This window comes from Embiotoca jacksoni, unplaced genomic scaffold (genome assembly GCF_022577435.1).
Source record: "Embiotoca jacksoni isolate LCO1_2020_lvr unplaced genomic scaffold, fEmbJac1.0.p SCAF_1, whole genome shotgun sequence".
Taxonomy (NCBI): Eukaryota; Metazoa; Chordata; class Actinopteri; family Embiotocidae; genus Embiotoca; species Embiotoca jacksoni.
This window is the reverse complement of record NW_027185229.1, coordinates 26,424,966-26,546,861: the sequence shown is the minus strand read 5'-3', so window position 1 is coordinate 26,546,861 and position 121,896 is coordinate 26,424,966. Positions and strand designations below refer to the sequence as shown.

At 41.8% G+C, this 121,896-nt stretch overlaps 12 protein-coding genes across 21 annotated transcripts; 9 read left to right on the top strand and 3 right to left on the bottom strand.

Annotated features, from left to right (window-relative positions):
- Positions 1 to 1,476: 1,476 nt before the first annotated feature.
- On the bottom strand, positions 1,477 to 21,006 carry podxl2 (podocalyxin-like 2). Of its 3 annotated transcripts, none has more exons than XM_069150824.1 (13): positions 20,674 to 21,006; positions 13,699 to 14,024; positions 13,281 to 13,596; positions 12,446 to 12,555; positions 11,242 to 11,476; positions 10,282 to 10,464; positions 9,932 to 10,107; positions 9,748 to 9,822; positions 8,648 to 8,804; positions 7,551 to 7,612; positions 6,451 to 6,630; positions 5,927 to 6,106; positions 1,477 to 5,776 (listed from the first exon to the last, which is right to left on the bottom strand). In XM_069150824.1, exons 1-13 carry the CDS (start codon positions 20,705 to 20,707, stop codon positions 5,708 to 5,710), a joined length of 2,103 nt encoding a protein of 700 aa, XP_069006925.1. In that variant the 5' UTR covers positions 20,708 to 21,006; the 3' UTR covers positions 1,477 to 5,707. The 3 variants fall into 3 exon arrangements, with proteins under 3 accessions (XP_069006925.1, XP_069006934.1, XP_069006943.1); XM_069150833.1 differs by having other exon boundaries at positions 10,294 to 10,464; XM_069150842.1 differs by having other exon boundaries at positions 11,242 to 11,461.
- Positions 21,007 to 21,871: 865 nt separating this feature from the next.
- mcm2 (minichromosome maintenance complex component 2) lies at positions 21,872 to 32,195 on the bottom strand. Its single transcript, XM_069152466.1, has 20 exons — positions 32,149 to 32,195; positions 31,117 to 31,310; positions 30,856 to 31,028; positions 29,824 to 29,954; positions 29,585 to 29,723; positions 29,394 to 29,491; positions 29,162 to 29,283; positions 28,462 to 28,669; positions 27,931 to 28,065; positions 27,266 to 27,457; positions 26,567 to 26,660; positions 26,375 to 26,453; positions 26,053 to 26,224; positions 25,846 to 25,972; positions 25,180 to 25,292; positions 24,164 to 24,328; positions 23,718 to 23,792; positions 23,348 to 23,530; positions 22,695 to 22,850; positions 21,872 to 22,558 (listed from the first exon to the last, which is right to left on the bottom strand). Exons 1-20 carry the CDS (start codon positions 32,152 to 32,154, stop codon positions 22,448 to 22,450), a joined length of 2,673 nt encoding a protein of 890 aa, XP_069008567.1. The 5' UTR covers positions 32,155 to 32,195; the 3' UTR covers positions 21,872 to 22,447.
- Positions 32,196 to 34,398: 2,203 nt separating this feature from the next.
- On the top strand, positions 34,399 to 47,216 carry lmcd1 (LIM and cysteine-rich domains 1). The gene is made up of 7 exons (XM_069150744.1): positions 34,399 to 34,525; positions 41,162 to 41,256; positions 41,811 to 42,066; positions 43,098 to 43,247; positions 43,371 to 43,565; positions 44,526 to 44,744; positions 45,694 to 47,216. Exons 1-7 carry the CDS (start codon positions 34,499 to 34,501, stop codon positions 45,802 to 45,804), a joined length of 1,053 nt encoding a protein of 350 aa, XP_069006845.1. The 5' UTR covers positions 34,399 to 34,498; the 3' UTR covers positions 45,805 to 47,216.
- Positions 47,217 to 48,717: 1,501 nt separating this feature from the next.
- LOC138200049 (natterin-4-like) lies at positions 48,718 to 51,610 on the top strand. The gene is made up of 3 exons (XM_069152453.1): positions 48,718 to 48,882; positions 49,334 to 49,484; positions 49,676 to 51,610. Exons 2-3 carry the CDS (start codon positions 49,334 to 49,336, stop codon positions 50,830 to 50,832), a joined length of 1,308 nt encoding a protein of 435 aa, XP_069008554.1. The 5' UTR covers positions 48,718 to 48,882; the 3' UTR covers positions 50,833 to 51,610.
- Positions 51,611 to 52,816: 1,206 nt separating this feature from the next.
- Positions 52,817 to 55,405, top strand: LOC138200044 (natterin-3-like). Its single transcript, XM_069152439.1, has 3 exons — positions 52,817 to 52,871; positions 53,323 to 53,473; positions 53,665 to 55,405. The coding sequence occupies exons 2-3, from the start codon at positions 53,323 to 53,325 to the stop codon at positions 54,819 to 54,821; spliced, it is 1,308 nt and encodes a 435-aa protein (XP_069008540.1). The 5' UTR covers positions 52,817 to 52,871; the 3' UTR covers positions 54,822 to 55,405.
- Positions 55,406 to 56,647: 1,242 nt separating this feature from the next.
- Positions 56,648 to 63,924, top strand: LOC138198933 (monoacylglycerol lipase abhd6-A-like). Of its 3 annotated transcripts, none has more exons than XM_069150710.1 (9): positions 56,648 to 56,736; positions 58,435 to 58,566; positions 59,968 to 60,127; positions 60,247 to 60,360; positions 61,194 to 61,326; positions 61,439 to 61,596; positions 61,733 to 61,787; positions 62,324 to 62,424; positions 62,915 to 63,924. In XM_069150710.1, exons 2-9 carry the CDS (start codon positions 58,448 to 58,450, stop codon positions 63,104 to 63,106), a joined length of 1,032 nt encoding a protein of 343 aa, XP_069006811.1. In that variant the 5' UTR covers positions 56,648 to 56,736; positions 58,435 to 58,447; the 3' UTR covers positions 63,107 to 63,924. The 3 variants fall into 3 exon arrangements, with proteins under 3 accessions (XP_069006811.1, XP_069006831.1, XP_069006821.1); XM_069150730.1 differs by having other exon boundaries at positions 62,927 to 63,922; XM_069150720.1 differs by having other exon boundaries at positions 56,660 to 56,758.
- A 552-nt stretch (positions 63,925 to 64,476) lies between these two features.
- Positions 64,477 to 68,287, top strand: rpp14 (ribonuclease P/MRP 14 subunit). The gene is made up of 6 exons (XM_069150698.1): positions 64,477 to 64,573; positions 65,899 to 66,053; positions 66,284 to 66,368; positions 66,817 to 66,887; positions 67,000 to 67,078; positions 68,200 to 68,287. The coding sequence occupies exons 2-6, from the start codon at positions 65,962 to 65,964 to the stop codon at positions 68,254 to 68,256; spliced, it is 384 nt and encodes a 127-aa protein (XP_069006799.1). The 5' UTR covers positions 64,477 to 64,573; positions 65,899 to 65,961; the 3' UTR covers positions 68,257 to 68,287.
- Positions 68,288 to 69,107, top strand: LOC138198917 (hydroxyacyl-thioester dehydratase type 2, mitochondrial-like). Its single transcript, XM_069150686.1, has one exon. The coding sequence runs from the start codon at positions 68,288 to 68,290 to the stop codon at positions 68,771 to 68,773; it is 486 nt and encodes a 161-aa protein (XP_069006787.1). The 3' UTR covers positions 68,774 to 69,107.
- A 795-nt stretch (positions 69,108 to 69,902) lies between these two features.
- pxk (PX domain containing serine/threonine kinase) lies at positions 69,903 to 90,288 on the top strand. 2 transcript variants are annotated; one of them, XM_069150672.1, is made up of 19 exons: positions 69,903 to 70,213; positions 73,039 to 73,089; positions 73,723 to 73,770; positions 75,549 to 75,735; positions 76,615 to 76,692; positions 76,958 to 77,031; positions 78,222 to 78,296; positions 78,583 to 78,687; positions 79,467 to 79,568; positions 79,884 to 80,048; positions 80,392 to 80,509; positions 80,688 to 80,766; positions 80,907 to 80,955; positions 81,050 to 81,127; positions 81,916 to 82,002; positions 82,164 to 82,227; positions 82,890 to 82,949; positions 83,385 to 83,414; positions 86,776 to 86,866. In XM_069150672.1, the coding sequence occupies exons 1-18, from the start codon at positions 70,109 to 70,111 to the stop codon at positions 83,399 to 83,401; spliced, it is 1,542 nt and encodes a 513-aa protein (XP_069006773.1). In that variant the 5' UTR covers positions 69,903 to 70,108; the 3' UTR covers positions 83,402 to 83,414; positions 86,776 to 86,866. The 2 variants fall into 2 exon arrangements, with proteins under 2 accessions (XP_069006773.1, XP_069006763.1); XM_069150662.1 differs by lacking the exon at positions 83,385 to 83,414 and having other exon boundaries at positions 86,776 to 90,288.
- Positions 90,289 to 91,090: 802 nt separating this feature from the next.
- On the top strand, positions 91,091 to 97,058 carry pdhb (pyruvate dehydrogenase E1 subunit beta). Its single transcript, XM_069150648.1, has 11 exons — positions 91,091 to 91,171; positions 91,270 to 91,329; positions 92,289 to 92,396; positions 93,365 to 93,427; positions 93,569 to 93,604; positions 93,960 to 94,150; positions 94,301 to 94,395; positions 94,904 to 95,014; positions 95,240 to 95,331; positions 95,427 to 95,568; positions 95,992 to 97,058. Exons 1-11 carry the CDS (start codon positions 91,133 to 91,135, stop codon positions 96,135 to 96,137), a joined length of 1,083 nt encoding a protein of 360 aa, XP_069006749.1. The 5' UTR covers positions 91,091 to 91,132; the 3' UTR covers positions 96,138 to 97,058.
- A 227-nt stretch (positions 97,059 to 97,285) lies between these two features.
- On the bottom strand, positions 97,286 to 102,042 carry LOC138198895 (uncharacterized). The gene is made up of 5 exons (XM_069150635.1): positions 101,113 to 102,042; positions 100,228 to 100,395; positions 99,931 to 100,109; positions 99,581 to 99,821; positions 97,286 to 99,445 (listed from the first exon to the last, which is right to left on the bottom strand). Exons 1-5 carry the CDS (start codon positions 101,776 to 101,778, stop codon positions 98,981 to 98,983), a joined length of 1,719 nt encoding a protein of 572 aa, XP_069006736.1. The 5' UTR covers positions 101,779 to 102,042; the 3' UTR covers positions 97,286 to 98,980.
- A 1,373-nt stretch (positions 102,043 to 103,415) lies between these two features.
- kctd6a (potassium channel tetramerization domain containing 6a) lies at positions 103,416 to 114,726 on the top strand. 5 transcript variants are annotated; one of them, XM_069150623.1, is made up of 7 exons: positions 103,416 to 103,520; positions 106,935 to 107,065; positions 107,811 to 107,849; positions 108,062 to 108,231; positions 110,032 to 110,284; positions 113,308 to 113,466; positions 113,560 to 114,726. In XM_069150623.1, exons 3-7 carry the CDS (start codon positions 107,844 to 107,846, stop codon positions 113,668 to 113,670), a joined length of 699 nt encoding a protein of 232 aa, XP_069006724.1. In that variant the 5' UTR covers positions 103,416 to 103,520; positions 106,935 to 107,065; positions 107,811 to 107,843; the 3' UTR covers positions 113,671 to 114,726. The 5 variants fall into 5 exon arrangements, with proteins under 5 accessions (XP_069006724.1, XP_069006708.1, XP_069006715.1 ...); XM_069150607.1 differs by having other exon boundaries at positions 107,811 to 107,867; XM_069150614.1 differs by having other exon boundaries at positions 107,808 to 107,849.
- The last annotated feature ends 7,170 nt before the right edge of the window (positions 114,727 to 121,896 follow it).

Genomic DNA, 121,896 nt, shown 5'->3' with positions numbered 1-121,896 from the left:
GTTTAAAAAAAAAAAAAAAAAAAGGTCTTGTGTACTGTCTGTGTATTCAGCCTGAACTAAATAAACAGAAATGGCCAATAGTGTTGGTATCAGTGTTGAAACAATGCTCCATACTTCCTGAAAATTGTTTGCATTAAAAGTTCATTAGAGCGAAGCGATAGTTAAAATACAGTCGCAGCTGTCCTCAATCATATTATAAATCTTTAAAGCCTATTTAAATAGGAAAAAAAATTACATATTGTGGACAAAAGGAGAGTTGTCTTGAGAATGGTGAAAGAGAACCAAGATATCTATATATATATAAATATATATATATATATATATATATAGATAGATACAAGCCTTTTAGATCAAGGTACAACAGTGCCTGATGGATCCACGTGTCATTTCCTGGATAAAAAGGGGCTTCCCAAGAACACCCAACTTTTGAGACGTAAAAAACAAAGTTTGATTAAAAACAAAACAAAATAAAACATTGCGACCAGCCACAATGCTTCGGAGGGATTTTTCTTTGGGACAGAAGAAACTAAATTAGAGCCGTTTGGTGAGTCACATCAGCTCAGTGTTCACAGGAGAGAAAGACAGAAAAGACTTTCCCGTTTGTTACACCTCAGCCTACAAGGAATATAATAACATATATATATATATATATAAGAACATCTGTATATATAACATATAACTCTCAGAAACCATCGAGTCTGTCAAATTTATTTTTATTTCTCAGAAATGTAATTTCCCTCAACCCAAAAATAATAGAACTAATTCTTCAAATTCAATGAAAGGATTTTAAAAGAAAAATAGCTTCTGCCACCTTTACAGGAACCTAAAAGACGCTTTGGGACAAAGCTGCTATTTCTACACACATATAACAACACACTGTGAGAAGAGCCTGCTGGAGCTCAGGAAAAAAAACTGACTTTCAAACGTTCGGCTGGACGCTCGTTCACAGTCACGAGGCAATTAAGACGACTCACCTGCAGCTCGTTTCGAAGCCGTGGCGTCGTTATCCAGAGAGGGAGAGAGATGCACACATGAACACAAATCTCTACAACGAGTGTTATAACGAGCGTCAGGTGTTGCTGAGTCAGCAGGAAGGATACGGGACACGTTGGAGAACAGCGGGTGGAAATAAATCAGAACCTTTCATCATGGACAAGATGGCCTTTTGTCTGAAAGCAAGAGTTAGTCTCATTGGCTTTTTTTTTTAGTCACAATAAATATGCAATAAGAAATTTAAAAAAAAGCACCACAATGAACAATGAATTAAGCTTGAACTTATTTCCCAGTGCCACAGACCTCAATTAGTGTTCAAAAATAATGTATTTTTTTTTTAATTTTGATTAGATATTATAGCAATTTTTCTGAACCGGCAACAGCTGTTACAAATTAGCGTCAAAAACACACAAAAATCCATCTGTTCATTTTGTATTTTCGACACCAGTTACGGCTCTCGGGGAGAAGAAACGACAAAGGAAATTAATTTTCTTCAAACTTTATTTCCTCACACTTGACTTATTAACACTGACAACCCAAAACAAAATTTAAAAAGTCATGCAAAATGTGATCAAATTGCATGTGAACTGATATAGAAAAAAAGATCTGTAAAATAACTTAACAAAAAAATTAAACGAATGAAAAAAATCAAATGAAACAAAAATGTGTTAAAAATCTTGTCGGGAAACAAACTGTGTTTTTTTTTGTACAAACAGACTAATTTGAGGTTGTTGTTTTTTTTTTTGTTGCTACAGCTTAACGCCCATTGACTTGCACTATAGCGCTGCTGACAAATACAAACATCCATGAGCTTGTCGTCAGATCCTGAAAAAAACAAAAAAACATCAGGGAAATAAAATTGAAACGATCAGAATCTGCAAGCAACACAAAAAGCAGCAAAACTGGTTTCCGTCGAAGTCCGTCGATCTTCAAAAAAAAATCGGCTGCGTGGTTTTTGTTTATATCGGCGCTGAAAGCTACATGCTCGTCTTTCCTGTCTCCTGCCCGGACGTTGTGCTCTCAGAAAATCCTGAAATAGTTTTTCTGTAAATCCCGCTCAACGGACGAAAAAAAAAAAAAATCGATCAGCGTAGCTTAAAAGTGAAGCCGTGTGCAGCATCGTTACATCGAGAAAAGTCGAGAGTAAAAAGAGCCGAGACGACAGGCGACATCTGGATGAAATAAGAGATGGGACGGAGACGGACAACTGCAGCTTTAAAATCTACGTGAAAAAAAAAAAATCTCTTTCAAAAGAAAAATAAACACACAAAAAAAAACAATGTTGAGAACAGCTGCAGGTAAATCGTCTGTTTCCGCTCCAGCGGCAAATCACAGAAAGATTTCTCTGATTAATTTTGATGTGTGATATTACTGGATGTGACGTGACGGTCCGGATTTTAATTAAAAGGAGACAAAGACTCGTAAAAGAACTCTACAAGTCCCACTTTGGACGACTTGTGACTTCATTTGGACTTGAATGTTTGTCGGTTGTTTGTGGCCCTTTTTGAAGTCGGACATTGACAACAGTGACGTGGACACGATGACTCGCATGTGATCATAGTAACTTGTATGTGATCATAGTAACTCATATGTGATCATAGTAACTTGTATGTGATCATAGTAACTCATATGTGATCATAGTAACTCATACGTGATCGTAGTAACTCGTATGTGATCGTAGTAACTTGTATGTGATCATAGTAACTCATATGTGATCATAGTAACTCGCATGTGATCATAGTAACTTGTATGTGATCATAGTAACTCATATGTGATCATAGTAACTTGTATGTGATCATAGTAACTCATATGTGATCATAGTAACTCATACGTGATCGTAGTAACTCGTATGTGATCGTAGTAACTTGTATGTGATCATAGTAACTCATATGTGATCATAGTAACTCGTATGTGATCATAGTAACTCGTATGTGATCATAGTAACTCGGATGTGATCATAGGAACTCGGCTGTGATCGTAGTAACTTGTATGTGATCGTAGTAACTTGTATGTGATCATAGTAACTCGGATGTGATCATAGTAACTTGTATGTGATCATAGGAACTCGGCTGTGATCGTAGTAACTCGGATGTGATCATAGTAACTCGTATGTGATCATAGTAACTCGGATGTGATCATAGTAACTCGGATGTGATCGTAGTAACTTGTATGTGATCGTAGTAACTCATATGTGATCGTAGTAACTCAGATGTGATCATAGTAACTCGGCTGTGATCGTAGTAACTCGGATGTGATCATAGTAACTCGGACTCGAGCTCAGCTTTGGAAATGACCAAAAATGACTCGCAAAAGTTTCCTTTGTGACTTGCGTTGACTCGAATGTGACCAGAATGACTCGAACGTGACCGTCGCTCCTCCAACGTCGTCGCAGTGACTCGGACTTGGTTATCGTGACTTTGACGTGACTTTAAAGAACGGGACTTCGGACTCCAAACTGTGTTGACTCAGACACGATGAAGGGGACTCGAACATGACTGTCGTGACTCGGACTTGATCGTTGTGACTTCAACGTGGCTGTAATGACTCGAGTGTCGCTGCAGTGATTCGGACGCGACCGGAGTGACTCGAACACAGTCCTGGTGATGTAATTGTAGGGACTCGATTCAGTCGTGAGCGTAGCGACTTGGACATCGCGATAGCGACTCGAACGTGACCGTCGCTCCTCCAACATCATCGTGGTGACTCGGACTCGGTCAGAACGACTTGGACGTGATTTCAACAAACGGGTCTTCGGGATTCGATCGTCGTGACTCGGGCCATTTCATTTGTGACTCAGAACTTTGCTGACTCAGACATAAACACGGTGACTCGAACACGATCCCGGTTGACTCGGATTCAATCACAGCGACTCCAACAGAATCGCCACGACTGTACAGACCGCCGTCACCGTGGTAACTTGACCACGACTGCAGCGACTTGCACATCACCGCAGAGACTCCGACTCGGTCGTAATGACTCGGACGCGATTGTAATGAATGAGTCGCGACTACAGCTTTTTCCACACTTAACACTAAAAAGACGGAGGACTCGGGGCTCGACTTGGGACTCGGTGGTTTCGGTGACTCGATGTCGACGGCGTCACTGAGTTTATATTTTCATGCTTTTTTTCCCACCTCTAAATATCGCCCACGTGTCATCGCCTCAACATTTAGCCAGCAGGCGTACAGCAGCCATTGCAGCACTATTTTGGAAAAAAATAAATAAAAAATAACAAAAATAAAAAAGAGTATACTCGGCTAACGGCACACAAAGTACAGCGATCACATGACGTGTTTGTAGAGTGAACAGTAAACATCCTCAGCGGGGGGGTTACAACCATTCCTATAAGCAAAATAGAGATATTTCAGTCACTATATGAGAGACATTTAACATGATGCAGCATTTTTTTTTTCCCAACGATGATAGTCACTACTGTATTTTTCCAAAGAGGAATCGATTAAAGTGCCAAAAAACTCTTACTTTGAAAAGTTGCTACGGGCGATACTTCCTGTTTCAGTGAAGTCGGAGGAGGAGGAGGAGGAGGAGGAGGAGCCGAGAGGAGTCGCCGGAGTCAGACGTCGGCGTGGAAACCCGCCGACCTCGTCTAAGGCTGTAATACTTATGAGGATATACTTTAATGGACTTTATTGCAGCTTATCGGCGATACTTTAAAAAGTAATCCATCCGAAGTCCTTACATTCAGAGTATTACTTAAGGGATTGTAGTATTAGTAGAAAAATGTACTGCACTTAAAAAAAAGGTGTTTTAATAATTTATATTATTATTTTTAAGGATGCTTTGATGTGAAAGTAGCATTATAGATTTGTATATGAAGCAAATGTTGACTACCTAATATATTCATCTACAATAAAGTTTAATGATCATCATGTTGTCTGTGTAAAATACAGATTTTTACATTAAATAGTGACAATAACTGTCAGATAAATGCAGCAAAGTCCAATATTTCCCTCTGAAGCAGGTGTATTAATGAAGCAGAAAATGATCAAATGTACTTCAGCCACATTCATCTGCTGATAATCAACTGTTGCTCTTATTTGAGGTTTCTGCTATGAAGTCAGGGCGATTTTATTAAAGGATTTGTGACACAGAATGGCGATTAAAGTACATTCAACGGTTTTAAGGTGATAAATGCTGCTTTAAGCTCCGCACTCGTTTTATGTTTGGATTCATCTCACGTAGCAACGGCATGAGGAGCTGAAAGCGTAAGGCACACTAAACAGAGGGGTTTTGATGTAATGGTGAAATTATCTAACATCAAGAAGGGTGTTTTAAATTTTTACAGGAAATTCTAAACTCAGGTCCGATTTTGCTGAACTTTGTTAAATCTTTGAGGGCGACTGGCGAGTTTATCGTCTGTGTATGAGTTTGGATTTGACACGTGAATACAGTTTCTTGTGGGAACCCTTGTGTCTGATCTCCGAGACGTCAGTGACTGCTCCTCCTCCTCCTCCTCCTCGTCTCCGTCCTATCTTAATGACCGAACAACACCTCAACCTCTCAGGCTTCAAACCTTTAACTCCCATCAAATTTCTCTCTTCCTCCTTTCTTTGTTCTCTTCACTCCACTAAAGAAATTTCATATTCTTTCTCTTCTTTTTCCTCTTCTGCCATCACAGTCATAATCATCTTCGTTCCTCTGTGCTCCCTCCTATCATCGATCTATTAAAAAGCCTCCTTCACTTCCTCTTCATCAATCAGAGATGTGTGTCCTGCTCCTCTTCCTCCTCCTCCTCCTCCTCGGTCGCTGCTTGATTGACGAATACCTGAAAAAAAACACAAAAAAGAGTCTTCATGCTGTCGCCAGGCAGAATACACAAGACAGCACATTGTTTGCCACTAAATCTTCCCATCACTACGTCGATCAATTTATTTTCTTCGCCCCTTGACATCCACTGAATCGGTCATCCAATCACCTGCCAGCGACTGCCGCCGTCGCCATCACCTCCTCCTCCTCCTCCTCCTCCTCCTTCCGCCGACAGCCCGTTGGTACTCGGCTTCTTCTCGCGCATCTCCGGGTGGCCGTCGTTGGTCACGTCCAGCGTCGGGTTGTCGTGGCAACCGTTCTCCACAAAGTGAAGCTCATCGCCGCGAAACTGCGAGGTTTAAAAAAAAAAAAAAAAGGTCGCCAGAGATTTACAAGAGCGGCTGCGTTCATTTAATTCATTGTATTAAAAAAAAAAAAAAAAAAACAACAACAAGACTCCTCAGGGTGCGTTCAGGTGCTCAGCGGTCAGTCAGCGGAAAAATAAACGAGAAATAAAAAGCTGCAAATAAACGTCATAAAACGTTGCTATTATGTAAAAAAAGAAGAAGTTTGAGAACCACTGATTTAAGCATTCAGGTACATCGTAACATGGACATGAATGTGTGTGTGTGTGTGTGTGTGTGTGCGTGTGTGTGTGTGTGTGTGTGCGTGTGTGTGTGTGTGTTGAGCTACCGTCGTCTTGGTTGCGGGCAGTCGTCTCTGCCAGCAGATGTAAATGAATCCAGATGTGATGATGACCATGCAGATGGAGCCGATGATCACCAGAACCACGAACAGTTTGCCGTAGTCGCTGCGGGTCTGACTGGGACGAGACGGACAGCTGCTGGCGGCGCTGTAGTTCTGGATGCCCACCTGATGAGACACACACACACACAAATTTATACTTTAACAGTCCAGACGGTTATTGTTGTTATTGTTATCATATTTCTATTGTTTTTTTTTACTGGGAAATTTTCTGTCATTGGCAGCTGTATTAACATTTTCTAACTGCTTTGGTGTCCTCTGCTACGATGTTTTCACGTCCTGCTTTCTGACAGCTCAGCAACTTCAAAAAAATAATTTCTTTTTATTTTTCGGTAACTTCTCGGTGAAGTAAACTTTCCCACAAAACCAGGCAGCCTCATTTAACCAAACCTCAGACCACAGGAATAGTTTTTCGCGGGTGCAGCTGCATCCAGGACCCCCACTGAGTCTGTTTTCTCTCCCACTCATAGACTGTTCACATTAATGCCAGCTATAATCTATAATCTTATATTACACAGCAGGAACTCATCACATTTGACGCTGAGAATTACGTTTTACACACATTACATATCCTGTTGATGCTTCGTACATTTGCACGAACACATATTTTTGTAATCTATTGTGACATTTTATTTGTACACTACCCATCTGTTGTGTTAGCTGTATTTTTTTTTTTTCGCTCGCAAAGTCCAATATTTTGTTCGTACTTCTTTAAAATCTTAAATGGTTCCTTGTATGTGAACACTTCATTGGAAATTGATCTGATTCTGACCAACAGGCGGGTTTAATCAAATGAAAAACAAGAGACTCATGAGTTATTTGTTACTTGATTAATCAGACTTTTATCAATTTTAAGTGCAAATCTCAGAAAAGAAAAAAAATAAGAGAGGTACAGAAAAAAAAAAAGCGTTCATCCGGAGGCTTCACTGTGTCGTTTGGGGAGAACAACAGTAAAAATCGGACGTCATATGAATAGAAAAACATTTTTAAATTGCTTTAAAGAAATGAATGTGGTTAGGAGGAGGTACCTTATTGAGACAGTTCGTGATCTCTCTCAGCATGTCCAGCACATCCGTGGTAGATATCACTCCTGAAAGACACAACGCATGTTTTACACACTCCGACGCGTGCTCTCAAAAACACCATGTACGGCTGTTGTCCCTTATTTTCCATTGTTTGTGATTGTTGAAGGTTGTCTGACGTCGCACCTCGCAGAGGGCTGCATGAAAGCACCGCTGCTGACGTCGCACCATTTATTTTGTCCTTTAATCCGGAGAATGAAGGACATTTTAACACTACGCTGCTTTTATGACAACAGTTTCAATGTTTCAGGGTGCGGCTGTGAGTCAAGGTTAAAGGGAGGGAGTTTAGTTTAGTTTGTTTAAGTCCTATTTGGGGCCCCTGACCTTTTATTGTTTCAGGATTATTTTTTTGAGTTTCTGAACATCGTTGCCTTAACGGCCCAGCCGCTGCAGGCCGGACACGAAGTGGATGAAAAATGAAGACATGCTTGTCCGAGTCTCCTTCAGTCAACTCCTCCATTAGCAATAATGGGGAATAATGAGTGGTGCAACGCGGGCCCTGGGTTTCACCTCGCAGGCTTATTATTATTACCTTATAGTTGAAAGCTGTTGGGGTCGAAATAAAGAAAATAAACATGTTATCACTTCCTTTGGTAATAACCATGCTGCACCTCATAGAAATAGTTTAATCTTTTTTTAATTTTGATTATTCAAATTGATTTATTGAAAAATAACATGGGGTTAAAAGTTATTAAAAAAAAAAAAGATCATAAAAGTGACGTAGCTTTACGGAACAGACCGTGTGTGACTATTATCTGTGAGAGGGGCCAGTTTTACTTTTAAAACATCGGAGGGAGGACATTTTGGCCAAATCTCACTGTCTCACTCCTACAAAGGGTTTTTTGAGGGCTAAGACTTGGTTTTAGGGTTAAAGTTAGAATTAAGTCAAGGTTTAGATTAAGGTAAGGGTTGTGATTGGGAACATAGTTGTGGTGGTTAAGATCAGTGAATGTCCTCATAAAGATAGCTCAACAAACGTGTGTGTGTGTGTGTGTGTGTGTGTGTGTGTGTGTGTGTGTGTGTGTGTGTGTGTGTGTGTGTACCGTTCTCAGATTCCACGTTCATCAGCAGCTGGTGTTGCTGGTGTGTCGGCTTGCTGAGGGTTATTACCCATGATCCCTCGGGGCTATTCATTCTTCGAGCAAACACTCGCTCTATGATCCTCAACAAGCGTACGCCCTGGTCGACACGAAACTCCTCCTGTCGCGCGCGCACACACACACACACACACACACACACACACACACACACATTTATCTCGGCGTTACCACTTGATCTACCGTCCAAAGTCCAAAGGCAAAGATGCAGAAGAACAGGTGTTGAAAAAGTTTCCTCGTATTCAACGAATGTAAACGAGAGAGGAGAGGACGCAGCATCCGACTCCATCCACGTTGCCATAACAACCTGCGGCGGCAGCGAGGGGGTTTCGCATTGCTGCCATGGCGACAGACGCCACGGCGAGGGTCCTTCCGCCCTCGCCACTTCTCGCACAAAAAGCAGACGGCCTCCAACGACACCGTCTGCGAAGCTCAATAGGAGCCCTTCACCTTCATGTTCGCTGCGACAGCGTGGGAGGAAACTCGGGCTCTTCCTCGAGAGAACGGCGGGTCGCAACCACGTTGAACGAAGGATGCTGGTTCTGAGGATCGGCCTCTTCAGTTTTTCTGTCTGGATCGGTTCAAACACGGCTCATGCGACAGCTGTGAACCAAATTCTGGTGCAGACTAAACAGATCTGTAGCTTCCCGGGTCTGAAAAATTAGGCCGATGCCGACGTGCCTTCAGCCGCAATACCACCGAGTGCCACTAGAGGTCGGCTCCAAAAAAAGCCTCCGGCTCCATAGACTCCCATCCAACTTCTCTCATAAAGTTCTAAGTAAATACATTTTTTTCCACGGGGTATCTCGGTGTTGTTAGCTAAAGTCACTCCTTCTTATTAGTTTTCTGGAGGTCCATCTGAAAATAATCCCTCATTCATTAGAAAAGAAGCCCGAGAAAGATGTGGTTTTTTTGGTTGGGTGGCTATCGGCGGGCGGGACGTAGTATCGCCGGGTTTCCAATCAGATCGAGTCAAACCACCGCTTGTCTCTGACCACAAACTAATCCTTTTAAAAATGCTAAATGCGGCGATCTCTTGTACTCACGCAGTTCAAGTTTTCCGTCATGTTCAGGACGACGTAGCCTCGTCCATCCAGCTTGCTCCAGTCTTTACAAACTACCTGAAAGATTCACAGTTGGAAAATAACACAACGTGAATGCTTAATTTTTTTTAATTTAATTTTTTTTTTTTTAAATTCCTCTTGCGTGTATGTTTGTAAAAAAAAATACCTGCTCCGACTGAAGCGGCGTGTTTTTGTCCAGCCAATCGGACGGATCGATGAGGTCGACGGTGGGCGAAGGGTCGGTGGTGAGCGGGACGACGTGTCCGACCCGCGTTCCCTCTCTCTCCGTCTTTCTTACGTTTTCTTCCTCTGCCTCGTCGCTTCTGTCTTTCGGACTAAATCCTTGAGCGAATACCCCCCCAAAAAAATTTTTATGTTTGAGGTGCTTAGTCAGCGTTGCTACAACTGTGAGGGTTTCTGTCCCGGCACTGCAAATGTTTCAGCTTTACGATCATAAGAATAAAAGACGGCAAATTCCTGTGTAACGTTTATACTGTTCGCTACCGACCGCTTCACCTTTTAACTCACGTTCGTCCTCCTCCAGCTGCTCCTCTTCCTCCACGCTGGGCTGCAGAGGCTCTCTGCTGGGAGCCGAGCCAACCTCTGGTGCAGTGGGATTCTGGGTAAACATGTCGATGTGCGCCAGGCCCGTTTCCTCCTCGTCCTCCTCCCTCTCCGTCTCCTCGTCCTCGGTCTCATCTGCGTCGACGAACCAGAGGTAAAACACGAGCAGCTGATGCTCTTCCTCTTTGCACGAATGCATTATTATAACACGGTAATAAATACAAAATATTTTTTATTTTAATTTATTTCACGGCTGTTTTCCTGTGTCTAATAAATTCTCCCACACGAGTTGCACAGGCTTTTTATGATCTTTTAATCACTTGTGAAAAAAAACAAAAACTTCTTCAATTCAGGCAGAAAAATCATTCAAGTGCTGAAAAAAAAAAAAAAAAAAAAAAAAATCCAAACTTAAATAACACTAAAATAGGTATTAATGCTGAATCTTAGCATTAAAAGACATTCTGGCCGTCTACAGGTAACAAAATCTGCCTTTCAGCACCTCTAAAACTCAATAATGAACACATATTTTCATATGTCATTACGTTAAGACAAAGATTAGTAACCGTGTTTGTGAGTCTGACATAAATATAGTCATAAATAGGACATAAACGCCCGCAAAAACTGAAACTCAAATGAGATATAAAGTGTAACGTGGTGCGCTTTAGAGATGCTGGTACTGTAGGTAGACTCAGTCTTTATGCTTAGCTAAGATAACCAACTACTGGCTGTCGCTTCATATTTATCACGCAGACAACAAAAGTGCTACCGAGATTCTCAAAATCAAATAGGCCGATTTCTTTATTATTTTTAAACGTCAAAAAAAAAAAAAAGGGGATAGTAAATAAAAGCATCTCACACAGGAACAGGAAACCAGATCAAACACGCTGTAAGTAACTAGAAGTTTTTTGGTACCTTTCGTGTAAGTTCCCAGCAGCCCGAAGTCGGTGCCGGTGTCGGTCTCCGGGGTGGCAGTTCCTCCGACGTCGCCGCCGGCGACAGCAGCAGCGGTAGTGGAGGGAGCGACAGCAGCAGCTGTAGTCGTACTGATGGAGGAGTGAAGGACTCCGTAGCCGCTGGACTGGATGTCTTCCTCCCCCTCCGCCTCCCACAGCTCTCTTCCTAAAGGACTCACCTGTGTGGCAGATACCTTTTTTTTTTTTAGATCACTTTATTCGTCGCCATAACGTCCGTCTACGTCAAACCTCACAACGTTTCGTTTTTGATGACATTTAAATGTAGTTATGTGTGCGTTATTATGGAGGTCGTAGTTAAAGGTGGCGTACGACGACACTATATCCAGATGGCTGTAGCCATCCAGGGCATTAGAAGTAGTAGCGATCGTCAATGCAAGAAGGCAGGAAGCAAACACTGGCTGGTTGTCCATGTTATGAGAGAAATGATTCATGTGTATACCGCCATTAATTCATGGATAGAAAGTTTAAGAAAAACTAATGAGCCAAACTTGCATTTATATATATATATATATATATATATATACTTTTTGCTGAGTCAGTCATCTCCATTTGCCAACAATATGGGCCAACAAGACGCCACTAATCGCATAAAGCAGTTGAAGACTAATTAAATTATGCAGCGCAGGGTTAGCAGGTGAGCCCTGGATTACATCTGATTCACTGCGATCCAATTAAAAAGTCCCAACGGCAGCTGAATGATTTCTCCTTCTTAATGATGGCGCCTTAAAAACTTAAAGCGCAGCAGGGAGCCACCTGGGAGCCACTTCACGAAAGCCAGACATAACACCAACGAGGGGTTTGTGGTTGCTCCAAATGGCCATTGTTCCCACGATAGAGTTTTGTTGCTGTAACTTGAATATGTCAGTGATTTAACGTGGCTTTAAGAAGTAAAAGGTAGAAATTCTGTTGACAAACTTGGGATTGGTTCGTTGTGATTTCAGCGATTGTTCGATAAAAGCCCGTTGGTGATATCTGCAAAATCGTGTGTTGTTTTTTATTTATTTTTTTGGGGGGGTGGGCTATTTTCACTCATTTTTGTGAGAGTTAATCTACACAATGACACGTGTACACATAATGATAGATCTAGGAATATATTAGTCGCAATATTCAGGATGTATGGCTTTAGGTTTCTCCGTCCTCACCTCCAGGACGGGGGACGCGCGGTGCTCCTGTAGCCCAGGACGGTGCACCTCAGCTGGGGAGGTGATGCTTGGCTGCTTGGAGGTGGAGGGGTGGAAAGATGAGGTGTAGCCTGTGTGACACAAAGGAGACATGTCAGAAACACACGTTTGCGTGTGTGTGTGTGCGTGTGTGTGTGCGTGTGCGTGTGCGTGTGCGTGTGCGTGTGTGTGTGTGTGTGTGTGTGTGTGCGTGTGTGTGTGAGTGTGTCTCTGCTGCCAGCGTTGCCATGAGGTTTTGACAGCTTTCATTCATCGGAGACTCTCAGGAGATAAACAGCAGTTGTTCAATGATGATGAACAAGATAAACGTAGCAGGTTGTTTAAAGTTAAAGCCGGTTGGTGTTTTTATCGCATTATAGGAAGGAAACGCCCATTTAGCTTGAGATATTTGAACAGGAACTTCTCGGAAACAAAAGAGACGCAGCCGCACAAGAAGACTGACAGACGCCATCTTAAGTGATAAACCTGGAAGTCGTATGTGGTACATTGTAAAGCTGCTATAATGTTAATTGTGTTCAGCAGCTAGTTTGACTTGATGATTATGATGATCCATCAGTCTAAGATTGAAGCATTGGACCGAGCGGCATCAACATCTCTTATAAATCTGCATTTATTTTTTTTACTGCTCTCCAGGATCTTCAAATATACTCTGATGATGTCACAGATATCTGTACGACCAGACTGAACGTTGGCCTTTTGGCAAAAATCAACGTTTAAAAACCAACATTTCCGGACGGTGTGGGCTCCTTCAGCAAATCTGCTAACGCGGCAGATGTTTGTTTGGACTCCCACTAACCAATCAGAGCGTCCAGATCCGGCGTCGTGTGGTTGGCCTCCGAGGCATCTCGGACATCTCCATCGTCTGTCCCTCCTCCGTTGCCGTCTTCGTCTTCCCTGGCCTCCCACTCGTCCTCTCCCCCTCTCCTCTCCCGGTCCTCTCCCATGTCCTCTACCCTGTCTCTGTCCTCCGCGTCCGTCCCGTAAAAGCCGGACGCCTCCCGGGAGGCGTCGCCGGGTCCCGGCCCAAAGACGTGCTCCGTCTCTGGGTCAGTGGAGTCCGAGTTTCCCCTGTAGTCGTCTGCATCCTGGGGGACGGCCAGATGAACCATACGCTGAGAGAGGGGGGAGGAACGGGAGGGGGGGGGCGGGGGTGCTTGGTCAGATGTACAGCAGTATAAATTCTGATGTTACAAAAAAACTGATTAGGTCCTCACCTCCATCTCGTCTTCCACATCCAGGCTTTCGTGGGTCCCGGCTGCATCCCGGCCGGCGGGCCGCGGCGCGTTCAGCTGGGAGGAGTTCGCCGACTCCATCTTGGCCTGCGAGCGGGATGTTTCGTGTATCTCCGGCCAACCCATGTCGTGAACCAAGTGGGGCTGAGCTCGCACCAACTCGTGGACCGCGGAGCGTTTGGTTCGGACCAACTCCTGGATGAGGCGCGTCTGTTCCGGGTCGAAGGCCCGGAACAGACGCGCCTCATCCAGGGGTACGACCCGCTGGGACGAACCCAGGCGGAAGGCCTCGCGGCCGGCCAGGAAAGCTACGGGAAAAAAAATAGAGAGAGGACGGACACTTTAAAGATCTCAGCGCATCGATCCGCCTCCGGTGGAATCAAACGGTCAAGTCAGAAGAAGTTTTAAGATTTATGCAGAAAATAAAGAAAAAGAGCAAGAAATTCAAGTAGAATCTAAAACATGACATGTATGGAAGGATTGACATGATGTGTCAAAAACAATAACATCACATAATTATTAACATCATGCTGCAAACACTTTTTTTTGGAGAATGAGAAATACAGGAACAGATTCAACCTTTTCAAACATAACTTCTTGCCTTAACATCTTTTAATGGAAAATATTTTAAAAAGCTGTACATCTGAAAACAAGCTAATATTCTTAGGTACAAGCTTAATCTTATTCATTTAGACAATTGTGTGGTGTATTAATTTTGACAAAACATATTGTTTCACCAATCAATTTGCCTGTTGTGATAATGACAATAAAATCTCAGCAGCAGCATGAACACAAAAGCAAAGGGTCACAATTCCCCTTTTATTTATCAACATTTAACAAATAGTTTAGGACTTTACATAATGTTTTTAAATGTAAACAGATTATGAATGATGTTATAATAATGCACATTTGTAACATTATAAATTATGTCTTTACAGGAGAAGTGATAACTGACAAATGTTGGGTCTTATTACATTTGAGTGTGTTATAAAGCTTATTTGAAATGTTTACATGGTGATTATTAATGTTATACAAGGTGGATTAAAGCTACGTATCGCTTTTAAAACGGCTTCCGCATAAACGGATCGATTGGAAGGAGAGAATCTGGATGCCGTCACAAAATAAACCTAAAGTGTCTGGTAATACACAAGTCCAATGAAAACAAAACAAAAACAACCAAAACAACAGCGAGTGGTTTCGACAGAATTGAGTGAATCGACAGATCGAATCAGTTAAAACGAATTCCCCAAACGGATTTACAGCAGCTTTTTGTTTTGTTAGCCGGCCGGCACGCTTTAAAGCAGCCCGGGGAAGGACGGGAGAAGAAAAGTATTCCGGTGTCTGTTTTATACATTAAAGTGATTCAATTTACAGACATCAGAGAGCTCTCGTCTCCGCGGCGAGCTCTTTCAGTTTCATTAAAAACTTCCATCATCGTATCATCAGTCTCCCGTTCAGTCTCAATGATAATTCATTCATTTCTTGTTTTATTTATCACTCATGTGTTCATTGATGGCTTTCATGCACACATGTCGATGATAACATCGGATTTGATTGTATTTATAAGTGAATACAAAATTTGATTTCAGCTGTTTGAATGATTGTTAGAATGACGATTCTTGCATTAGTTTGAATAAAATGCATCGTTATGTAACATCATCTGTGTGTTTCTGTTGCAGTTTTGTTTCTAGTCAGTATAATGTTGATATAAATCTGTTTATTACAGTTTATGAACCGTTTATGGTGCCTCACCGGTAGCGCTACGATCACCTGCTCCTCCTTGTAGTTCATCAAACCCCACATTTATCCTTTTTTTTTTTTTGTCAACTCATTCACTTGCTAATTTATCAATTCATACATTCATCCACCCATCGCTCATACATAATCCTTCACGGAGAGCTTCGAGCCCTCGCCACAGACCCCACCCACCCCCACCCCCCACCCCCACCCCACCCATGTATCCCATGGTGCTCTCTGTCTGGGACCACAGATGGCTGTATGACCTAAGAGGCTGAGTGAGCAGATTACAACATGATGTCCAACATGTCTCAAACACGTCTGTAGCATGTTAAGCTCTTCGGCCCCTGACAACCCAACACACAACACACAACCCCGACAACCCCACCCCCTCCCCCAACCCCTCCCCCACCCCTACCTCCGGCCTGAGGTGACGCAGATGTACCGGTTAAATCCTGCTGACTCGGTGCATTTTCAAACGCGTAGTTCACGGTCTCAGTCCGCTTGTTTGAGGGTTCGATCATTGCAGATATTTCACAAATTTGAACCTGAAGGTGGCGCCGGTGGAAAGGTCAAAGGTTAAACGAGGTCTTCAGGGTTCAACCTCCTGCGACTGAATGTTTGTAACAAATCTATGAAGTAAGATGTTAAGATATTTCACAGAGTAAACTAGACTGCGCCGGGAGAAGCCAGGGGATCGTTTGAATTAGGAGGATTCATCCCCTGGGAACCATGAATGTTATCAAAGAACTCAATCAAGTCTGCTTCAGACCAGTGAAAGCACTCACGACGCAGCCGGATGACACAGCAGTGTTAGACGCTCTCATCTGAACCGGATGGATTTTTCATTTAGAGAGCAAACAGACCCGAAGCACACAGAGTGAGAGTTGTTGACAGTAAAAAAAAAAAAAAAATAGAATATATCATTTAAGATGAAGCCAAAAACATCAAGTCCCTTAATGAGCTTTTTGATGAAGTCTGAGCACTGTGAAAAAAAAATCAGGGCTCAGACTTCTCGTTCACCTTTGAATAAAGTTTCTCGTTGAAAAAAAAACAGCCGTCTGAAATGTCCTACTCGCTGTGAATTACCGATCCAAAGAGAAGCTCCGAGGACGACGACGAGGGAGGATGGAGGTGGAGGATGGAGGTGGAGGATGGAAGCGCCAACAGGAGGAGACGACAGATAAGGGATCCTTCACCCAGCAGAGAAAAGCTTTAATTTGTGTTGTTTTAATTCCTTCCCAAATCCCCAAGTCAACACTGCGCTGCAGACAAAAAAAAAAACCATCCTCACAGCCCTCGTTTTATCCCTGGAGATGATGAATGTTTGAATTTATTTTTTGGGAAAGTAAAGAGTCGAGCTCAGGCTTGAAAAAAAAAAAAAAAAAACCTGCCAATCACGAAGATGAAACTGCTACTCGTCGAATTCTCGTCGATTTCTTGAATATTTGGGCTAAAAAGCAGGTAAAAAAAACCAAAACAAACACGTGTTGGGACTTGCAGCGTCCTTTAAAAGCCTAAAAGAGGGTTTGAAATTTGCTACGTCGGTGCTGAGGTAGCTTTCCGCTTCACTCCTGACGCGGCGTTATTGCTCCGTACACCCGAGAGGAAAAGCATCGTACGTTGCAGCTAACGCGGTCGAAATGCTCAGCCCGCTGAATAAAACACTGGTTTGAGCCCAAAAAAATTAAACGCAGCCTGCATTCGTCGGTGCTTTTTCTCAATGACATTTAATCGATTTATTCAACACAAATAAAGCTTTCACGTGGAGATAAAGAGAAGTGTGTATCTCGGTTTTAGTCCTACATAAAGGACGTCAGGCTGGCATCAAGGTAAGTGGCTTTTCACACCGGATGGGATATAAGTCCACCAAGTGGAAGAAGGACAACTTTTAATCATAATTATAATCACCTTTATTGATGTAGCACTTTAATTGAACTTCGTTGAGCACATTAAACCTATGAAATCAAACGGGCCTTAAAATCTAGGAACACTGTGATCGTATAAAACGAATAAAAAAAAAAACGTAAAAACAACAAAAAAAGAAATAAAAGTGGATCACAGAAATCAAGTAAAGTCGAGAAAACGTTGGGGGCTCTGACAGCAAATGCTTTGTTAAATGCTTAAATGCCGAAATGCTTTGCTAAATAGGACGAAGAGAGGCCACGAAGAGTTTTAAAAGTCAACATCACGTCCCGCCCACCAATAGCCGTAACCTGCCTCCACCACAGGCCTGTCAATCAAACAGACACGCCCCCAAATAACACGGCTTTTTGAGGCCGATTTTCAAAATTGATGAGGGGATTATTTTCAGATTGCCGACTGAAAACTAACAAGAAGGAGCGACTTTAGCTAACAACAACAAAATGTATTGACTTTGTGTTTCATGACAGGAGTTGAATGGGAGTCTATGGAGGCTTTTTGGAGCCGACCTCTAGTGGCACCCGGTGGTATTGCAGTTTATGGCACTTCCACATTGGCCTCTTTTTGTTCAGGACGCGGAAGCTACGAACACTTTTATATTCAGTCTGTGGTTGTAATCTTTATATATTCTGAGGTATCTGGCGGGTCTTCCTCAATTCAGCACAAACCCACCTGTAGCTAAATAAGTCGTCAGCTCTTCCTGCCTCAGTCGTCTTATTTTAGTCAAACCTCCACGGGGAGCATTTAAAAACATCCTGCTTGCAGGTTAAGTCACAGTCAGCTGAGTAAGACGCATCGATATATCAATTTTAAGTGAAATGCCATTATGAGTGTCTCAGACACGAGCTGTCCAAAAAAACCCCCCATCTCTCTCCAACCACACACCCTCCAGTTTCACAACCACACAGCGACCTTGAAGTCGTCGTCTATAAAAGCAACTTTGCTGCGTAATTACTTGAGAAAAAAAAATCGACCCGCGTCTCTCCAAAGGTGAAGGAACTGAACAGCTGAGTTAGCGTTAGGAGCTTATCACGGAGAAGCTCTGAGATGCTTCACACCGATAGTTCCTCTGGGACAAGACAGGACCAACAGTTTTGACGGAGCTCCTCTGGACACAGCGAGCATTTATTATTTTTAGAAAACAGACTTGATCTCAATCTTAAGCGTCAATAAATCACTTAATTTGTATTGATAAATGTCGCGTAAAACATTTTTCTGCACTTATATTTAAAAAAAAATCTAATATTCTTTAATATTCCTTGCACTTGAACTACCGCGCCTTTAAAATGCATATTGCTTATTTTAGACTTTAAGTGTATTTGTGTTTAATTTTATGCATTTTATCCGTTTCTTATGCATCTCATTTCTTTTCTATATTTTGAAATGTTCCTTTACATCTGTTTTTACGTGAAAACACTGCTCGTAAAATTAAATTCTCACTCAAAATTAGATCTGTGGCAGTCTGGGAAGTTGAAACAAAGTTTTAGACAGAAAATACAATTCAATAATTAAATGAATAAATGCAATTCCAAAAACAAATACATCAATTATTTTGGTGCGTCTTCACAGTCAGGAGAATTTGATGGTACTTTGGCTGTTTCTAAAGATATTTATTGCTTTTGTTGTCCTTCTTTTCCTTGTTCCTACAGCAGCATTTTGTTTTCTGGTGTGTCGTGTTCACATAGACGAATAAATCCGATACCTCGTGGTGTCCATTATGTTCCAGGGAGGGGTCGACCGAAAGCCCCCCCAACCTCAGCTTTAACACCCCTCAGATCGGCTTATGATATGGGTGGACCCTCCCCCACCCCCAAATCCCCTTCAGAGAGAGGTGGCTCACCCAATTATCTCCTCCTTACATCCACCTCCGTATTCTCCAGCATGTTTTATCACGATGGGGGAAATAAAAAATAAAATATGTTTATATTTCTAAGAGCCGTAATGTTGAGTTTATACTTTAAAAATAAAAAGCAGCATTGAACTTATACTTTTATGTCCGTGTAGTTTCACAAACACAAAGATGAGCCTCCATATTTTAACCAGTAAAATTGCTGGAATGGGTATTTAGAGAAAAATGAATCCATCAAAAACAAATTTGAATTTCATATGAGGGGAAGATTTTGTGCTGATTCAATAAACAATCATCAAAATATGCATTCAAATAAAATTACCACGTAAATTAAGCAAAAGTTCTGACGTATCATCAACTATTAGTATTATTTAGGTTGAAGTAATGAAGCTAAAAGTCACCGTTTTTAGTCACTTTACAAGCAATCAATTCCTAATCTGACAATGAGCTGAATATGTTTGGCTTCCTGCATTTTTCTTTTCACATCATGAATCAGCAGCAGATCAATAAAAAGATTAAAAATACTATAAGCTGCAGCCCTAATTCTGATAATCAACTAAATGTTTTCTTCCTCTAATACGAGGATCTGCTGCTTCTTCTGTTTTATATCATTGTGTGCTGAATATTTTTTGGGAGTTTGGAACAAAACGAGCAATTTGAACACGTTATTTTCACAAAATTGAAAGAGTCTAAACTAATCGATCATTGACAAATTGATGTAATAATCAATCAAAGAATCTTTTCTTTTTTTGTATATATATATATATATATATATATATATATATTCTACAGAGATGCTATCCAACACGATGTAACATCTGCTGGTGTGATTATTCCAATTAAAACATATCTTGTTGATGATGCTGCTGCTGCTGATGCTTCCTGTCAGGTCTCGTGCCCAGCAGCTGGTCTTGCCTGCTGTGTGTGTGTGTGTGTGTGTGTGTGTGTGTGTGTGTGTGTGTGTGTGTGTGTGTGTGTGTTAGTCAGACACTGCAGTGTGTGTGTCTGCTGATTTAAGTGCACTGTGCGCCTCCTACACGTCGCCAGCCTGCGTCCACTTCGAAGAATTTCCCCTGAGCGGTTTCAATGAAGACTCCGCACCCTGATTTATAACATTATTATCAACCATCATTAATATTAATAATGCCATTAATGATGCTGCAGCACTGATAAAAAAATTTAAAAAAAAACCCACCATGTTAAGATGTTATCGGGGACTTAACTCTCCCTGTGTGGTGTCTCTCAAAAGTCTCCAAAGATTTATTTTTTTCTGCACCATATTTCCCAGAAGGGCTTGCGTTTTTGTTTTTTTTGGTGGTGAAATGTTATTTCCTATTTAAAAAAAAATATATATATATATAGTCCCAGTACAGATGTTTGAGGAAAAAAACAACATATGTGGGACTATATATATATAATTAAAAAAAAAAAAAAAAACAGAGCCTCACCGGTCAGTGTGATGAGGAGCAGCAGGCCCGGCATGACTGCTGCAGTGCTCTCCCTCCTCGCTTTGCTCTGGACGCGCCGGATCGCACAAGATTTCAAGCTGCAGATGCTCTCTGGGATGTGAACGGAGGCCTGACGGGGGGAAACGCAGCTCTCATGTCCGCCTCATGTCCCCCGCGTCTTGGAGCAGTCTGCGGTGTCCTGCGTGCGTGTGCGTGCGTGTGTGTGTGTGTGCGGGGGTAAGAGCTGCGGTCCAGTCCAGGATCTGATTCCGCTGCACCACCGATGACTGGAAATATAAACTGGGCTGGCAGCTCCTTGCTCGCTTGCTTTGGCTGTTCCCGCCTCTGGCCGCTAGATGTCGCAGCAGCCGAGTCAAAAGCGGGGCTCACCGGTGCTGCGTTCAGGTGCAGCTCTGGAAAATAGTGCCGCTGTGGATGCCCAGGTTTTAATAATTTAAAAAAAATGTAATAGAAATGCAACGGGGAGTGATGATACACATTTTTTGGGGGGTTAAATATTACAAATATTGAATAATACAATACATTTAATTAAGAGAAAATGTTCCAGAGAATAAAACCATTTAAATTCACCATTTTAAATTCAACTTTATAGTTAGCTCTACCACGTACAAAATATATATACAACTAAAAGAAAGATTGGGACCAAGAGTAACCCGAGTCTCTACACATCAATGTTATTTATTTTATAATATATTAGTTGTTCGTGTTGGTTTTTTTATGTAAAATTTGAATTTGATAGAAACAAAAAAACACAACTTTCCTCAGAAAATCAGACCAGGCAGTACATTAAAACTACTTTTTAAATATATTTAAATTTGATTTGAGAGGCTTATAATAGAAAGAATGAAGCTCAATATTTAATTGATTGGTCTCATATTTACCTGTTTGTTTGGTTTGTTTTTGGGACTTTTGTCTGTCGTTTTAAATTGTTATATCAAATAATTTAACAAATTAATGAAAACTCCAACCTCATGCTGTTCAAAGCTTTACCTGAAAAACAGCCTCTTCTGCTGTGAACCTGGACAAACTCCTGCGAGGAGACATTTTGCTGACTCATCTAATTTAAGCCACCTTGCATCGTCAGCAGGTTTTCACCTCGGAGCTGCGACGCAGCAGAGTTCAATAAGATCCGTGGTCGATTATAAATGAATCACACGGAGGACAGACATTTAACAAATACACTTTTTTTTTTTTTAATATCAAAACAGAACAACAATCCAACACTAAGAGAACAGCGACGACATCCAACATTGATTAAAGTACTTTTTATAGTTATTTAAACATCAAGCTACGTCGAAAGAAATGCTTGAAATTCTAAATAAATCTGTAAAACTTGACTGAAGAATCAAAAGAGGAAGTTAAGCGGTCTCTTCAACAACATGTACATTTATTTACAATCAGCTCCACCTGATGGCGGAAACGTGAAGCGACGGCAGAGTTTTATCGTCTACATCCTTTTTTAATTTATTCAACTTTTTTTCTTTTTTTTTTAAAATCCTCCGATCAGTGTTGTCCCTCTTTTTAATCCGCTGCAACTTCAAGTTCGAAATTTCGAGCTCTGACAAAATTCGTGTGTGGAGCAGCTGTTGAGGACAAAAAAAAAAAAAAAGTCCATCCAACAACACGATGAAAAACCCGCTCGGACTCCTGAAGTCCAGAGTCCAATCTCTCAGGGAGGAGGAAGAAGAAGAAGAGGAGGAGGAGGAGGAGGAGGAGGAGGAGTGGGGTTGCCAGGTTGGCGGGGAGGATCTTCCTAAAACTGCTGCAGGATCAGCTTCTTCTTGCCGTCGTGGCTGAACCTGTTGGAGCGGAAGTGGTCGCTGTCGTAGAAGGCCGTCAGGTTGGTGATGTTGATCTGTCTCGCCTGGAGGAGGAAGAGGAGGAAGAGGAGGAGGATACTTGACTTGTAACACTTTTAAGGAAACCTAAACTAGCAGATTTTTTTTATTTATTTTTGTTTTTTATCCCTGTTAAATGCAGCCCCGCGCGTTGGTCCGTACCTTGTCGTGCAGGTCCTTCTCGGGGATCTCGATGGTGTCGTTCTGGACTCCGTAGCGGTTCCTCTGGTAGGCGACCTGCTCGGCCACCAGCTGTTTGAGGATGAAGAGCAGCAGCTCGTTGTTGTCCCGGCGGAAAGCCAGGTAGCGGGCGAACGTCTGAGCGGATAAACACAACGAGGATTTCATTAAACATCGAATCGGGGAGAATCCGGTGTTTCCTCGTTTAGAAAAAGGTGTTCGAGGCACTTTTTAGTTGCAAAAACAAGATTCTTTACACCGTTAATGTCTGTCAACAGGTTTTTAAACACAGTCTGCAGATGTTTTTTAGCCTAAATTTATTTGCAATTTGGAAGATTGGCATCAGTAAAGTCTGCAGAATTAGCCGTCAGCAGTTCCTGTTTCCAGTGTGTTCACAGATGTTAACGCAACTATCACCGGATTCACGCAACACCGAAGAAAACCTTAAAATGGGACGATTCTCAGGCAACTTCTGGATTTTTAAAAGAGACGTCTTTTTCCTGTCGTTTCTAAGCAGATTTCATCGGCGTTTATTAACGACCACGAGAGGAAATAATAATAACGAGTCACGCCGAATATAAAAACTGACTCCGAGAAGGCGTCGGGATGTTTTTTTTTAGTTTTTTTTTTATTACCTTCCTCATGCTCCTCATGACGCTGAACTTCTGCGTGTCGATGAAGCTCTCCAGCATCACCCTGATGGCCATGTTGACGTCATCCTCAAGCACGTAGTCCCTCAAGTGTATCTTGGCGTGGGCTTCGGCCATGCGGATCATCGACTCGATGTGACGCACCGTGATGGGGATGCTGCCGGTGGCCTGTCGAGAGAGACCGGAGGGATTTTCAAAGGTCACATTCGTTCTAATAAACAAAATCAGGGCCATTTTACCGATTACTTTCTTAAGGTGTTTTTGTAGATTATTTTTTTAGCACAATGGTTCTTTACAAATATTTATAATCCTGTTTAAGTGGCTCTAAAATGTGCCGAAGTTCGGGAGGACTGACCATTGACTCTTTGCGCAGGTCGCTGTAGATGCGAGCCACCTTGTCCTGGTCCATCTGGTTCAGTTTGGGGTGAATCTGCAGGTTACACAAACCAAATATTTAGCCACATTTCTGCTTTTAAAAAGGTGAACCGAAGAAGACAAACTTCACATGTCTTTGCTGTAAAGTGAATTGTTGCCTCAAAAATGAAGTATTCAGCCTTAAAAAACACAAAAGGAGCAAAAATGACATTTATACAACAAATGAAACACATTTAAGCACCTTTTAAAAGTTATGCTGTTATTTAAAAAAAAATGATGTCAAATTTTGGTTGTTAACACATACAATCTCATATTTAATATCTATTTATAGTCTCAAACAGCAGGTCTGAAATGTATGATTTTATACCGATTGCATAATTATGTATTATAAATAGAAATGTTGGCCTCTGCCGGTGTGTTTCGTACCCGCTCCTTGGCGTAGATGATGTACTTCCTCAGCAGGTCCTGAGGAATCGGCGGCACGTCGGACGAGTTGGGCAGCACCACATCCTCCAAGGCCACGCCCCGTTCCTTGTTGCTAGGGTGATGCTTGATGTGGGAACCGACGACGAAGCGTGCCAGCATCTCATCCTGATTGGATCACAAATGGTCATAAGCAGCTGATTAATTGAATTGAATAGAATAATTTAAGTGCAAACACATTGGGGGATTTTCAAAATAAAACAAGTCAAATTGTAAATTATGCTGTTATACACCAAAATAAAGTGCAGAAAACTTTATTCTACACTGACTGTGGTGAAATACCAGAAGTTTAAATTAAGATGCACTGAAATTGCTTCAGGTACCAACACGGCCTTCAAAATAAAACGCATGCTCACAGCACTGACAGTGAACCTCATTAATATGCAGATTTAGGCAGCAAGATAACCTCTTCTATTTGGGATAATTGTGGCGTTTGTATTAAATGTCAAATACTTTTTGCTCTTGAGTAATTCATGTTTAAAAAAAAAAGGAAAAAAAAGAAGCTATTTCCACCTAAAAATGATAATTAGGTCATTAACTAGCGAGATTTTGTCATCGATGCTTAACTTGTTGGCTTAAAAGTGTCAGAGGTGAAAATGCAACTTCTGTTTTCTTCATTAATATGAAAACCACTGAAAATCAGATCCATCCGCTCCATATGGAGCACGCGTGATGTTATTGTTGAAGTTTATGTGCACGTTCCTCTTTCACCACCATTACATCTCATTAACTTCATGCTTTTGTTTTCTCTCCCATAGTTTATTTCTTATTGTCCGTTGCCTTCGGTTCCTCTTCGTCTTTCCTGTTCAAGGTGAGTTTTTTTCTTCAACTGTTGAAGATTTTTCTCCCTTAAAAGGAAGGTGTTTGTTTTTTTTGTCCTCCTAACCTACGTGGGAATTGTTGGGTTCCTCTATAATGATGCTGTAAAGACTTTGAATTGAATTGAGATTGAATCGTACCTGCACGGGGTCGACGGCGTCACGGACGACACACAGCACGTCGAAACGCGACACGATGGGCTCCGTCAGGTCCACGTTCTCGGAGAAGGTCAGGGAGGGGTCGTACCTGCCACCTGCCGGGAAACCAGGGACATGATGATGATGATGATGATGCAAACACGCACTCTTTATTTTATATTTTTATATATATATATAAACACAGGGGAAAAAATGCTTTTCAGGGATTCCCACTCCAAGTCAAATGTTAAATTCTGACTTAAAAAAAAAAGTGAAATTTTATGACCTATAAAATAACAAATCATAAAAATCACTTACAAAATACGTGAAACAACATGAAAAAAAAAAGGCTATTTTGATAAATGGCAACTAAAACCAGGAGACTTTTTTTTTTTTTTTTTGGAGATGTATGAGATGTCCACCGAATTTCGTGCAACACTAGTTGCCACGGCTGCGGTCTAGGGGGCGCTAGCGGGCCATTTGGCCACGCCCACTCGCGAATCCACTGCAACACGTCAAGTTTCACCGCATTTCACGAGTTCTTGAGTATGTTTAAAAAAAAAAAACACTGCGGGCCAAATCTTTTCTAATTACTTTCTCTGAGTTATTAGAAGGCGGGTCAGAATTATGAATCCATTTTTTTTTTTTTTTAACACTGCGTTTCCGTACCGATGGGGTTGGAGGCGGCCATGACGGTGCACCGGGCCTGCAGCGAGGTGACGATGCCGGCCTTGGAGATGGAGATGCTCTGCTGCTCCATGGCCTCGTGGATGCTCGTCCTGTCGGCGTCGTTCATCTGCGAGGGCACACGGTGGCGTCTTAAGTTTGAGCCGATAAATCGCTTTAACTTTCCCGGTCGTGGATCGAAGATCTTACCTTGTCGAACTCGTCGATCAGGCAGACGCCGCGGTCGGCCAGCACCAGCGCTCCGGCCTCCAGCGTCCACTCGCGGCTCACCGGGTGCCTCTGGACGTAGGCGGTGAGGCCGACGGCCGAGGCGCCCTGACCGGTGGTGAACACGGCGCGGCTCGCCACCTTCTCCACGTACCTGCAGAGAAAACAAAAACAACATCAGGATTTGTATTCTTACTCCAATTTCTAAAAAGGAGCAAATTGACATTTTGAGGCTTTCATTTTGTCTAAATTTATCAAATTAAATCCGCTGCTATTTTTATTTTTTGAAGGTGTCGACTCGTACTTGAGGAACTGGGACTTGGCGGTTCCCGGATCTCCACACAGCAGCACGTTGATGTCCCCGCGCACCTTATGTTTCCCACCTAAAGGAGAGCGAGTGGACGAGTTTAGCGGAGGAACAAACTGAAACGACGCGTTACTTCTTTCAGGATCCCGGGTGAGACTTGTTGTTTTGTGTTTTTTTTGTTGTTTTTACCTGGATTCTTGGGCTCTCCTCCGAACAGCGCCAGAGCCAGAGCTCTCTTGATGTCCTCGTGACCGTAGATGGACGGCGCCATGCTGGCGAAGATCTGCAGAGAAACAAAAACAACAAAAAAATGGAGTCAAGAAGTGATCCCAGCTCCGGTGATGAGGACCGTCGCAGGAAATAAAACATAAATAACCATCATTTCATCGTGATTTTATTTCAATAATCCAGTTAGCTGCTAAAACTGTTTAAACTAGTCCTCGTACTTTTAAAGAAAAAGTCATTCAGGATGGGTTTTTTTTAAACATGTTTTCTCAAACAGCTGATTGAAAAGCTTGGAAACATTTTATGAAAGCAAATAATCTGAATTTTACAAGCGAGTAGCTAAATTGAAAAAAAAAAATCAAATCAAAGAGGGAGAATTTTCATCGGTAGATTGGAATTTTTTTTTTTCTTCTTTGTTTTATCTGATATTAATTTCTAAGCTGATTTGGCGTAACTAAAACACAAATGGGTTTTTTTTCAAATATTGGACCCTTCAATTTTCTTAATATCAAGATGGGAACTCAGACCACTAACACCAAGATAGTTTTCAAAATAAAAGCTTTTATGAAGCTTTTTTTTTTAGCTCTCAAATGTGAACCAGAGTTGTGTACAAAAGTGTGTGTGTGTGTGTGTTTGTGTGTGTGTGTGCGTGCGACCCCTCACCCTCTCTCCGATGCGCTCGTCCTTCGACAGGGCGACGATGGCCTTGACGTCTTCGTCGGTCAGCTCGGCCACGGCGACGCCCATGTCCCTGCGGGTGATGTGATTGGCCAGGATCACCGTGGCGAACACGGGGAAGCCGTTGGCCATGTTCAGGGAGCCGTCGTAGTTGTTGTGGTAGATGCCCGTCAGCTCCTGAGAGAAAGACAAATTCAGGTTGAAATCAAACTTTTGTGTTCCAGTAATGTGGTGAAATATTTCATTTAGACACAATAAACACGTTCAGCTTCGAAAACATCTCAAGTATACATATCTTCATTTATTTCCTTATTTTGTTGTAGTTTGTTGTTGTTTTATTTTCTTGTATTTCTTATAAAAAATGTAAAAAAAATTCTCAATATTATTTTTTTTATAATTTTCTTCATCTTCCAAAGAGGAAGTCTTTGTATAAGTTTGACTTTCATGTTTATCTCAGTATGTCAGAAAACGTGTTTTTATTTACACTTCTTGGTGAACAAATTTTTTTTTTTTTTTTGAATAATGTGACCACATTTTAAGAAGGAATTCTTTGATGATTTTCATTTTGAGAAGACGTATCCGCTCAGATTATTTTATTAATGCTTGACGACGGAAGGTGTTAACGTTAACTATCTTTATATCTGACTCACGATCTCGTCTCCGGGCTTGCAGCTGTCAACCAGGTCGGCCAGCAGGATGGCGTCTTTGGAGCGCGGCAGGCGGCCGGCGGCCACTTTACCGGGACTCTCCTGGATGGTGATCCTCTGGTAGTTCTGGTACACCGTCTGCAGGAAGGACAACGACCGGTTAAATTAACTCAGAGATGCAACTGAAGTAACCAAGTTAAAAAAAAAAAAAAAAAAAAGCAAGTAAGTAATCAGCAAACACATGATTTTAAATGGATTAATTTGCTTAATCAGCAATTATTAATCCAAGTGAAAACATGTTGGGGGCAGATTTTAACTGCAGCGACGCTAAAAGACACTAAAAAGAAGGAGTGAAGCTCCCGGCGCACATTCAGCATATTCACTCTACACAATACTTTTGTGTTTTGGTTTTTTTGGAGGGAGTTGCTTTTAATTACGAGGATGCATCGATCCCGTTATCTTGAAACACGATTTCCCACTGTTTGTGTTTGCTATCGAGGAGGAACTACTTGTTCGTTTTCGGCCTCCGCTCACCTCCTCCATGTTGATCTCGAAGGGCCCCTGCGACTGACACTCGGGACAGGAGCCCGGCTTCACCTCCTGGTTCTGGGACTGGAAGAAGGGTCCCAGCACGAAGTTGCACTTGTTGCAGTTGTACTTGACCATGCCGAGCTGCGGCAGGACGCCGGTGCAGCTGCTCACCACGCCGCTGGTGCGGATCAGCTGGTTCAGGTGGAGCTGCCTGGAAGAGGACCGAAGAAGAAGACGAAGAAGAAGAAGAGTTTGTAAAAAAAAAAAAAAAGAACAAAAAAAGGTTTCCAAACAGAATAAGTTTTAACCATAAATTGTATATAAAAGTGTTCGTAGCTTCCTGGTCTGAAAAATGAGGCTGATGCAGAAGTGCCTTAAAGCTGTAATACCACCGAGTGTCACTAGAGGTCGTCTCCAAAAAAAAGCCTCTATAGACTCACATTCAACTTCTTATGAATTAAGAAGGCAACAAATTTTTTTCCACCGGTTATCTCGGTGTTCTTAGTTAAAGTCGCTCCTTCTTTTTAGTTTTCTGGCGGTCCATCTGAAAATAATCCCTCATTAATTAGAAAAAATAAGCTTCAAAAAGCCATATTTTTTTAGGCGTGTCTGTTTGATTGACAACAACAACAACAACTCCGAACTCGAGGCTTCGACGGGTGACCACGTCGCTGCTGGGGTTTTTTTTTGTTTTTTTTTTTACCTGAGCGATCGGATCTCCTCGACCAGCGGCAGGTTGCAGATGCGGAGGTGGATCTCGTGGGCGATGCGGTCGTATTTGGGATACATGGCGAGCACCACCTCTTTGGCTGCTTCGTCAAAAACCTGACGAAGAACGAGCACGTTGGTCAAAACACACAGAGGTAAAAAAAAAAAAAAAAAATTAAAAAAATAACACAAAAACAAAAACAACACAAACTAAAAAGCAGACTCACCTTCAACATCTCGGTGGGAGCCTCCGGCAGGAAGTAGGCCAGGACGTGTTCTCTGGCCGCCAGGTCCTCGTAGTTCACCACCAGACTCTCCTTGTTCTCTGGAGGCACAGATCAGGGAAGCGGGAAAGTCAGTGCGGTGTGCACGACGGGGTTAAAGGTCACGCGTGCATCCTCACGGTATCCATGGCTACCTTTGCACATGTCGCTGATCTTCTCCTTGAACACGTTGTGGCCGTTCTCGTCCACGTGGGTCCGCAGGAAGTTCTTGAAGCGGTTGTAGATCTCGAGCCGGGGCGCCGCCATGGAAACCCACTCCCTCACGGTGTGGCCCTGTGGAGGAAGGAAGGGGTGGGGGGGGGGGGTCGTTACGACGACGGTTTCTAGTACAGGCGGAAACCTCCGAGCGATTCCTTGCGAGTTCACTACCAACCTTCATGTCCTCCAGGTTCTCGATGCTCTCGATCATCTCCTCCTCCTCTCCGTCCGCGATGCCCTCCGCCGCCCGTTCGGCCAGCCGGCGTCGCCGAGCCGCCGGCCGCTCGTCGTCCTCGTCTTCGCTGTCTGGATGACAGAAAGTCTCCTTTAACGTTCACGCCTCGCCGAGTCAGCTCGTCTGAGCCGAGATTTATCAACACTTTCGGTTTTCATAGCATTATAACTTGATACTGAAAAATAAATTCTGTATGAATGTTCTACATGGTCTATTTCTATTCACTCAGCAGTGGCCAAATAAGGTTTGCGGTGCGTTTTCCTGTTCTGCTCCTCCCTCCATGTGTTTCGGGTGCGGCCCGTTGCCAGGTAACAGCGAGAGGACCGGCTTCCTCCCCGCTCTCTGATTGGCTGCCAATGATTTTTCTTCAGTAATGATTCTCTGACTATTTCAAGCAAAACTACCATTCGAAATTCGCTCTGAACTATTCCGATTTTTCTTCAAATACCCTGAAAGCAGCGTGTTTTTACTTCTTCCCGAGTTATTTAACGGAGGCTGGCAGGCAGCTTTTAGGCGCATTACCGCCACCTTCTGACGGGAGTAAAGCATTACAAGCAGGCGCCTGTAAAAACAGGAGGAAAGAAAGAACGTACTATTTTTGGAGATTAAAACAACTATTTGAATATTCAAAATTCGGGAGCCATCCCCAACCTGAAGGTGGCGCCGCTCAACGTTACCCAACTACAGTTTAATGGAAGAAACGCCCAGAAGAACAACAACCACCATCTTTACTCGCAGTCTGGTCTCGTTGTAAAAAACGTCAAAAAACAAAAACGCATCTTTTCTTTCAGATGTCTGAAAGATGGATTTTAGGACTTTTTTTTTTTTTTGTCAATTTTAAAAAGAACAATTGAGGCTTTAAGACTTTCACTTTCTGTTTAAAAAAAAAATTTGTAAAATGATTCAAATCCTGCTAAATAAAACATAATTAATCACCCCTCCTTCAAATATTTTTGTATTTCCAGGCCTCACCGTAGAGCAGTCCTCTCCTCAGCCGCCCGCCGGCTCCCTGCTCCCTGTCCCTCCTCCTCATCGCCTCCTCGGCGGCGGCTCGCGCTCCGGGCGACAGCTCCGACAGATCCTCGTCATCCAGGTCCAAACCTTCGGCCTCGTACTGATCCAGCGCCGGGATGGCACGGTAATCCCTGAACGCGAGGAGAGACGGAGAGTAGTTGTTGTTGTTGTTGTTTTTCGAGCCACTTAAAAGTCCGGTGTTTGAAATGCATCCCTCACCTCTCCATCCCGTCTCCGATCAGCTCCTCCCCATCTCCGTCTTCCTCTTCCTCTCCGGGAAGGTGTCCGTCCCCCAGCAGCCCCTCCGACTCGTCCTCGAAGGGAGGCAGGTCTCGCCCGGGGCTGGAGGTCATGTCTCCTCTCCTGGAGGCTCGGCTGGGGCTGGTGGCCATGTGGAACGACTCGGAGGAATCCTGACCGACAAAAAAAAACCACGAGTTCAAAACAGAAAAAAATACATATTACGAATCAAACCGGGACATGACATCATCTCCACGTCTTCTAAGACAAATATTCAGTTTTTAAAATCCCTTACTAAGGTTACAGCACGGTTCTCTTTTTCTTTAATCAACCTTTTGTTTATAATTATTTTTTTTGCTTTTGTTTGTTGTATTAGTTTGTGACTCAGCAGCTGCCACAACAACAACAACAACAAAAATCCCCCCAGATATTAAATTCAAATTTACATTAGTACTTCATTTGAGATCTTTACAAATCATGATCATCTGTGGTAATTATTACCCGATATTCTCCATCATGTCATGAATAAAAGGATGAAATAAAACAACACAGGATGATGGTGTCGTCCCTATCATCTCTAGAGATTGCCTCTGTAAACTCAGAGACATCTTTACTTCCATCGGTCATTAACTTCACAGACAAAAAAAAAAAAAGAAGAAGAAGAAGCTCAACAGCCACATGGCAGCTCTGCCTTTTACAGCCGGAGCACAAACAAAACCCACACAACACATTAGTCCCTCGAGAAACGGTGTAAAAGTGTCTCATTACGACTTTAAAAGCACTTTAACTCAGCTGTCTGATTAAAATATAACTCTGAATTAACTTTCTAAGTTAACCGTCTGTCATTGTTGTGATGCCCGACAAGTAGAAACATCTTTACTTGGTCTACGTCGTTATTTTAAAACTACAAAACGTTCAAAACTGCTTTATTAAACCTCTTCCTCCTTCAGTAGATGCTTTAAACCCGACAATGAGGTTTGTTTCCGTCCGTTTTTAATCGTTTTTACTCACCGCCATTGCTGCGCTTCTGTCTCTTTCTGCCTCTTCTACGGACACTAATCTTCTTCCTGCCGGGAGTCGCTTTTCGCGCGAAACGAACACGTGACACACAAAGCCCGCGAAAAATCATGAATATTCAGAACAGCCAGCCTTCTCATTGGTGGAGTTGCTTTTAAGAGGCGTGGTCTTAAATTACGGTACGCTCGGTTGAATACACCACGGAGTGAGAAGGGGCTTGTTATGACGTGGATGAGCGTTAGCGGTGCGAGCCGGAGTATAAAACAAACTCACCCTTTTGTATGCGCGTTGAGAAGGGGCGGGGTTTATGACGTATTCTTACGTTTCTTTCCCGGGAATATTTGAGCTGCGTTCAAGTCTACTTCACAGCCTCCCTCATATCCTCGCTACTGAAAACAGGGCAACACGTTCAGAAATATTGAATTTGTCCTGGTTTTCTTTGTTTTAATGTAGTGAAATAAAAAAAATTATATCTAGCCAAACAATAATATATCAATAAAGTTACAAAGAAAAAGCAATAGAAACAAGGAAGCCTGTTTTTTTTAGCGTAAAAGTTGTATCTGCAGGACTTTAATAATAACACGATACATATGCATTTCCATTCACAAAAAATGGAGACCTGCAAGAAAAGATATTTTAATTCCTGTTTTGGTACAATTTCCAAGATAAACGACATGTTACCTCAAAACCGTGTGCAAAGCTGAGTATAGTTTTCTATCTATAGGCGACTGTAGGTGCGTTAAATATCCACGCAATTAGATTTCCGATAAACCGTCATCAGTAATAAATGTGGACGTAATAATAGAAAAGCTCGATTGGAGATACTTCTGTTTGCAGACATCTATGATAGGAGTTCATCGTGGGGTGGGTGGGGGGAGGGGGGGGGTTATTAAATAGGATCCAGAAGAGGGCGCCAGAAACCAGCGTTTCTAACAGGGAAAGTCTCACTTGATGAGAATGACCCTGAAGGCATCTTTTGGGCCTAAAGTGGCCTCCTGACACTTATTAAATCCCCTCCATGTACCAAATGCAAGACAGAAACAGCACAGTGTATTTTGTTTTTATTTATTTTTTTGGTTTCATTCAAAATGTAGGACTTGGAGATCAAATGTAGTCTCGAGGAGGGACGATTTAGACGAGCTTTCTCCGAAAGGAAGTGGAACTTTGGAAGTCTTTCATCAGGTCAACGTATTCCTCGCTGTAATCCAACATTTGACATTTGAGTTTGATCCATCCGAATAAACCCACGATCTCCTTCCTCGGACTTAAAAACATTTTTTTTTTTTTTTTTAACTTCGTGAAATGACTTTCTTTGACCCCGGCACAGTCGCGTGTACTTTTCTTGCCGAGCGTGACGCTGACACGCTGTCCCCCTAGTGGACTGACGGGTGTATTACACGCTTTGGGCGTAGTATAAAGTGATCTTGAAGTGTTATAAAAGCTGTGAGAGCCTGAAAGTCCCGGTCTGTGTTGGGCACCATTAGGCCTCGTCTCGCCTCACAAGGCTTCTTTTTTTTTTGGTTTACATTCTTCTGAGAAACTCACTGAAACGCTGCAGAATGAGGAGGAGGAGGAGGAAGAGGAGGAGGAAGAGTTCTCCGATGCTCCTATTGGCCCGAGGAGTTTTGTCAGTCTCACTCTGATTGGCTGGCGAAGTGCGAGCAGGGAATCCCTCAGTGCTCTCGAAAGTCTTTGTCTCAGATTATTTAAAAACAACAACAACAACAACACACAAACAGTTCAGATTGAGCTGTCAGTGAGGAGCAGCACAGCTGCTGGTACGCGCGTGCGTAAATCACCCCCAGATTATACTGCCGGTCTGCTGACACGTGGTTTTCAGCTGTAACCATTTACCTGCAGTAGGAGGTGAACTCAGTGTGAAGAGTGTCGAGGGGGGAGGGAGGGGGAGGAGGAGAAACGGATCTGCTTGCTTTTCGGGGGCAAAATCGGGAGGTGAAGAAAAACCTGCTCCGCTTATGTTGCAGAAGGAGAGCTGGCAACCAGACGGAGGAAAGAGGGGGAAGCGTTGGGGAGGGGAGGAGGAAGGGAGGAGGAAGGGAAGGGAAGGGAGGAAGGAAGGGGGGAGTCATCAGCTGAAGGAGAGAGAGGTGAGTTTGGAAGTCGCTGCGAGTAAGTAAGTGAGAGAGAAAGACTGGAGGGAAAGTCTAGACTGGTAAATTGCGGTGGAGAGTGGGTGGAGAGAGAGACGGGGGGGAGAGAGGGGGAGAGGGGGAGGAAGTGTGGTCGACAGGAGAGGAATTTAAAGTCTCATTGTTCTGGAAGAGCAGAGGCGGAGAGGCGAGCAGCAGCAGCAGCAGCATCGGAGGAGTTGGAGCCGCCCGACATGGACGTGAGTTCAGCCATGGAGAAGGTAACAAACATCTGCCTCACAAGATTCCTGTTCAGAGACTCTTCCAGATGTGGAGGTCAAGGGTCAGAGGGTCACTTCTTGTTTTTTCTTTTTTTTTTTTTTAGTCTGATGTAAAGGACACTTTACTGAGGTGATTTTATTTGCCGTTTTATTCATGTGCATCAATATTTCGATTCTTTAAATGTCGTCTTTACTTAATTTTGCCATATTTAGTCAAGTGACCTCCGACTAGAAGCAGTTAAATTAGTGTGTTGTTTTAAGAGTCGTTAAAGGTGGGTTAAAAAAAAAAAACATCACAATTTCTGATGCAGTTTCTAAACATGGTTGTATTACAAGAAGTGAATTCAATAATGTCTTCCAGCTTTCAGATTTACTTTACTTTTTCACTTTTCAACATTTTCCCGCTTGGCCCAATTGGGACGACATCATTGGGATGACATCATTCACAAAGTGTTAATACATATTAAAACCTCATGATTAAAATCAAAAGCAAAGTAAAATTATATTTCACCTTATTTGTGTTGAGGTTTCCTATCACGGGTTTTTATTATTTTATTTTTATTGCGTTGCAGTACCGCAAGTGGCCACCGGGAAGCAATTAGCAGCAAGGACTTCTCCATTAGTAACACCCGCCCACTAACACCTGATTGGTTGGTTGTTTTCCCAACCGAGGCAATAATAAGTTCAACGCCAGACTTATCTTAATTGCTAAAAATTCCGAGGTTTATAACCAGGTTAATTTCCAGAAATTAACTTTTAATTCAGTTTGAAACTTGTTCCCTAAAGAGGGCAATTTGACGCAGTTCGCTTCTCTGATTAATGGTTTGGAAGTCTGCATGGGATTTTAATTGCGCACCCATGCACAAGGGATTTACAGGAAATGAGGCGTGCATGTACTGGCTGCGATGCAAGAGACAACGCCGGATTATGAGTTCTGCGTCGGATGTCATTTGATATTTCTGTCTTATCAGTTTTTCTCGAATTTAGAAGAACTTTGTACATAATGGTAAAAAAATAAATAAAATTGACCTCTTACAAAAGTCACTATAACCCGAAGCTGATTTATGACATTCACAAAACGTCCCTCGCGTTTTAGCTGCCATATTTATTCCCACGTCACGGCTGAAGAGTTGATGACACTTTTTAGATATGGTCAAATAAATGTATGAACTTTGTCGGAGAAGTCGAATTCATTACCTGGAACTGATGAGACTTTACTCATTAGAGTTCATTTGTCGAAGGAAAATTGTCCAAGAAGAAAAAAATGATGTATTGCTGCAGTTAAAGTGAAAAAAAAAAACCAGTTGAATTTTTATTAAACACGTTGGTTCTCTCGAAAATAGACACCCCCCCCCCCCCCCCCAGTGAATAAAACAGGAAGTGATGAGTTACATTTTTTATCATCTTTCAGTTGCAAACTGTTGGTTCAGATTGTTTTTAATCTGCAAACGTTCTGCAGTTAAAGATATGTTAAAATCCGTTTGGACAAATCACTCTGGCTCGTTTGCATGCAGTCAATTTCTAATTTGGTCAGTGAAGGTAATCCACGACCTCGAGGGTCTGATCCTCCCTGCCGGGTCTGTCCTGCCAGCACTTTGTCCCCCCCCACCCCTACCCCCACCCCACCCCACCTGCATTTCAGTCTTTGGTTGTCTGTCCAGAGGTCACATCAGTCTGATGGCTGATAACCTGAAAGAATCATTTGTCACCTGTCGGGGGGGGGAGGGAGGTTGATCCCTGTCTTTAGGGCCCTGGCGATGGAAAAAATGGCATCACCAGGATGGAAATAACTCCCAACATGGACACACACACACACACACACACACACACACACACACACACACACACACACACACACACAATGGGTGAGGCACCACTGAAAAATCCCCCCCCCCCCCAAAAAAAAAAATCTAAAACCCAGACTACGCATCTACTTGAGTTGAGCAGCTATAAGCTTGAAATAAGAGGAACGCAAAATCAGGCAGAAATGGGCCCGAAACAACAGCAGCCGCAGGTTAATTGCTTTGACGCCAAAATGTCAGAAAATGAAAAAGGGACGGGAGGTCACGGTGACTTTGAACTTTGACCTTCGACCACCAAACTCGAATCGGTTCATCCTTGAGGCCGAGTGAACGATCGTGCCGCAATTTGAAGAGATTCCATGCAGGCGTTCCTGATTTATCATGTTCATGTGACTGTGTCAAATTGGGGGTCGCAGTGACCTTGACCTTTGACCTTTCCCTCCCCCCAAACTCTATTTAGTTCATACTTGGTATTATTTTCCCCAATTGACCCATTAACTCATCATTCCAGCTTTTAAGTTGAAAATACAGTTTTAAAAAACCTCACCAACGTTGAGAGTTTTAATCATAAGGACACTTTTTTTTTTTTTTTTTTTTTTTTTTTAATATAGATTCTGTAGCAAACGACTAAAATTCACTACAATCTCCAGTCTCTTATCCGGCTTTCTCTTCCTGGCAATCCCGTTTGTTTTACACTTTTAAATGGTGAATAGTGACACTACCGGAAATGGCGGCTCATTTGTGGCGTTTTGTATGATTTCTTTCTTCTTTTTTTTTTTTTTTTTGTGTGTGTAAATAACAGGAAATATGCAGGATGCCATGTGTCAAAAAGTTCTTGGCTCACGGCGGGTCAAGTCGCCCCTCTGTGACCTCCCGCCTCTTATCTCACCATATTTCCTGCAGTTATCTTTTCACATAGCCGGCGTGTTTAGAATTACTCAGCAGAGTCTGATCCACATACAACATACTCGCCTTATCTGATTTTCTAAATATAGAGCCGACACAGTTTTTCCTATGAAAAAGAGAGTTTTCTTCCCTGCATCATTTGCGAAAAAGCTCTTATTTTGAAACTGTTCAGTATTTGTGGCTGTTTCCTTACTGCAAAAAAAAACAAAACAAAAAACAGTAGAGGACAAAAATTGGCTGCAGATTAGGGGACCTGACATAGAGCATCAAAATATCAGGATTACTCTGGGTTTTTAATTTGAAAAAATAGTCAAATACATGTAATCATATGTAGCAATGCAACTGTTCAATATTTTTTATATTCAGTTTTACAGCAGTGTTAATACTTCCTGAGAAACCAACCAGTACTCGAAAGAAGAAATAGTTAGTTGATTAATTTCTTTGTGACGTAACATTGGCAAATATCTGGTAATTTATTGGTCTTTTTTTTTTTTTTTTAAAGTATAAATGCTCCAAATTTATAGGTAGCAGCTTCAAAATGTGATATTTTAATTGTTTTTTTTATGATACTTCTTTGGTTTTTCAGACATTGTACACACCAAACAATCAGTTGTCCGTCGTGCATTTATTTACATCAGTTGCTTTTAGCACAACAAAACTGAGCGAGACACGGAAACACAAAATTCCTCATGAAACACATAATTGTTTACAGATGAAGTTTTATCTTGTAAATTATTCCAGGCAAATAAATAGATAAAAATGCAATTTTATCAAATTATGGGCATTTTTTCGAGTGACATTGAAGGTCTTCCATCTAATTTGGTCTGAAAGCTGTTAGAAACCAGAAGAAAAGCATTTTTACAACAAAAAAAAAATTACTGTAAAAGCTTTTTAAGATCTGCCTTGATGTTAAAGGCAGAAAAAGGCCCCCAGAAAAACTTTTGCAACCATAAAAACTGATTTTTACTTGTTCATGAATACCCAAAACAAAAAGAACATTTGAGTAACGTCTGCTCTCACTGTGACTCACAACACCACTAAACAAACTGCTAACGGATTGGATTTCACTGGAAGTGGACTCTGTCATATCTACAGTCAGAGTTCAAGTGAAATGCTCCTTTACAGCTGGTTCGGGTTTAAACTGAACCTCGGGAAGGTGTTTTTTTTTTTTTCTCTCCTGTCGGTGTCCGCTCGGCTCTGTAATAAACACGCACTCCTGTCAGTCAGCGTATTCCTGAGGGACGTAATGAAGTTCTTCTTCAGCTGTTTCTACTGCGGCTGTCATCGTCGTTTTGACCTTTTCAACGCAGCCGTCTCTCGTCACACCTCCGAACACACTCATCTGTCTTCTGTCATTGTAATGAGGCTCGCCTCTCCTCCGATAATGTCCGATGTGGCAGGCCGAGAATTTAACCCCCCTTGGTGACATCATCACATCGCAACACGAGCTGGAGTGTGTTTGTTTACAGAAGAATTAGTGGAGTTCGGTTGTACTTCTGGGTTTTGTTTTTCCTTATTTGGACTTAAAGGAACAGTTGGACATTTTGGAAAATGTACATACATTTCTTTCTTGTTTAGGTTTATGTGAGAAGTTTGATACTTACTCTCATGTCTAAGAGCGGTATTGATCTTCTCATGTATTTTATTTAGCTGGAAAAAAATGAATGTGTGTGTGTTTCCTAAAAATGTCAGACTTTTTTTTCTTCTAACGTTGCAGCATCCAATGATATTTTAGACTCGAGTGTTATTTCAGCTTCAAATCAGCTATTTTTTATTCTTTTTCCTACTTCAAGATTGGCTTCCTCTGGACTGGTCGATAAAGAAATGGGTTTTCCTAATTTAATGCAGAATAACTTGAGCTCGGACCTCAACACTTTAACGTTGAGACCTCATCATCAACATCGGTGTTGTACTCCACTGAACGGGAGCAAATCTCTGCAGCCAGGCTCAACATGTGGTGGAAAACCTGATATAAGAAAACAGGAGGCTGTTTAGTTTTGTGCGGTTTTATAAGAACACGTGCCTCTCTACGTCCGGTGCGTTACGTCCTTGAACGCGTCCCAGAGGAGGCTTGTTAATACCTGTTGACAGACGGACAGGTGGAGTCAGGTTTCCCCGCCAGAGGCTTTTAAAAAGAGCCTGTCGTTTCTCACATGTTGGTATTTCTATAGTTGTCAGGACACTTGTTGACATAAAGCATTAGCCAACCAAAAGTCACAGCTTAACAGCACAGATGCAGTCGCCAAAATGGGTTGGCTCCATAATGGAACAAATCTGTGCAGTCCAGGAGAGATACATTATAAAAAAACGAAACTGAACCAGGTCTTTGTCCCGCTCAAAATTCAGTTCACCACAGGTGTTGCATCGTCGGTCCAAATGCGGTAAAAATGTGCTTATTCTAGGCCCAAACTGGCCCAAAACCTGGCGACCATAACTGGGACACACATCCGAGTGTGCCGACACCTCATCCTCAACTGACTCCATTTTGCTTGGCTACCTGAAAAAAAAACAACATTACCCTGAAACCTGATTCAGTCACCTGAACCCTAAAAACCAAGTCTGAGCCCACAAACGGACCTTTCGAGGTGTTGTTAGAGAGTCACGGTTAGACAAAATGTCCTCACGTTCCCAGAATGTCCTCATTATTAAGGTCCAAAGCTCAAATTGGTTCTTACAAACATAGGTTTACAAGTACACACACAAACACACACTGTCTTATATGCAAAGAAATCGCCAAATTAAACATAACTTTTAACAAAGTCATTTTCACAATAATATTTAGACCCGCCTCCCCCTCCCGGAGCTTTCTACCAAATCTCATTGTATTCATCTGTGATTTGAGTTTGTCCAGCTGTGATCACATTACAGCTGCAGAAAAAAAGCTAATAAGTGGACTTTGAGTTAAGACTTTTTCAACAAAAAAATATCTAATAACTTAAGTCCCAAAGATAAATAAATGTAATGCAGAGTAAACAGAACGAAGTACAGAGGAGGATCAGTTTTTTTGTTTGGACAATGATGATGATGTCACTGGGCGGGCCGATGAGATCATCCATCCTGTGTGTGTGTGTGTGTGTGTGTGTGTGTGTGTGTGTGTGTGTGTGTGTGTGTGTGTGTGTGTGTGTGTGTGTGTGTGTGTGCGCGCGCGCGCGCGTGTGTTCATTCCCTTCTGTTCCTCCCACACCCACAAAGAAATGTTCACAATAACAACTTTTCTTTTAGATCCAACTCTTCCTCACGTCTTCGTCGTCACTTCGGGCTTTTTCTGCCTCACATGTTCTCCCTTCACTCATATGATGATACGAGTATCTCAAGTTCTTTGTTTTTCTTCCATAAAAGTACCGTTTCTATTTTCAGCAAACGGCTGTTCAGTTGTGACTCCTCTCTTTGAGGTTCAGGTGAAATTGTTTTGGTGAACTCGAAGTTCGACAATTAGCTTTTTTTTTTCTGGTACTTCCAGCCACATGTCACAGTCCTCATTAGGGGAGGAAGTTGGATGGAAGTTATGGACATTTTCAGGCTTTCACTTTATCCTTTATTCTTCTTTTTTACTGCTCTAAAAGATCATATTTTAAGCCTCATGGTGTGTTTAAACTGCCTCTATAGTCTGGTCAAGCCTGAAAGTGGCTTCATTAATATGTGTGTATCTTTAGAAGACATTTCATAGTTCATGGTGGCACAGGAAACTTGTAGGGCTAGTTAGTGAACTGGTTAGCCGCTAACTTACCACCCAGCTATGGCTATACGGGCAAATCAAACATAAATGCTTCTCTAAACTTCTAGTTTTCGCCCTTCTGTCCTCATTTCAGTCAATAAAATGGTTAATGAAGCGGTGAAAAGGCAAGTCAGTTAATATATTATTCAACAGAAGTGCGTCCATCATTATGTGTTATGATGCTGTATTATGGTATCTCGTGTCTCCTCTCAGATGTCCGTGAAGCCGAGTGCAGAAGGAGGAGGAGGCGCAGCGATGAGCCTCGCATGTAAGGAGAGCTGCTCTGGATTTCAGCCACATTCTTGGAGGTACATTTCATTTTTTTTTTTTTTTTTCTCCCTTCTGTCTCAAAAAACAAACAATAAGAAGTCCAATAAAAGGAGTAATAATCTGTGAGCAAGGCCCACCTGCAGACGGGAAGCCAGCGAGGGATCAAGTCCATGTTAATAAATTGAGCAACTTCACCTGGTGGGAATTAAAAGTTTATTTGATTTATATGGATATACGTACAATTCGAGCATTTCCTTGCGGGGAGTGCGTTTTGCAAAGTCAACTTTGTTCAACAGTGTCGACCTCTGAAAAGGAGATTCATGGACCACGAGCTGCAGTGTCAGCTAAGACAAATTCCATATTTTGCTTTTCTTCTAAAAATAAATAAGATAGAGGTATAAAAGCCTCATGGTGTGTTTGCAAAGGAAGGATGAGGTGTTTCAGGCTTAGAGGGATCAATTTCTGATAGAAAATGTGAGGTGATTGACACCCGGAGGTTTTCAAGGTCAGTTTTTTACACACTCGATTTAGATGAGAAGAAAAAAAAAGCAGTTACTCTTCCCTCGTCCCTCTCGGCCTCTCCTGTTTCCAGTAAATCCTGCTCAGCGTGCGGCCGCGGCGCGGTCGATCACGCCGCCGCCAGCGACCTGGAAGACGACCAGCGGATGGGACGCCTGCTCGCCGACTCGCCCTGCGCCCACCTGACGGCGAAGGTCAAAGGAGGTGGGGGCCTCCGCACGTACAAGAGAAACCGCATGATCGTGACAAATCCGGTGGTGTCGCGCAAAGACCCGACCTTCAACACCACGACGTACGACTGGGCGCCGGCCGGCCTCAACCAGAAGCTGGTGAGGATCACCGACGAGGACTCGCCCGCTTTTATTCAGTTGAGCTTTCAGTTCGTGCAGCCCTCTCTCTGCGTCGAGCAGTCGAAACTGTGCGGTTTCCATTAAAAAAAAACAAAAAAACAGGCTCAAGTATGTTTCAGGCTTCACAACCTGCAATTACAATGATGACAGACATTACTGTGGCTGAACACGCAGAAACAGATCCAGATGGGCTGTTTTCACAGATGTTCCTCCAAAAGAAAAAAAAACAACCTTCGACGTCTTGTTCGCTGAGGTTTTTCTAGCGCCGCTCCGGACTGTTAGTCTCCGTCTCACTGTGCTGCCGTAACCTGATAACACACACACACACACACACACACACACACGCACACACACGCGCACACGTGTCACCTGACAACACCTGCGCAGCGCGAGGACGATTTAAAAATATGCGTCTGACCAGCTCGGGTTTCGGCGGTTGGAAACTGGAGTCAAAAATGTATCGTGGATTTTCAGACAAATGATAAACACAGACACAGAGAGAAAGAAGACACCCGTCATCAATCAGAGTTTTACCCTGGAGACGCTCCAATTATAAATGTCAACTGGCTGCTCGCACATCACTGACAACTAAAGAAATAAATACCTCAACACTGAAGTCAGTTGTAACTGGTGAATCTCAGAGGTATGTTTGTGGATATGAACTCATTTGATAGGATTTCTTATAACAGCTTTCAGAGTTGCAATGGATTACAGTATTGAATAGACTTGTAAAGTGATAGGATGAAGACTGTCATAATGCTAATAATGAAGATTTCTTTCTGGTTTTCCATTTTCTTTTTGTGTACGTTGCATTTAATTGAGTGTCAGCTGGAACGTGCATCTTGTGTTTAATGTCAATAATACAAAATCATAAATCACAGGAATTGCAAATATCCTATTCGGTTCAAAACAAAACAGCTTTTAGCAGGAAACTGTACGAGTCAATTTGAAGAGTGCAGTGTTGGTGATATTTCTCTGTGATACATACCTCCTCCTCCTGACCCCCTCAGGCCATGCAGTACATGGAGCTCCTCCCGGAGAGCCACCGTCCGGTCTCGGGAACCCACGGCGCGTTGGAGCGACGCCGGCAGCTCCTCAGCCAGCTCCCCGCCTACGATCAGGACCCCATGAAGTGTCAGAGCCTGGCCGGTGACGAGGAGGTAAAAAAAAACACGAGAGCGTGCCAACATTGGGTTATTGCACGTTTGCTGACCGGTATCATTTTAAACCACCTGAATCTGAAGAGTTCTCCTGTTTTTTTTGTTTTGTTTTGTTTCGTGCAGATTTCCTCCATGCTGCTGTTTGTGAAGCGGTACAAGCAGGAGGTGCTGGGCGTCGGCGAGGTGGCCTTACCCGGCGAGGGTGGAGCTCTGAGGGAAGCGGCCATTCAGAGGACAGCGAAGGAGGCCAAGGATCAGAGCGCCGCCTCCGCTACCGGTTCAACGAACGGAACCGACGACAGCGGAAGGACCGAATACGTAAGTAAGATAAAGGGAACGACCCTGTAAAGTTGAAATCGCGGTTATCTTGGCAAAAATGTGACTGCACTTATTGTGGCACTCTCTTGCTTCCTTATCTTATGGCGTGTCCCTGAAATTACAAAACACAAATAACAGTGTTGCATAATCACAAATCAAACAGATGGGAAACATCCAGTCCTGTTATTCTGCTCCGGTTCTGCAGGTTATTATTATATATCAAGTTAGAAATCCACTGGCTCCAACAGTGAAAAGTTTTTCTTCAATGCAGGATTTTACCCCCAAAAAAGGCCTTAAACTCCAAGTAAAAAATTAAAGAGCATTTTTTTTTTTGTTGTTTTTTTTTTGTTGTTTTTTTGTGACAGCTTCATATCTGCTCTGGAAATCACATGTCCTGTGTTCTCTTTGCAGAAAAAAAAAATTGTGATTTTGGTTTTTATGATGCAAACACTAGTTTTGTGTTCATTTCTTACAATCAAAATAGTTCTATGCCTACGTAGAAAACTTTTTTTTTTTTAACATGCAGAACAAATGTTGTCACAGTGAACATTATCTTTCCTGCTAACGTCTCCTTATGAAGGACTGCTGACTTTACTCATCAACACCTCCAACAAAATACTTATCAGCCCATGACATGTTGCAACAGAGCAAGTTTTTTTGTTTTGTTTACCGTCGACTTCCCTCTGGCATACGGGTCACTATGGCAGCCTGCCAAATGCTGTCAATGAAACATGGAAAAGAACATTTCGAAATTTTTCCCGAAAGACCTTTGTTTCCTTCTTCCTGGTAACAACAAAAAGCATTTACACGTGTCGTTTCTTTTTGTTTTTTTTAACTATAAAATTGATGCCTTAAATGTGATTTTATGTGAAATGTGTCACTATAGTTTCTTCTGGATCTGGAAACACCAAATCTGTTTCAGTAATTTTTGCACATGACCCATCGCTTTCTGTCTCTTAGCGCTGTACTGGTTGCCAAGGTGAGGTCGTCAAGGAGAGTCCGGCCGTCTACGCCGAGCGCGCAGGTTACCGTGACGCCCTGTGGCATCCCACGTGCTTCGTGTGTTCAGAGTGTGGCCGTGGTTTGGTGGACCTGGTCTACTTCTGGTCCGATCGGAAGCTGTTCTGCGGACGGCACTACTGTCAGACGGCGCGGCCGCGCTGCTCCGGCTGTGACGAGGTGAGGCGTCACGACACAATACTAAATAATAACGTCAAACCATCAAATACCATTAATAACAATACCATATTATATATAATAAAAAAAAACGGCACTAACTTAAAGCGTGTCGTTTCACACAACGGCCAATTGGCAACAAAATATATTTTGGCATCACATTAATTGTTGTAACTCATCACGTCAAATTTTAATTGGCACAAACTTTGGTTTATGACAAATAGTCGTTAACGCCAATGACACCCTTACAAGCTCAACTAACAAGGTAAGCGTCAGTGTGCTAGCGGTCAGTTGTTACCATGGTGATGTTGTAAAACACTCGACACTGGCAGCTACAATTGAAACAAGTTGTGCATTATTCAAAACTAAGATATATATATCTCATAAATATGAGTCTAAAAAGTATTTCCAACTTATAGGCTACAACTATGTAAAATTCGAAGTTTAAAAGTGTTTTTGTCATTTTGTGATTTAATTCCCGTTCACCACGTGTTCATCAAACGTCATTTAAAGGCATTTAAAACTTTTCTTTCACTCCTCTTTGTTCTTTTACTTTTCCATTTATTCAATGCATACGTAAATAATACGATGTTTTTAATTTACTTTTCCCAAAAAAAATTCCATTCAGTGTTCCATATTCTCATGCATACAAATAAATTCTTATTTTTGCTTTTATTAATTTAATATTATTAAGCCATTGACCGTGGACCAGGGGTGTTTACATGAGAAATGAATACACATTAAAATAACATTTCTAAAATAAGATGAAAATAGGCACAAAGACAGCAACCGCATAAAGGTAGAGATGGTTCCACCTACTTTAATGCTAATCCATAAATTGCTTCAACATCTGAGCCCTTCAAATATTATCTTTTGAAAAACATGTTTCATTTATTGATTAATACTTCTCTGACCTCCCCCCCCACCCCCGGTCCTGTTCCTCCTTTCTTAGCTGATCTTCTGCCAGTCCTTTCTAACGGCGAAAGACGGACGGACATGGCATCACAGTCACTATTTCTGCTGGAAGTGTGGACAAAGCCTGGATGTGCCCTGTCAGCACTGACACACATAAGAAACATGCAGTATTGGACATAATGTGGTGGTTAAGGTCAAGACGTTTTAGCGCTGACTTAAAAAAACAAAAAACAGTAGAGAGTGAAGCAGCCCTGAATAAAAATGTCAGACTAGACGATAACGTGCAGTAAATCATATTAATATTGACTGTGGTTGTTTGGATTATTTTTTATAAAACAAGAGTCACAGCTAAATAATACAGATCGAGTTCAGCTGAATGTCTTTAAAATCTACGTTTGGTTGACGTGTTAGTATTTAAAGTATTGAGTCCGACAAAGACAAAATGTCCAGCTAGATTTATTAGTGTTTTAAATACTTTGGATGTTAAAGTACTCAAAGACTCATTCAGTTGAGCCTACTGTTGCTTCAAGATCTTTAAGAACTGTTTAGTTGACATAAAAGTGTTTAAAGTACTTAAAGCAACATTTTGTTGATTTATCAGCACTTAAAAGTGTTGACAGTGACGAGAGCCTGATGTTCTGGTTTCAGCCAGCAGCTTCGTACGGAAGCCCAGACCTGACATTTTAGGAAACAGACAATCGTTTGATTTTATTCAAATAAAATTGAGTGAATAATTCAGTAACTGATTAAAAAAAGACTATTATGACTTTAAAATTAAGTCAACTGAAAACAAAATAGGAAACCTTATGTTTATCCTAATATGTCAGGTTTGGATCTTTGCATATTGGTGTTAACATTTATTCAGGCAAAATAATTTTATTGGTTGAGTTAAACCTCAGAGAACTGGACAGGCAGAATGCCGATAAAGGCGTATCAGTAATTATTTAATAGCTGGATTTTCATTGTTTTTATGAAGTTTGATTTTACTAACAGCTGATATTGTATGTACTTTTCAACTTGTTATTTTCTTTCCTGTTCTGTTCAATGTGTTTCTTTTCAGTGAAATTAAATACAGTAAGCGTTTAACCTTTATGGACATGAATCTCTGCTGCCGCTTAATTCTCATTTTATTTCTGATAAAGTTTTGTGTTTTGTCTTCTCGAAGATAAAAACGTGTATTTTGTGATATTATTTGACAAAGTACACAACGCTGAAGTTAGTGAGTAAATGCTAAAGTCAATAAAAGTTAGCCAGATATCAAATGTGCGCTAGACAGAAGATAATTAACTGTACTATTGTCCACAAAATTAAATTCACAAGTACAATCAGCTGTCTTAACGTCCACTAACACTTTCTTGCGTTTTTTAATCCTTCAACTTCTTTATGAGTTGAATGGGGAAAAAAAAAAACAAAGAAACAAAACGTGAATCTTTCTCTGGGTAAGAATATCAACAAAGATTTCAAAAGTATCTACAATGTAAAGACAACAATCTTGGATATAATATGCAGCAATAAACGGTGGGAGCTTCATGCTGTGTTTAAAAGTGTCACAATGAGGAATTTCACGATAAATAAAATAAATACATAAATCTGTGTTCTCTGGTCAGTAAAGAACAAACAGTTCAAGCCGTTCTTCGTTACTTTCTGTTTCAATGAACGGATAAATTATCTGTGTTTTTACGGGAATGTCCCTCGAGTTACTTCTGTCACTACGTGCACCAAGAACAACACGATCAAGACGACCTGTAGTTTTCACGGACCGTTTTCACGCCATAACAAATCATCCCCGTGACAAATCTCCTCCACTCCAATACATTTACCTCCGTCAGTCCATTTACTCACAGCGTGATGAGTGTGCGTGTTGCCAGCAGCACTGGATGGACCTGAGGTGGCTTGAATTAAAGCTCACCAACAGTGTTTAGGCTCTTTTGTTTTATTTATTTTTTTATTCACCATTCTTAGCGAGTACTCTCAAGCTGTGTCTCAAATCGTGTACTTCTTTTCATCCACTGACACAAAGTACACACACCTTAGTACATTTAATTGTGTAGTACGTCAATTTTGACGCGGTAGCGTTGTCTCAAATCGCTCAAATGCCGTTCCGAACTTATCGGACAAATTAATTACTTTAGATTTATTCACCCGCCAACATATCTTCCAGCTTCGATTATTTTACCCAGAAATTAACGTGTTTTCGCATCCTCTGTTTCGCGCACACAATAAACATAGTAATGGCTTCAGTCCAACAGATGTATAGTGGCTTTCTCGTCCACCGCAGTCGTAAAATACTTCAGGTTGGTGGCCGTTGTCTTTCCGTGACGAAGTCATGAGGGCGACAGTTGAAGGTAAAAAGTGTCAAACATTTATTACTCAATTTGTGGACCGTTTTGAGCACACCGATGTTAGTACCTAAATACACCATTTGCAATATAATATTTGGCCTCGCATCAGCGTTACCGGATCAAAGAAGAAGGTCAAGTGACAAAGGTCAGGTGATGAAGGTCATGTGACCAGGTCATTTGACAAAAAGTGCTAGAGGGAGGCAAGCTGGGGATTCTCAGACGGATAAAGCCCAAGACTTCCTCCCAGGAGACCAGGGTTTTAGACCAGGTAAAAGCGTTGCAAACTTTTTTGTTTTTCCAAATTTACCCAGGTGTTTTTGTTTTCCAACGTCTAACCACGTTTTCATTTTCCCAAATTGAACTACATGTTTTTTTGTTTTCTTTATCCTAACCACGTGGTTTTTTATGCCTTGGCGAGACCGAAAGCTCCTGACTGGAAATATCGCTTTTTTTTGTCCTGGTTTCTTTTTCAAACTGACAAATTCCATTACATAATGTACAACAATATGCCCCCACTCAGAGGCTTTTCTGAGTTTTTCCATGAAGTTGAAAAGATAGATGTGGGAGAATGTTTCTGTTGGTTTCGCAATAGGCTTAGCAGTTCATGCAAACTGAACATTTAGTTTAATAAATAACAGCTATGCCAGTGGTCCTGCCAAAGATTGCCATTCTTGATTTTTGAGGGACTTTAATAATATCTTTCCTGTTAACAATCTCAACTGACATGTTTTGAACCTGTTTGTCAGATTATAAAGATAATAGCTCGTGGGTAAATGTGGGTAACACATCAGCTATAAAAGTAGCACACACACATCAGGACGTGTCAGACGTGAACCCCCGTTGCTGAGCGAGATCAATCATTTCTCTCTGCCTGAACCGATAAGGTAAGTTCTTGCTATGTTTCATTTTGTGGTGATTTTATTACACTTCTGCTGTAAAAGAAGAATTGCAGATGAATACGGTTTATGAGGTTTCTTTCATTCACAAACGCGGGGCTGTCCGTGGACTTTTAATCTGTTTAGTGGAAAACGAGTGGTGTCGATCAAAGGATGACTGGAGCAGCTTTATGCTCATACGAAACAAAATCTGTAAAATTCATACGTTTTGCAAATCTTATCCCATCAAATCTCTCATAAATCAAATGTTTTAAACATTTTGTTTGGAATATTGCTGAATAAATAGATTTAACTAACTTTAATAAGACAAGAATGTCCACGTATGTCATCATACTTGAAACCTTACTTTCTGCTGGCTGCAGCGAGACCGTCATGTGTTAACACTGAGCCGAAGGTAGGTTTCCCAAGGCTTCAACATTTCAATGTGTTCCTTTCTCAGATGAGGCTCTACCTGCCTGTTGTTATCACTGCTCTGGTGCTGGCTGCAGACCACACCTTTGCAGATGAATCACCTGCCGGCAAAGCGGACAAGCCTCCGCCAGCGTATCTTCTCCGGGTTTCCAAGGAAACAACCACAGGACATCAACTCAGTAGGCATTTTACCCCTCCTCCACCCTTCTACCAGCTTGTCGTCCTGTTAACTCGTGAAAAATATCATTAGTTTAGTGTGTTTCGAATGTCTCTCACTCATTCGTCTTCCTCCGAGTCTCTCTGAACCGTGTTAAGTGCGTCAGCACACACAGCAGATGGCTAACCTTGTGATTTTCTGATCTCTACCTAGTTGACCAACCTGAAGAGCCTGGCCCTTCAGCTCGGTGTGAGAAAACCCCGGCATTCATTATCAGAAATGATACTGAAATTCATTCTGATGGCAAGCCATACACCTTCAATGATAACCCCAACCTTTCCTGGAAACGGTATCACGGGAATCTCCACAGTAACGCAGTGGGCATCTGGAACGACTACACGCAGCGGTTTGATTACGTGTGCACTTTTAATGGCTGTGAATTAGGTTTCTACACCAGCTTATATGGTGAAAAGTGTATCTTCCCACGCTACCCTGATTTGTGCTGTGTTGAGTACAACTTTCGCATCCTCGTGAACAAAGATGACTTTGTATTTCTTGAGTGGAAATCAGGATCCTATGGGTCTGTACCACCAAACTCCATCAGGGCATGTACTGGGAATAATAGAAATTATGTTGGGAAAAACGAATATGGTTTAGGATCACTTCATCCTGGAGATTCATTCTATTTGCCTTGGGTACAAAGTTTTGAGAAAGGCACAGTCTATGGGTACAGTACTTGGTACAGAAAATCCTACCAGACTTTGACAATAAATACAGACGGCTATAACCAAAAGCTCAAAGATATGGAGTATTTCATCGATAGGGCAAAGATCGTAGCCACTCCCCCGTTCGAAGTCGATCAAACCACAGTCATAAACAAAGATAGCAGTAACACAACCATGACAGCATCATTATCTTCGACCAAAACAAAGACAGACAGTTGGGGTTTCTCCATGTCCACCACGCTTTCGATCAGCACCACCCTTACCGTCGGCATCCCTGAAATAATTGATTATAGCATTACAATTGGCGTGGAGCAGACATTTCAGGTGTCAAAGGAAACATCCATCTCTACTTCCATCACCACAAACCTCCAGATTGAAGTCCCCGTGCCCCCGAACACAAAGTGCACGATTACGATGCAAGGCAGGAGGTTCACAACCGACATACCCTTTAAGGCTCGCCTTGGCCGTACCTACAGCAACAGTGAGACGAAGTGGACCACCATCTACGGTACTTACAAAGGAGTTCAGGTGACCGATTATCAGGCTGTCATAGAGCCCTGTGAACCCCTACCTAACTCCTCGGCTGGCGAGTATGAGGCCCATGTTTCTGGCGAGTCGTCCACATCTGAACGAACCCTTGCCTGATGAATGCAATGCTGTCTTCCTGTACTCCAACAGGAGAACAAAATAAAGCACAGAGCCCTGAGAAGGATGTCAAAGTAAAGTTTCTTAAGGTGGTGATGTTTTTATCAGGACATGCAGGGGATGCTTTCTTGTTCTGCTGTTGTATGACTGAAGGTCATTAATTCTGTAAAATCACATTTACATTGATTCATTAAGCAGACACTTTTACCCACAGGGACTTACAGTACAGATATAATTGTTTTATTGGTTTATGAGCTCCCAAAGAATTGAATATGCAGTCTTGGCTGGTTAGCAGCTTGCTGCACCAGTCTTTGTACCAAAATGGTGTCAGAAAGAGCTCTCAATCCCTTATTAGTTAATAATTCCAAATGATGTTCATGCGTTGCATTTGAGTGGATCGGACTGATGACATGTGTTATGTTTGGCTCCATTGTTTTTGTTGAGATGACAAAATTTGTTCTGGTCTGTAATCTGTGAATGGCGGCACAACGTGGCTAATTCAATTTCTCGATGTTAGTTCAATATTGGCGCGGACAATGCTGCTTTAGTAGAATTTACATGATGCTGGTGAATCTTGTGTAAATTGAAAAGATGTTGGACGGCTTGGCCAAACCCCAAGCACCACATTAGATAACTATATGAAACAAAAAAAAAAAAAAGCTTTTGTTGTAGTTGCTTCTTATATTGTTGCTTCTTGCTCATTAACCAGTGTTTTCTTGTCATCAAAGTCTGTTTTTCTTTCTCTTCTTTATGTCGATAAAATGACAACTGTATTACAGTTCTTTGTACTCAGTCATTCCTTAAAAAATAAAAACTTACTTGAATGTAGCAGCCAACACAAACCCATTCTGTAGAATTGACATATGATTCTTCTAGATTGTAACTTTCTCCATTCAGTCCACAAGAGGGTACCATGTCAGTGTCACGTTTGGCCTCGCCTCAGCATGAACAGGATCGAAGAAGAAGGTGACAAAGGTCAGGTGATGAAGGTCATGTGACAGAGGTCATTTGACAAAAGGTACTTAATAAAGTGTATAAAATCCAAAAAAAAAAAGCTGGGGATTCTCAGATGGATCAAGCCCAAGACTTCCTCCCAGGAGACCAGGGTTTTAGACCAAGTAAAAGCGATGCTAATTTTTTGTTTTTTTCCAAATTTACCCAGGTGTTTTTGTTTTCCTACGTCTAACCATGTTTTCATTTTCCCAAATTTAACTGTGTTTTTGATTTCTTAATCCTAACCACGTGGTTTTTCATGCCTTGGCGAGGCAAAACGTGACACTGACACAGTATGCTGGACAGACAGCTGTATTACTGATTTGTCGTGATACCGGGTTCGACTGTGACACACAGGTGAGGATGGCGGTGGAAAAAGGTTAGATTAGAGCAAAATCCAGTTCATTTGAGGCCCCTATTTCCAGAGGATATGGGAATTAGCTCCTTGGCGTGAAGATGACTTGGAGCGTGGCTATTCAACTGTTTAATTGTCCCGTTGATATCACGGCATCGTGAATGCCGGGGTTGAGATGTTCAGTTAGCCCTGGCGTGTTAAGCCATCATCTCACATGCATCGTCGTTCGTCGGCCGAAAGCTCCTGACTGGGAATATCGCTTTTTTTTCCAGGGTTTCTTTTTCAAACTGACGAATTCCATTTCATAACTTACACCAATACGACCCCACTCAGAGATTGTTCAAACATAAATTTCAAAAGATGGACGTGGGAGAAGCTTCTGTTGGTTTTGCAATAGGCTTGGCACTTCACACAAATTTAAAATGTTGTGTTTAGAAATACGGGTTATGCCAATTGGTTTGCCAAACATTGCCATTCATTGATTTCTGAGGAAGTTTCATAATAGTTTACCTGTTGTGAATCTCAACTGACACGTATTGAACCTGTTTGTCAGGTTATAAAGATAATAGCTTGTGGATAAATGTGGGTAACACATCAGCTATAAAAGTAACATGCACACATCAGGACGTGTCAGACGTGAACCCCCGTTGCTGAGCGAGATCAATCATTTCTCTCTGCCTGAACCGATAAGGTAAGTTCTTGCTATGTTTCATTTTGTGGTGATTTTATTACACTTCTGCTGTAAAAGAAGAATTGCAGATGAATACGGTTTATGAGGTTTCTTTCATTCACAAACACGGGGCTGTCCGTGGACTTTTAATCTGTTTAGTGGAAAACGAGTGGTGTCGATCAAAGGATGACTGGAGCAGCTTTATGCTCATACGAAACAAAATCTGTAAAATTCATACGTTTTGCAAATCTTATCCCATCAAATCTCTCATAAATCAAATGTTTTAAACATTTTGTTTGGAATATTGCTGAATAAATAGATTTAACTAACTTTAATAAGACAAGAATGTCCACGTATGTCATCATACTTGAAACCTTACTTTCTGCTGGCTGCAGCGAGACCGTCATGTGTTAACACTGAGCCGAAGGTAGGTTTCCCAAGGCTTCAACATTTCAATGTGTTCCTTTCTCAGATGAGGCTCTACCTGCCTGTTGTTATCACTGCTCTGGTGCTGGCTGCAGACCACACCTTTGCAGATGAATCACCTGCCGACAAAGCAGACAAGCCTCCGCCAGCGTATCTTCTCCGGGTTTCCAAGGAAACAACCACAGAACATCAACTCAGTAAGCATTTTACCCCTCCTCCACCCTTCTACCAGCTTGTCGTCCTGTTAACTCGTGAAAAATATCATTAGTTTAGTGTGTTTCGAATGTCTCTCACTCATTCGTCTTCCTCCGAGTCTCTCTGAACCGTGTTAAGTGCGTCAGTACACACAGCAGATGGCTAACCTTGTGATTTTCTGATCTCTACCCAGTTGACCGACCTGAAGAGCCTGGCCCTTCAGCTCAGCGTGAGAAAACCCCGGCATTCATTATCAGAAATGATACTGAAATTCGTTCTGATGGCAAGCCATACACCTTCAATGATAACCCCAACCTTTCCTGGGAATGGCATCACGGGAATCTCCACAGTAACGCAGTGGGCATCTGGAACGACTACACGCAGCGGTTTGATTACGTGTGCACTTTTAATGGCTGTGAATTAGGTTTCTACACCAGCTTATATGGTGAAAATTGTTTCTTCCCACGCTACCCTGATTTGTGCTATGTTCAGTACAACTTTCGCATCCTCGTGAACAAAGATGACTTTGTATTTCTTGAGTGGAAATCAGGATCCTATGGGTCTGTACCACCAAACTCCATCAGGGCATGTACTGGGAATAATAGAAATTATGTTGGGAAAAACCAATATGGTTTAGGATCGCTTCATCCTGGAGATTCATTCTATTTGCCTTGGGTACATAGTTTTGAGGAAGGCACAGTCCGTGGGTACAGCGAACAGTACAAAAAATCCTACCAGACATTGACAATAAATACAGACGGCTATAACCAAAAGCTCAAAGATATGGAGTATTTCATCGATAGGGCAAACAAAGTAGTCACTCCCCCGTTCGAAGTCGATCAACACACAGTCATAAACAAACATAGCAGTGACGTAATCATGACAGCATCATTATCTTCGACCAAAACCAAAACAGACAGTTGGGGTTTCTCCATGTCCACCACGCTTTCGATCAGCACCACCATTACCGTCGGCATCCCTGAAATAGTAGGGGGTAGCATTACAATTGGCGCGGAGCAGACTTTTCAGGCGTCAAAGGAAACATCCATCTCTACTTCCACCACCACAAGCCTCCAGATTGAAGTCCCCGTGCCCCCGAATACAAAATGCACTATTAAGATGCAAGGCAGGAGGTTCACAACCGACATACCCTTTAAGGCTCACCTTGGCCGTACCTACAGCAACGGTGACACGAAGTGGACCCCCATCTACGGTACTTACAAAGGAGTTCAGGTGACCAATTATCAGGCTGTCATAGAGAACTGTGAACCCCTGCCTAAATCCTTGGCTTGCGAGTATGAGGCCCATGTTTCGGACGAGTCGTCCACATGTGGACGACCCCTTGTCTGATCAATTCAATGCTGTCCTCCTGTACTCCAACAGGAGAACAAAATAAAGCACAGAGCCTTGAGAGGGATCTCAAAGTCAAGTTTCTTAACGGTGACGGTTTTATTCGTACATGCAGGGGCTGCTTTCTTGTTTTGCTGTCGTGTGACTGAAGGTCAGTAATTGACTTACAGTACAGAGATAAATGTTTCATCGGTTTATGAGCTCCCGAAGAATCCAATATGCAGTCTTGGCGTTGTTAGCACTTTCCTCTGCCATTCTCTGAACCAGTTGGACAAAATCACCATGATCATCATCTCTGGTGTCAAAAGGAAATCTCAATCACTCATAAATTAATCATTCCAAATTATGTTTATGAGTTTATAGGACTGATGGAAGAATGGCATCACATCATGTCAAAATCAATGTGTCAGCACTAATTTAATGTTGTAACAACTTTAATAGATCAATCTGATGCCTGTGAATGTTGTATGAGAAGCAAAGATGTTGTACAGCTTGGCTCAACACATCCAAGCACCAAAAACTTTCACTGTGAAGCTTTGTAGTGTTTTCCTGTCACAGAGAATAAAAATTACATTTATAACAGAGTTGTTGGTCTTTCGTCACTGGAAAAATAAACTATTTACCATGTCACATGAATGAAACGTATACCAAATATGCAGAATAGACACATCACTCTATCAGTCTAGCTATCTTTATATCCATCCATCCATCCATTTATCCATTCATCATCCATCCATCCATCCATCCATCCATCCATCCGTCCATCCATCCATCCATTCATCCATCCATCCATCCATTCATCCATCATCCACCCATCCATCCACCCTTCCTTCCCTCCATCCATCATCCACCCACGCATTATCACACAGAGTTGTGGTGGCGTCGTTGTCATGGAGACGATCATCTGTATAGCTACCAGCCAGCTCTATATCACAATAACTGAATGAGATCAAATGAGACATATTAACTCGGCTCTGTGGCTTAATGATTGGCGTGGAGATGACCTCATGGGTGACTGTTAGACTGGTACCTTACTTTGTTGTTGGCTGTTGTGGGAAAACATTCACTTCCATCGTCCCAGAGCTTATGACTGGGAATATTACACTCAACTGTGTGTGTGTGTGTGGGGGGGGGGCTCTTACCTCCTCCCTGCAGGAATGTGAGGTATTCCTGTGGTTTCTGGGTCCACGTTCCTGGGCGGCTGCGTCACTCAGCTAACCGTCTGACAGACGCTTCCTGAACCAATAAAAGAAAAAAAAAGAGATCAGGATATTTTTAGTCCCAAACTGAGATGACTTTATTTGATCTGCGGGAGTTTTATGGCCTTCATTAGCCTCGAGTGCGATCACAGGGAGGGTTTGTGGAGGATCTGTAAGACTAACTCATGAGTTCCTCTGGTTCCGTACACAGATTGTCCAACATGATTAAACAAAAACTTTGATATCAGTTCGGTGATGATAACTCAGTGCTATGTTTTAAATTCAAGCTTGTTTTTTTTCAATTCAGGTATTCAAATATTGCTTTTATCAAATAAAGTTCTAAGTCCTGATTGGTGAATGGAAATATGTGACATCATGCATTTCCACCTGAGCAAAAAAAAAATAAAAAAATCAAAACGTGAAATTACCAAACCTGTCCCACTGTTTGAACTCTGGCAGAAAGGTGTGTCGAGTGCTGGAGCGTCAGTGTCCAGGTGAGCCGGTGGCGCCCTCGTGCGGTACATCCACACACTTGATTTCACAGACTATAAGACACGGCACTGGCGATATTTCCGACGGTACGTGAACGCAGCACGGTCGTGTGTCCCTTTAAGTGCAGATAAAAGGCTGTTGTGTAATTTGGGTGAAAGAGGAGGAGGAGGAGGGGACCGAATGGAGGACAGCGGCTGGTGACAGATCGCGGAGGACGCGGACAGGTACGGTGCTGTTGCCTTACAGGTGATTATGAACGTGTTATACCGATAGGATACGTTAGGATTCACGCGTCGTTTTGTGTGACCTTCAGTGTCCGTGTCGTGATCACATCTGGGTTAGGGTTAGGTTAGGTAGTTACTTTATTAATCCCCGAGGGGAATTTTTTTTAATCTAATCGTTGAAAGATCACTTGAGAGAGTAAAAACCGCCGTGCATGTGAGTCTGATATGTAAAATGTTGAACCTGCTGCCCTGCTGGGAAACCTTCAGTAGAGGTGGTATGATAAAAAAAAAAAGAAAAAAAAACAAAACAGGAAATCTCAGTTAAAGAGAAGTTCCCTTTTCTCCTCTCGATGTAAATTTGTTTCATAAGCTTTCCGGTTGTTACTACACTTTTTTATTATCCTGAGTCATGTTATGCAACTTCACTGAACTTCAGGTTGTTTTCCTTTATGTTTTGTTTTGTTTTTCTTTTCTTTTTCCTTGAGGGGATGTGGGTGGGTGTATTGTTATCATTATTTAGCCTACTTAAAAAGGCAATTTTTTAAAAAAATTTTTTGGTAAAGATGAGTCAGTATCAGAGCAGCAATCCTGACTTTAAAGCTAGATTTTCCCAGCATGCCCTCTTCCTCCCTCCCCGGACTAGGAACTATCAGAGGAAGTAGCCCACCTGCGGTCTATATGAATCTCCTGGGAGACTGTTTTTAAAAAGTTCAGGAACTCTTTGGGTGGGACGAACAGCGCTGAACATCGTTGATCGGTCAAAGAAGCGAAACCATTTTCTAAGCGTTTTACAATTTGCATAATTTTTAATGGGGGATGGAAACCCAAATAACAGGGCTTGAAGGAGCCTTAGAAAAAGTTCCCGAACATGGGTGCCTTAAGTTACCCGCATGTGTCGGGCTCCAGAAACTCCCACACTTCCCATAATGCAACTCGATATCAGCTTCTCTAGTTTGTAAAGCAAAAAAAAAAAAAAAAGCAACATCTTAAGTACACATTAATCCTGCGTCCCGAATCTCATAATATTTGTACTTTTAGCACGGACTGCAGCTACCCTTAAAAAATATCTACTGCTGGTATTATGTGTACAATTGGGATGTACGACTTCATCATAAAAATGCGAGTTGACCTTTGACCCTATTGGTCACGTCCATCAAGATCCGCAGTTTGAAGTTAAAAGAAAAAGGATGCGATTTGGAAAGAGTACGCTTTCCTTTAATGCCCCTTCTTCTTCTTCTTCTTCTTCTTCTTCTTCTTCTTCTTCTTCTTCTTTTTGTGGGCGGAGCTCTAGCTCCACCAACTGTCTCGGCGGCCCAGTCGATTTTCTTTTTTGGGCTTTTTTTTTTGTTATTTCATACGGACACAGAAAAGCACCATAGTTAAAAGACATGTAAATAAATACGGAGATATTTTTGATTATTTAGACTGAATAACCTGCCAGTGGTCACGAAAATAAGCCGACAGAAGAAAGCAGTTTTCTCCTGCCTCCAATCTTTGTGTTGAGCTTATCTAAGTTCATCACGCTAAAATCAGCAGATAACTGCGAACAAGCAAAGTACACCAAATATATATTAATTTACAACGACCCAAGACTCCCAAACTCACTTTGTGTTTTTAACTGTATTTGGTCCACTATCAGCAGTTCAGAAACTGAGCCGAGCTTCAATTACACTGTTTGTTTGTGTTTTATCTTTAAAGGGAGATTGCAGAGATGGAGCTGGGTTTGGGCAAAACGTTAATGCTAGCAGGAGGTGTTCTGGTTGTGCCCGTGCTCGCCTTCATCACCTCCTTCCTGTTCAGGCCCGGGGCGCTCCTCAAGGCCTACAACTGGTAAATACGTAACACACCCGCATATAAAAAAAATCACAGACTGGTTCGACTGGTCATTCGTTTGGGTTTACCGGGTGGTGACCCATGAGATGAGTAGATTTTTTTTCTATCCAATTTTTACATCTTTGATAGTCTAAAAGGAAATTAAGCTGATAAAGCGTTATCCAACCAATTTTTATCACATCTAGAGCAACAGTGAGTCAGGAGATATGCTTGACTTCTGCTGAACGCATTAATTTTCTCCAGAAGATGAATACTCTGACTGTGTTTCTTCAGGACAAGATAACGCAGACCAAATCAATTACAGCAGAGTTACCCCAAATAATCTGTCTGGACTTCAAAAATGTATATTATAATTTATTATCCAAAAACGAAGTGGTTTTCGTGTTAAGATGAGTGTTTATAGCCGGCTGGGGTGCTTGTAATGTTACCGTCTCCAGAATGCTCTTATTGTGAAAGGGCAGGACTTCCCTCCTGGACTTTGTGTAAACTGTAAAAACAAAAGACGTCCATGTTGGCTGCTTGCTGGATTATTATGGCTATTTCACTCTCTCGCACACAAACGAACACACTCACACTCACACATTGCTGAATCACTCTCTTCTAACAGTGGTTTCATCGGCAGCTGTGTGACGAGCGGAACAGATTAAAGTTTGAAAACAGTGAAGCGTCAGAAAAAGTAGGATTCAAATCGAAATGCATGGAAAATGAACCGTAGAACAGCGACTGTGTTGATGTGCAACCGAACCTTGTTGGGTAATGTGCAGAGATCGGAGATTTGACTGCTGTGTCACTGTGGAACCAACATCCGTCCTCAAAGACTCACGTTTTTTGCAATGCAATTTTATTCCTGAGTCAGCAGATTTCAAGGCGGTTTCCTGACCACATTTCTGTTCCTTATAATGTTCATTGCCCTTTAGACCTTTATTCAAGCAACCCCTTCAGGCCAGTCCTCACATTTTGGCTCCCATTTAGCAGATTACAAGGTTATTGCCACAATGAAAAACAGTGTCTCCTCTTATTTTGTCATGGCACAATTTCATACTCAGGTTTTCTTTCATAATGACTTTTTTTCATCTTTTCAATTCATAATATAACTTTTTTTTTTATATCCAGTTATTGAATTTTCACATAACATTTCATAATAATGACTCAACTTTGAGAAACTTATTTCATCGGTATATTTTCATAGGTTATATAATCGTATGATTATTTATGTCATAATGTGTTTTTTTTATTTTTTTTATTTGATGTTGAACATTTTCAGGTTTCATAACCGCGATAAATCGAGCTTCATGCGCTGTGGAGTTTGATAAAAAAAAGAAACATATTTCATTGAAACAAACTCTGGCGATAGATACACATGATAAAAACTAACGACTCAGCTTTAATCCTCTTCAGGTTCTGGCGTCGCCGGCTGGGACTCGTGGTCCACTACTCGCACCACGGGAGTTACCGCTACTGTTATTCCAGCCGCGGGACACCAGGGGGCGCCACGCCGTCGCTGCTGCTGCTGCATGGCTTCTCCGCCACCAAGGACATGTGGCTGCCGGTCGTCAAGGTAACACACACACACACACACACACACACACACACACACACACACACACACATATATTTTTATAAGATCGATAATGGATGGAGGGGGAACAAAATGGGGTGTGTTTGTTTCCTTTCCAGTACCTCCCTAGCGACCAGCATGTGGTGTGTGTGGACATGCCGGGACACGAGGGGACGAGTCGCACCGGCGTCGAGGATTACAGCATCCAGGGTCAGGTCACTCGAATCAGCCAGGTCTGTGTGTGTGTGTGTGTGTGTGTGTGTGTGTGTGTGTGTGTGTGTGTGTGTGTGTTACATCTGGGCGGGGGACTTTAACCTGAATACACACCTAATACGGCGGCACAATCCGGTTTTTCAAGGGTGAAGTCTCGGTTTTAGGGTTTGGTTGGAAGGCGCTTATTCATTGAATCATTAGGTCAGGTTAGGTAGTTACTTTATTTATCCCCGAGGGGAATTTTGTTTTCGCTACAGCAGCATACAGGAAGCAATAGATAATAATAGAATAATAGAAAGCAATGAAATAGCAGTAAAATTTCCTGGAATCTGTCCCTGCTGTACTTTTGCTCGTGATGCCGGTCATGAAAAACCCCGATAACTAGTTTGTGTTCAGTGTTACCGACAAAGTCACGTTGGCCAGACATCCACTTTGCCCGGCTGTTTACGGACATGGATCATAACAAAAATATCAGCTCCCACATATAGTTAGTAGTCAGGGTAAAAGAAATGTTTTTAAATAAGTGTTTCATAGAGAAAATGACAAAACAATACAGCTGCAATACCACCGAGTACCACTAGAGGTCGGCTCCAAAAAGCCTTCCGGCTCCATAGACTCCCATTCAACTTCTCATGAAATTCAAAGTCAGTAAATTTTGTCCACTAATTATCTCAGTGTTGTTTAGCTAAAGTCGCTCCTTCTTATTAGTTTTCTGGAGGTCCATCTGAAAATAATCCCTCATTAATTACAAAATAAGCTTCAAAAAGACTCGGGGTTTTTTTGGGTGGGGGGGGGGACGTGTCTGTTTGATTGACAGGTGAAAAACACTCCCTCCGTGTGTCTCCCTGTGCAGTTCGTGCAGAGCATCGGTCTGGATGAAAGACCCTTCCACCTGATCGGCACCTCCATGGGTGGCAACGTGGCCGGTGTGTACGCCGCCCGTTACCCCGCTCACCTGTCCGGCGTCACCCTGATCTGCCCGGCAGGTAAAGTCAGCGGACGTTCGAAAAACCTGAGACGTTTTGATGGTTGTTTTTTTGTGTTTTTTTTTACAGTTCCTCCTCTCTCCTCTCTCCTCTCTCCTCTCCGTCTTTAAAGGTTTGGTTTATCCCACCGACTCAGAGTTCATCAGCCGTCTGAGGGAGCTGGAGAAGAACCCGCAGGAGGAGTCCATCCCTCTCATCCCCACCACTCCTCAGGAGCTGACGGACATGTTGAGACTCTGCTGTCACACCCCCATCAACTTCCCCCGACAGGTGCAGCGCCGCCTGGTCTACGGCCCAGATTAAGACACGTTTAGTTGTTGTTTTTTAAGGCTTCATTGAGAGTTTGTTTTCTTGCTGCCGCACTATTTTCAAGAATACTTACCGACGTGTGTGGGTTTGTCGTCAGGTCCTCCGAGGTCTCCTTGACAACCGGATCCCAAACAACGGTTTCTACAGAGAAGGTCAGTCTTCGATAGCTCCGGATTATCGGGAGATAATCTGACGGCGGTGCTAAAATCTTGTAATTAACATACAATAAGGATATTACTTAATTCATCTTCCTGTTTTTTAGTTTCCAAGTTCACCTGTCGTCTCGATAGATTCACAATAAATCCCACAGAGTCAGATCACACACTATTTATATGAATCAGTCAATTCCATTTTTTTCTTCCTCTGTTGTTTTTGTCGATTGTTGTTACACTTCCTGTACAAATTTTTCACATTAAAAGCTCGTAGTAATCTCCCTTTTATGATCATTTAAACAACAATTAAAAAAAAGTAAACTATTGCATTTAATTAGGTCGCAAAGGAACATTAGAAGAGAAAGTGACTTTGTTGTTATCATTTCAAACATCGTAGTGCAATCCCAGACTATTCAGTTGTTACAGTAAATGGTAAAATATGTATAAATATTTGCTTGAGTAAGTTTTTGCTGCACATGCTCAGTCGGTTTATTGTGTGTGTGTGTGTGTGTGTGTGTGTGTGTGTGTGTGTGTAGTGTTCATGGAGATCATTGGGGAGAAGTCTCGTCACTCGCTGCAGGAAAACATGCATCTGATCACAGCGCCCCTGCAGGTCATCTGGGGGAAGGAAGATCAGGTAAATAAACAACATGACAACATAAACATGCAGCGACGAGCGTCTTAAAAAAAAAAAGAACAAAACACGCTGGAGGAGGAAGGCGAGGCGCAGCGTCTTCATCATGTGACCTTCAACGGGTTCGCCTAATGGAGCCCAGGTGGGAGTTCAAGGTTGAATCCCACCAACAATTAAATAAACATGAATACGAATTTACAATATTTACAGTTCTACATACATTATCCTGTTTGGATTGTTTTTGTTTCTTTTATTTAAATGTATTTATTTCTGTCAATTGTTTTTCAAATGTAATTTTACGGTATGTTGCTCTTGTTTTAATGCTATTTTATTTTTTTTAATCTAAAGCAGTTTAAATTGATTTTTGTTAAAATATCCTATAAAAAATAAATAAATTTGCCTTGCCTTAGTTTTACAGGTATTTGTCCAAAGTATTGGACCAATTACTTTAATTCTAGCAAGGCAGAACCAAAGTCATCTGCTATTGATGAAGCCCATTCTGCAGGTGCTGGACGTTTCGGGGGCTGCGGTGCTGCAGGCGGCGCTGCCACACTGCCAGGTGGAGCTGCTGGACGGCTGCGGTCACTCCGTGGCGCTGGAGCAGCCGAGAAAAGTCACCAAACTCATCGTGGACTTCCTGCCTGCGCGGGAAGTCAGCGATGACAACGCAAAGAAACGTTCCTGAAGCAAAACCTGTGAACTGTGCGCCGACCCCTTTGACCTCATGATGGATGATGAAGATAAAGACACTGGTAAACTACGGCGTATCAAGTATGAACTCGATTGCGGTGATGATTTCGGTTCGTGAGTTGTTGGTTTTTTTTTGCGAAAGTGTTTACATCAACTAAATTAAACAAATGCACAAAAGTATGTCTGACTGTCAAGATATTCCTGAAGTTTCTGTTTGTTTGTTTGAGTCTCACTCAGGACCAAGCAGGAGGCTGATCTCAGTTTTAGGTGTTAAGGGGACAATTCACCACTTCAATTGTGAATCTCCAATCAACCGACAATACTTTAGAGGAAATCCACATATAAAGTGGTGAATTTTCCCTTTTAATGTATGAAAATCATTCCATGTTAGGATTTTACAACTTTCTCTCTCAGAAAACAGTATTTTTGTTTTTGTTTTTGGGTGGTGAGTTGTCTGTTTGTGAGTAAAGTCTCCTGCTGTGACCCGACTGCATATTTAACCTCATAAAAACACACTCAAGACTGACATTCAGAATGAAACATGCACTGGTGGTAAATGGATATTCTGATTTATGTTTGATTTGTATCCTGTTAGTTTGGTTAGTAAAGTTAAAAACAAATTTTAATTCAATAATATTAGCTCTTACACAATGTGTCCTTATGTACTTCAGTATTAAAACTGATAAAATATGAATTGTTGGTTTGATTGGATTTGTTCTGTTTTGTTTTTTTGCGTGTGATAATACACTAGAAGACCACTGGGGGGCGAAAATCGTACAGCGTTGTTTAGAATATCAAAGAATAGGAGATTTAGTTCAGATGTACCACTCCATTGCAAGTTAATCTTGTATACATTTAAGAAATGCAATCAAATATTATGTCGAAACGTGTAAGTTTATTTTTATGGACTTGATGCAGAAAGTTTCTGGCAATAACCTTTTTTGTATTTAATGTTTACATTTAATTTTACAAAAAGGAAAAAAGTATGACACAAAAAAGTATACAACATTTTGACTTATTTCATAATTATGACTGTGTATCATGTACTGTTTTGATCATTCCTAACATTTCTTATGTACATTTTTTTTTTAATATTATTTTCTTGCTTTTTGGCTTACACTTATGAAACTCAGTTTGAAATGTCTTCCACCAAAAAAAAAAAAAAAAAAAAAAAGCTGTCAAATGATCTGCCACATTTAAATTTGGCTGTATTTCACTATTTATTTATTTTTGGTAAAAACTCATAAAATTTTGCGTTCGTTTAAAAATTCAAACATTACACATATTCAATGTTTGCGACAGAGTGATCCGTCGTGCTCATTCGCAGCCTCTTTGACGGAGTTTTGACGATTGCGCACGCGCAGGACGGAGTGCAGCGCATGCGCAAAGGCGGTTCCGAAGTTTTCATGGACGCGGAGCGGTCCTCGCCACGCTGTCTCCGCTCTCCACGTTAACGTAGCCGGTGAGTGAAAAGACGTTTACTTTTGTTTACCGTCAACAACAACAATAACAAACGGCATTTTTTTGTGCCGCCAACTGTTTATCTGACCGCGTAGCAGCTACGAGCTAATTGTAGCTGGAGCCGGTAGCTCCCGTTTGACCTCCTTTCAGCTGGTTTCAGGTTGTTTACCGAGAATCTAATGAGATATTTTAAGAAGTCAGCAGATTAAAGCCTTGTTGCCCGTCGTGTCGACGTCTGTGTGCAAAAACAATGGAAGTAAATGTAAAAATTCGTCTTGACAGCAGAGCGTTTCGTTTGTTTTGCTGCTGCGACCTTCATATTTCAACATTCAAGATTCAGGCTCATTATTTATATTATTTACCTGCAACCATATATTAGTTATTGCCTATCGTCCAGCAACCTGTAAATAAATAGCTTTCTTATTATTTTTAGTCAATTAATTGATTCTTTGTTTTGTTTCTGAAATGCCATAAATAGTAAAAGTTTCTATTTTTTTTTTTTTGGACCAACAATCCTAAAAATCTTTAAAAATATTGAATTTTACTATCACATGACACAAAAAGGTGCAGATTTAATGTCATTTTAAACATCTTTTTGTTGATTTTTTTTCAAATAAAGACGTGAAACCTTCTCTTGTATAATGTGAGCATTTTCTGTTCATTATTATTAAAATAGCAGTAAATGTGAATATTTATAGTTTTTGGACTGTTTGTGTGCGACAAAATAAAACTCCCGAATACCTCACTTTGGACTCTGACACGTTAACACATTGCAGTTTTTGTTTTTCTATTCTTTACAAATAAAAAAAAATTAAAATGGCAAACACCTTGTTAACAGAAAATTGTGGAATATGTTTTTGTCAGCATCCATTTCTCTGTGAATAAGCAATCACTTGTTTTTAGTCTATAACATATCATGAAATTCTTCCAAAAATTTTGTAACGACGATAACAACAAAAAAAAAAAGGTATTTGAACCCAATCTTCTGAATTAAAGGTGCGTATAAACACCCTTAATAAGATTATTATTTGGTCTAACATACAAAACAATGATTAAAGAACAAGAAAAGGCAGCAAATTGTCACACCGCAAAAAAAACAACAACAAGCAAATAGCACTGAAATTACATCATAAAAACAATATAAACACATAAACTACATACGTGTGCTCCTGGATAAAGAAGCTCGGTGTAAAACAAACGGAAATATAAAACTATATTTGAAGATCAGCAATCAGACAAGTCTTTTTTTTTTTTTTTTAATTTTATTAGAAAAAGATGCACATATAAGGTTGTGTTATTTAATGTCTCTTTTATTTATTTTTTTAGTCTGCGGTCATCTGATCGACGTGCTGCTCGTCACCCGAAGGTCGACTCGCTGCTGCTGATAGAATGAGACGCGTCAAAAGGAAGGAAGATTCTTCTGCTTACCGCCGAGTCGTGTTGAAGAACGCCGCGCCGTACCACTACCTGAAGGTCTGCCTGTAAGTGGCTGCGCGCACGTGTGTGTGTGTGTGTGTGTGTGTGTTCAGCTAAATTATTATTTTTTTTATTATTGCCTTCATTAAGATTTCATGAAGAGGCAATACAAACAATTCAGTCACTACAATCTGATCTCAGTGACTGCAGCTCCAAGTCATGTTCTTCTATGTGTGTGTGTGTGTGTGTGTGTGTGTGTGTGTGTGTGTGTGTGTTTGTGGGTGTGTTTGTTTAGTGAGCTGGAGGATGACTCAACCCGACCGAGTGCAGTCGAACTGAAGCAGTTCATCATCACCGGCCTGAAGACTCTGTACGGGGAGGTGAGTTTATTAATACGACCGTCGTTCCACGGAGGAGCTTCTTCGCGGGTCTGCTGGGATGTCGCATAACTGCAACTCCCGTGTTATATGAAGCCGGGAGCTGAAATGATTGATTGATTGAAGGACAGAGAAATAACTATTTTAATAATCGAGTAACCGATGATGTTGCGTTTCAAAACAAAAACCACTGAGCTGTTTTTTTTTTGCTTTTATTTTATTTTAATATGGTAATGAAGTGACAAACTTTTGAGTTTTGAACTGCAGGTCAGATGTTCAAATAATTTACACTTTTCTAACATTTTATAAACAAACGTATCGATACATTTAAAAAAATTGATCTGTTCGGATGACCAAACCCCTGAAGTATATATATATATATATATATATATATATATATATATATATATTTTTTTTTTAATGCATTTGTTTATCCTGTATGCCCTTTGAGGTGGGAGCAGCGTTGACCTTTGACCTGTTGAAGTACGATGACCTGACGGCTCTGTTGCGTGTTTACAGCCGGTGAGCTTCAGTCGCAGCAGCAAGACGGCAAGAAAAGAGTCACTCGTGCATCACTTTGAAACTCTGAACTGTGTGTGTGTGTGTGTGTGTGTGTGTGTGTGTGTGTTTGCAGGGGTTTGGTGAAGCTGTGGAGCTCCCTGACTCTGCTGGGCTCCTACCAGAACCAGACCTGCGCCTTCAGAGTGCTGCAGGTCAGCAGACGTCATTCACAAAAAACACTCACTTTAAGAGAATTTGTCACATTCATCCCACTTTTCTCAGTTTGAATTTTTCTGTGTGATCTGGAGCACAAAAAAAAACAAAAACATTTGTTTGACTTGAAAAAAAAAAATCGAGACTGGAGTTTAAATAAACTCATTGAAACTAAACCTAATACAAACAATGATGCAAAACCTGATGTCCGAGCTTTCTGCCTATCAGCTGTGAAAACCTGACCGCCCCTCCCGACCACGTACCGTCCGAGCAGCGTATCTCTGCTGCAGATAAGCTGTGAATTTGTTTTGTTTTTTTAACACATTCAGTTTCACTTTGACAGCAGAGTCAGCTCACTGCAGAGGTGGAATTAAACGAGTTAACTCTGTGACGACTAAATTTCCCCACTGTGGGATTAATAAAGTCTTAACTAATCTATCTATCTATCTATCTATCTATCTATCTATCTATCTATCTATCTATCTATCTATCTATTATCTATCTACTATCTATCTATCTATCTATCTATCTATCTATCTATCTATCTATTATCTATCTATATCTATTATCTATCTACTATCTATCTATCTATCTATCTATCTATCTATCTATCTATCTATCTATCTATTATCTATCTACTATCTATCTATCTATCTATCTATCTATCTATCTATCTATCTATTATCTATCTATATCTATTATCTATCTACTATCTATCTATCTATCTATCTATCTATCTATTATCTATCTATCTATCTATATCTATCTATCTATCTATCTATCTATTATCTATCTACTATCTATCTATCTATCTATCTATCTATCTATCTATCTATCTATCTATCTATCTATCTATCTATCTATATCTATCTATTATCTATCTATATCTATTATCTATCTATTGTCTATCTATCTATCTATCTATCTATCTATCTATCTATCTATCTATCTATTATCTATCTACTATCTATCTATCTATCTATCTATCTATCTATCTATCTATATCTATCTATTATCTATCTATATCTATTATCTATCTACTATCTATCTATCTATCTATCTATCTATCTATCTATCTATCTATCTATCTATTATTTATCTATCTATATCTATATCTCAGGTGTCTCCGTTCCTGTTGGCGCTGACGGGAAACAGTCGCGACCTGCAGCTCGACTAAAGCGGAGGCGGCGTGTCGTTTTTCTTTCACAATGACTTTCATGTGGAGGCGTGTCCTTAATAAACCTTGGCTCCGCCTCCCCTCCATCGCTGCAGCTCTGCCCCTCGGCCGTCTGCTCCACATCGGCCAGCGCGCCTCGCTCACCAAAGCGTTCTCCGCCCGCGACGTGCAGCTGTTCGCCGAGCTGACGGGCGACAACAACCCGCTCCACCTGGACCCGGCCTACGCCAGCACCACCTCCTTCGAGGCGCCCATCGTGCACGGCGTGCTCATCAACGGCCTGATCTCGGCCGTGCTCGGCACCAAGATGCCCGGCCGCGGCTGCGTCTTCCTGCACCAGGAGATCCGCTTCCCGGGGCCGCTCTACATCGGCGAGGAGGTGGTGGCCGAAGCCGAGGTCCGCAGGGTCAAGATGGCGTTCGCCTACATCGCCGTGACGTGCACCGTCAAGGACAAAGTGGTGATGGAGGGGGAGGTGATGGTGATGATGCCCGAGCAGCTGCAGAAGAGGGAGTGAGAGCAGGAGGCGGAGAAGGGAAAAGGTCAAAGGTCACAGCACCCCTGGGAGCGGACAGATCGGAAGATGTGGCAGTGATTGAAAAAAATATCCTCTGCGTCGCGCACACACACACACACGCACACACACACACACACACGCACAAACGCACACGCACCGTGAATTTGTTTTTTGTTTGCGACATCTTTCTCTACATAAATAACAGACACAACAAAGATGTCAGTCAGCTGATGACTTATTGTTTCGTGTGTTTAATTTATCGGCTCTGAACTTTTGTTTGTTTAACTTGTAAAATCGTTTGTGTGGAATAAAAAAATGGAAAGTTTTTCTTTTACTTTATCGAATCCATTTATGTTTTGTTGTCGTTTTATGTTCAGGAGTGGGTTTTTTTTCAGTCCAGTTCATTTTCATCACGTCGACTTCTGTCATTTATTTTATTTCCTTCCTCAGATTCTTTTAAAATAATTTTTTTTTATTGTTAGTAACATGCGTCCTTCAATGCCTCCGATCATCTCGACAGCTGATTTCACCGATGGGTTCCTCTCCTCTCCACTTGAAATGGTGTTAATCAGTAAGTGGAGGTGTAAATCATTTGATTACCCAACAGTTGGTCTCATAACCCCTCATATATGTAACATACGTCATTACACTGAACTACCTGAGGGAATATAGAGCAAAGCATTGGAATAAATGGGTCCTTGTTTTTTTTAATTTTAATATAAGATTTTTTTGCATAATATTTTTGAGAGTTTTACTTTTTTAAACATTTTTTTTTTATTTTTATTGAACCTAATGTTTGTTCTTGTATTTTGAGGAAGGCCATGGGATGTGGGGGGGAAAGCTTCTATTACAAGAAGTAAGCTAGGCCTTACATTAAGACTTTTTTTATGTTTTTAATAATTTTGTTTACGTCACAGTTTGATTTCGATTTTTATTTCACCAATTTGTTGTTGAGTTTTCATTGACTACATCTATTTTTCTGATTGATTGATTCTCCTTTTATGGTTTTTTTATTTTTATTTTAGCGCTTCTCCTCCAGACCGGCAGGTGGCGCTGAGCCCCTTTCCTCACGTGGTTTCGCCCAACATCCAATTATAATAACAAAACAGCCCGATGACGTCAGACCGACGCTGCGCTTCCTGGTTACCGTAAATCGAAGCCAACGGCTAAAGTTCGCTTCTCCCGGTATTTGTCGGGCGCTCGTCCTTTTCCCGTCCAGCGGGGCTCCGCCTCTCGTCTTTTCCCCGGGTGGCGTCAGGCAGCGACAGACGGGGGACTCTCGCCGCGTCGGACTTTCTTTTTTTTTCTTTTTTTTCCGCCGTTAATCCTCCGGGGATGTCTTTCCTGGAGAAGCCGACCCCCGGCGGGCTGCCGCTGCCGGACGACACCGTGCCCCTGACGGCGGTGATCGAAGCCAGCCAGAACCTGCAGTCCCACACGGTGAGTGTTTACCGGGGGGGACAGTCTGTCGGTTTGACTCTAAAAATAAACAACAACAACCCCGCGGTGTGTCCCCCCCCCACCCCCCAGCGCGTCTTTTAATGCGTCTAAAATAAAAGTCGTTTTAAGGGGGGGGGCGTTATAAACCGATCGCTGCGTCACTGGTTCCATTATCGGACACAGCTGTACCCGCTTCTCCACGGCTCCTTCCCCCCGTGAATTGTCACATCACCCACCGTGTTTCTTCTTCTTCTTCTTCTACTTTTTTTTTTTTTTTTTTTTTTTAACGTGATGCTGCCCATTTATATCATTATATTTGCTGGGTAGTTGTATTGTCGGACGGCTGAGCCATGCTCCGCTGGTGCTGTCACTGATTAAGCAATTTCCTGGAAGCGTTTCCTCACCGAGCAAATATATATATAAAGAGATTTGCACTGGACTATTGACACCGACTGGCCCAAACTATACCTGTAAATCCCCCCCCCCCTGAGCTTTTTGTTATTATTCTGTGAAAGCCGTTTTTAACAGCTGCGGCGAACTCCGCTTAAAAGTTGATTAATTTTAATACTGGAACAAATTCACAGGTTTAAAAACGCAACGTGTTGTTGTTTTGAATTGTTATTGATCTGTTTTAACATTCGGCATACAAAAAAAACAAAACATTTGATGTTAGGAAATGTTTAGATTTCATTCAAATAAGTGTGTAAACCATCCGGATTAAAAGTGATTTTGGGTTAAATTATAATTTTGAGGGACAGATTCTCTTGTTATTCGTATAAACACCTGCTGAAATGCACAGAAACAATAATTAGACGGATTTTGAATGGACTTTGGTGCAGCATTACAACTCAACTTTATACTAAAATATGTTCTTTGAATTCGTGTGCACGGTAAGAAACGACGTTAAAACAACGTGACCGAAAAACGAACAGGTCACGTTGTAGACTAAAAACACAAACGGTATAAATTTGCTCCCCGTCCGATAATGGGCTCACTGCGGTCGTGTTTGTTGTTGACGACAGCTGCGCTGTGATCAGCTGAGCTAGCGCGTTAGCTTAGCATGCTAAAGTCAGGCATCCATCGTTGGTGTTGTTGCTCTTGTAAAAACAAAATCATCTTCCTCCATAACATCACGAGAGAGACTAAAGACACGTGGATATAACGATTTGATTTATATATCCACATATTCATCGCGTTTCTATTTGATTACATGAGGTTTTTTTTTTTTCTTATATTTTCAGCCTATCATCAAAACAGCAGATTTAAAAAAAAAAAAAATATATATATATATATATATATATATTTTTTTAATGGCATTTTGGGAAACAGTTATTGCAGAATAAATTATGCTAACTCTGTCTTTCCAGAATTTTCTCAGCACGTAAGCAGCTCCTAAATGAAGGCAGTGCTGCCGGGACGGGCCTGCTAGTCATTTCATCTCTGGTCACCAATTTACCAGCCTCAGACTACAAACAGAGAAAGTCTAACCAACTACACTCTCTTAAAAAAAAACTTAATTCAAAAAGTCAGACTGATGTTTACACTTTGTAAGAACACGAATGACGCTTGCTCCATTTTGATCTCGATGTTAAAAACAATTTAATGCCATTTTGTTTATTTTAAAGGTATCCAGCTTCTTTTTTTTTTTTTTTACTCCTGATTTCTGAGTTAAGATGATCGGATTCCCAAACAAACAAAAAAAAACTACATTTAATGTGGATCAGTCACATCTGGCTGATACCGATCTGCTTATAAAAAGATCAGCGCTGGCGTCGAGGTTAAAGGTCACTTGAGCGCCTCAGAACAAGGAGCAGGTGGATAAAAAAAAGAAACTTGCGTTGGTTTAAATTGATTCATCATATTGAGTTATTTCAGGACTCGATCTGTTTAGTGTTTCTCGAAGCCGCTCAGCTCACATGAACGACCGCATTATTACAGCAGAAAACCTGAGCGTCTGAAAGCAGGTATTATAAACCGTAAAAAGGATTAGATTAAAGGAACATGTCGTGTTTTTAACACCCCGGTTCTCCCCCTCGTAACAGTGTCAACGTGTTTTTTTTTGGTTTTTTTTAAACTCGGCAGCACCTGTGAGCAGGGTGAGACTGATCTGAGTCATTTGAATCTCTTCTCTGGAAAGGAAACAGAAAGCGAACAAGCCTGAAATATGAGAAGCCTTTTTTAAATTTTTTTTATTCAGGTGCAGCCGCCTGTCCTAAAAATAGAGAAAGGTTGTATATTCTAGTCCACTAACTTTGTTTCCTGGTGTGTAATGAACATTAGTTCACTTTAATATTTGATTTAACTCTTTGAGTTCCCATCTGAAACTTAACTCTGATGCTGAGATCGTTTAAAGGTTGTTTTTTTTTTAATAATAATTAGATGACAATAAAAGGTGGGATTTTTGAGTAAAGTCATAATGTTATAAGACAAAATCGTTATTTTTACAAGAAAAATTGTCATTTTTATTTATAAAATCCTTTTGTTTTTCCTCCTTCCTTCCTTACCTCCTTCCTCCTAATCGACACGTAACAAATACGATAACTTAATTCAAATAAAAGGACAACTTTATTCTCAGCTCTGCCTTTATTTTCATAATGTTAGTTTCTTTTTTAATATTACAATTATATTAGAAAGCTGTGACTCTATTTTTGAGACTCTATGACTTTATTTCTCAAAAAGGAATCAAACTGTACAACTAAAAATCTCACATGGTTTTATCTCATTATAGTGTAATTAAATTTTTATTACATTTACAATTATTTTTTTTATTTTTTTTTAAATGGGAGATTGTGTGTTTTAATGGTGGCGTTGTTTCTGTCTCTCAGGAGTACATCATCCGGGTCCAGAGGGGCGTGGCTACAGACAACAGCTGGCAGGTAAATGCACCAATCACAATCTCCGACATCAGGTAGCGCAAGCAGGTAAGGGAGAAAATCACCGCAAAAGTCTGCTCGGACTAATAATCTGGCAACAATATTTACAGATGAAAATGTTCAGTAAACAAGCCGCAAATCATTTTCGTCGTACCTCAAACCAGTCAAACCAAAACAGCTTTAAATGTTCAACTGAGGTTCGTGTGTCACTCGGAGGAACTTAGAGGAAGAAAGAGCGATAAAGATCTGCAGAAACTGCTGTTGTAAGACATGTCGGAAGATAAACAACTCTGTACAATATTTCTGTAATTAACATCATTTCTTTCAGTTTAAGAACCCACGAGGCTTCTTTTTTTTTTTTTAAAACACTGGACATAATGAATATTTTACATTTCTTCTTGATGTAAATATTCATCATATATATTTTTTTTATTTCCAATTGGTGTGTGTGTGTGTCTGTTATTTTATCTATTTATTTATCTATTTTAAAATTAGAAATTCAAATGTATATAAATAGTGTTATTTTTAAATTATTGATTTATTTATCAAATACATTTCAAATATGACACTGACAGGTGTGTGTGTGTGTGTGTGTGTGTGTGTGTGTGTGTGTGTGTGTGTGTGTGTGTGTTGCAGGTGATTCGGCGCTACAGTGACTTTGACGTCCTGAACAGCAGCCTGATGGTGAGTTTCAGTGACTGTCGCTTGGAGACTTTTAAGCTGACTCGGCAAAAAAAGTGTTTGTCAGCCGCGGCTTCGAGACGTTTCTGCTGACATTCGCAGCCGTCGTTATCTTACAGGTGACAAAAGTAACTGAAGTCTTTGTGCGGTGATATTTTTTTTCGTCGTGAATACTCCAAGTGATCAACTGTAGAGAATTTTAGACACAACAAACTAAATCTTTTTAGGCTTATTAGTCCACATTTACACACACACACACACACACACAAACAAACACCAGCTCTGTCTTGCCCAATCTCCTTCCTCTTTTGAGAAAACTCAGTGACCGTTGGTTACGACAGACTCGAGGCTTCGCTGGTCCTGTGAGAAGGCAGCGGATGAATCGGCGCTTCTCAGCTCTTATGTTTTAGAAGGAGTTGTACCAATCTTAATCTTCTACTGGTCTCCTGATCTATTTATCTATCTTATTTTATTCTACACGTATTTGTAATTTTTTTCTTTTTGTGTGCACTTTTTTCATTTTTCTAACTGTGTTTCTATGCTGCTGTGACGACTAAATGTCCCCACTGTGGGATTAATAAAGTCTAAGTTAAAAAAAAAAAAAATACACATGGAGCCCAGGAAGAGTCGTTGTTGCCACGGTAACGGTAAATAATAAAGCACTTAAGTAGGATATGTTTTTTTTTTTCTGGGAACCAACAATGACCGTTTTGTTCCAGTCAATCATCGAGCATCTCTGTAGATGTTTGACAAGTAGAAGTCAGGAGGATTCATCCTCTGGGGACCACGAGGGACCCCGAATGCTACTGACGCTAAAACGGCAACAAAAAAGACTTTGTGAAGTTCTATTTTTCTTCTTTTTAAATGAAGCTCCTGTAAAAAATAGAATCAGAATTTTCTTTATTGTGAAACTCCAAAGTCAGAGATGTTTTTTTATTTATTTTTTTTTTTTTTATTGAAAGCGACTCCCGAGGTCGACCAGGCAGGAGTTCATTATGGAAAACTGTGAACTTTAAGCTTGTCAGTGACTTTGAACGCTGCAGTAAAAATGTGAGAGCGCAGCCTCAGCCATCTGAAGGCGTTAACCATTGATCAGTCAGGCGTCCTAACTCAGCTGGTATTGAGCAGCGGCCTCTGAACCCGCTCGGCTGGTGGAAGTAATCAGTTTAGAGAAGATAAAAAAGAAAAAAAAGTTAGTTTTTGAAACCTGCCGCTCTCTTCGTAGTATAATTTCAGGCTACTTCAAAGCTCCACGCCGGTCCTCACTTAGCAAGATGAATCCATCAACATACTGTTTTAAATCTGCTGTATTCCAGGTTATAAGATAAAGTCGCCATTTAACAATGTCACAGCTGACCGAAGGTGTCAAATTGTCTGTTGCCGCGTGAAAGTGGAAGAAATCTTTTCTAAAAACCTGAGGAACATAAAGAAATGGTGCTAAAATGTTCAAATCAGCAGTTTGACACATTCAGCGTGGTTGTTTGGAGCTGCAGAGGATCTTTAGGATGTACGTCGGATGTCCCGGTCGGTGACTCGTCTTACGGTCGGGTCTCATCATTCCTGGATAACAGGAAGTCAGCGGGGGTGTTTTCTTTTTCTGCTGAGGATTTGCTTGCTCATTTCCTGTTTGAGGGTCTCATTTCTCCCATCAGCAGAACTGTAGGAAACCTGCTGCGACGGTAGATTAAAGGAGAAAACATCAAATGTTGATTTAAAAAAAGAAAAAAAAAAAAGAAACTGCACATAAAAGTCTGAACCCTTTTCTCGGTTTTTCTCCTCAGGTGTGCAGCATCAGTCTCCCCCTCCCTCCCAAGAAGCTGATCGGAAACATGGACCGGGAGTTCATAGCGGAGAGGCAGAGAGGACTGCAAGCCTTCCTGGACTCCATTACCCAGCATCCTCTCCTCTGCAGTTCCCTGCCTGTCAAGAAGTTCCTGGACCCCAACAACTACTCCGCCAACTACACAGGTTCGCTCGTTTATGTTTTATTTACTGCAAGCTTACCCTAAAATTTTACTTTCCATACGTCTTCATAGGACTTCGCTGCAGCAGGTAACTTTGCAGATGCAGATATTAAATAGAAAAGATAGGTTCAGTTTATAAAATGTGATGCACTGTGGCAGATTAAAGCACCAGCAGCATTTAAAGGTACTAGCAGGGATATATTGAATTGGTTTTAGTTTGTTTTATAGACCCGTGAATACTTTTTTTTTTTTTTTTTTTTTTTAAAGCTAAACATCCCCTCCAGACTCTATTTTCACAAATGATTTGTGTCTGATATGGTTTTTCCATAAAATTAAACAACAATCAATTATCTTGTAAAAATCCTTAAAATGTATCGCCGCCTTCTGACTCATTAAAAATGTAGGAATCTAAAGTTATGCAAATATATTTCATTTCTGAAGTTGAACTTCGATGTCTCATGCTTCGTTCTGTGAAGTGCATTCTTCTGCGTTTAAACTGGTTTCAAAGTTTCCACGTCACATTCGTGTGAATTGAATATTGTGCCCGTCTTTATTTATGATGTCACAAATCCTGCTCGTAGCCCCGCCCCCTTAAAAATCTGATTTTCGATGAGCAAACGGCAACTTTCCACCCTGCAGCGGGTGAAAGTTGAAAACGGCCTTCTAGTTTTGAACGCATCGCATTTCTCATTCTGAACGGGAAAGCTCAAAATTTCAACCGGAACAAAAAAAAAAAAAGGACGACATATTTTCGAGCAGATGGCGACTCGTAAACAACAACAACAACAAAAACAACAACAGGAAACATCAGCTTCAAACCTGCGTGATCTGTGCGGGCGAGGTTATTTAAATTGCCTTCTGTCTCTCGGTCTGTGTGTCTCAGAGATCGCCCTGCAGCAGGTCTCCATGTTCTTCAGGTCGGACCCGAAGTGGGAGGTCCTGGAGCCCCTCAGAGACATCGGTGAGACTCACCCGAGTTCATAACATGAAATAAATAAACCCTGACCTTTTTTTTTAGACTTTAGATCTATTTAAGCAGCATGTTTACTGCTTATGAATTCAACATTTTTATTCGTAACAGGAAAGAATCTCTTTACCCGTTTTGTCCGACGCAGCTTTGAGACGACGCACTTCCCTTTATTTCGATAACTGTGAAATGATCTCGCGTTCGGTTCTAATTGGCCGAGTTTCAGAAAACGTGACGCGTCGTTTGTTTGTTTTTTCAGGCTGGAGGATCAGGAAGAAATATTTTCTAATCAAAAACAAAGAGCAGCCCAAAGAGAGATATCTGCTGAGCTGGGTGAGTAAAAACAACAGACTGTGTGGGTCTGCTCATTGGCTTTTAAACAAGTTTTCAAAATACACGTTTTTAGATGTTAAATAAAAAGAATTTAGAAAAAAAAAAAAAAAGAATATCTGCAAGGAGCCGCATAAAGTAAAATAATTAATATGGTCGAGTTCCAGAAATTTAGGACACGTGTGAAACATTAAAATGTATAAATATTAAAGTAAATAACATGACTTTTGTTAAGATTGAATACCAAGTTTACGAGTTGTAAAGTCAAAACTGCCTGAAGTTACTTTCCTCACATCCAAAGTGACAAATGAAATTATAGTTAACGTGACTTCAAATGCGTTAAAAAAAAAGAAACACTTCAAATATAATCTGCAACAGATTTCATCACCTGTTACGGCAGCTCATAAAAGAGCACATAGAAAAGTAAAAAAAACAAAAAAACAGCCCAGATAGTTTAACCGTTTAGTAGTTGCAGATCAAATTTTCTCAACATTTTGAGTTTTATGCAGTAAATTCTAAATCTTTTTTTTAATTATTATTATTATTATAAAGAGCAATTCAGCGACAAGTAAAGTTTTCTTCTTTTACAACCTTTTATTTTCAGTAGTTTTGAGGGACATCTGAAGAACAGATTCCATTTAGATTCAGTCAAATGTGATTAACTGATGTGAATTTATCGCATATAAATAACTCGGATGAGTATTTCACTCAGTGATCAGCTGACTGAAGAGACTTTTGAGTGGGTTTTTTTAGGTGTTTGTTGATTATTTTAATGCCTTGAAATGTTTTGTCGTGTATCCGTCGCTCAGCCGCTGTTGTCTTTTATCACCACCGATCCGATCTGATCTCTTTGTTCCTTTTGGATATAATCGAATAAAACCTGAAATAACTCGACAGATAAGGTTCACGGCAAATTTTTTAAAGAGAGGACCCACTTTAAAAAATTTGCCGTGAATTTTATCTGTCGAGTTATTTCAGGTTTTATTCGATAAACCGAATTGAGGATTAATTTATTATCTCTGAAGGATATTTCTGAAAGTACGTGACTGAAATCACATGCGTGCAAACTCGTGTGTTGTTGTTTTTTTTTCCTGAGCCGGATACAGTCTGAAGGAAAAGAAAACATTTAGGTCAAACATCTGACTGTGTGTGTGTGTGTGTGTGTGTGTGTGTGTGTGTGTGTGTGTGTGTAGGTGGACCTGGGTCCTGATAAGTTCCTGTCAGACAAAGACCTGCAGTCAGCCATGAAGCTGCTAACAAGCCTCTCTGTACGTATACACACACACACACACACACACACACACACACACACACACACACACACACACACACACACACACACACAAAACAAAATATCGGTTTTAGTCATTTGTGGGCTGTAAAAACTCAGCTAGGTGGTGAGAAAAATCACTAAATTCTCAGATTTTTCTGTTTTTCCAGACAATATCTGCATTTAAACCATGTTAATTTTATGGTTGCCGCTAAAGCGTCACTTAATTTGACTTTATATGACATGATTCCAATTCCAGTAACTGAACTCGTCTTCGCCCACAGACTCCGTTTCTCTATCCGCTGTTGTTCTCCAGCACCAGCGAGTCTTCAACTCTGCTCATCCGGCCGTTCAGTGAGCAAGGCTCTCTGAGAGACCACATCTGTAAGGTACACTGTGTGTGTGTGTGTGTGTGTGTGTGTGTGTGTGTGTGTGTGTGTGTGTGTGTGTGTGCGCGTGAGAACATCGGATGGTCGAGCAGGATGTGGAGCTCGTTTCTTTTTAGATTTTTGGATTCTCTTACAAACTTTAAATGTGGTGAACTGAAGCTTTTCAGTTGGTTTCACTTTAAATAAAAAAATAAAAATAAAGCATCACTTTCGGGGAGGTCTTAAGATTCTTAAGAAAGGTCTTCATGCTTCATGTGTGCTACACAACAACTAGCGTAAGTACAACAACTAACTACACACTTTCAAGACATATTAAAGACTTTATTTTTTTCTGAAAATTTGGTTTTAAAAAAGTCTTCTATTTAATGACTAGACAGTTACGTGTTCACAAAATGCAATATTTATATGTGGGTTTTTTTTATGTACAGTGTCACAGAATATTTTATTACAGGTTGTTTGTAGTCTCGATGTTGTTGAACCACTGAGAGTTTTCAAAACCTGGTTTTAGTGAGTTTTAGTCCCGCAGGAGTTCCCGAAGGCTTTTTTAACGTTAGGAAACAAATTCATAGAGTAAAATAATAACGATATTCACAGAGAGAAATACTCAAACACTCTTTTAAAAACCTGCAAAACCTGGCCGAGAAGAGACGGGAAACGGAACAGAAAATGCACGATGACAACACTAAAACAGAGTGGAGACAGTTTTTATAAAACTTCATTACTTTATTTGTTAGGCAGTATTTCATATAAGCCCCGCCCCCTCCTCTTCCTCTGTCCAGGTGAAGCCCAGAGAGAGTTACCTGAAGAAGTACTGCAACCCGAAGAAGAGTCAAGGCCTCGAGCTGCCGCACATCAAACTGTACGGCCGTCAGATCCTGGAGGTACAAACACACACAGAAAACAACACACACACACACACACACACACACACACACACACACACACACACACACACACACACACACACACACACACACACACAGAAAACAACATACACACAGAAAACATCACACACACACATAGAAAACAACACACACAAAACAACACACACAAAAAACAACACACACACAGAAAACAACACACACAAAAACAACCACACGCACACAAAAAACAACATACACACAGAAAAACACACACAGATTGCTGATGTGTGTGTGTGTGTGTGTGTGTGTGTGTGTGTGTGTGTGTGTGTTCAGGGCTTAAAGCTCCTCCACGACGGCGGCATGTTTTACGGCCACCTGCACACGTCCAACGTCATCGTGGACGACGGCGGCGTGTGTCGACTGATGGACGTGGAGAACGGCATGCTGGGAGTTCCCTCGGCGCTGCGGCCGGCCTTCACGCAGCTCAGGAAGATCAACGTACGTGCCACTCCCAAACTGGGATTTATTTTAGATGAGCCTGGATATGAATTAACTCCCGGATAAAAATCTGTTGATCTTAAACAATTAAACTAACAAAAAAAAAAAAAAACCTGAAATGATTTATTAAACGCTGAGAGGGGAAATAAATAATAAAGTAATTCAGTCGGGAAAATTATATCTGTGAAAATGTTCTCTGATTCTTCATGTAGCAAGTTATTCACAAATATAAATAACTGTTTTTTGATGGTTTATTAGACAAAATGTGTGTGTGTGTGTGTGTGTGTGTGTGTGTGTGTGTGTGTGTGTGTGTGTGTGTGTGTGTGTGTATTTTTATCTGTAGACCACAGAGAGCATCGACGTCTTCTGCTTCGGTCATTTACTGTATGAGATGACGTACGGCCGACCGCCGGACAGCGTCCCCGTCGATCAATACCCCGGCGTCCCCTACACAGCTGTGGGTCCGTATATACACACACACACACACACTAAATCAACGCACCGGAAATGACACTGCACAGACAATTTGTAGATTATTTCGGGTCTGCATGTCACGGAAACTTGATGGTGTGTGTGTGTGTGTGTGTGTGTGTGTGTGTGTGTGTGTGTGTGTGTGTGTGTGTGTGTGTGTGTGTTCAGTGTCAGTGCTGCAGTCCATTCTGTCCACAGAGGCCTGTAAGAGCGGGATGCCGACGGTGTCGCAGCTCATGCAGACGCCGTGAGTTCACCTGTTTTTTCTTTTCAATGAAACCCACAAAAGATCAAGTTGTGCTCGCCATATTTTTGGAAGTAAATTCAGTGCGACGTGATATTCATTTTTTTGTTGAAGAGTTTTGTGGTTGTTGTTTTTTTTAACAGGCTCTTCAGCGACATCCTGCTCCAACACTCAGAAAAACTCCAGATCAAGGTAAGAGGTTCAGTTTTGACGTTCGTTCTTACAGGGTTGTTTTTTTTCGACAGCAAAGAGGAAGACAAAATCCGTGGACTTTCCCCTCCTGCAGGTTCCCAGCAGGCTAAAGGAGGCGCTGAAGGCGGCGAAGGAGAGTCTGGAGAAGAGGCTGCAGGAGGAGCAGAGACTGGTGGGTCAATGTTCTCATCCGCTGCCCCTCAATAATGTTTTATTAACAAATGCCGGTACCCGAAGATGGATCCATTAAGCGAAGCGTTGTGCAACAATTATTTATAAAAATACTGCCGGATCACAGCAGCGAGCAGAATCTTTGCCCCTTTTTCTTGGTATGAAGATTCTTCTCTTTGCAAACCTGCACATGTTAAAAAGTTGTCTTCTAATAATCGTATTTAAAACCTTTTAATTATTTAAGTTTCCATATTCCCTCTAATCTGAGATAATAAAATAATGATTCATGCTGCAGGGAAGAATTTCCAGAGTTTGGGAAAAAAAAACAAAAAACTGTTATGTTGCAACTACAACTCAGTGCCTCTTTTTTTTTCTTTTTTTTTCTCGTCCCGCCACGCTGTCTAGACACAAAAAGGGGAAGTTTTGTACTAAATAGACTGAAACTTAAGAAAATTCAGAATCTGAGGACTTTTCTCTTCAATGACTTTCAATGGAAGCAGATCTGAAAGCAAATCTCTTAAAAAAAATAAATAAATAAAAAAAGACAGCATGAGCACAAGCTCATTTCTTCTACTTAATTAAACAGGAAGTGAAATCCAGTTGTGTTTTCCACTTCCAGACTTTCAGGGCCCTTAAAAGAAATGTTGCTGTTTTTTGGATTAACATCACATTTGTGTGAGAATATTCACCTTCATAACTTTTATATCATCTGACACTCGTCACACACATGTTGCATCGCTTTTATTTTGAAAGGTTTGCCTAATGTTGCGTGTTAACATGTGACTGCAGCTCCACCAGCACCGGAGGCTGACCCGAGCCCAGTCCCACCACGGCTCGGAGGAGGAGAGGAAGAGGAGGAAGAATCTGGCGAGGAAGGTCAGCAGACGCACGTTTAAAAAAAAAAAAATTTAAAAGTCATTTTACCATCAGTTTAGAAATTAAAATACTTCGTTTGAGGTCGGTGGAATAAAAATCGGGTGTTTTAAGTTTCGACAGACCTCAACAAAAGTTTTTTTAATTTATTTATTTATTTGCAGAAGTCCAGACAGTCGACTTATGAAAACGAAGAAGACGTGTCCATCAGAAACAACAATAACTCTGGTAGGTCACTTCTGTTGTTACCGTGGATGTAAAGTGTGAAGGTCTCTACGGGAAAAAGGCAACTGAGGCGGGAAACTAATGCTCAACGTCGTCAGTGAGCCGGCTAATTCATTTACAAGTTGGAGATAATATGCTGTTTTGGTTCGCTGAATAGTTGCATTTTAGGTTAGGTTAGGAAGTTACTTTATTAATCCCTGAGGGGAAATTTTTTCAATTTTATTTATTTATTTGGTTAGTCTGAGAATATTTACCACGAAGCAAAAAACAGGTGTAATGATTCATGTTAATTACTGAAGTAGCTCGTTTTTAAGTTGTTTTTCGGCGTGTTCGGTGGAGACAATGAGTCGCTGACTCGGACGTCTGGTAGCCAACTAAAAAGTTTTTGTTTTAAAGCAAATGTTTGCTAGTTTGCTGGGGTTTTTTTTCTTCTTCTTCGCTGTCTTTGTTGGTGCGTTTCTACATTTCTTGGCACTTTACTGCCACCACCTGTCCATCAGTGGAAGAACAGGGAATCAGATTTACGTATATGTGGCTTACTGTGATTACATATTCATATCAAGACCGTCCGTATCTTATCAGGAACCAAAAGTAAGATCTCATCTCTTCGCGCGACAATATTTATCGATGGTGATTAATACGTCCCGTCGTTTGTCCGTCTTCAGGTTCTGGAGCCAGTTCCCCTCCCACGTGCCCCTCCTCCCCCACCCCACCGTCCACCACAGGTATGTCTGTCTGTTGAACTCTCGGTCCATCTTGTCTTTTTCTCCCATTTATCTCTTTTTTTTTTTTTTTTTTTTTTTTTTTTCTGTCTTCCTCTGGAAAAGTGTCTAACAGACCGTTTTAGCGCCCCCCGGTGGTGAGAAGCCGTTCGGGGACATTTCAGCACTTCTGCTCGGATCAATAACAGGACCTTCGTCGTTAACCCAGAATTTCTGGGAAACACGGATGTTTTTTATTTATTTATTTATTTTTTTAAAAAGTATTTTACCGTATTGGTGAGAAATACCTTCCACAGACTAAATGTGACATCGGTTTCCTCTCTTCTCCCGTCCTCCTCTGTCGTCACGGTGATACTGTGTAAATGCTGATTGGATAACCGTCATCTCTCTCTCCTCTTCCTCTTCCTCCTCTTCTTCCTGTTGCCGTCTCCACCGTAGAGCATGCTCCATTCTGACCGTGTCGTTGGGGTAAAGTAAAAGATTTCATAATGTTGATGGTGATGATAAAGAGTCTCTGGTGGTTTTTTTAAAAGAAAAAGCTGCCGTACACCTTCGGCTTACCGGCAAAGCTCCCGACCTGCCTCGCGTCTATAAACGTATGCGAAGAAAACTTTAAGCAAGCGTGCACAGGTTGTTAATGTACTCGGTCGTTATCTGCCAGCTGAAACCTGGAAGTTTGTCATTTGAAACGGTGATTTTCAGACGTGGAAGAATCCATTTTTAACTTCTGTAAGTTGGTTAAACTGTCACACAAAACATAGGGGGGGAAAAACAACACTAAAATATAGTATTTTTAATCAAAACGTTGTCAGAAAAACTTCAAACTGCTACTGTAGGTGGTAGAAACACATCAAGTAAATATAATCTAGTGATAATGGAAGTCTCAAATATATGGAGCTCCTTAAGTTTTTTTTTTTTTTTTTTTTTCTGGGCTACTTTTGCGATGTTATTACCAGACCCATGAATTCACGCCATCGGCCACGTGTCTGGTCACACCGCTTTCAGGACCGTCTGTAGTCGTTGGTTGGTTGTTGTTTTTTTTTCTAAACTATCGGAGCCGCCTTTTAATCGATCGGTACTCTCCACCGTATGACGTACGTCGGGCGCCAAAACTACAACAATGGCCTCCATACGACGTCAGTACACTCAACCAGCCCTACCCGTCGCCGATTGGTCGGCACGAACTGTCAATCAAAACAGGGTTTCCAGACTAAAATCACAGAGAATTTACAACGTTCAGCCTCACGTTTTAAAAACTGAGATTTTTTTTTTATGAACTTTATTAAACAAATTTACATCAAGTTAACAACATCTCGAGTGCTTAATTTGTCAAAATACGCCATTTCAGGATAATAATATTAAAAAGAAGAAATACACGCTTAAAGCGTTTTATACTCTTCCAGCATTTTATTTGTAGTTCTGACATCCGTAACTTTAAGTTAGATACGTTTTTCTGTCAAGGTTTCCTTTAAAAAATAAAATAAAATATATCGAAATCATTCAACTCTCAATCTTAAAAGATCCCAGTATGTAAATAATTCAGTCTTAATCTCCAACACTGCATCGTTTTAGACGAGGCCGCGGGAGCCGCAGGTCAACGTGATCTCCTTCCTCTCGGCTCTCATCGGGCCAGTCGTGCTCTCGAGGACACGGCGATGAGATCCGAAGTGAAGAACGCGCTTCGACAAATCGCCGCTTGCCTGCAAACCGGGTGTACGCCGCATCTTTTACAGAAAACCTCACAATCTGCAATGACGTCCAAACGTCACCGACAGCCCGACTCCTCTCTTGGTTTCAACCCGCCCGTCTTTCATTGGAGATTGTGATCCGTCATTTCTGTTCCAGCACGTCTCGTCTTGTTTTGTGTTTTGTGTTTTTTTTTTTTTTTTTGTCAGTTGGTGTTTATTTGTTTGGGAAGACGTGTCAGATTATTATTATTATTTTTTTTTGTGAACGTCCTGTTTTGGTAAAAATTTGTGTATTATTTCAATCGTATCTTTTCTGTTCGCTGTGAAATGTCGATTTCTTTTGCGGCCGTTGTTTTTTTCCTTTCAGCCTCGCAGAGCTGCTCCGCAGTCGACCAAACGCTTCAATTGCGAAGGATTTTTCATTTATTTATTGTTTCGTCTAATATTCAGATACTTTATTTGTCCGCAGACTAAACGAAGTCATCTGAATATTGCATGAAAAATCCCCGAAAGGTCGCTGTGGCTGCGGAAAACGTAATGAAAGTCGGTTTGTTCCTCGGCCGTCTTGGAGAAAATCTGTCCGTCACCGCTGCAGGCAGTTATTAAATGATTAAAATACAGCTTCTCGTGTTTTCTGACGTGTTCAGGAACAAAACGGGTAATTTTCTGCTGCAGATACCGTCTTCCAAAAATATATAAAAAAACAACAACTGTCCTGCAGTGACGAGTTTCTCCAGGTCGGGACGACATCCGTCAGAGTGACGGATGTCCTTTTCATTACGTTGTAGATAATTCCCTGTGCAGTCACACAGCAGGCTTCAGTTGCAGCTGTTTTAAAGCCTCTGCGCCCCCCCCCCCCCCCCCCCCCCCCCACACACACACACACACCCTCGCTCCCCCCCCCACGCTACTCAGCGTTTTGCTTCTTTGCCTGTCATCCCTGAGTTTTATGTAGTTTTTTTTGGAGGGGGGCGGTGGGATTGTGAAAATGTCACGGCAGCGATAGATGCGGCAGGTTCATCTTCAATCCTCCGTCAGTTCGCTCCGTTAGAATCACACGGAGGCCGTCGTCGACCCGGCGAAGGACAGAAAGTCAACTACAAGTCCCAGAGTGCATTGCTTCGTCCGATCGGAGAGCCGCGAAGCTCCAGAACTCTCCATTTCGTATCAGTCACCATAGAAACGGCCACCGAAGGCTCATGGGTATTGCAGCGTTCAGGTAAACTGAAGGTTGCGTTGAACTGACGGTGGATTGAGTTCAAGCCTGATCTACAGGCGCTGCTTTCACAAAGATATCCACTGGTTTTGTTGGAAAAATCCACAGAACACACAGCAATTTAAAAAAAAAAAAAAAAAATTCATAAAACTAGCGACACTCCATTTGTTGTAATTTACCCTTCAGAAAGGGTTTATTGGCTGTAACTAATAATCTATAAAGGTTAATAAATCATTTACTAGACATAAATCCGTCAAAATTATAACACAGATGTTGATAGACGTATTTGTAGATTCAGAGTGACTCAGCATCACAAACAAACACTGATGTTTCCTGGAAGAAATTACTGAAAAAAAGTTGCCCGATAATCAAGTTTTTAAAATTTTCTCTATAAAAGTCAAAGCTGCTGATAGTGAATCTGGCATTTCTTTTAATTAACCCAAAATGTTAACTAATACAGGTTAATATGCGGGTTGCCAGAAATGTCTTTGCGGAATAATTTGACAACTTAGAAAAATGTATAACTGCAGAATTAGAAATTCTCTGAAACAGCTTTTTATTGATCCACAAAGCGTAACTAAATGATCCAATAATCGGCAATGAAATAAATGAATAAAAAGGTGCCTCATTTCAAAGTGGTGACAAACTATTTTCTACCGATGTAATAATCTCTATTAAAACGATGTTGATTTGATCTTTACTCTTCATCCCGCGGATTGCTGTGATGTTTAAGAGCCTCGATTTTTGTTCGTTACAGTCGAAGTTCGCCATCTTAACTCTGATCAAAGCAGTTGGAGACTAAAAACCAAATTTTTTTTTTAATTTATCTTTGTGCAAACAGCTCCTGAAGAAACTGAACGCGACCGGAGTCGCTTGATGTTCTTCTCTCACACTTCCTCCTTTTATTCCTCTCTTCTGTATCCAGGACCACACGCAGCTCCTCCTCCTCCTCCTCCTCCTCCCCCTCCTCCTCCTCCTACGCTGGACTCCTCCTGCCGCCCTCCTCCTCCTCCTCCTCTGCCCTCCTCTGACGGAGCGGGAGGAGGAGGAGGAGGAGGTCGCTCCGCCCTGCTGAGCTCCATCCAGACCTTCAGTAAAGGCAAACTGAAGAAGGCCGATGCGGTCAAACGCAGCCGACCCGTCACCTGACCCCGCCCACCGACGCAACCCCATCCGCCGAAACCGTCGCTACGGCAACATGACCGACCCGCCAGTTCTGCACTGTGGTCCCTTTACCTCCCCGAGATGTGAAAAGCAAATCACTAACAAAACAAACAAACAAAACCTACATTTGAGTTGTTATCGCCGTTTTCTGCTTTTTTTTTTTTTAGTTTCTGCTTTTAAAATGTTTTTAATCCGTTGCTGTGGTTGGAGAGACGAGAAGACGGGCGGGGGGGGGGGGGATGGCCGCCCTCAGTCTGTCATTTCAAACATTTTTAGACAATCTTAAGCGTCTGAAGGTTTGTCTTCTCTGGTCTCGCTTCGTCTCTGAGAAACAGCCAGCGGGATCCAGACGGGAAGCTGGGATACTTGAACTTGAGCTTTATTTCTTTCGGTGGATCCGCTGCTTCATTTCTGGTTTTTTTTCAAGCTCTTAAAAAGTCTCAGTTGAAACATGAGGAATATTAAACTCTGGAGCCACCGTGGACTCTTTAACCCCGCTGGATGTTGAAGTTCCTGGACCGGATCCCGGAGCGGCAGACAAACCGGTCAAAACTTCAGCTTTCCCTTTTTTTTTTTTTTTGAAAGCATCTCTGATCTTTTGACGTGGGACAGTTTCAACACAGCCGCAATACAAAGACAAAACAAAAAAAACACCATTTGTCTGAAATTAAATGGCGAAGTCATCATGGTCTCAAAATGAATGAAAAAAAAAAATCGACCAGTGCAGCATGTTTTAATAGAAATCAAGTTATTTTTGCAATTTTTAGGAAAGACGTGTCTTGAAACAAAAAGAAAAGCAGGAGGCTGTAAGAAGCAGAAAGTTGGGGGAAAAAAACCTGCAGATTAATTTAGTAGTTTAAAGAAAATCAACTCAGATTACAGACAGAAATAAGTTTAAGAATTCTTCTCTATCGCATTTTATCTCATGAAAAAACAAAACAGAAATATCAGTCCAGACTTTCACCGTTTCCTGTTCTGCTTCTGCAAGCACGGAGCGATCTGATTGGTCGAGATTCATCCTGAACATCTTACCGGCTTTGTTTCAGGCCGAAACACGTGCGAGCGACGAGTTTTTGCACGATTCCTCAGAGCAGCTAAATACGCAGCGACGACGAATTCGTTTTTACGTCCGCCTGTTCGTTTTCACACTTTCTCTTTGCACGTAAAAAAAAAAAAAGTGGGCGTGTCCTTTAAAAACAAAAACAATGGAGAAAGACTTTTAACTCGACTTGTCTTAATTGCCTCATTTTGCTGCAACCCGCTTCTTCTGCAAAGGTTTTTTTTTAACACCAGAATGAAACCTGTATTTTTTTATTTATTTTTTTTTTCCACCAGATCTCCAAATGTTTAAAAATGCATCGTGCAGCTTTCACGTTTTTTTTTTTTTTTTTTCGCTTCTTATGACTTCGATAGAAAAAAAAAAACCGTTTACATCAAATTCAAAATCCTTGTCAGTCGGGTTTCCCTCCATCCAGGCAGCCGGCAGCTTCAGGACTCGATGGTCGTGCGGTGGATTAAAAGTGTTGAAAATGAATACTTTGAGACTCGTCGTAAAAAAAAAATAAAAAAATTCTTTGACTGTGTGAAAATGGGATGTGGACTCAGAGCCTATAAATAATCTGGTATTTATCATCGTTTAGGGTAAAAAAAAAAAAATGTTCGATAAATAAAAATAGAAGCTGCTTACGTAAGAAAAGTACATAGAAATAAATTAAAAAAATTAGATTAGAAAAATAATTTATTCATGAAAAAAATATGATTCATAAAACAATTTTTTTAATTTTGTTTTTTTTTACCGGAAGTCACCTGAAGCAACCGGGATCGTCCCAGCTTCAGTACAGATGTTTCATTAAACGACATCTAAAGTTAACACTAGTTTATTAAAACACTCACCGTTGAGCTGAGGTTTAATTTAACACTCAGATTGCTGATATTTGGTGGTTTTTTTATTCAATTGTGATTTTTTTTTTTTTTTTTATTTTATTTTTTACATTTGTTGTACTGAGATTTATTTCACCGTGCCATACGGGCCGCCGTGCCAATGGACATCTGAATGTTGTTGTTTTTTTTCTCGCATGTGTCAATACGACGCGAACGCTTCAGCTCACGGCTTAATGCGGTTATTATTTTACAAATGTCAGAAAATAGAAACTGTCCTTGTGTTTTAAGATTATTTGTTCTCACGTTTGAAGACATCGTTTGGCTTTTTTTTTTTGCTTCAAAAAAATAACTTAAAACAACTAATCAGTATTTTTAAAGTCTTGCAGAGTAATAATAATCCACTAAAATAAGAAAAACCCTCAGAATTAAAAAAAAAAAAAAAAAAAAAAAAGATAAAATTTTTGCATTTTGACTTTGGAAAACAAAAATTATGCAACTCGGATCTAATTCTGTCGGATAGTTTCGGAAAATATTCAGGTTTTCGCAGCGAGAGCACGTCAGTCGAAACAAATAGAGGGATCATTTAGCTGCTGTGGTCTTTCGATCGTATCGCATGATCTTCCTCGATAAATCAGAATATCTCACGAGAACCTGCCGACGCTCCAGAAGAGCGACTAAACTGGACGTAGTTGTGAGTTTGTTTTTTTCCCAAAATCGAGATTGAACATTCGACCTTGAACGTGTGCTGGATTTAATCTTAAAGGAATAGTTCAACAATTTCTAAAAACAATAAATAAAAAATGTGTTCCCCACCAGAAAACATATAAAATATTATTCAAAATTGTGAATTATTCCTATAAAAGTGATTTCACCACAATCAGTGGAAGCAGCAGTAAACTGTGGCCTTTTTTTTTTGGTCATTTTTATTTTATACATACATTTTTTCCCCCCCGAGTGTCTTAGTCCTCGTTTCTTCACCTTCGCATGAATCCTCTCGCCTGCGACCACCTGACTGTGTCGTGCGCTGAAGCGTCGGCGGACGAAGTTCGAGCTCGATGCCCAAAATCATGAAGTTATTTTTATTTTTATTTTGTATTTTTTTTTCCCCGTGCAGCCCGGCCGAATGCTAACGCGCGTTAACTTGTGTGAGAAATGTCTCTCTGCAGCACTTTAGAGGGGTGGAAGACGCGTTTGTGTTCACGAATAAACAAATTTGCAGACTACATTTTTCTGAGGTCATTTACAAGTCGATGAGCGCATTTAATGCAGCTGCACACAAAAAAAAATAAAAAAAATAGGACCCTCGTCTTCATCAACGTTGAACATGTATATCTGAGATGATACTTGCATAAACTGAACAAACATTTGATTAAAAAAAAAATAGTTCAGGAAACGTGAGAGTGACGAGTGTTTATTGTTTCTGCTGTGCTAAATAATGCGTTAAGTGTTGATATTGGGACGCAGTTGAGACCGTTGGTGGCGCTAAAGCTCCCAAAAGGAAGAAGAAGAAGAAGAAGCATTAAAAAGGAAGCGTACTCGCTCCAAATCGCATCCTTTTCACGCTACGGATCGATACGACAAAGTGGGTCGAAGTTCAAGTTTTAAGTTCAAAGTAAATATTAAAAAAATATAGGATGCGATTCGGAAAGCAGAGCCAGCGTGCCACTTTTTAGTTGGTGTGGAGGTATTTTTGTGTCTTTATTATGCAAGCAAAATAAAACTGTTTTAAAAGCAAATTTTTTTTTAAAATTTATTTATAATAAAAAATTATTAAATAAATTTATTTATAATAAAAATAAAATGTATTTATTTATTTTTAAATAAAGCTAATTTAAAAGCTAATTTCTTGCACTGCAATAAATAAATAAAAATAAAATTTGTAAGTAAAAATATATAAAAAATGAGGAAAATGTCATTACGCCTTTACAATACAATACCCGCCTTCTAGTTTGTTTAAAAACTGATATTAATCTAATCGGAGCAAAAAAAAAAGGTGATAATAATCCGTGTGGTGATTTGTTTTGGTCGTGTTGGTCTTCCATACTTAGAAAACAGCAGCTCGGTGTCCTTGGGTTTTTTCTTTTTCCACGCCTGAGGTTTGCCCCGCCCACTTCTCCCACCGAACCGCTGCGATTGGCTCCCTGCGATGACGCGCCCCCCCCCCCCCCCCACCGACGCACATCCGGGCCTTTTCGAGTCCCCGCCCTCTAAACCTCACGGCAGAGGACACTTTGAAGATGGCGGCGTCGCTGAAGTGCTTTCTCCGCTCGGGAAACGTACGGGAACGATTCAAAGACGTTCTTTAAACGTTTGCTTTTTTTTTTTTTTTTTACTTGAACAGCGATGTCAGTAACTGTCCTGTCTTCCCCTGCAGAATGCCGTGTCGGCGGTGCGGCGGCGGGGTTTCCACAAGAGCGCTCCGGCCGCGGTTCAGGTCGGTGCTAGCGTGCTAACTTTAGCCGCAGCTAAAGGGACGTTTGTCCTTCGTTATGTTGTTTTAACTCCAGATTTTAAAAGATGGAAAGACGTCCGACAGTCGACTCGTTCAACGGCTTACCTGGTTCGGTGTAAGCCGGTGTAGCTGTTAGCTGTTAGCTGCCCATTAGAGGTTTTTTTTTTTTTTAGGGGGGGGGGGGGGTCACGTGCCACGATGACGTGCCACGATGACGTAACACGTAAATAAATGAAAAGTAAATAAATCTGCATTTCATCAACTGGTGCTTTAAAACAAAAAAAAAAAAAAAACGTGAAAATGTAAGCTTCATTACCTTATCGTGCCAAAAATATTGAGGTAAATTAAGTGTTGAATTTAACAGATTAATCTATTATGACGTCATAGGGCCGTATTAATAAATTTAGCTTTTTTTTTAATAAGGATGAAATGTCAACAATGAATTAAGAAATGTCGAGAATAAAGTGGAGCTTGTTTTAAGGATAATATCGATAGGTTAAGAATAAAGTCCAAAAATACTATTTAAAAAAAAAAATATTTGGTCATTTTAAAAGACAAAAAAAAAAAAAAAAAAATGGAAGTATTCTGCTTTGAAATTGACTGAAAACAATTATTAGTTTTTAAAATAAATACAAGTTCAATATTAATTTAGCAGGAACGTGTTTTAAAGGAAATAGATAGAAACAGGAATGATTACGGTTAAAGGTCGGATTAACGTTCGTTTTTGTAATAAAAAATACAAACATTAGTTTTAAAATCTGCCGACTGGACTGAATATGTAACAAATGACTCGATGTGCGTCGAGTGCGTTTTGTTGGACAACACTGAAGCGTGAAAACGGAGCAGTTTGACAGGCGGAGGCTCCGAGGATGAACTCGGTCCTCCGGCTGTCGGCAGCGGGTCGTTTCTCACCGCGGGTTGTTGGTCGATGTTGTCGTCAGGTGACGGTCCGCGACGCCCTCAACCAGGCGCTGGACGAGGAGCTGGAGCGGGACGAGCGGGTGTTCCTGATGGGGGAGGAGGTGGCGCAGTACGACGGAGCCTACAAGGTGAGGAGACGCTCGGCGGACCGACTTTTCAGTTCGACGTATTTTGTAGGACACTTGCGGGATCTTTACTCTCATTTCGAGTCGTTGTTGTTTCGGTTTTTATGAATTCAGCCCGTTTTCTGTCACGGCTGCGCTCTCGAGACTTTTTAATCGAACTGCAGAGCAGCAGATTCGGACGATGGCTCGTCAAGAGTTAGAAAACAGGACGAAGAACAGAGAGGTCACCGAAGTCCGCTGGCTTACGCTTAACGAGCTCAACGTATACGACCTAACCCTACGCTCAGTGAGACGATACGCATTTGTGGATGTGAGGATGTGTACAGCGCACGTGCACGTGTACAAACAAACAAACAAACAATCTGTCCTCTATTGGCTCTTGTTATCTGCTCTGGTGAGTGAACGCCATTCACTTCCACTTCATTGGTAAAAGACAGAGTATGCGAGTGTGTGCGTTTATATTTAATAATATAAAGACTAAAATCACAAGGTGCTGCCCTGTAGACAAAATTAATAATATACTCAGATAAAATTACATTAAAAAGCAGCAAAAACTGAGTCGCAGGCAGAAAAGCCTTAAACCTTGAACGTCATCATCAGACTGTCTGAGCATCAGATCTGAGAACAGTCATCAGTCTTCCTCACCTCAGAAATGGGAAAAAAAAACAACAACAAACATTCGTGACACTTTTAGAAACTCAAAAAAGAACAAAAACCGTCGTTACAAATCAAACTGTATCACAAAGTCTCCGGAGTCAGAAAGTTTCATGTTTTTCTGACTTTTAAAAAAAAAACAAAAAAAAACTCAAGGTCAACGAGGTCGAATACTTCACTCGGTTTGAGAAGAAAGAAACGAGAATTTCCTCAAAGTGTGGCCTCATTTTAACAGTAAACTGTGTGTGTGTGTGTGCGCGTGTGTGCGTGTGTGTGTGCGTGCGTGTGTGTGTGTGTGTGTGTGTGTGCGTGCGCAGGTGAGCAGGGGTCTGTGGAAGAAGTACGGAGACAAACGCATCGTGGACACTCCGATCTCAGAGGTGAGACTCGACGTCCCGTCACATCGTTCACCAACCTGAATCTTTGAATCTGGTTCAAATAAAACTCGTATTCGGAGAAACTCAGCTGTGTGTTTTTTTTTGTTGTTTTTTTTTGTCCGTTGTGTCTCCTCCGCGGTCCAGATGGGATTCACCGGCATCGCAGTGGGAGCCGCCATGGTGAGTTCCTCTCCACCTACAAACACATTAACTCAGCTGTCTTATGATTGGAGGAGATTAAAAAAAAAAGATTTCAACACCCACCAGACAATTAGTCCCGACCAGTCTTCATCGCTCGTGTCCAAAATAAAAGATATAACGCAGACTGGATATGATTAAAAAAAAAAACAATTTGCCCCGTCTCAACTCAATTTGAGGTCTTTGTTACTCAGAAATACACCTACATTCAACTACAGTTGAAAAGAGAGAAATATAAATTGAAAAGATGATGACTCATCAGAAAATTGGATTAAATATTGATGACTCATCAGCATCACTGCGTCCCCCTCCCCCTCCTCCTCCCCCTCCTCCTCAGGCCGGCCTGAGACCCATCTGCGAGTTCATGACCTTCAACTTCTCCATGCAAGCCATCGACCAGGTCATCAACTCGGCGGCGAAGACCTACTACATGTCGGCCGGTCGGCAGACGGTCCCCATCGTCTTCAGAGGACCCAACGGAGCCTCGGCCGGCGTCGCCGCGCAGCACTCGCAGTGCTTCGCCGCGTGGTGCGTTCGCTTCCCGTGGGAGCTCTCGATACTGGCCGCAAAGATGCTTTTTTTTTTTTTTTTTTTTGTGTGTGTGTGGTTATTTATTTAATTTTTTTGTGACCAGCGGGTGATGTTGGTTTCTGTGCGGTTGTCGTGTCTCGTCTGCAGGTACGCTCACTGTCCGGGCCTGAAGGTCGTGAGTCCCTGGAACTCAGAAGACGCCAGAGGTCTCCTGAAAGCAGCAATCAGAGACGACAACCCCGGTGAGAAAACCAAACTGCAGCAGGTCGGAGGGTTGTTTTTTTTAAAGGAGAAACTTCTCTTTTAAAAGGAAACTCGGAAAATGTTTCTACTGTGATGTCGTAGTCGTAGAGAGTCCTTCAGCCTGTCATCAAACAGAAATAATACAGAAGTGGTTTAATACGCGTTTAAAAAAAACATTTTGAAGTCCGATTAAAGTTGTTTCTTTTTTTTTTTGGACTAAATTGCTGAAAAACTGTTCTTAAAAAAAAAAATCTCGTTTAAATCCACAAAAAGCTGATGTGTGATTTACATTATTACCCTTTTGATTTCTACAACTCTGTTAAATGTAACCTTAAAGAAAGATTTCTCAGCCCTCCAACATCTCTTTTACTATAATGAGTAAAAAATACGCAGAAACCCGACAACATCCGCCGATAAGAAGCCATTGCAGCCCGTTTAAAAAAAACAAAAACAACGGTGAGCGTGAGTTTCAACGTGTACGGGTTTTTTTGTGTGTTTTTTTTTCAGTGGTGTTCCTGGAGAACGAGCTGATGTACGGCGTTCCCTTCGAGATGTCGGACGAGTCGCAGTCCAAAGATTTCACCATTCCCATCGGCAAGGCCAAGGTCGAGAGAGCAGGTGAGACGGACGCGGAGGGGACTCGGCTCCAATAGATGGATAGATGGACTTTATTGATCCCGCAAGAGGAAATATTTCCGTTGCCGCATCATGGGAGATACGGGAAAAGCAATAAAAAAATTTTTAAAAATGACAGAATACAAAATAGTAAAAGTAGAAATGTAAAAATAAAAAATGCTGTTGACGTGAATGTGACCGTCGGATCTGTTTCTGAACTGGTTTCAGGGACTCATGTCACCCTGGTCGCTCACTCCCGGTACGTTAGTTTCTCCCTGGACGCCGCCGCCGTCCTCGCCAAGGAGGGAATCGAGTGCGAGGTGAGAGGAACGCGCCCGCCGACGGCCGAGACGGAACGACGTGCCCTCACCACCCCGTTAACTACTTCCTGTCTGTGTGTGTGTATGTGTGTCAGGTGATCAACCTCCGGAGCATCCGCCCCCTGGACGTGGAGACCATCGAGGCCAGCGTGATGAAGACCAACCACCTGGTGACGGTGGAGGGCGGCTGGCCTCAGTTCGGCGTCGGAGCCGAGATCTGCGCCCGGATCATGGAAGGTAAACGCTCTCATGTTCATCCTGCTCTGCTAAAAAAAAAAAAATCAACAACCGAGTCGTCGGCGTCTCACTGCGTCATCTCGTCACATTTTATTTCTCAAATATTTAAATGGTTACCTCTTTTTTTTTTCATAGTTTTAATGTGATGTGCACAGTTGAGCCCAAACTCATTCATACCTGTCAACTTTTTGACCAATATTTTACTTCTGGATGGAAACCAAGTGAACCGGGATGTTCAGACATTGTGCTCGAGATATAAATGAAAACATGAACTGGTTTTTTTTTTATTATTATTATTATTTCTATGAAAAATACCAAATCCATAACATAAAGCAGCAACTCACTCAGCGTTTTGGTTTGAGTTTCTTTTTAGATTTAAGAGCGCTGGAATAAAAAAAATCTCTTTTAACCGTGTGTCTTCAGGCCCCGCCTTCAACTACCTGGACTCCCCGGTTACCAGGGTAACGGGCGTGGACATCCCCATGCCGTACGCCAAAATCCTGGAGGACAACAGCCTGCCGCAGATCAAAGACATCATCTTCTCCATCAAAAAGACCCTCAACATGTGAGACGGCGCAGGCAAGGACACCCCCCACCACCACCACCACCACCCCGCCCCTCCCCCATCCCACCTCAAAGCCCGGTGGAAATGCCATCCGGTAAAAAAAAATAATAATATCCAAACCACGTTGTAAATAACAGCCAAACTGTTCCTTTAAAAACAAAAAAAACACTCGTAGAAGTTTCTGGACAGATGTTTGGTCCCAGATGTTCGGTCCCAGATGTTCGGTCCCAGAGCAGCAGGACACGCAGAGTTCAGTCAAGTCGGCCGCTTCAAGGTTGCGAACTCGACCGAACTCTTTGTGCTGCGTTTGTCCGCGCACGGCTCTCTTCACTTCCTCCCCTTCAAAATAAAAGTCTCTCTATCTTGTAGGCTGTTCTGTGCTTATGTGGAAGTTCAGTAAAGACAAAACTGCTCAGTGAGCGCACACAACAACAAAAACAAAAAAACAATCAAGATTTCTAAGAGTTGTTGTGTAAACGAAGTTTCTTCAGTCACACGTCCTTTCTTCTTCTTTTTTGTGTTTGCTTTAAATTCTGACTTTGTATCAGCCGTGTATTTAAATGAAATACTTATCGGGTAGTTTCTCGTCTAAATTAAGAATCTCTTAACTAACTCTGACTAAGTGTTTATTTTATTTAAATGTCCCTAAACTGAGAAACTTGCTCAACATTTGACTTGCGTAATGATTTAAAAGCATCTCGTGCTCTCTGCAGTTTTGTTTTCATGACCTCCCACATAATATTTCCATCCACTTAAAAAAAAAAAAAACCGTTAAAAACCCCCACACATCATAGTCAGAATATTAACTTACTGACTGGAGTTGGCAGCAGTGACGACGAGCGATCCAGCTGGAGTGTCGCGAATATTTATTGTAGCTGCTGTAAATGATTCTGTTACAGAAATAAAAACCTGTCGGACCTTTAAATTCTGCTTTTTTTCTTTCACATCACACCAGCGGTTGGATTTCTTTGGTCGGGAATCGGTCCCGCCCACATCGTCTGATTGGTTCAAACCGTTTCTACTCGGGAGCCTAATTAAATAAAAATGTAACGATATAAAGAAAAAAATCTGGAAAATCAATAATATACTTTATAAAAATTCCATTTAAAAAGCAGCAATAACTGAGTGGCAGGCAGAGAAGCAACAAGCAGGTGAAGCCTTAAGCATTTTTATTGGCAAAGTTTTGCAGCCCGAGTCTGATGGCCGTCATCATCATCATCATCATCATCATCAGACTCGATGTGCTTTAAACTGTCTGAACATCAGATCTGAGAACAGTCATCACAGTCATCTTCAACTCAAAAATATAAAAACAAAAACAAAACCAACATCCGCGACACTTTTAGAAACTCAAAAAGAACAAAACCGTCGTTACAGATCAAACTATATTACAGAGTCTCCGCGGTCACAAAGGTTTTTTTTTTTTTTTTTTTTTTTTATGTTTTTCTGACCCGGAGAGAAACAGTTCGGACAAAACAGAAACGATTCAGTGAACAGAAACAAGATCATTTAAAGACTTTATATTATGGGGCGTTAATTGTGTGATAATCTTCTGGAAAAAAGTACAAAAAAAAACAATTATGTTTGTAGATTAATGCCACATTTTTCCACGTTGAGCTGACCGACCACATTAACAGTTTATATTCACTACAATCAGCACCATAAGTTATTAGATTAATTATTGAGTTTTTAGGAAAATCTGATTTCCCCCCCCCCCAGCTGTGCATCAAATCCACTCAAAGACAAAAACGCACAGCTTCGGCATGTAGACGAGAAACCGCCTCGACAGTTTTTGATTCCTCACAGTGTTCAGAATAAAATCAAAATCAAACCCACTTTCTCTTCCTGCGAGTTTATAAACTCGAAACGTCCTGCCAGAGAAAACTCGGCTCCGAACCCAAACGAGCTCGCGATTAGAAAATAAAAAAAATACACTCACTTCAGCGTTTTACAGAGATCTTACCGGCGCCTCGTTTCCCGAAACGAAAACTGAAGGCTCGTCACGCTTCGTACTTTCTGCAGTGTTTTAAAACTGCATGGAAATATTTGAATATCCAGATTTGAAGAGGAAACGTGTGTGGCGGAGAGAAACCGCTAACATCTTTGTAGATCAATTAAAACCCAAGTAAATATTTATTTTAATCGACACTTTATCCTCAATAAAGTTTCAGGTTTGTTTGCAGAGGAAAAGACTCAAACCAGCAGCCTCCAAAATACACTTATTTCTCTGAAGAACTGCAGCTTTATTTTCATAGAAATGAACTATTTGGTTAATTTACAACTTAATTCTCACAATACTTTCTTTAGTAATTATTACAGCTATTTTTTTTGCAAAATATTTTTTTCAGTGGGGGTCCGTTGAAGGACCGTCTAGTTCCTCCTACTGTTGACCGTATAATTTATTAAAAAAATTATTTTCTTTCCTAAATGTATTTTTTCTTCTTCTTCTGGGAATCTATTTGGCAACTGAACAGAAAAACACCAACTTTAGTCGCTGCTGCCGTCAAGACTCAGAACCAAGTTGGTGAATTTTGGGATCCAGCTAATCCGGGTCGTACGACCGGCCCGATAAAAGATGAACCGTGCGATCACTCGGCTGTGGAGGTTTTGACTGACAGCAGTTCTGTGTTTCAGAAACTCTTCTGGCTCAAACCGATTTAATTTTTATTCGACACAGAAATGAAACATTTAAAAGCGAAGCTCTCCCAAGTTTCCCTCCACAGTTACGGACCTCCTCACGACTCCCGCAACACCTTGTGTGCCACGGCTGAGAGGGCGGGGCCTCTGTGCGGCTCTCTGGTCGGAGGCGGGGGCTCCTTGAGTCCGAGGGGCGGAGCCTGCAGAGTCTCAGGGCGCCGATAGGTCGGACCGTCCGACCTCCGAGTGTCCCTTGAGCAGGCCGAGCCTCACCACCACCACCCGCCTCTTTTTCTCCTCCGACCCTTCGTCGTCATCATCCTCCCCCTCCTCTCTCTCCTTCACCTTTCGTTTCACTCTCTCCTTCCTCTTCTCCTTCCTCTGCTTCTTCGCCTTCTTCTTCCTCCTCTTCTCTTGTATTTCCTCCTCCTGTTGTGCTTCTTCCTCTTGCACCCCGTCCGGCACTTCCTCCTCTTCCACTTCCTCCTCCACTGCCATCACCATTTCTTCCTCTTCTTCCTCGTCGTCATCATCTTCTTCTTCTTCATCTTCTTCCTCCTCCTCCTCATCATCTTTTTCGTCCTCGTCGTCGTCGTCGTCCTCCTCGATGTCCATGTCTGTCAGCGTTTCTCCCATCTGCTCGTGTTTGATCCCCGGTTCTCCGTCCTGAGCCGACTGACAGGAACACAAAGTTAAGAAAACAAGACTAAACAGCTGCTCTGACGCCCCCGAGTGGCCAAAAACAATCACTGCGCGACAGGAAAATCACCCAAAAAAAAATCAGCCGACGCAAAACCGCCGACCACTCACCAATTCCTTGCCGTTTCGCAGCCTGTGCAGCAGCAGCCTGACGGTGTCCTTGTTCTGACACAGTCCCATGGTGTTGAGGGTGTCGAGGGCGGAGCCAGAGCAGCCCTGCAGCCGCAGCTCCGCCCCCAGAGCAGCCTGCAGGAAGTTGTTCTTCCAGATGTTCCTGGTGAAGAGCGGGACGGAGAGCGCCACCACGGTCCGGCGCTCCAGCAGGGTGAGGGCCTGGTCCTCCGTCAGCTGGCTGCCGAAACAAACACAACAGAAGCTCCGTCAGCCGTCGGATCCGCAGACTCTTTTTTTTTTTTTTTTTGAAGCGGCGATTTTAAGAACCGGTCCCGATTCGGACTCACTGGTTGCTCTTGAAGAGGGCGTTGGTGTCGGGGAACAGCGAGCGCATGCAGGCGGTGACGAGCGGCGCTTTGTCCTGGGCCCAGTTCAGACACCGCCGCCAGGGGAAGGACGACAGCGGCTTCTTGCCCGACACCTTCTGGTGGAAGGGGCTGTCCGAGTGCCGCGACAACGCCTTCATCTGCGCCGCGGAAACGAACAGAACGGCGCGATTATATAAACATAAAAACATTTGCCCCCCCCCCCCCTCCCCTCCCCTCCCCCGAATGACAAACCCGGACGAGGGCGTCGGTCCTCACCTCCTCCTTCAGCTGTTTCCTCCAGAACTCCATCATGGGCTTGCGGGCGCCTTTGGCCGACCACAGCATTTGTAAAGCGGCCTTGTAGCTGGATTTGCTCACCAGCAGCGCCGCTTTGCTCTTCTTGCCCATCCTGCGGCCCGTCATCTTCTTGTCTCTCAGTTGTGACTGCAGCCCAAAAAAAACACACACACAAAAAAAAATTTTAAAAACACACAAAAAATTTTTTTTAAAACACACAAAATTTTTAAAAAAAAAACACACACAAAATTATTTTTTTCAAAAACACAAAAATTAAAATAAAAATTTAAAAAATAAAAAAAAAAAAAAATTTTTTTTAAAAACCCACAAAAAAAAAAAAAAAAAAAAAAAAAATTTAAAATTTAAAAAAAAAAAAAACAAATTTTTTTTTTTTTTTTTTAAAAACACAAAAAATTTTAAAAATAAAATTTAAAAAAAACAAAAAACATTTTTACAAGCATATTTTTCATTTTTGTTGTATTTATTTTACGGAGTTAGGAGGAAACGGATTAAATATTTGGATCAAAATTAATTAACAAATTAATATGCAGCCGTTTTGACGGTGGAATAATAATGTTTGTCACTTTTTAAACAAGAATCATTTGAGGCTTCCACTTAATTTCATTTCTGTGTCTCATGATTGTAAACTTGAGTATGTTTTGGGCTTTTTGCTGATCAGACCCGAAAAAAGTGGATAATTTAAGACTAAACATGCACAAAAGAGAATCGAGCAAACAAAGTAGAAAGTGTATAATGTGAGCAGCAATCTGGGGTTTAAAATATAAAAATAAAAATAAAACCGCCGGGAGAGTCGGTGGAAGTGTGACGGCAGCACACCGGGGGGGAGCCGGTCCAAACACACACCTGTTTGGCCGCCGGCGGTTTCAGCCACAGGGACCGTTTCCCGGTCTGTTTGCGTTTCCCTTTGGTCCTGATGACCTGCGCGCAGGACTCGCACAGGAAGGACTTGTCGTTCACCGCGGAGCCCGGGAAGGCCCAGTGCACGGTGTCCGGGGTGGTGAAGGTGTACACCGCCCTCCGGTTGAAGCTGCGGCCCTGCCGCTCGAACTCCATCTTGCAGCAGGAGCAGTTCTTGTCCTCCGGCCGGTGGGTGCGCCGCCGGCTGCCGCCGCGGGCCACGGGGCTCGGAGCGGCGGCGGCGGCGGCGGGGGGTACGGAAGCCGCCGCCGCTGCAGCCGCCGACTTTTGCGGGTCTTCTCCGGTCTGGGCCTCCGCGTCGTTCACGCCGGGACAGTCCACCTCTGCGCCCACGGCCGGTTCGGGAAGCTCCACCACCGGCGGCGGGGAGAAGGAGGAGAAGACACCGGGCTGCGTGGCGCGGCTCCGCTCGGGTTCGGCCGGCGGCGCCGCGACGGAGGAGGAGGAGGAGAAGGAGGAGGAGCTCGCCGCCTCCGCGGAGGTAACGTGGGAGTCCACCGTGGTGTGAGCGTAGTCGTGCTCGTTGGACTCGGACGGAGGAGCGGGGTCCTCGTCGCTGCCCGCGTTGGGCTCCGGGTTCTCGCTCGCCATGATGACGCGCCGCGTCTCCGTCAGCAGGGCTAGCCGCGCGCAGCTAACACCGAAACCCCCGCCAGCGTTGGTTCGGGACCTCCCAGACTCTCCTCTCCTCCCCGGGACGGGGTCGAAGTGAAACCCCCGAAGCGAAGTGCGCGGCAAAAGTTCTTTTCGGTCGGGTAATTAGGAAGCGGTTGCGGTGAAAGTAAAGCTGTAAACTCTCCGGAGCAGACTGAAAACACAGAAGAGCAAGTGGCCAACCGGATGTCACCTCTGATAAACAAAACGGTTTCCGTGCTTTACTTGTGAGCCGACCTGCCGGCGTGGTGGCGCCCCCCCTCCCCCGTGTGGTGGGAGGACGGTACTACAGGTCTCTAAACACGACTTCAGCCTGATCATTAAAAAAAAAGATCACTCCGGTGTGCTTCAATGTTCAACTCCTAATTCAACTGTGTTTTATCTTTTATATATTTATTACACTATGTCTATTGTTCATGCCACGGCGATGTCTTGTTTTAACTTTTACCTTGTTCATTGCTGCTGAACTGATGAGTTGCCAACTCAATTTCGTTGTATTTTTTTTACAATGACAATAAACTGCCTTATGTGGATATATTTCCACGTGCAGTGTCCATATAGTAACATCTTAAGCACATTTCTGCCCAATTCAAGCCCCGTGAAGGAAATCTTCGAGCCGGTTAACGTGTGATGGAGGAAGTTTTCAGAGCCCCAGATGACATAAAAAAAAAAGTATTTGATATCAAAGGAGAACAGAAAAAGAGCAGGTCAAATCTGTAAAATGCCAGCCCAGATCTGAAGGTGACCTCCGCCTGCAGGTTGTGTCCATACCCACACTAAAACATCAAGTCACCTTAAACGTTTCACACAACACTTTTCCCAAAGTCAGAACATACTGCTGTTCTGTTTTTTTTTATGACCCCCTTCCCAACTGGAGGCTCGATCCATCATATCTTTACGACCTTGGTTGGAAGGCCAGCCTGACTGAAGCCTGAAGGATATCTGCGCCGACACAGCCCGAGACAAACCGTGAAATATTTCCTCGCAATAACAATGAACACAGCTGTTCATAAAACAAAAATATTTTCTTTAAAAGATGATTTGACCTAAATATTATTCTGATTATGCAAGCCTTGCAGATTTTATTGCAAAGATGAATTTTCTTGTTCCATAATAAAAAAATATATATATATTATATGTTACAAAAGCACTTAAATTCAGATATTCACTGTTAAAGACACAGCATAACTTATTTGAATTACTTAACCCCTCTGATTTCTTTATATTATGGATATTGCCACATCATTTTATTTTTCCTCTTCTGTCGTACCAGCCTTATTTTTAGTGGCTATTTCTCACTTTATATAATTTCTCATTTTTCTCTACTTTTTGTATTTTTACGATTCCTGTATTCACTATTTTAAGCTGTTAAATAAGGAGAGGGGGAAAAAAAACATTTTCTTTAATCCATTGACAATCTTTAAAAATCCTTCCTTCAGCTCAGAATATACAGAGAAATTAATTTATCTCGGGTTTTTTTGTTTTTTTTAGGTAACCGCTCTTATTTTTTAAGGTTTTATTCATTTCCCGTCCAGTCGATGGTTTTATTTTGAAGAGTCTCACCGGAAGTTGGAGTATAAAATAATGGTCGTATACGTTCAGGTTAACTCTCTCTGCCTCCTCCAGCTGTGTGTTTTCAACCGCAAAGCAGCAGTTTAGCAGTGATGGAGCGGTTCTAGGTAAGACCTGATAGACTTTATAAAACGGAATTTAATCCGTCAACGTGTCAATTTCACGTCTTATTTTGCAGGATAGCGTTGCTAATTGACGCCTCTGCGGTTAGCTTCATTCACACCGAAGACTGTTTAATACATTCAGACGGAGAGAGACACTGTTGAGCTACAAAACTTTTACCCTCGATGGGGCTGTTTGTTTGTTTGGTTTTATTTGGTTTAATTCTCAATTCATCTTCCGGTCCATTAAAAATGACGCATTTCAATTAATTATTTTTTTTTTTCAATTATCCACAAAAAAAAAATACGTAAACAAAGAAATCTTCATAATTAAGCCGTAACAAGAAAATGTTTGATCTGTTAAATTTAATTGATTTAATGGTGAAGGTGGCTTTTTAGCTATAATAATAATAATATATAAGAATAATGTGATTTTCAAACGACCCAAACATACTTATTTTAAGGAGAAACACATCAGATCCTATAATTGGAGAACCAGTAGTTCAATATTGTTGTTTTATAAATGCCTTCAACAATTATCAAAATGGTTGCAGAAGTCCAACTATGTTTTAATCAAATAATTAACACTATTCTTCATGCAAATCTGCCAATATGTCCTCAAAAAGTGATAAATAATTTGTTGATCGTAATTCAGATCGGCTCCAGAGTTTAAGGGGCTCCACAAATCTGCAGTAACTTTGGGTGTCTCTGTGTGCTGGTCGGTGCCGGTCCGATAGGGTGCAGCCTGCAGCGGGTTTTTAATCAGAGCTACAAAATAAAAAACAGCTGCTTCCTGCTGCTGGAAACAAGGTTGAGAAGAGCACGCATTCAAAACTGTGAAGTAAACCAAAACAATGAGCTTTTTAAAAAAAAAAATTATATATACACTGCTCAAAAAAATAAAAGGGAACACTTAAACAACACATCCTAGATCTCAATGAATGAAATATTCCAGTTGAAAATCTTTATTCATGACATAGTGGAATGTGTTGAGAACAAAATAACATAAGAATGATCAATGGGAATCAAAATCCATTATCCATGGAGGTCTGGATTCAGAATCATACTCAAAATAAAAGTGGAAAAATCAGATCACAGGCTGATCCAACTTCTGTGGAAATTCCTGAAGACAAGTCCAAATGAGTCTCAGTAGTGTGCGTGTCTTCCACGTGTCTGTATCACTCCCTACAACACCTGGGCATGCTCCTGATGAGACCACGGATGTTCTCCTGAGGGATCTCCTCCCAGACCTGGATCAAAGCATCAGTCCACTCCTGGACAGTCTGTGGTGGACGTGGCGTCGGTGGACGGAACGAGACACGATGTCCCAGATGTGCTGGATTGGATTCAGGTCTGGGGAACGGGCGGGCCGGTCCGCAGCATCGATGTCTTCATCGTGCAGGAACTGCTGACACACTCCAGACACATGAGGCCGAGCATTGTCCTGCATCAGAAGGAACCCAGTCGGGCCCTCGTACCGCCCTCATGGAGTCTGTTTCTGACAGTTTGAGCAGAAACATGCACATTAGTGGCCTGCTGGAGGTCATTTTGTAGGGCTCTGGCAGCGCTCCTCCTGTTCCTCCTCGTACAAAGGAGCAGATAGCGGTCCCGCTGCTGGGTTGTTGTCCTCCTACGTCCCCCTCCACGTCTCCTGGTGTCCCGGCCTGTCTCCCGGTATCTCCTCCGTGCTCTTGACACTGTGCTGACAGACACGGCAAACCTTCTTGCCACAGCGTGCGTTGATGTGCCATCCTGGATGAGCTGCACTACCTGATCAACTTCTGTGGGTTGGAGACACCTCATGCTCCCTCTAGTGGTGAGGACGCTGGGGTTGTCTTGATAATTGCCTCATTTCCACCTGTTGTCTGTTCCATTTGCACAACAGCAGGTGAAATTGATCCACAATCAGTGTGGCTTCCTAACTGGACAGGTTGATTTCCCAGAAGTGGGATTGACTTGGAGTTACATCGTGTTGTTTAAGTGTTCCCTTTGGGTTTTTTTTTGAGCAGTGTAAATATCACTACGTTGATTTATAGCATCTTTTAAGCTGAAGAAAGTTGCAAAACAAGAGGCTGTTGGAAACTCCTGTGATTTTTTTTTTATTTTTTATTACACGTTATGATGATGTTTTCAGTGTTGGAGAGGACATGCATATTAACCTGTGTTGTCTCAGTATAGCTTCAGTTTGTCTTCACTCTGATTACAGTCTGGAAACGCGGTTCGCGTAAGTGTAACCTTGGTAACTCTGATGAGCCGACCAATCAGCGACCAGCGTCGGTTGTTAAGTGCGATGACGGTAAAATCAAGCGGTTTTTTTTTTTTGTTTTGTTTTGTTTCGGTCGGTTAAAGATGCTCCAATAGTTTCAAAATAAACCCGAGGTCTTCAAGTGTCCATCAAATGTTCACCTGAGGCAGGAACGTTGGGTCTTCAATATTATCGCAATATTTTGGGGATATTTCTGCATTAAAAGATATTCTTGACAAAATAATGAAAAATATTTCATTGTTAATTTCAAGAATAGACAATTGCAGCAAAGTAAGCGTTTAAAGTTCGGCTTTAAATTTTCATTAAAAACTAAACAATTATCTCAGTTCTCCAGTTTGTAAACAACAACAACAACAGCTCAGAGTGAGATTCAGATTCTGTATTAAATATAGATTGTCGCTACTGTTCGTTAGTTACGCACTTAACGTATTGTCGTACCATTACGTCGCGTAACAGTATATAATATTATTATGCCAACAAGTTGGAATATTGCCAGTATAACATTAAAATGTAATTTTTTTTAAACGTTATTAACGTGTATATTGATTCTATTGTGAACGATACGATGCATTACACCACTAGTTTGAAGCTTATCACACCTCTGTAGCAAAATGTCAGTTGTCAAGTTGCATTGTGGGTAAATGTGGATGCGAGCATTTGACAAGAAAGAAGAATGCATGATATTAAATCAAAGAAAGTCTCTGGTTCAGCTGCATTGATTTTGACTTCAGTTTTGCAGCTGGATAAATTGATATTAAAATTGAGAGCATAGATGCCGAGAGATTTCCAGCGTTTTAACCGACAGCTGGGTTTAATTTGCGTTGTGTAATTTCATCACAGCCCGGGCGGACGCTGTGAGAGTTTTATTAATCAGTCGCAGGCGGAGAAGTTCATTCATCTGTTTTAAATCACATCTGAGATTTAAGGGACGAGGGGGGGGGGGCGGTGCGGGGGTGGGGGTGGGGGGGGGGGAGCTGCTCCTCCTCCTCCTCCTCCCGCTCCTCACTGGCTGACGGCGCGTGGACACATCAAGGACGCAAGACTAATCGGCCACGATTAGCCCTCCCAGTCGTGATGTCTGGAGCGGGGCAGCATCAGCTGGGTGCTTATCTCCATGGCAACCGTCTCACAAGCCGTTCGCCCTCTCGTTGCAGGTGTTTGGTGGAAACGCTGAATGATCTTCTCATCAGTCTGAACTGAAGTGAAACAACACAACACAACACAGCCAGCCAGCCAGCCAGCCAGCCCCGGGCTGCAGATGGAGAACGGAGACCCGGGTCACATGGTGTGTGTGTGTGTGTGTGTGTGTGTGTGTGTGTGTGTCTGCCTGTCTGTCTGTCTGTGTCTGTACTGCTCGTGTTGTGAGGACATAAACCTGCTTACGTGGTCACATTGTTGGCGACTCGATGTCCTTTTGGGGACAAAAAAGCAAGTCGTAAAATGTAATGATTTAGGTTAGGATGATGAGGGACACGGTGGATATGGTCAGTTTTAATGTCCTCTGAAGTGATGCAAACGTGTGTGTGTGTGTGTATATATATATATATATATTTATATATATATATTTATGTATATATATATATATATATAGAGGTGCTTTTCATTTTCTGCAGACATTTTTCTGTCCGGCTCTCCGGCTGCCTTCGGCCACACCGAACATGTCTGACATTTGAAAGATGGCACCTGCATCCTCTCTCTCTCTCTCTCTCTCTCTCTCTCTCTCTCTCTCTCTCTCTGAGCGTGTGTGATTTTGTACTTGTCTGTCTTTGTGAGGACATTTTGGACAATTGGACTCATTTTTAAGCCGGACCTTCAGATGTCTGATGATTAAAACTTGGTTTGAAGTCCAGGTTCAAGCCGGCTCTAATTTACTGGTGGCAGTGATGTTACATATCTCGCCAGATGGTTAAAAATGTTCACTATGATTATATTTAAATAGATGCAGCGTGGTATATCGAGGTACATGGAGGATAACACGTCGTTGAGCACAGCTTCCGTTCTCAAGACTTTTTTTTTTTTCCCCACAGAAGATATTTTGACTCGTCGCAGCCAGACAAGCGCCGATGAAGGAAAGTTCATTCACAATGGTTGAATTTCAGTTTACTGTAACTTTGAGTCTGGATTGAAACTGATAATATATATATATATATATATATATAAAAGAAGAGACTTTTAATATTATCAGTTTCGATCTGCGCTTTTTTCTTTTTTTTTCTGCTGTGGAAAACGTCTTTCGAGGAAAAGGTCCCCTTCAGCTTTTGTCTCTGCCTGCTGTGTCCAGATGGGGGAGCTGGTGAGTCTGAATGTGGGCGGCTGCATCTACAGCACGTCTATGTCCACGCTGCAGCGCTACCCGGACTCCATGCTGGGAGCCATGTTCGGCGGAGACCTGCCCACGGTCAGGGACGCACGGGGACACTACTTCATCGACCGCGACGGCCCGCTGTTTCGGTGAGTGCTTTTTTTTTTGGACATTTCTGAGTCGCGACGTCTTCCGCTAGCCCTTCAAACGCACGTTATTAACGTCTTCAGTAAACTCGGCAGCTATATGTGCGGCGCTCCAAAAGATTTGACACGAAAATTTGACGAAGACAACGAATCTGACGCTACGCCCCGCCCACTAATCGCGTAAAACCTGACTGCACCACGGGCCTGTCAATCAAACAGACACGCCCTCAAACATACCACTTTTTGATGATTGATGTCTAAATAAATTACGGGATTATTTTTGGACGGGCCGCCATAAAACTAATAAGAAGGAGTGACTTCAGCTGACGGCACCATAATGACACATTTTTTTTAATTAACTTTGTATTTCATGAGAAGTCAAATGGGAGTCGACGGAGCCAGAGCGGGTTTGGAGCCGACCCCTAGTGGCCCCTCGGTGGTATTGCAGTTTAAAATACTTCTTTCTGCATTGGCCAGGAGAGGGCGCTGTCGGCGACGTTGAGGATGGATTTAAAGGCGTTTTCCGCGTCGTGAGCGGGTCGTCGTCGTGAGATGAGGCGGGCTTCGAGTTGGGAGGCGACAAACATGTTCCAGAAAGTTTTGACAGGAAAAGGGAGCTTGGAGATGAGCTGGAAGTCGGTAATGATGTCGGGACCGAGTCCAGTTTTCTTCTATTTTTTTTGTTGTTGTTGTTGTTTTTTGGAGACAGCAGCCGGTTTGAGTGTTTGTGGGACAGAAACAGACGTTGAAGGAAGAGTTGATGGTTTCCCGGGATGAGCGGCGGGATGTCTGGGAGGAGGAACACAGGTGGAGGTTCTCTTTTCCAACTATTTAAAGAGGACAGACCAGAGACGGGGGCCGAATGGCGGAAAGGGGGGGGGGGGGGGGGGGGGGGAACGCTAGTTTCTAGTCAAGTTTGGTATGCGGGCAAGAATTTACTGCCCTTTCTTATCTCCTGGTCCTTCCGGCTGCAGAACCACAAAGAGGAGGCGAGTTTGCAGGATTCAATGTGCGTGGACCTCCAAATGATCAATATTAATCACAGATATGAGGTTTCGCTGCTTTTCCTGTGATAGAACAAATCTGCTTTTCCTTCTGTGGCGATTTTTTTTTTTGATGGTGAATTTAATTCCTCCGGGCTTCGGTCATAAATCTTTCTGCGAGCTAAAAAAAAAAAAAAAAAAAAACCCCGAGTGATTCCTGGAAGAGAGAGCGTGTTTTTTTGTTGTTGTTTTTTTTCTCATTCTCTTTCATTTCAGCGTGATGGCTTTTAGAGGGGGAAAAGAGGTCCTCGGGTCCAGCGTGACCTCCGTCGGCGTCAGCCAACAACAACGCCGCGCTACAAACGTCTACTGAGGAGATGGAAAGTGATCGACTGCGGTCGGACGAGGAGACTTTTAATTCGGCGCTTTTAATTGCTTCATCTCGCTGGTTCGACGGCACCTGACCGGAGAATCACCTCCACCACCTGTTTATCACGATGCGCGTTACTTTTAATATTTGCACTAAAAGTCTTACGTGGATTCAAATTCTACATTAATTTGACTTCGTGGAAATCCCGGTTTTCTATTTAAAGCAGCGTTTGGACGTGAAGTTGACCGTTGTTGTCTTTTCGTGTAACTTTGTCAACATTCAAATAAAAGCGAAGTAAACCCCAGACACGCTGTTAAAAGACAGGCGTTAATGAGCTGCGAATACGAACGGCAGAACGGCGCGGGAGCCGTCGGTCGCTCCTCCGGTCCCGAACAGAACCGTCGGCTCGGCAGTCAGAACTGACCGGGGTTTCTGCTCCTGCTGTTTCAGCTACATCCTCAACTTCCTGCGGACGTCGGAGCTGACGTTGCCGTGCGACTTCAAGGAGACCGAGCTGCTCAGGAAGGAGGCGGACTTCTATCAGATCGAGCCCCTGATCCAGTGCCTGGGAGACCCCAAGCCGCCGCCGCCCTACCCGACGGACACCTACGAGGAGGTGGTGGAGCTGTCCAGCACCAGGAAGCTCTCCAAGTACTCCAACCCCGTCGCGGTCATCATCACCCAGCTCACCATCACCACCAAGGTCAGCCGAGGCGAACGTCCGCTGTTGCCGCAGACCTTACGTTATTATTTTAGATTTTCCTCCGAGGTGCTTCTGTCCTTGAATTTCTTCTCGTTCACGGAGTCAATTAATCTTGACAAAAATGGGAACCGTGAAATGCCACACTGCTAATTTGCTGCGTTCACATTTATCTATTTGCGGTTTTTATTCGCGCTGCCTGGAAACATCAGTCTTTGTTGTGAAATGCTAAATATTACATAAAACATTCTTCCCTTTAGTCGCGTTGACAGGAATGTTCTCTTCGTATTATTAATTCATAATTAAATAATTATAACGGACCTATTATAAGAGTCCTAGAATTTACAGTCATATTTTCTTTATATTTCTTTTGTTAATGTGGCATTCAAAACTGCTTGATTTTCGCACCGGTTCTTCCCCAAAAATAATTAGCAAAGTTTTGCATGAAAATTGCAAGCCAAGGGAAAAAAAACAAAAGATTTCCTTTTCTTCAAACTGCTAAAGAAAGAGTTGTAAGTTTGATGTTTTCGCCGTGACGCAGGAAGTTGACGTTTAAGGTCAAATGACGCTCCAAACCTCAGGAAGCTTGCGACAGGCACCGACTTTCATGAGTTTTTGAAGATGTTAAAGCCGGCAAAAAAAAAAAAGGCCATTTATGTTGGTTTTTTTTTAAAGAAGAATAAGGAACGAGGTCGGGAAAAAAAAATGTAAACTGCAATATGCGGAGCCGGCGGCCCCGACCCGCTGGATCCCCGACCCGCTGGATCCCCGACCCGCTGGATCCCCGACCCGCTGGATCCCCGACCCGCTGGATCACCGACCCGCTGGATCCCCGACGTGCAGCGTGCGACGGCCCGAATATCACTGCTTTTAGTTTTAATTGTTAAAGCGCAGCACGGCGTCGACGAGCTGATTGTGTTTAACAGGTTCAGCACACGACCCCCCCCCCACCCCGGCTGGACCTTGTCCTCCAGATCAATCTTCACACCTTCTCAGGCGCCAAATCAACACCTGCCCCCCCTCCGCCCCCACCCCCCACCCCCACCCCCCTTTCCTCAAGAAGCCCTGATTACAACCTCCACAGAGAGATGACCCCTCCCCTCCTCCCCCGCCCCTCCCCCCACACACAAACACACATCAATGTGATGATCAGTCCCTGATTGCATCAGTCCCGGGGTCCTAAAACCCTTTTTTTCTACTCCGCTTCATGGCGTCCTGCAACACGTCTTTAACCCGGCGCAGGGAAGGATTATACTCGGTGAACCTCCATCCAAACTCGCGGCGTGAAGTTTGGGGTCCGGTTACGCCGCCTCGGCGAAATGGTTCGCGGCCGTCGCGTCCCAAACGGGCGTAGACCTCGGGGGGGTTCCTTTTGAAACGATCGGAAACACCTTGAACCAAAAATCGGGAGACTCTCGAAAACAAATACTCTGCTTTCACGTCATCTAACGTCACCGACCTTCACAGTGGCGGAACAAGCGTCAGCCGCGTTGCCAGACGGCGAAGAAACCTGAAGCTGCGAGCAAACAGTCCGGCCAGAGAAAGAAAACATCTTGTTTAGTTTTAAGGCGACGAGATTTTGCGACCGAGCCAGTGAACGCCCTGGACTCTTCATTTTCTGAGGAAGCGAAACATCTTTCCGCGTATGCAACGAGACGCCGGAGACCCTCCGTCAAGTGGTGTGTCGGCGAGTGCTTTCTACACGGGACGTGGCCTGCTGGGAGGGGGGGTGGAGGAGGAGGAGGGGGAGGGGGGGGGGGGGGGGGAGCAGAGACGCCGGCGGGGATCAATAAACTCCGTCGTCACGGACCGAGCTTTCAGGACACGCTGCAGACAGACGGCGGAGCTCATCTTTCAGCGGACTCGTTCAGATCAGCTGTCGTGTCAGGAAGTCCTTCGAATGTAACAACAACTCACATCTGTGCTTGACATGCTGCTCTTGCTCATTTTTCTCTGATTTATCACGATCGCTTTTGATGTTTTGTATCGTACAACATCTTAATTCAATAGTCAGTGATTATTGGTTCTTTTTCTGCCAGATCTGCACTCGTGCTCTTAAATGGAATTTTTTTTATTTATTCTTCATCTATTGTTGATTTTCGCTGCTGGAAAAGCAGCAATTTCCATCGTGGGATCAATATCTGTCCGTCTGCCTGTCTTTCCGCTGCTTCCTATAATTGAGTGAAAATACGAACCCATGATTGTGGCAAAGGTTTTTGTGCCTCCCCCCCCCCCCCCACACACACACCCCTCCTTCTACCTGGGAAGTCTCAGAGCTCAAGTTAATTAAAGCCTAATGAGTGAAGGTCAACGGAGTTTTCCGTTTCAGAGTTTGATAAAAATGCCCGACTCATCAATTTTGTAGTAACGTCTCAGCAAAAAAAAAAAAAGCAACCGAGGACCCAAAAGTGAGACTAATTAACGGCTACAAAACAGGGGACGGCTATAAATAGAAATCAAAGCACATCCAGCTTTCCACTCACCTAAATGTCATTAAGGAATGGCAGTAAAGGGGATCTCTGGTAATTAAGATAAGATCTGGAAGACCGAGAAATATCTCGGAAATTGAAGGGATTTGCGAATTAAAAGTGGACGAAGCTTCCTAAATGTGATATATGTGATAGATTTTATGTGTATCGCTCGCTTGCAGTTTGAGATAGAACCTTGTGACATTTGCATTTTAATCACAAACTGACACGAAAATCAATTAACATCCCGACCCTGAAAATGCAGAAACGAGGAGTAATTAAATGAATTGTTAATGTGAAATAAATTGCTGACGATGCTCACCGTCATTACACCAACAGTGACGGTGGTAGCAATGATTATTGTCTGTTCTGTGATAATTAAATGCTGCAACCTTTATTTTGTGATGGAGATCTCACTTTTAAAGGGAGAACCGAGTACATAAAAAATATGATCGCATAATTAAAGCAAATTATTTGAAAAAAAAAACCCTGATTATTCAATTATAATTATAACATTATTTTGCTGCTGTCTTCCTTTTCTTTTTCTTTTTTTTTTAGGTCCACGGTATGTTGTCGTCCATCTCCAGCAGTTTCACCAAGTGGAACAAACACATGATGGACACCAGAGACTACCAGGTGTCCTTCACCTTCGGACCATGTGACCACCAGCAGGAAGTCAGCCTGCGAGTCCACCTGCTCGACTTCATCTCCAAAGTTGCACGTGGATTTTTATTATTCTACGATCTAGGAAAAAAAAAATACCGTTTCGAAAAAGAAATCGGATTTTGAGTTTGTTTTTGTTCGTTTCAGGGTTTCACGATACGCAACACGCGTGTTCACCACATGAGCGAACGGGCCAACGAGAACACGGTGGAGCATCACTGGACGTTCTGCCGACGAACTCGCAAAGCGAACAACTGACAGAGGAGCCGCGGGGCGGACTCTACGTCTGCGGACGGACACTCGGCGGTGGTGGTTTTGTTGTCATGCGTTCGTGTTGTATGAATTATTCATTCAATCTGCTCCGAATTCAAGCGAGGTCGCTGACGTTTGAGCACAACAGCAACACGTCAGACGACAGCAAATATGACCTTTTTTTTTTTCTTTTCTTTCACATGAGCACCCGGTGATGTTTTCAACAATACTATGGATCAGCTGTTTGTATTCGTCCCTTCCATTGACCAGCATGTCACGCATAAATCAATGTCCATAAAGAAAGGTTTTACCTGTTTGGTGTGGACGACCTTGACGACGCAAGACCTTCCCTTGTCTGGATGGCAGCATTACGTTGCTTCCAAACCTGTATATATATATATATATATATGTATATATATCCATATATATATTTCGTTCAGTATTAATGGTTCCTTCCCAGATGTGCCGGCTACCCGTACCACGTGCACTGATGCACTCTCACACCATCGTGTATGCTGGCTTTCGAAGTGTGCGCCGATAACGAGCTGAATGGTCCCTCTCCACTCCATAAAATTCTGGATTTCCTAAAAGAATTTTGAATTTCAATCCCATCAGACCACGGGACAGTTTTCCCACTTCAAATCTTCGAAGAGCTCAGGGCCCAGAGGAGGCAGCAGCATTTCTGGATCACGTTAATGTGTTTTTTTTCTTTGCATGGTAGAGTTTTAACCTGAATTTGTGAACGCAGCGACGACCTCAAACCGATCTGCCAGCTTTGAGATGAACTGGAACTTCACAAAGGTTTCTCTCATGCTCTTGTTGCTGAATGGGAGGAAAGTCTTTGCAGGCATTATCCAAAATCTGGTAGGAACCTTAAACTGGAAGAGCTGAGTTTATTATAGCTGCTTATTAATGCTTAAAAGTTTTGAAAATCACATGTTCAACCATTAGATGTGACTGTATCGTGAATATTGAGTAGACATCTGGCATATTCGAAGGATCAGAATGTAACAAGTCGGTTTCTATAAATGAATATTTATTGCAAATAAAATGTAAAACACCTGTTTGGCTGTTTCTAAAAAACGTTACGGGTATAACTGGTCAGACTCGATGTTTTTACGGGAAGTACTTGAATGGAGGGGGCGACTCGATGGCCGAGTCCGTGGGCAACCAGACCTTTGCTGCATGTCATTTCTGTCTTGGAAAACTGGGACAGAAGGGTTCTCCAAAACATTTTTGTATTAAGATTTCAACGGATAATAACCGAAGCGCGCCGAAGTCGCCGAACTCCGATGCAAGACCGTCGTGAATCGTGTTTTTCGTCGGTTTCCTCATTATCGTTCCTTTTCCTGTTTTATTATTGTGACTCACCGTTTCTCTCGTTTCACTTCCTGCTCTCATGTCTTCCCGTCTTTGCGATTTGTTTACCCCACTCAATTTTCCAGTTTGCAGCCTGTCTTCTAAAGAGTATTAATTGCTGAGAGCCGGATGTAGGTGGTGTGAGTCAAAGGGTAAATATTGATCTCAGTGTGGGGGCGTTTCCTTCAACTTTGATGATCCGGCATCTGTCACCTTTGATGTTCGCTGCAAACGCCAGGAAGGCGAGACGGTTTCCTCTGACCTCCTTTCCAGGTGAATTTTGATGTTGCTGTCCGCTGCATTGATGTGTTCCGTGCAGGCTTTTACTTCCCGTGCTTTAATTTCGACCCAATGTGTCATCCGTGTACCTGAGCTTACTGGGACAAAGGAAATATCAGAGGGAAGGAAAACGCATTAAAGAAGCCCTCAAAATAAGTGGTTACCCAGATTGAAACGCAACGGAGAACACAATAAAGAAAAGGACGACTGAAAGCCAAAGGGTGTGAAATACTCGACCAACACTGCGTCCCCGCTACACTTCAATCCAGTAAATACTCTCCATCCCCAAAGGAACGAGCACCCGGACATAAGCAGAGCGACAAGGAATCCTCAAACTTGTATATTGGTGAAGCAAAACAAGCACTTTAAAGGCGCCTGGCACAACACAGGAGAGACAACTCGGGACAGAAGTCGGCAGCCCATCTCCATCTTAAGAACAATAGACGGTCATTTGAGGACAGAAAAGACCAATTGTTTGAAAGAGGAGTGACAGAAGCCGTCTGCATCTGTTAGCCACATCCTCATTTTAATGTTTGCTGTTAGCCACCAGCTTCCTCCTCTCCTATTTTTTTTTTTTTTTTTTTTTTTTTTTTACTTTGGCACTGTTAGCCAATAGCTTCCTCCTCTCATCGTTTTACACAGCTGATGTTAGCTACTAGCGTCCTCCTCTCCTCATTTAACTCAGGCGCTGTTAGCTACTAGCTTCCTCCTCTCCTCGTTTTACTCTGGCGCTGTTAGCCAATAGCTTCCTCCTCTCATCGTTTTACACAGCTGATGTTAGCTACTAGCATCCTCCTCTCCTCATTTAACTCAGGCACTGTTAGCTACTAGCTTCCTCCTCTCCTCGTTTTACGCTGGCGCTGTTAGCCAATAGCTTCCTCCTCTTCTAGTTTTACTCTGGCGCTGTTAGCCAATAGCTTCCTCCTCTTCTCGTTTTACTCTGGCGCTGTTAGCCAATAGCTTCCTCCTCTCTTCGTTTTACTCTGGTGCTGTTAGCCAATAGCTTCCTCCTCTCCTCATTTTACTCAGGCGCTGTTAGCCAATAGCTTCCTCCTCCCCTCGTTTTACGCTGGCGCTGTTAGCCAATAGCTTCCTCCTCTTCTCATTTTACTCAGGTGCTGCTGGGCTTTGTTCTCTGACGGCTTCATGAAAAAAAAAATGCAAAAATTTCAGCAATAAAATGGGATTGTCATTCTGCATCTGGAGGAACAGCCTGTAAAACTATTACTCAAGAAAATACACAGCAACCGGTAACATGAGGTGTTTAAACAGAAGTGTCAGCCAGGTAAGTCCTACATCTGTCACCTGAAGCGATACACGTACCCTGATGGCTGCACAAACACACCTGTTTGGACAGTGAAATTCATTGGCAGACATTTATCAACATAATGAGCAGTGGATGAACAACTTTGCACCAAAGCGTTGTCGCTTCAGTGTTAATTAAGATCAATTTAGTCTGAAAATGCGAAAGTCTGCTTTTGTTGTTATTCTGGGACAGCTTCTGATGAAATGCTTGTTATAGAGACATTACAGCTCGTTAGTGGATACGAGGTTCATCAATTTATAATAAAGTGAGTCAGACTGGAAACCCCAAGCAGGCGAGGCCGCACCGGGAGGAAGAACAGGTGTCGGGTGGAGTTAAAAGAGCGGTACCACACGAGATAACATGGTGGGAAAAACACGGCCGCATTTGGGAACCAGGCAAAAGACAGGTGAGAGGATCGGTTAACAAAACCCAGTTTTTCGTAGGGAGGTAGGAGGTAAGAGGCCACCGAAGCAGGAGAGGTTGTCATAATGAATAATGATGCAGGCCGGGAACGGAGCTGGTGAGGCGACGGCACAGAGTAACGAGGAAAGCGGCTGTAGCCTGCGTTCACGCACTGGGTAGCTTTTTTACAATCCGGCGAGGTGGTGGTCGCCGAGCAGAGTATTTTTGGAGGAAGCTTGATTACGCTGATTGGTGGCAGCTGATGAGGTTCGGTGAGCCTACTTCCACTCGGGGGGTAATCAGTGGACGAAAGACACACACGGACACAAAAGAGAAAGAAGATTAAGGCTGACAAGCGGCCACTGATTGTCGGAGGATCGAGGCGGATCGAACGAGCTAAAGCGCAATTAAAGCGGCGTTGCGTACTTTTTTTAATTTTTTTTTTATTATTATTTTTTACCGCCCCTGCAAATGCACCGAATTCAGTTTTAAGCTGCTATCACGAGATAAACATCCACTGACGAGGATCATTTACTTGAGTTAAAAGCAAGAATACCACACTGACACTCAGTCCCAGAAGTACTGGCCTCAAAAATTTATATAGCGTCCAAAGTAGAAGCACTCCTTATGTTGTTTCGTCTCCGTTATTGTATTTACTGGATTATATGTTAAAGCACATTAACATATATGTTTAATTTATAGCCTTTATAAGGATGTTAAGATTAAAAGGAGCGTGAAATAAATGCGTTAGCGTAGAAAGTACGTTTCCACCTTATCCAAGTACAAACAATACGAACTTGTGTCCATTTTATGAAGGCAAATTTTGTGATAATTTTTTATAAAGTGACTTCTCTTATTTTTTTTGTTTTTATTTGCGATGCTACTTCTGCATGTATTAAATGCTGTGTGATGCTTTGTGCCGTGGCAGCGGACGCACCGGTAACACCTGTACTCATCTGGTTTAGTCATCAACCCACCACCTGATTTCAGTATATTAGATGAATGTTCTTTGTTCACTGTGACATTTAATAAATGTCACGCCCCCCTCCTCCTTCCCACCTCTTTTTTTTTTTTCTTAGATCATTGAACCGTTTTACCTCAGTAGGCAGCGTTTTTCTTTTTTTTTTTTTTTTCATAATTCCAGGGGGAACAGGCATTTATATTATTAGTTACCTCCTCCAAAGCCAATTAAACACGATCAGCCCGCGGTGGCCGACTGGTCGTACCAAAATAAACTCAGTGATTACGAGCACTGAACTTCCCGCACAAATATTTCCTCCTTTGTAAAAGTTTGGACGGTCTGCGCTGATTTTGCTCCTCCTTTGCGCCACAGCGGTTTTAAAGGGAATTACAGGAGCTGATTTGATCGGCAGTGACTGAAGTCGACTGTGACACAACTTATCTAGCCCTCTAACTTTTACGCTTATTTTCACCAAATTAACATAAAAGTTGTCCGCACCTCGACGCCTTCCCAGGGCACAGACCTTACGGCAAACTTCTGCTTCCGTCGCGTGTTAAAGAAAAAATAAACAGAAGCTGTGGCTCGACAATGTATTCTGTCTTTGTTTATTTATATTATTTAATTTTTTTAATTGCCCAGTTAGAAAAACCCAGGCTACTCGGTTACATTAGTAAACGGTTACTGTCCTATATTCTGGCAGTCTTTTTTTCATTTCACAAACATTTTTAGATTTAGATGTGCACTCGCTCGTTTTTGATTGTTTAAGCTCCTTTTAGTTTATTGGCAGAAACATCGGCTCATCTCTCATGTAATTGAATGAGGAACTTGAATTGAATTGAACTTTTAATCACTCAAACAAGAACTGGGTTTGCCGCATTATTAGTCATCTGGTTGGGAAAACAGGATCCTGTTGGGTTTTTTTTTTTGCTGCCAAGAGGCCTCCGGTTAAATTGCATTATCCAGCAGACCCACGAAGTAACATCTTTGCAAGATGCACTATAAAGTCTCGGGCCTTAATCCAGACCTGAAGAAACGCAATCACAGCAGTTGCTGGTCATACTTACAAAAATGTATGCCAATCAGTGTCTTTGATTGTCTCGCGGAGGAGCTGCAGGGACTCCCGCAGACTTCCGCTCCGCGTGAAAGACAACCTCCTCTTTCATTCGGCCGGGATCGCTGTGTTCACGCAGCAGGGACGCTGACGGAGCGGCTCCGGCTACAGAAATGAAGGCTTGTCAACTTTCTCTCAGACACAATGTGACATTAGCGAAGTACAGCATTGACCAAACAATTCGTATATAAACGCTCATTGTGCAATCAGAGTGTATAAGAACTCACCTCTGGCCAAATCTGTCCTTCGCCATTAACACTGTTGTTGAATTTAAATTATATTATATATTTTTTTTATATACTGTGCATTTTTTTAAAAATATATTTTTATTTTGTCATTTTTATTGCTTTTGCCGTATCTTCCATGCTACCCCTAACGAAGAACTTTCCCCTTGTGGGATCAATAAAGTCTATCTATCTATCTATCTATCTATCTATCTATCTATCTATCTATCTATCTATTATCTATATCTATCTATCTATCTATCTATCTATCTATCTATCTATTTATCTATCTATCTATCTATCTATCTATCTATCTATCTATCTATCTATCTATCTATCTATCTATCTATTATCTATATCTATCTATCTATCTATCTATCTATCTATCTATTTATCTATCTATCTATCTATCTATCTATCTATCTATCTATCTATCTATTATCTATATCTATCTATCTATCTATCTATCTATCTATCTATCTATTTATCTATCTATCTATCTATCTATCTATCTATCTATCTATTTATCTATCTATCTATCTATTATCTATATCTATCTATCTATCTATCTATCTATCTATCTATCTATCTATCTATCTATTTATCTATTTATCTATTATCTATATATATCTATCTATCTATTTATCTATCTATCTATCTATCTATCTATCTATCTATCTATCTATCTATCTATCTATCTATCTATCTATCTATCTCTATCTATTATCTATCTATCTATTTATCTATTATCTATCTATCTATCTATCTATCTATCTATCTATCTATCTATCTATCTATCTATATCTATCTATCTATCTATTATCTATATCTATCTATCTATCTATCTATCTATCTATCTATCTATCTATCTATTATCTCTATCTATCTATCTATCTATTATCTATATCTATCTATCTATCTATCTATCTATCTATCTATCTATCTATCTATCTATCTATCTATCTATTATCTCTATCTATCTATCTATCTATCTATCTATCTATCTATCTATCTATCTATCTATCTATTATCTACCGATCTATCTATCTATCTATCTATCTATCTATCTATTATCTATCTATCTATCTATCTATCTATCTATCTATCTATCTATCTATCTATCTATCTATCTATCTATCTATTATCTACCGATCTATCTATCTATCTATCTATCTATCTATCTATCTATCTATCTATCTATCTATCTATCTATCTATCTATCTATCTATCTATTATCTACCGATCTATCTATCTATCTATCTATCTATCTATCTATCTATCTATCTATCTATCTATCTATCTATCTATCTATTATCTACCGATCTATCTATCTATCTATCTATCTATCTATCTATCTATCTATCTATCTATCTATCTATCTATCTATCTATCCATCCATCCATCCATCCATCCATCCATCCATCCATCCATCCATCCATCCATCCATTAAACATAACATAGAATATGTCAAAGAATAATTTAACATAGAATAAAAAATATTTTTTTCTTTTGACCATTTGAGGGCAGAAAATTAATTGTAAACACAACGCTGACATATTTGATCAAATCTGCCTAATTTACATATCCAACGGTTATGAAGCAACAACTCATTCGGAGGTCATGTTTTGTTCCATGAGATGAATTAAGGTCTAAATGTTTACTCAGTTAAGTCGTTTATAAAATGCCGTAACTCTGCCCGGCCGGACTAGTTCAGGTATTTCAGATAAATATAATTGCGGGGAAAGTTATCTCGTGCACAAGCTCATCCCTCGTGAACTTATGAAGAGCCAGAGAGTCTGAATGAGAGCATTTATTGTGTTTTACGGTCCGCAGAAGAAACATGGTCTGCAGTAACCACACAGGATGTAATGATAAAAAATATATATATTGTATAAATTTTTTTTACAGTTAGCTGTTGGCTGTAGCTCGCTTTTAGATAGCAAGTTAGCGCTTAGCTTGCAAGTAGACATGACAACAAAATCTTTTTTTCCTGGGAAACCTATAGGTCTTGGAAACCATTACAATATAAAATATATAAAATAAATAAGATATATTTATATTATAAATATTTATATATAAATAATATAAAATAAGATAATTTATAACAAATGCGTTATTAATATTACATTAAAATACAAAACCTGTTGTTAGTGCGATCTCCGTTGCCACGGCAACGCATGGGGTACACACCAACAACTGGAAAACAATCAGTCGCGTCAGTAGAAGCGAATGTAACGTATGCAATGTTTACGATTCCAGGAAGTAGTCCGACCCCAGCAACGACCCTAGCAACAGAGACAAGATCTAGTCCCGTTTTTTACTGCTTTCTAGAGCTCGTTTCTCAAACTGAATAAATACAGCACATAGAAACACTAAACTGCTCAGCTAGCTCAATCTCGTTGTGAGTAAGATATCCACTGAAAGAAGATGTTAATTGTGTCATTTATTAGCACCGTGTCATGTGTTAAAACCAAACCGGTCAAGCTAGCTTCCGCTACGAGTGCGTGACTATCCGTGGTGTTACGGTACGGGTGCTCAGAGCGACAAAAATGGATCAAAAGAGACCCGAATTTGCCAAATGGGTCGCAAT

Bases quoted from the DNA above. Each gene is read 5' to 3' on its own strand.
- podxl2 (XM_069150824.1), bottom strand. From the start codon at position 20,707: ATGCCGGGCCTGCTGCTCCTCATCACACTGACCG. The intron at 14,025-20,673 runs GTGAGGCTCTGT...TTTTTCCCGTAG, and splicing joins GCTCCTCATCACACTGACCG to CTTTCCTGGCCGGCCGCGAG. The intron at 6,107-6,450 runs GTAGCTCAACAC...TAAACCTCGCAG, and splicing joins TGCCCGCAACCAAGACGACG to TTTCGCGGCGATGAGCTTCA.
- mcm2 (XM_069152466.1), bottom strand. The intron at 23,531-23,717 runs GTCAGTCCTCCC...CTCTCTCGACAG, and splicing joins ACCTGCGCAAAGAGTCAATG to GCCACCGGCAGCATCCCCAT. The intron at 22,559-22,694 runs GTACGGACCAAC...TTCCTCCTCCAG, and splicing joins AGAAGGACCTGCACGACAAG to GCGAGACAGATCAACATCAC.
- lmcd1 (XM_069150744.1), top strand. From the start codon at position 34,499: ATGGACGTGAGTTCAGCCATGGAGAAG. The intron at 34,526-41,161 runs GTAACAAACATC...GTCTCCTCTCAG, and splicing joins TGAGTTCAGCCATGGAGAAG to ATGTCCGTGAAGCCGAGTGC. The intron at 41,257-41,810 runs GTACATTTCATT...TCCTGTTTCCAG, and splicing joins TTTCAGCCACATTCTTGGAG to TAAATCCTGCTCAGCGTGCG.
- LOC138200049 (XM_069152453.1), top strand. From the start codon at position 49,334: ATGAGGCTCTACCTGCCTGTTGTTATCACTGCTCTGGTGCTGGCTGCA. The intron at 49,485-49,675 runs GTAGGCATTTTA...ATCTCTACCTAG, and splicing joins AACCACAGGACATCAACTCA to TTGACCAACCTGAAGAGCCT.
- LOC138200044 (XM_069152439.1), top strand. From the start codon at position 53,323: ATGAGGCTCTACCTGCCTGTTGTTATCACTGCTCTGGTGCTGGCTGCA. The intron at 53,474-53,664 runs GTAAGCATTTTA...ATCTCTACCCAG, and splicing joins AACCACAGAACATCAACTCA to TTGACCGACCTGAAGAGCCT.
- LOC138198933 (XM_069150710.1), top strand. From the start codon at position 58,448: ATGGAGCTGGGTTTGGGCAAAACGTTAATGCTAGCAGGAGGTGTTCTG. The intron at 58,567-59,967 runs GTAAATACGTAA...AATCCTCTTCAG, and splicing joins CTCCTCAAGGCCTACAACTG to GTTCTGGCGTCGCCGGCTGG. The intron at 62,425-62,914 runs GTAAATAAACAA...CTATTGATGAAG, and splicing joins TCTGGGGGAAGGAAGATCAG to CCCATTCTGCAGGTGCTGGA.
- rpp14 (XM_069150698.1), top strand. From the start codon at position 65,962: ATGAGACGCGTCAAAAGGAAGGAAGATTCTTCTGCTTACCGCCGAGTC. The intron at 66,054-66,283 runs GTAAGTGGCTGC...GTGTTTGTTTAG, and splicing joins CACTACCTGAAGGTCTGCCT to TGAGCTGGAGGATGACTCAA. The intron at 66,888-66,999 runs GTGAGCTTCAGT...GTGTGTTTGCAG, and splicing joins CTGTTGCGTGTTTACAGCCG to GGGTTTGGTGAAGCTGTGGA.
- LOC138198917 (XM_069150686.1), top strand. From the start codon at position 68,288: ATGACTTTCATGTGGAGGCGTGTCCTTAATAAACCTTGGCTCCGCCTC.
- pxk (XM_069150662.1), top strand. From the start codon at position 70,109: ATGTCTTTCCTGGAGAAGCCGACCCCCGGCGGGCTGCCGCTGCCGGAC. The intron at 73,771-75,548 runs GTGAGTTTCAGT...TTTTCTCCTCAG, and splicing joins TCCTGAACAGCAGCCTGATG to GTGTGCAGCATCAGTCTCCC. The intron at 82,003-82,163 runs GTCAGCAGACGC...ATTTATTTGCAG, and splicing joins GGAAGAATCTGGCGAGGAAG to AAGTCCAGACAGTCGACTTA.
- pdhb (XM_069150648.1), top strand. From the start codon at position 91,133: ATGGCGGCGTCGCTGAAGTGCTTTCTCCGCTCGGGAAAC. The intron at 93,428-93,568 runs GTGAGACTCGAC...TCCGCGGTCCAG, and splicing joins TGGACACTCCGATCTCAGAG to ATGGGATTCACCGGCATCGC. The intron at 94,396-94,903 runs GTGAGAAAACCA...TTTTTTTTTCAG, and splicing joins AATCAGAGACGACAACCCCG to TGGTGTTCCTGGAGAACGAG.
- LOC138198895 (XM_069150635.1), bottom strand. From the start codon at position 101,778: ATGGCGAGCGAGAACCCGGAGCCCAACGCGGGCAGCGACGAGGACCCC. The intron at 100,396-101,112 runs GTGTGTGTTTGG...TTTGGGCTGCAG, and splicing joins AACCGCCGGCGGCCAAACAG to TCACAACTGAGAGACAAGAA. The intron at 99,822-99,930 runs GTGAGTCCGAAT...TTGTTTCGGCAG, and splicing joins GCCCTCTTCAAGAGCAACCA to CCAGCTGACGGAGGACCAGG.
- kctd6a (XM_069150588.1), top strand. From the start codon at position 107,039: ATGGAGAACGGAGACCCGGGTCACATG. The intron at 107,066-108,061 runs GTGTGTGTGTGT...TGCTGTGTCCAG, and splicing joins ACGGAGACCCGGGTCACATG to ATGGGGGAGCTGGTGAGTCT. The intron at 110,285-113,307 runs GTCAGCCGAGGC...TTTTTTTTTTAG, and splicing joins AGCTCACCATCACCACCAAG to GTCCACGGTATGTTGTCGTC.